The sequence below is a fragment of the Nelumbo lutea genome, chromosome 7, assembly GCF_056320005.1.
Source record: "Nelumbo lutea isolate HS-2025 chromosome 7, American lotus-T2T, whole genome shotgun sequence".
Classification (NCBI taxonomy): Eukaryota; Viridiplantae; Streptophyta; class Magnoliopsida; order Proteales; family Nelumbonaceae; genus Nelumbo; species Nelumbo lutea.
Window position 1 is genome coordinate 21,714,632 of NC_142690.1, and position 125,366 is coordinate 21,839,997.

The following is a 125,366-nucleotide window of genomic DNA, read 5'->3' on the forward strand; positions in this document are numbered from 1 at the left end:
AAAGGAATACTTTGTTCATGGATTAAATACAGGATCATATGTAGAGAAAGTGGCCGAGAATAACCTTATCGAGGTTCTTATCAGAATCAGATTCATAAAAACATGATACAGGTTTACATACAAATAGAAGCCATTTAGAAGCTTATTATGGGTATTGACTAGTCCTTTTTTAAGAATTTGCGCTAAAAATGAGATAATAATGCAATCTCATACATATAATATATGCTAATTATTAAATTACAAGTGCTGGTAATAGGGGTATTTTAGTCTTTTTGCATGTTTTTCTTTGTTATTTGGTTGTTTTTCTATTTCAGGGGTAATACTGTAACTTCAGTTATATTTTAATTAAAGAAAAGTGGGGCAGGAGTTTGAGACAAGTCCTGCTCAAACTCAGATTGCTTTGAGCCCTCGTTTTTCAACCTCTCCAACTTCAATCTGAACTGAATCAGCACTATTACTAGGGCTTTTAGCTCCCTATTTATTTTGTTCTTGTTCTGTTAACATTAGTAAAGATAGTAAATATGCAACATGTACATGTGTCATGCTAGAGAGAAAAAGAGGGAGAGGGAGAGGGAGAGGGAGGGAAGGAGGGAGATGGTCAATCAAACTGGCATGCAATAGGAATAGTTTGTTCATGGATTAAATGCTGGATGAAATGTAGAGAAAGTGGCTGAGAGTAACCCTCTTGAGGTGATTCCAAGATTCAGAATAAGTTTACAAACAAATAGAAGCTATTTAGAAGCTTACCATGCCTCTTTGGTCATAAACATGATGCTTATGCCCAACTAAAAAAGCAAATCCAGGTGAAGAAACAAGGATTGCAAGTTCAGAGGCATGTTCAAATTGATGCTGAAATCCTTGGGCTGGGGAAGAGAATGAAGACGGGGTGTGAAACTCCACGGCATTGTGGCTGTGGACAACAATCGAGGTTGAAGTTATTGATAAAAAAACACTATTACCCAATGTTTGTCCCAGCTTTCTGGATCTTGGGAGGGTGGAAAGGATGAACCTAATATTTGTTCTCCACCATAAAGTGGCCACTCTCAAATATGAAATTGCATCCTCGTGCTCATCATCCCAAGACAAATATTACACCAAGAAATAGACCCAATTGTATTTAGTGTGTATTCAAAAGGCAATTCTCAAGCCATTGCATTGATTGGGAAACAGAAGTGGAGGTTGTACATGCTGATTTGGATTACAAGTGAACCCTTGAATGATTTAGCAGAAATAAATTGAGAAAGACTAACAATGATTTAAACATTACACTTTAGGTAAGGTATTCTCTCTATTAAATCCTTTCTAGCTGACCTCCTTGCATTTTCTCTGAATTTGTAGTTTTAAAAGTGATTTGTTACAAGTTGAATGGTCTAGAAGAGCTAGGGGCGCACCAAAATGGACATGAATTGAAGTAGTGAGGAATTATTTCAAAGCACATAATTTAACAATGAATATGGCACTGAATAGAGGCACAAAAGTTGGTGGAACATGCAGCCAACTCCAAATGATTGGAACAAGGTTTAGTTGAGTTGAGTTATAAAACTTTAACATTTCAAAACCTTAGTATGCCCCAATGCCTATATTTATTCATGTTTTATGATATGATTACAAAATGAGAACATTTATGCCAAAAATCCAGTGAGAGTTATACATCAGTCTAGCATAAGAGAGGATAGGATAACAGAACTTAAAATTTGATTGCATACAGCTCTAGGGAGAGGGAATGCAAAAAATTTGTACCTCTATCATGTCACAAAATAAGAACCACAATACATCAGTAGCTGCAAATTGGGTCTACAGATCAGAAAATAGGCTGGCAGATGGGTTGGAAAAAATAAGGGGTGAAAAGAGAGAAAATGGTCTGGTGTGGGGGGATACTCCATGATGTAAAAATACAATGACAAGGCCATCTCAATCTCAGGGATGACTGTCCTTTGTAGGCTGGCAGATGGGTTGGAAAAAACAAGGGTGAAAAGAGAGAACATGTTCTGGTGTGGGGGGATACTCCATGATGTAAAAATACAATGACAAGGCCATCTCAATCTCAGGGATGACTGTCCTTTGTACATTGTTTGTTCTGATTTAATAAAATTTTATTCTTTTCCTGATCAAAAAATTAGAAAATTCTGTTCCATAGGAGATATGACTGACTTTATAGCCTAATTCACAAAATTAATCAACCCCCACAGTTTCTGAGCATACAGCTTAAAACCGTCACTTTTATAGATTAGAAAAATTGAACAAATTACATAAACTATAACCTACTGGAACAATCAATAAAAGAAAAGTAAAACAAAGAGTATGAACAGCATAGAATGCAAAATACTTGATAAGAAAATATTAAGAAAAAAAAAAGATATTCAGTATGTTCGTAACAAAGTAATTCCTAACCTTTGCCGAAGACCATGCTGAACAACTCTGTTTTTGTCTAGTTATTTGTGTCTCTTAACCACTAACCAAAATATGATCTGCAGTTTAAAGATCCACAGAAACATTTTTTCTTCCTGTGGTACGAACTTTGGGTTCCGCTTATCCCATAGTCATATGTCAACTCTGTCATGGGAGGAATATGTCTGATTGCATAGAATGCAATGTGAATATGTGATTCTTTTTTGTGCTCTTGCAAGACTGGCTGCCAAAAGACATTAGGGGAACAACTGTGGTTCATAAAACGAGCCACATTCCCAAAATTCTTTGCAGTTATCATAACAGACGGTGGGGGTTTGCTGGTTTCTTTTGAGTCTCCAAGAACTTCTCCTAGTAACTCAGGTACATAATTCCATTTCAACGGGTTGTCGTAAGTGCGAGAGGAATCAAATATATACTCATCTTGTTCTTCTTCCTCACTGTCCTCCTCTACTTTTATATAATCAATGACTTCTCCTGCATATTCACAAATAAATGTACCTGCACGGATGGGATCCCAAGACCTGAGACCCCAACCTTTATCCTTTGTCTTAAACACCTCCAGGTGAACTTTTAAACCAGTCTGGGACACTCGATCTCTGCATTGAGTATAGCATGGGCAAGAGGGGCCACACTCATATATCAAGGGTTTCCGCATCACAAGAACACCATTTCCAGTATAGGGAAGATCGCCTCCATTCTTTTGAATGCAAGAGCAATTGGAATCACCTGGTTGGCACCCACCATGGCAATTACAGCCAAGAGAAGGTTCAGCTGAGCTGACTGGTTTTGAATGTTTCAGGGTAGGGAAATAAGTGAAATAAGCAGGGCCTTTCTCCTCATCAACATCATTTACAAGGGAAACAGGTAAATTTTCCATCCCTGAGGTCAGGTCAGGCAAGATAACACCAGCCCTAGTTGTGATATTCTCCTTCCATTGTTGAATAGATTTCCATATTGAAAATGCAGCAGGCTGCCCCGGTAGCCTTACCAATTTATATTTGAAAACGTTGTAGCCTGACTTCCCTTTCTCCATCCAAGATTCCTGGATCTTATAGAGACCATCATAGACATAGACCTTCCCTGTTGGGCTCCCTATATCCTTCATACCTCGAATAACTCTTACCTCATTAGCCCGACGCAAACTTTTCTCCAAAGCAAGGTTACCCCTTTCAAGCTTCTGATCAACTGCTTGTTTACTTTTCTTGTTAAAGTTTCCACCTTGGCCACTGTAAACCAACATATCTGGATCATCCACATCATCCTCATATGCTCCTGATGAAACAATGCTTACAGCCACAGGTTCTTCTTCTTGGTCATACCTGAGACTCATGTAGTCAATTCCAGCCATACACGGAGCATGCAATCCCACCAAGCACATCTCCATCCTGAAAAAGTAAACATCTCCAATCTCAACTCCAGGAACAGCTCCAATTCTCTTCCTTGTATTTGCACGGAGCCCATTGTTTAACATGATTGTCCCAGCTCTCAGATCTGCACGCTTAATTGTCCCAGAGGTTGGCTCCCTTGCATCTTCAATTTGAGCAATCCTTCGCCTGATGGCATCAAATGTCATGAGAATATGTCCAAGTGACTCCCTATCACCATCACCCGTTGAGGATAACCTCACCCCTTGGCTTTCCCTCACTCTTTTGTTTGACTTGGTCTTCTGCTTCTCAGCACTGCTGGTAGCTTCCACATCTGTGATTTGAACATTGCAGCTACTAATATTATGGGCGGGGCGCTTCTGGTTATCACTGCACCCATCTTCTTCCATTGCTGACCTAACAGACTCACTCTTGTTTGCTGCTTGTGGTTGTGACTGTGCACCAGCTTCCTGGTGCCTGGAGCTCTTTTTTGATGACCCTACATTACCATTTGAAGTTCCTACAAACTGAGGCGGTTGGGGAGGAGCAGGTGGCCTAAACAAAGGCACTGGAGTGGTTGGAGTTTGTGCCGGATGACCGAATCCAAAAACACCAGCTTGAGTGGTTGCACCACTCGGTGTCTGTGTGTGCTGTTCTGGTGGTCTTTGAGGATCTGTAGGGATGAAAAAGGGGTAAAATGCAGTGAACCCGGGAGGAAAGGGACCAAATGGGGGTGCATAGACAAAAGGAGGAGCTTGGGGAACAGTGAATGTGGTGAATCCATGCGGAGTTGGGAAAACGGGAGCCAAACAACGCAAAGGCCTTACATTCAGGACTCTAGACTTATCCTCAGCACCTGAATGTGAAACTGAATCTGGACTAGGACCTCGTTCCATTGAGGTCCCTCTGAATCAAAAGAACTAACTGAAAATCAACCAATAGTCCCCAATGGAAAACCTGAGGGGCTTCCTCTACCTTTTCCCCCCCTTTGCTTTTGCTTCTACTAGTATAACTACTGAATCACAGAATCTAATACCCATAGAACAACATTGTCTCAGTCACTATTTCTGCCCTTCATATCAACATGCAAGGCAGAAATGTCAAATACCTCAAAACAACAAAGCATGTTACAGATAAGGCTCGCAAATTTCCAGCAATCTGTCAAAGATGGGAAAAACCCAGAACAAATTAGAGATTCAGAGAAAGAATACAAAGAAATAGCCCTAAAATAAGTACAAAGATGCCGCACAAAATCAACAGAAAAACTGTTCAGGCACGACCAGAAACCGGCACAGTCCGCAGAAAGCAAGCTCTAAAGACAGATCAAACAAAAACAGCAATTCGAGAAGCCAAGAAACAGTAGTGGGAAACGAAGATCTCGACAAAATGAAAAACGATAAACAACAAAAAAACTGATCTTTCCGAGATGTTTAGCAGATCAGAATCCGCGACAACCTGATGCATCAACAGCTCCACCTCCAAAAACCCAGAAAGTTAACAGAGAGATTAGAGCGAGAAACTACCTTCTCGAGATTTGCAGATTTAGGGTTTCAAAGACAAATGCGTTGAATTTACGAACACTTCCGCCTCAAATCAAAACTTTACTCTCTCTCTCTCTCTCTCTCCCCTCTGTGCTCTGTCTCCGCTCGATGCGTCTTTTGCTTTTCCTCTGGGTTCAATTTTTCAATTCGTTAATGTTTTGTTTTTATTTGGCCACGACGCACAGATGTCCTACATTCCGACAAGTGGCGAATTCTGTGGACTCAAAAGCGATTCTCAGCCGTCCGATCCTGTCTACCATATGTACTTGACAAGAGAAATGGTAAAGGTGTTTTCGGGGCCCACACCAACCCAATGACATGATAGAGTGATGGGAAATGGCCATGCGCGACCCCCAAAAGCCACTCTTCGTTGCCACGTGGCCCGCGTTGAAACAAAACTCACTTGAACCGAGCCAGAATGGATGCTCCTGTACGAATCCTCTTCGTACTGTATTAATCACCACTTGACACGTCGCCCTGATTGATGGGTCCCTTGTCTACGAAGCTGACGTGGGCTATCTTGATTTGTCGATTTTCACGAGTTGAACTGTAGATGATTTTGGAATCTAGATGGGTCCGCCCACTGGACTCTGGACTCTGCCTCCGTTCATACAATGTGACGAAATTATTGGCGGGGTGATCCGGCGGGAGCGGTTACGGGTGAGGAAGCCCTGAGAGCGAGGACGTGTCGATCGTTCATTGACTGGGGAACTTCAGTCAGTGCAAGGCCCGTTCGATCAGCCTTTACATCCTTGCATCGGGAATACCGAGATATTTGCTATGCAAGGCAATGATGGCTGTTCGAATGGGCTTTGCACTTACTAAATCCGGTTTCAGAAATAAGAAATTGTTTAGTCAACGAGTGATGGAGAAGGTAACAAAGCAAGCTCACACTGTTTCCGCGATGTGAGCGCCGCTTATATATGAATATGATTAGTGTGGTTCTTGTCTCGTTGTCTCAACTCTTTAGCCTGAAACAACCCGACCGGATCGGAAGATTGGTTCATTCGGACCACTAGCCGGTTTAAAATGGATCAGCTACATGTTGACAAATTAAGAAACATGCAGACCGTTAATTTGTAGGTGTGAATTCTTCTATCCCAGTACAATCCGTCTATTCTCATAAACTGTTTGGTTGAAACAGGAATCTGAATGAGATTTCATTTCTTCATTCCCTCAAATAGGAGAATAAAGTTCCACCAGAAATAGGAATAGAATTTCAATTTCAGTTGGAATCGAAACAATCCATGCCATTCCAATTCCAGACCCCAATTCCCGCAAACCAAGTAAAATCTTAGCTTGACCATTGGCATAATCAACTAGTATTATTTTTAGTAAATTGCAAGTTAGTACTCAGTAATTTGGGATGGTCTTATTTTAATACTTCAATGTTTGAAAAAGTGTCAATTTAGTCCAATACTGTGAACGGATGTTATGGTGGATAGTAAAATTATCAAATTGCCCTTTGTTAGTATGAACATCAATCAAATACATTTGACAAAATCGTTGAAACCTCTCTCTTTCTCAAAGGAAGGCTTTCTCCCTGACTCCCTCTTCTCAGGAGGCCAAAAATGGAAATAAGGGCATCTCCATTAGGTATCTTCTCAGCATTGCTGCTCTCATGGCCTCTTATTTTACATCGAAGCAGTTGAGTCGTTCTCGTTCCAAGATAACTTCGTCAAAGATATAAATAAAAAGAAACCATAGAGTTAATCTTTGATTTCATGATTTAAAGAAGCCAAATTATAAGTTGCTATTTCATTAAACAAGCTTATCATTCTTCCAAACAAAGCGGTACAGATTTGGGTGGTTCAACATGAAGCTCAAGTTGGTGGGAAGCGATTTGCTGATATGGAGTACAGGTTGTTTCTTCAAAGTTGTTCCGGTCATTTCCACTAAAAAGTCTCACTTTTTCATTTATTGAACTATTAGGAGATATTTGATTTGATGGGTCAATGTATGCTCGTCAGTGGCAGAGTCAGACTGATCAGTTTAAGTCAGAATTTTGTAGCTTCAGTACAGGAGATGAATCCCAACGGTGAAGTGATGCCAAATTCATGTACAGGATGCGCTTTATAGAGGAATGGCTACTAATAAACTATGGTAAGTTATCATTCAAAATTCTACTTAACCCATTTTCTCTATAGAAGTGTTCAAATCCAGAAAGGGATGAAGTAGATTTTGAGCTACTGGGGAACAAAAAAGGGCCCGACAGCCAAAAGAACGGGGTTGGATGGCATGTGATGAGGCAAAGCCTATCAGAAAAGTGTCGATCCATAGACGAGTTGTATACCTACTCTCTTCACGAGCTCAATCTTTTATTGAATGGGGCACCCCAAGAAAATTTGCCTTGCTAAGTGAAGTTCATAGCATAAGGTGGAAGAAGAAGCAGAAGAAGAAGGAGGTAGACTAGTAGTGGGTTTGGACTTCTTCATTGTTACTGTAGTTCAATCTTGAGGAAAATGATTATGAAAGGGTAATTTTGGGATTTTGAAATATTATAAATGACACATGACATCGTGTGCATCAAATAATTGATGAAATGTTGATAAGTAAACTATAGTGGCAATTTTTTGGAAGTTTAGGTATTGCAGTGGCATGTTTCAAGAGTTCATATACTAAAGTTTAGGTTCTCTTTCATGAAACAAATTTCAATAATTAACGTATCGATATGTAAAAGTATGAGTGGGAAAAATTTGGCTGTTGGGGGCCAACAACCGATGCTGTTCAAAACATTCTTGAAAATGCCACGTTACCATGAAAGTGGGGTAAAAGAGTAATTGCCTCTACTTTCTTTTGACCAAAAAGATAGACATGGGCATGAATGGGTTAATGTGTTTAGCCCAAAAACGCTCTCAACAGCATAGGCTGTTTGGCCCCCAATAGCTAGCCAAAGATATCCCATTTGAGAGAGTATAAGAATTTGTGTGATGAGAGTGAGTGAAGGTAAGGGTATTTATAAGAGTTAGAATTAATTCAATTGATTAAAATATCCTTAAAAATTAGTTGTTTTATAGTTGTTGGAATGGGTATTTTGATCTTTCAAAAATGTATTTCATCGCTTTACCAAGATGCCCTGAACTAGTTATTATATATCTATCGGAGAGCATTATTATCATTTTTCCTCTCCAAAATCAAAATAAACAAATGCCTTCAAACTAGTTGTTTATAGTTATTTGTGGGGGTATTTATGTAAATCCCCAAAATGTAAAAACTAGCCATTGGTGAGGGTCCTAAATGATTATATTTGAAGCATGGTTATCCATGTGACGTGCTGTATCGACCTGCTAAGAAGGCCGTGTCATGCCATGCTGAGCCCACTTTGTACTTTCGTGTTGTGCCTGTCTATGAGCCTCAAAACCCAAGCTTGGCACGACCCATATCTTGTCCGGCCATGCCGGCCCACGGATGGCTTGTCCCACTTTACAACTCTAGAGCTTGCCATGCAATTTGCACGCACCTTAGGATCGATCAAATTCTAAAATATTCTCTCAAGGAAGTTTACTTAATTAGTTATGCTAGTTCAATATTTAGTGGGAACATGAGAGAATCTAACACTAGTGAATGCAGTTTACCTGATTTGGCCACATGTCACCATCTCAGGCATAATAGAAATTTTATTGCGCGCATCACACTCATTTGTTTATTTGCCTTACGCCTGCGTCTCGAAACGATGTGAATAAAGTGTAAATGAATGTATTTTTTGTCCATATTAATGTAAAATTGGGTTAATTTTGTATTGACAAATTTATTTTCTTACCAAAAGACTTTTAATTGTAATGAATGCAAACATGAATCTCAATATAAAAATATACATTTTTTAACATAACCACTTCGAATGCAAATTTCATTCTTTTTTTATAAAATTACCTCTCAAGTGTAAATATGCCTTGAAAATTGTGTTTTCTATCATTGTCAATACCAAGGTTTTGAAAACCAACCCAGAAACAGAACCGGTCAAGAGACCATTTTTTGGGTCATTGGTTCAACAATCTGGGTCGAACGGTTAAACCCTAATGTCATAAATAAATTAAAAAAATAAAAATAGCATACAAATTAAATAAAATACAGAAAAAAACACAGAAATTACAGAAAAAACATCTAAATATAAAAACAATAAAATACAGAAAACATAGAAAAATTCCAAAAATACAGGAAAAAAAACACAACAAAATGCAAAAAAATACAGAAAAAAAATATTGTAACATGTAAACTGCTGTCCAGAAAAGCGGTTCTCTGACCTTTTCAACGGTTTTTTAAGAAACCCGGGTTTTAATTTAACTGGAACCGGAAACTTGATCAGTTTTCAGTCTTTTTGATTTGACCGTCCAATCTGATCCGATTTTAAAAACATTGGTCAATACATATGCTTTCTTATCAAACGCCAACAAACCTGAACCAGAATACTATGCACTAAACCGGCATTTGCACCCTATTTGCACCATTTCCAAACACAGTCTCGCAATTGTTTGCATGCTATGGGTCTCAAGTGCAGTAGCCTCATATGCCTGTACGTGATCCGTAGGGTATTTTAGTAAGTCAACAGCATTGGGCATGTTTATAGTCTTGAGACACGGATGTTTATTTTGGGATAAGGTTGCTTAGTTATTTTCATGCGAGAAAACTAAAAATCCTTATGACTTGGTTTGAAAGGAGTATAAATACAAATATGTACAAAATAATATAAAATACAAGGTTTTGCACTCTATATATTTCTATTTGTACTCTTTTCAAACTGAGCCTATAGACTTAATTTGGAAGAACAAATACATATAAAATAATACAAAATATAAAATTTTATGTTCTAATACTCTTTCCAAACCGAACCTAAGGATTTTGATGTATTCCACGTTAACGTCACATCAGAAAAAATGGTGTGCCAAGAAACAAGAAACAGACATGTTTGGGACCGATTTCCTTAAGTTCACTAAAAGTACTCAAAGGATAGAGAGACCAAAGGGGAACACAAAGGAATTAAAAGGAAATAAGATGCAGATTAACAATGACAATTAAAAAGTATTCAACTAGATTTGGGTCCTAATTTCTGTTCCCGACTCATTAACTAAAGTTTGCCTTTGTTACTGACCAACAAATTGAAGAAAAATCTTTGGGTCATTGCACTGTCTTCACACTGTTCACAGGAGAACTTTTATTGCCACATCCAGCCGTTTCAACATACAAATTTTTGTGGCCAAAGTACTAACTATTAAGTCAACCAGATGATGTTAATTGTGCATCAAAGTATAATTTTCATTCAATTCACAGGTTACAACTTACAAATTAGAAGAAAATACAAGACTAAACAGCCATGGTGGGCATTGGTCCAACTACATGCATTAGAAACAGGACATAAACAATTTCTAAGAAGCCACTAAAAAAATAATTTAGGGTCCATTTGGTTCGCAGTTGGAATTGGAACCAGAATTCTTCGAAATTTAAATCGGAATGGTCTATTTCCATTAACTGTTTGGTTTAGACAGAAATGAAAATGGAAAATGGAATCAGTAGGAATGAGAATTCATTCCCAAGAAAAGGGGGAGGGAATCTAGTAGGATTGGGAATGAGATTCCGATTCCACCCAACTAAACAGTTGGAACCAAAATAGTCCATTTCGATTCCATTCCAGACACCTATTCCCTAAACCAAACAAGGCCTTAATCCTAGGGCAGAATTATATCTATAGCCACAAAGCCATTTCTAAGAAAGAAAAAGATAAGTTGCATGTATCTATATTTACTTTATAAAGCCAACAAATATGCCTATGGCAGAATTCGTATGGGACATAAAACTGATTCAATCCCTACTCTGGGTTATTCATGAATTAAACCATACATCTCTCAAAATTCTTCACTAGTTGAGCACTCAAGAAGAAGCGGATCACACAATTAGCAACAAGAAAAGTGACTTCATGCAAACTGAGACTGGCAAATCTGTTATGTGTAACATGATCCTTTACTTCATGTCTTCAATCTTACATCTCTTAATTGAAATCAAAGGCGAAAATATAAAAATAAAATATTAAAAAATATATATCAGATGTTCTACATGATTACTGTATGTCTGTATCCTAACAAAAACATGGTTAAATCCTGACAAAAACAAAAATCGAACCATAAAGCCGAGAATAGTGGGAAATATCAACTCTCCTGGAATGGAATTTTATGTACTCTGCTAATTTATTACAATCCAGCATTATCTCATGAAAAAGATGGAACATTTTTAAAGTGAAATTTTTAAGGAAAAAGATAAAATCAAATGAACTGTAGCCAGAAAATAAAAGCAGAAAGAAAGGAACCCAACAATTAATCCAACACCTAGAAACTGGAAAAAAATATATTTCAAATAAATCAAGCACACAATTAACTGCTTGGAATTGACCCACTAATCACAAATTCAAACAAAAATATATTTCAAACACCTAGAAACGGGTTGTTTGTTTTTTTTTATTTAATTTTTTAATTGGGAACCGTCCAGGCAACTAGTTCCGTTTTACCTCAATCCCGGTCCTTGGCCAAAAACCATTGAATCAGTTAATGACCCATTGACCTGAGTGATCGAACTATCAACCCGTTGACCCGCTCAATGGTTTTTGGTCTTTTTTTTTTTGTTGTCAGAACGGGTCGTCCGTTCAAACCAGATGGTTGAACCGTTGACCCAAAAATCGGTGGCCAGAGCAGTTTCATTTCGGGTCGTATGAGTCACATGCTCGAATGAAATAACATCATGGTTTTTAAAACTGGCCCGAAGACCGAACCTGTCAAGGGTCCAATTACCGGGTGGAACGATTGGCCCGTTCTAACAAAAAAATAAAAAAATAAAAAACAGTCAAAACCATTCGAATAATTTAATATATAGTTATTAACAATATTTATAATAACTATTATATATATATATATATTGATATAATTAGATAATTATATATAATAGATTGCTCTCACGTGGGTTCATGAAAGAAGAAACAAATTTAGGTGGTCTAATATCAAGACTTGGACAAGAAGATTTAGTCCATCTAAAAAGATGTAGGGAATATTTATTAGTTTCTATTCAAACTGGATTGCAGTCCAATTTGTTATTGCAAAGACTCTCCCATCAGTTATATAACTGTGTATTTAGTTACAGACTTACAGTCCAAGAAATCATAACAAGGTTGCTCACGGTGTAGCCAGATTTGCTCTCTCTTGTACTCGAACAATTTCTTGGTCCTCCTTCAGTAGTAGATTCATTAATTGCACATAAGATCTCGAATGAGAAGAAAAACAGTAAAACATCGTACGGTCATTCGAAAAATAAAACTTTTATTTCGGTCCAACTCGATTCTAAGACTTAATTCCTATTAGCTTTTTAAGTTCTACATTCTGTCTTTCTATATTATGGAGTCCCACCCTTCTAGCTAGGTTAAGAAGGGACCTTTGGATCTAATGCAACAATGGGTGCATCACGAGAATATTGATTGTTCCAATTATTATATTATATTATTTGATCTGTTTCTTTCATTGAGTACTATCTATTACTGTTACTTATTTGTTACTTGTTACTGAGAAATGGTACCGGAAGAGCTTTGAAGCTCACCCATGAATTTTAATAAATATATACCATCTGATTGATTAAAAAGTTTATGATACCGATTGATCGGTTGTAAGTTTTTTTTGATATAATGTTTTTATGGTATCATGGCCTGGAGTTATTTGGATTTTGTTTAGTTCTTGTCATTTTCTCTTTCTAAATTGTAATGAGACTATAATAGTAAGTTTTTAGTCTAGGTTCCCCCCTTTTGTGATCAGTTTTGAATTATTAATTGAAAATTGAATGGCATATCCTTGTATTGGCACAATTAATTGCATCTTTGTTTAACTTTGTCTTGAGTTGCGAAAAACAATTAAACCCTAAATTAACTACTAAAATGGTGTTTAGGCTCAGCCATCACTTGTTAATTACAAGACACCTAATGGCTGAGAATTGCTTGTCTAAGTGCAAACCAAATCAAGCATTTGAAAATAGCTTAAATGCCGAGATCAAGAAAGTGAGCAACCCTTCTCTTGGCAATTTGGCTTGGCTACACCAAGTACCCTAAGTACCTGATGTTATGATGCAAGATTTAATTGGTCACGTGAGCTTCATGAAGGAATTTTTTTTTCTATTTCTCTTCCCCTCTTCCCCTCTTCCTCTCTAGGGGTGGAGCTATGATTTTTTTATTGAGGGGGATCAAATCGTAATAAACATGGATAGGGAGGCCAAAAGATAAGAAACATGTATAAGAAGGGCAAAATATATGTGGGATTTAAATAGCTACTATGAGGATTTTCAAGGCATGGGGGGGCATGGCTCCCCTCTGCCACCCCTAGCTCCGTCCCTGTCTCTCTCCTTTCCTCTCTCTTATTTGTAGTAATTTCCCTCCCAAGAACTCTCAAGAATTGTTCTTGACTCTGCAATTCTCCTAAATTCTTGAACCCCAATTCCCAAGAATTGGTATCAATTGGTATTAGAGCCTATGATTCTTGGCTTGTGCAATGGAAAATGCAACCTGATCCCAAACTAACATGAGAAAGATTGAAGAAACCCTGAAGAATTTAATCAAGGAGGTAGGTTCCTTGACAACAAGGCAAGAACAGCAAGAACAATTGCATGGGAAGACTATGGCAGAGCTCAAGGATCTCATAATTGGTCTTTAGATTCAGAAAAAACACTGCTACTACTCCAGTTTCAAGCCACATCTCAGGACTCGCCAAATTCTTAGGTGAATTCTGCCAATTATCAATTTCACATTAGAATTTCTAGAGTTGAACTTCCCAAGTTCAATGGAGAAGATTTAAGGGGATGGTTGTATAAATGTGACCAGTTGTTCCTGATTGGTGAGACACCTATTGCTGATGCCAAAGTGAGATTAGCTTCCATTCATTTGGAAGGAAAAGGAAAAGCTTTGCAATGGCATCAAGCTTATATCAAATCTAGGTTTACGTAGGCACTACCTAGTTGGAATGACTATGTTAATGCTTTAATTGCTAGGTTTGGTTGTGTGTATGATGACCCTATATCTGAGTTGATGAATTTGAAACAACACGGTACCGTGCAAGAGTATCAAGATACCTTTGATTCAATTTTGACCCGTGTGAGCTTAACAGAGGAAGACACTATCAGTTGTTTTCTAACTGGCTTGAGAGAGGACATTCAATTGCATGTCTGTAAGAATGTTCCAACCCGAGACATGGCAACATGCAACCTTCTTGGCAAAATTGTAGGAAGCTACTATTGTTGCGCAAAATAAGAGAGCTAAATTTTCACAAAGACTATCTCCATTATTACCTAACCCTTCCCTTTCAAAACCAGACTCAAGCTTTGCCAATGTAATCCATAAATCAACCACGCCCATCCACAACCTTGCAGCCAATCCACTCACCAACAAGAAACCCACCTTACTTGATAAACCCCACAAAACTATTACCGTTGCTGAAATGAATGAGAGAAGGTCTAAAGGGTTATGCTATTTCTATGATGAGGCATTTGTTCTTGGTCATAAATGCAAACAAAAGAGGCAACAATTATTCTTTATTGAGGTACAGGGAGATGAAGAGGGCAACACTGAAGAAGAGTCAGAGGATGACATTGATATACCACAGATTTCAGTGCATGCCTTGGCTGGATCCCAGGCATTTCAAACTATGAAGGTTACTAGCTACTACAATGCTAAACCACTGCACATTCTTATAGATAGTGGGAGCACTCATAATTTCTTGGATGTACAAGGTATCTACTATGGGACCTCTTTCTGTGGCAGTACTGATGGGAGTAGGATGTCTAGTACTACTATATGCAAAGATTTTTGTTGGAAAATCCAAAACACTAGCTTCAAAGCTGACATGATGTTGACTCCATTAAGGGGGCGACATGGTTCTTGGAATTCAATGGCTCTCTACAATGGGCCCTATAGTTTGGGATTTTCAATAGCTCAAAATGGAATTATCCATTAATGGCAAAAGGTATGTTCTACGGGGTTCTTCTTCTATCCTCAAAACTGCTAACAACAAGCATTTTGGCAAGCTATTACAGTCTCCTCAGATATCTATTTTGCAGCTCTGCATTTTGCAAGTGGAAGAAAATCCTTTACCAGCAGCATTCTTTTCATTGCACACATCCCCAACAATGAGGTACCTCCTTCTATCTCTCAATTGTTGAATGAATACCAAGACATTTTTTTATGAACCTCAGTCCTTACCCCCTTATAGACCTCCTTTTGACCATAGGATACCCCTAAATGAAGGCACCACTCCTGTAAACAAGAGACCATATAGATATCCCTTGGTTCAAAAACCCAAGAAATGGTGGATTCTGGGGTCATCCAACCAAGCAACAGTCCTTTTGCATCTATAGTTGTTTTGGTTAGCAAAAAAGATGGAAGTTGGAGGCTTTGTGTGGATTATAGAGAATTGAACAAAAATACCATCAAGGATAAATTTCCAATCCCTATTGTAGAAGAGCTTTTTGATGAATTGGGGGGATCCAAGATTTACTTAAAAAATAAACTTAGATCTGGATATTATCAAATTAGAATGCACTGGAAGATATACATAAAGCTTCTTTCAAAACCCATTTGGGCCATTATGAATTTGTGGTGATGCCTTTTGCGCTCACTAATGCACCCTCAACCTTCTAGAGTTTAATGAATTCTGTGTTCCAACCACATTTGAGGAAGTTTGTACTAATGTTATTTGATGACATCTTAGTTTATAGTGCTGATTTGGACCAACATCTCATACATCTCAAAGTTGTTTTCACTATTATGAGAAATAACTCTCTTTTTGCCAAAAGAAGAAAAATGTTCTTTTGGAATTGATCAGATTGAATACTTGGGCATTACATTTCAGCTGAAGGGGTTTCAACTGATCCCAAAAAGATTAAAACAGTCAAACAATGGCCTAGGCCTACAACCATTAAGCAACTTAGGGGTTTTCTTGGCCTTACTGACCATTATAGAAAGTTTTTGTAGAACTATGGAAAAATCAGTGAACCTTTGATTGATCTACTAAAAAAAGATGGGTTCCAGTAGAATGAAGCAACAACAAAACAATAGCATTTAAACAACTCAAAACTGCCATGATATCAACTCTTGTCTTAGCATTACCTGACTTCTCCAAGTCATTTCTTATAGAAACAGATGCATTAGGCTATGGTGTAGGAGCGATTCTTATGCAAGATGGACATCCTATCGCTTATATTAGCAAGGTCTTAGCTCCTAAACACATGGCCTTGTTAGTATATGAAATAGAACTACTTGTCATAGTGTATGCAGTCAACAAATGGAGACCTTTTCAACAATTCTGGTTAGCAAAGCTTTTGGGGTATCATTACGAGATCATCTACAAGCAAGGGAAAGAGAATGTAGCTATTGATGCCCTTTTTAGAGTACAAGGAACTAATATGATGCTTATGGCTTTATCCACTATTTGTATTGATCTATATCTACAAACCAAGATAGTTGGAAGTAAGATCCCAAGTTACAAAACTTATTTCCCGGTTACAAGGTGACTTGCATTTTCATCCTAGTTACTCTTTGAAATCTAATCAGCTCAGAAAGAAGGGCAAATTGGTTATTGGTAGCTATCCAACACTAAGGCTCAAACTTCTAACCTATTTCCATGCCTCTCCAAATGGTGGACACTTTGGTATAGAAGCCGCTACTAAAAGACTGTCTACATTATTCTATTGGAAGGGGCTTAGGAAAGATGTTAAACACTTTGTTAGATAGTGTGATGTTTGCCAGAGATGCAAATATGATAACACTGCTTCACATGGCCTTCTACAACCTTTACCAATTCCTCAAACGGTGTGGACAAACATTTTCATGGATTTTATCAAGGAGGGCCTTCCTAAATCCCATAGTAAGGATGTCATCATGGTAGTTATTGATCGTTTAAGCAAATATGCTCATTTCTTGGCTTTGTCACACCCATACACAACGATAGGGGTGTCAATGGTATTCGAAAATCCGATTTTGAATTCAATATTCGACATAATCGAATTGAATTCGGATAATTTGAATATCTAATTGGCCGAATTCGGATATCCTATTCATACCGAATAGTTAATCGGATTCGAATTCGGATATGACCTGATTTGATTTGATAAATATCCGAATTCGATCGATTATTTAATTCTTGTATATAATATATAAAATATTTTATATAATTTATATATATAACAATTAAGTTATATAAATAATTTATACATTTATATACTTTATATTAATAAAATATTTATTAATTATCTAAAATTATTAATTAATCAAATTCAAATTGAATATTTAATCGGATTCGGACAAATATTTATTTTCAATTTTTGTCGAACATCGAGTCAAATTCGGATATTAGATTTTTTAATCGGGTTCGAATTCAGATATTGCTTGATCCAATTCGAATTTGATCCGTTCACACCCCTCTTTAGGTCAAGCATTCATGGATCATATTTTTAAACTTCATGGAATGCCTCAAAGCATAGTTAGTGATAGAGACACCATATTCCTAAAAAAATTTTGGCAAGAGTTGTTTACTATCCAAGGAGTTGATTTGAAGTTTTCTTCTTCCTATCACCCATAGACAGATGGTCAATCAGAAGTTTTAAACAAGTGTTTGGAGACTTACTTGAGATATATGTGTTCAGATGTACTTTATGAATGGGCTTAGTGGTTACCTATAGCAGAATGGTGGCACAACACTACCTTTCATGCATACAGCAACCCAAACCACCCCATATGAAATACTTTATGGCCAACCCCCGCCTCTCCATTTACCATGTCTCCTTGGTGAATCTATTGTGGAAGTGGTTGATAGGAGTTTACAACAAAGGAAAACTCTCATTCAATTGCTAATAAGCATAGGAGTGATCGTTAGTTTAGTATTGGAGATTAGGTATACCTTAAACTTCAACCTTATCAGCAATTTTTTGTGGTAGCTAGACCAACTCCTAAGTTTGCTCCTAAGTACTATGGTCCTGATAAGATTCTAGACAAAGTGGGTGCAGTAGCTAGACCTGTTCATGGGCCGGGTTGGGCTTTGTACATGTATCAATAAAATACACTCAGGCCTGAGCCCGACCCCGGTTAGACCATCGGGCCTAAGTCTTGAGCCCAAGCCTGACCCTCATATAAAGCCTAAAGTGTTTTATTTATATTAAAAACCTTTAAAACTCAAAAATAATAAACATTTCACTATTACTTAGAAAAAAAAGAGAAGAAGAACAAAGAAAAAATATTGTATATATATTTTTATTATTTAATATATAGTATTAAGTCGGGTTCAGGCTGAGCTTTTTTGAGAAAACCCGAGCCTAACTCGAAAAAAGTTAGGCCTGAACCCAAGCCCGCGGGCCTAAAATTATGACGAAGCCCGACTTAATGGCAGGCCGAGCCAGCCCGTCGGGCTACCCGGCCCATAAACAGGTCTAGCAGTAGCCTATAAGCTGGAGCTCCCTTCTCAAGCTAAAATTCGCCCCATTTTCCATGTATCTCAATTGAAAAGATGCATTGATGCTCCAACCATTCAGCACCATCTACCTCCTTTCATGACTACACATGTATCTTTTGAGATAGGAGTATGGCTAGAAGGGGTAATAAGGCGGCTACATAGTTGTTGATCAAATGGAAAGGACTACTTAAAAACTCCACCTGGAATATTTCTTAAACATCTCCAATAAATATCCACAATTCAACCCTTGAGGAGAAGGGTACTTTGGAGGGGGATGGATTGATGCAAGATTTAATTGGCCACGTGAGCTTCATGAAGGAATGATAGTTATAAGTTGGTTACAGGTGTTGGCAGCTATAACAACTTGTATAAAATCTGATGTAAACACCAAATGGAAAATATATTCACACCAGAATTTTCGTTCTCTTTTTCCCTTCCTCTCTCTTATTCATAGTAATTTCCCTCCTAAGAACTCTCGAGAACTGTTATTGACTCCACAATTCTCCTGAATTCTTGAACCCCAATTCCCAATAATTGGTATCACGTTACAATGTATCATCCATGAACGGCTAAATAAAATTGCTTATGAGTTTGATCCTATTACAAGATAGAAATTTAATGACATGAAAACCAAGCACTATAGCAAAGAGAACACTGATCTCTGCAACGGGGTCGTGAGCAAATTAAATGCAATTATCTTGTCTGAAAGTTAGAGAGGGTCTAGAGGGAGGGAAGAATATGAAATGGGATTCAGGAAAATGGTCTTCGGTCCAATGGAAAGAGAAGGGATTATTGCGAAGGAAAGAAAGGGCATGAAGGAGAGAATAGGGTTTGGGTTTTGGTTTCATGAGAGAAAGGAAACTATTTCTTTTTGTTGTTTGTTTTGAACATTTGTCAATAAAAATTGAAAAACACAACTCTAAACGCTTAATTGATTTATAGTGAGTCAAAAGTTTATCTATGTTTAATCTATCTCACATCCGGTAGGGGTAATAACATTTAAGGGTTTGAACTTTCAAGTGTGACACTTGATGGTGTACAATCCGGTCAATCCTAGCTGGCAATTGCGTGGTTCCTGAAAGGTACTTGAGATGGAGAAGATGAAGGATCCTCGGGGGCTTACCCGGCGGGAACACTCCGATGCTTAAGTTAGAGTTCTGTGAAAGACGCAAAGAGAGGAAGAAAGCTAAGAGTGCAGATAGCGCAAGTATCAGGAAGTTACCTCTGTTCTTGTGGATCGGGCTACTTATAATAAAACTCTGTTAAATCAGGCCCAGTAGCCTCTGACAGGGCAGGTATAACCGCCATTGTCATCTTGTCGCAGCCGTTACAGTCAGGGCTGAGGTGGCACGCGCGGGGCCGTCGCTGTAGGGTACGTACCTGTCAGATGTACGACACCTTCCAGGGGTGGCGCGTACAACGCTGTCTGACGAAAGACGTGGGTGCAGTCTCCAGGTTTTTCAGGTACAGCGATTGGGCAGGAGACCTTCCTGCGATATGCCGAACTGCTCTTTCGCGAGCTACCCTGTACCGAGCTATCTTGTGAATGGAGAGCTGCCCGTGGCAAGCTACACCGAGCTGTCCGACCCGATGTGTCTTTACCTCGGGGTATCTAGAGGCGGATCGGGGTGTTCCTGTTTGGGAGTGGCCTAAAATCCACTAAGAGGAGCTCGGGCATTAGGAAAGGTTAGGGGACCCTGAGCTCGGAGGTAGTTCGGAGTGCCTTAGCCTTGGGGAGGAGGTGCGGGCCAGGCGGCTCTTGGCGAGTAGCCTAATCCACCGAGATGCCAGGCTGAACTCGGAGAGCCATTCCTACCAAGTTGCGGTTGTGCTTGCTGTGCTGTCACGTTAAGTCATCACTTGAGCAAGGTCATGCCCATGTGTACCCGTGCTATGAGGACGGGCCAAATCACCCTCCATCAACACTCATTAATCATAAGAAGAGGGCAAAATGACCAAATTCACTCGGTAAAGTATGTAGTCTTCTTGCAATTGGATCCATCATCTTCCTCTGATCAAAGGGTAGCCAAACATTGCTCATCTGCTCTATACTCTTTCAATCTCAGGCAAAAAAAGTGAGGATAGGCAGTTTGAAAATTTTACCATTGACCGTAACATTTGTCAACGGTGCTAGAGTGCAAAACCTTGTATATATTCTATATTATTTTGTATGTATTGCATTTGCACCTTTTCCAAATTGAGCTCAAGTGTTATACTTGAAAATTCAGGCCCCCAACGGAGTGTTTTTTTTTTTTTTTTCTGTTTCGATTTTGAGAGGGGGGGAAAACCTATGTTCTTTTTTTTTCATATTTATGTGGGGATCAAGGAAACTTTATTTTTTTGGGTAAGTGATACCCATCTCGTAAGTGGGTAAATAACTTTCCCATCAGGGGGGAAAGTTGTCAATACTTAAATGGACAAGAATGCCCCTTTTAATAATGAATTTTTATGGATAAAATGATTATTGCCTTATTTACCTGCTAAATAAAAAAATATGGGTAAATGCACTTACGCAGATAAGTAACTTACTGAAAAGCAACGGGAGCCTAAGTGTTACTACCCCAAAATACAGAGTATTGGTCTGTATTTTACTCAAATAGTCTTTATTACTTTAGCTCAGTTTGGTGGGAGTACAAATACATATATGTACAATATAAAACCTTGTATGTTATATTTCTAAACCTTCTATTTACACTGTACATATTTTGTATTTGTACACTTTCCGCAATCTTAGGCTCGGTTTGGAAGGAGTACAAATACAAATATATACAGTACAAATACATACAAAACAATGCAAAATACAAGGTTTGCACTCTACATATTTGTATTCATATCCCTTCTAAATATAAACACTCTTTCCAAATTGAGACTTAACAATTTAACCAGACAATTAACCAGAACTTTCTTTTCTCTTTGGTTCGAGTCTAATAAAACATTGATCCAAATGTTGTAAGAACTGCACAGTAGAGAGAGGACTCAAAATCAATGTTGTAGAATTTAGGGTTTGGACCCCACCCAAACCAAAATCAATTTGGATGGATTGGATGGACCAACAAGACATTGAATTGAACCATCTAGTCCAGACTTAATGGTCCAAAATATTTATTGGATTGGATTGTACCTGGTCCATCCGTAATAAATTCATATTGGATTGGGTTGGATTGAACAAATATCTGGTCCATTCATAGAAGATAAAAATATAAGTGTCAATAGAACAGATTTGGATTAGAATTAATTTAAATTAAAACAAATTTGAACAGATTAAATAGTCCAGACATTAAATTGAACCAGTCCAAAATGATCTAAAATATTGATTGAATTATATTGGACCTGCTCAACTCACATTTAACTGGATCTGATTGGACCAAATCCAGTCCAATTGATACCCCTAGTAAAATTACACCAGACGGTTGAACCGGTAACCCAAAATCTCAAATACTTTTTTTTTTTTTTTTTGGATTTCGGTTAAATAATGGTTTTGAACGGATTCACTGCCTAATTAACTGGTACGTAAAACGATAACCCGGTGAGCAATATTCCGGTTTAATGTCCGATCTTAGTCAGAAATTTGGGAACTTCAATGGGAATAGCCATTTCCCAATACATGGTGGGATACGGTTATCAAAGATTCCCTGCCACCACTCTCTAAATCAAAGAGAAAGCTGTAAAGCATATGGTCTTCTTTCTATCAGTCAAGGAACCGTTAGCTGCTAGTTAGTAGTTGGATTCCATCGAAGAAGTGGCTGTGAAGCATAGTCTTCTTGCCATCAGTCAAAGGTAGATTTAATTATGTTTCAGTATTTCTTCTAGATGGGTTCCATCACTTGGAATCTGACTCATTAAATATTCTGAAATAATGGAGCTGTTGATGTTGATGGCAAATTATTATGCTTAAACAGCTGAAGAAATGTTGTTCAAGAAAGCCAAAGCCCCAAGGGAGTAGGGAAGCACCGAAGTATAGAAGTAACTGTGAAGCATAGTCTTCTTGCTATCAGTAGTCAAGGAATTGAAAGAGATGTGTCTCTCTCTCTCTCTATATATTTCTGCTAGTTGGATTCCATCACTTGGAATTTGACTCAAATTATATATATATTCCGAAGTAGCTAAGAGTTGTTGATGACAAATTGTGCTAAACAGCTGAAGAAATGTTGGTCAAGTAAACCCTTAATTAGACAAGAAAACTAAACTGACTCACTTTCTATAATGAACTGTTCATTATGATTTTATTTATAGATTAGAGTTAGGTGTTGGATAGCTTCTTGAACAAGAAAAGAAAATAAAAGACCAACTCTGATTTCCTTTAAATGGTGATGCACTCAGCTTTCAATATTTTTTATTAAGGTTGCATTTGGAAACGATGCAAATATGTAGTGTAAAATGATTCATATAAGTTATAAAATTGGGTTAGTTTTGCATTGACAAATTTATCTTCTTACCTTCTTACCAAATAGATTTTTAGTTTTGCATATGCTTTTTTTTTTATCAAAAGTTCACTTGAATGCAAATTTACTTCTTTTTTATTGATGTACTTTATTATCAATATAAATATGCATTGATCTATCATTTGTCAATACAAAAATGTAATACTGCCAAATACATGAAAAAATGAACCAGAATACAAATTTACCCTGAACCGAGATTTACACTCTATTTGCATCATTTCTAAACGCACCCTAAATAATGTATCCCACCATCCTTAATGCAACGTTGCCCTTGAGACAAACAGCCATCTTAATTAATAATTAAATCAAAGCTCTACTTACACTTGTACAGTTAGATGCATGGTGCTGTCTACCTTTATTAGGGCCTCTAATTGAACTGTCAACCATAATTGATAGCAATATTAATTTTAACCTATAATTTGACAATAACCCTATTTATTTGTTCAACTGATTACAACCATTTTACAACATTTAAAACTTCGGATAATCTACCCCATCTTCTTGATATTTAAAAACTTAAAATATAAAAAATGAGTATTAATTATATCGATATACACCGATATCCAACTTTAGGTATTGCGCATATCAACATTCTAATCCTTGATTATTGACACGTTTAGACATCAAAATAAGATGATATTACAAGTATAAATTTGTATCTATATATATAATTGATTCAAAATAACAATACAAAGTTTGGTTCAGGCCTATTGGGTCTGCTCAACCCAATTGACTGAATTAAATTTGCATTTGTTGGTAGGTTTTACATCGCCATCTATATATAGCTTGATTCTCAATCTTATTGCCGGTTGAAGACTATGTTGGTATCCATTAAAGTTTCAGTATTAATGAAAGCTTGTCCAAGGAGGAAGAAAGCTATGTAAGCACGTAGTATTTTTCTATGTGCTTCTATCAATGTGCAATTAATATCTTTCAATTAGATAATGCAGGGTCAGGTACCTATGTTGGTATCCATTATATTTATTTTATTTACTTGATGATCATTTACCCACTTTGAGTTTTGGATATATTATTTCTTTTTCTTTTTTCTTTTTTTTTTTTTTGGTGAAAGGACAATATGATTCTAAGACGCTAAATTCCTTTTATAGTACAGGAAGAAAGAATATAAAGAGGCATCATTTTTCTTTATTTTTGCTATTTCCATTTGATAAACTATTAAAACACATAAAATGGGTTTCTGTTTAGTAGGCAAAACCTTATAAATAAGGAAATTATAGTGCAAGGAACTTTATGCACCTTTTGTTACATTTTCTTGAGCTGCTTTCACTGAGCCACTTTTAAAAAGCTACAAATGTCGATTTGGAAGCAACGTCTTCCAGCTTTATATGAGCTGAGGTAAAATCAATGTTTTAAAAAATGACCTGAAAATGGAATTGTTTTGGTCATCAGTTTTCGGGTTGATGGTCCGATCGTCCAGTTTGAACAGACAGTTCGTTCTGATAGAAAATTTAAAAAAAAATAATTAAAAATTTAAAAAATGATAAAAAATCGTTGAATGGGTCAACGATTCAACTGCCCGGGTTAACGTTTTACTTTTTCAATGGTTTTTTACCAGATTCCGGTTTTATGTAAAAACAGAACCACTTGCCTGGACGGTTCCCGGTCCGACCGTCCGGATCAACAACAATTCGAAAACACTAGGTAAAATATCAAAAAACTGAAAATAGGCTTATATGAGCTAAAAAATCAACTTTGCAGTACGTGAAGCTATTTTAAGTAGCTTCTTCAAAAGCAATTCGGCCAATACAGCTCAATCAATGCAAAAGCTCTTCCAAATGAACTTCCGGCCGCCAAGATAAGTCTAAGGTGGCTTATAAGAACTCTAAACCAGCTGTTTTTGTCCAATTTTCTTGTACAACCACCTTACAAAGCTAGAAGTCCTTGCATGAAAGCCCTTTCAAACCGGCCGATACTTAATAACTTCCTCAACGGCTAACCGAAGTAGTTCCCTATATAACCTTATCCACTACACATAACTTTATTTCATTAAATTCTCCTTGCATTGCACTTAAAAGAAAAATAATAATTAAATATATATTTATGGAGTCATAGAGTTTGTTCGATGCATTAAATTCCACCCTCTGTTTTTATTTGGATCCATTCCCCTTAGGCTATGTTTGATTTGCAGGAAAAAGTAGGGAAACCTTTACAAATAATGACCCTAATCATCAACTTGATGAACTTATTTTGGTAACACTATCTTTTTTTCTATATTGACCCTTCAACTATAAAACAATGGATATGATATTTTAGATACCTTCCAATTCATAAGAGCTGAAGTGTCTGAACTGAAAAGCTTATTACTTTGCTTTTAGTGAATAAATTTTAAGGAGGTTGTGGACTCTTAGTGCATGGTTAAAGCTGAAGATGGTATATAAATTCATGCACCCTTGAATTAATACATTATTATTAAATTATTTTATGCACTAAAAGACAATGCAATAAGTCATTCAATTCAGCAACTTCAGTCATTATCAAACGACAAGAAGGATAAGATACGGACCGCTGATTATTAGATATGATCTGTACAATTTAGGAAACCAAGTAAATTGACAATTGGTTTAGAACATTATATATAATTTATGAAACTACGCACATGAAGCTTGCTGTGTGCAAGGTTTTAGCCACTCAGAGGAATGGAATGGCAGATTTCAATTTCAATTCAAATTCAAATTCAATTCAATATCAAACTTCAATTGGATTCTTAGCAATAATCCAATTTAATTCAAATCCAATTTGTTTTAAGTCAATTTTGGACATCCCCTTAGCCATAATCCAATTGAATTTGGATATTGCTTCATTCAATTAATATGCAAGGATCCCATTATTATATACATGTATAAAATATTGTTTTAGTATTGAAATTCCTTAAAATTATAATCAAGTTGGGTCAAGTTTAAATCTATAAATTCATGTTAATTTTATACAGATTTGCAGAAATTTCAATTGGATAAATCCAATTTGAATGTATGCTTTACAAAACTGTTGAAAATATATAGTGGATCAAATTCAGATCACTTGGCGTTGGCGAGGAGAATCCGTGTGCTAAGTGCAATAAATCACGTCAGTTTGTCTGGACAGTGTCTGTTGGTGAGTTATGGAGCGGTGAGTGGGGCCTTGGGTTGGGGAAGTTTTCTTATAAAAGATGACAAGCCATCTCCATGCACAACTCAACCAGTGATCACAAGACCAAAGGCCCCAGAGAGAATCAAATGGCTCACCCAATTCACCAAGCAAATGAAAACAGCCCATTTGGAGAGCTCACAAGAGAAGAGTTCTACAAGAAACACAGTGTCCTTCACCAGGAAAAGTTCATCCTCAACAAGCAGAACATGAAGATCTTCACACAGTGTTGGGGCCCTGATTCAACCATTCGGCCAAGGGGAGTAGTTGCCATGGTCCATGGCTACACCTCTGACAGTAGTTGGATCTTCGAACTCACTGCAGTGGCCATTGCTAAGTCTGGGTTTTATGTCACAGCACTTGACCTCCAAGGCCATGGCTTCTCTGAGGGCCTGAGTGGTCACATTCCAGACATCAGACCAGTCGTCGATGACTGCATCCAATGCTTTGACACAGCTCGAGCTAACCACCCAAAGCTTCCAGCCTTTCTATATGGAGAGTCACTTGGGGGTGCAATAGCCATTCTAGTTGCCCTGAGACAGAAAGAGCTATGGAGTGGTCTGGTTCTGAGTGGAGCCATGTGTGGGGTGTCTGCCAAGTTCAGACCGGCGTGGCCCCTTGAGATGCTGCTCCCGGTGGCAGCTTTCTTTGCACCCACTTGGAAAATAGTGATCACAAAGCCCATAGCCAGCAGGTCCTTCAAGGAGGAGTGGAAGAGAAAGCTGGTGGCCGGAAATCCGAACCGCCGGAGCTTCGGTAAGCCGCCGGCAGCCACTGCACTGGAGTTCCTCCGAGTGTGTGAGCAGGTAAGGAGGAGGTCCCATGAGTTGGAGCTCCCTCTGCTAGTGCTCCACGGGGAAGATGACCAAGTGTGCGACTCAGACTCTGCAAGGCTATTGTATGAATTGGCAGAAAGCAAGGACAAAACGCTGAAAATCTTTCCAGGAATGTGGCATCAACTGATCGGTGAGCCAAAGGAAGGCGTGGACATGGTTTTTGGTGCAATTTTATCATGGCTTCGAGATAGAACTAGCAATGGTTTGGTCAGTTCAAGCAAGCTTTACATGGAAATCTCTAGAAGGTATGTATGAATCCCGATTTCCTATACGTACTTCTTTCCTACACCTCCTAGGAAATCCTTTCTCAGCAAATAAGGGGGTGTTCTCCGATGTGAATTGTTTCTCGTCTTGAGTTCCAAAAATAATAACAACTTGGTTCTTAATTCTTAATGAAACAAAAATGTAGAAAACATATTATATATTCTTTGTTGTATGCATTTGATTCTTGGAGATTTCTAGCTTAAAAGAACATGTTTTCATACAGACTGGGTCGTTAGTTAATTGAAGCTTAAAAGAACATGTTTTCAAAAGGAGCTTTACAAATTAATACTCCCAAATCAGATGGTTAATTAAATAAACTAAGAGTTGTCTTCTGATTTAATTCTGGAGCCAACAGTTAGTTAATTGAAGTGGTCCATGATCATATTATTCATCTTGTCTAATACAATAACCAAGGGGACATTCAATGACAGCTCAGATGGCCGAACTGAATGACTTATTACTTTGTCCTAAGGGTGGCTGTGTTTGATTGCAATGCAAATTTATTTATGGTAGTGCAAATGATTTGGGTGCAAATTGTGATTGATTTTTATTTCAAAATTTACCTTACTTTATTTGATTGTAGTAAAAAGGAAATAAAATAAGACCTGAAGCAAAATAGAGTAAAACCCTAAATAAAATTAAACTAGAATTTGCATTTTTTTCATTTGTACTCCATTGCAATTGTCCTAATGCAAATAAAATTGCACCGCAACCAAATGAAGTTTAAGGTTCAGTTTAGAAAGAATACAAATACAAATATGTACACCGCAAATGCATACAAAATAATACAAAATACAAATATGTGCCGCCTGACCGAGCGGGTTGTGCTACCCGCAGCCCATGTGTCGGCATGGCCCAGCACGACTCATTATATATATTATATATATATATATATTAATAAAATAAATAATTATTTTTAATTTTATTATATTAATTTATTTAATTATTATATATATAAATAATTGTATACATCAAAATTCATATAAAATTAAAATTTTAAGTTTTTTTTTCAAATTTTTTAAATAAATAGTTTTGGCCCAATCCACGGCCCAACCTGACCCAAGGTTTGACCCACGGACCAGTCCAACCCACGGCACGGCCCAATTTACACCTTATATCAATGCTTTCAACATAACAGAATTGATTGACCTGTCACGCAAATTGATTCCTGAGCCAGCTTCAATCCAAACAATTATGTTGCAAATAAAAAAATAAAATAAAATGTTGACTTGATCAAGAAGCTGATGTGTCAATGTTCAGACATTTATTCTACCACTAATAACAATAGTACCCACTAGTTCTCTTTCATTTTCACTTTTTAATGATCAACCCATTTGACCCAATCAATGGGTCATTTCTACCATTAATAACAATAGTACCCATTAGTTGTCTTTCATTTTTACTTTTTAATTATAATATAATGGATGATAAACAGTTGATGAATACCACCTATTAGTTACCACTTGTATGATAACAGTTGAACTACTATGTCAGATGCAAATTTGTCTTCTCAAAAACTAAAGGAACCATGGGAAGCATTGCCTGGAGCGAGCAGGTTCTGTTAGATCATACCCGAGAGAGCTACCATCTCTTTTAGTAGATATTAAGTTAATATACATGTTCATAGAAGTGAAGTCGAATGTGCTCATGTACAAGGAGTTTTGTTTCTTTTTGTTAAAACACCCCATTTAGTGCATCAAGATTCCTTTTGTACAAGGGAGCTGGTTATGTATCTTTAACGTTTAACGTTTTAAGTGATCCCTTTTTTATTATGCCAGAAAACAATATCTTTACATTCTGTTCCAAGGCCGGTTCTCCAGGTTGGTTAGGCAGGATAAACCCCAGACCCTAAAAATGGTCTGAGCCGAGGCCAGTTCCAAGAATTTAAGACCAAACCCTATTCAATAACAGATTAGGTAAGGTCGATTCAAGGCCATCAAGGTTAATGTCGGCCAGAACAGAATTAAAGTCATGAAAAAAGGGGTGATCATAGGCCGTGACTTGACCAGGCTTTGGGCTTATAACTTCAGTTATAAAATATTAAAAGTATATTATGTTTTAGATCAAATAATAAGGCAATACATGGCAGCGTTCTTTTCAGGCATTTTGTTGAACAGTAAGGGAGACAAGCTACAATGACGGAGACCTAACTGCAAGTGTGCATTTAGGCCTCCCTTCAATTACTATGTTTTTTGACTCAGCATAACAAAACTGTTGTGATGAATCAAATGTTACCTAAAAGTTTACATGATCAAAGAGTAGGGGTGGCAAATGGGTGGATTGGGCTGGGTAAGGGTTGAATATCAATTCACCCATATTGATCTACCAACCCACCATGACCCATCATCAATCCTTGTTAAAGGGTCATAACCCACACTAACTCTAACCACCCTCACCCATATTGACACACCTACACTTGTAAATACAAAAATGGGTCGGGACGGCTCGTACACCCGAAATAATAACTTTTGAGAGAAAAATGTCTCTCAAAACGGCCATGTGACAAAAACGAGTCATGTCAACCCGTATACCCAAAAATGTAAAAATTGTAGATAAATGCAGAAAATAATAGAAAATTACAAAAAAATACAAAAAACACTAAAAAATTGTAGAAAATTCAGAAAAATGCAAACAAATACTAAAAATTGTAGAAAATTCAGAACTTTTGTAGAAAATACAAAAATTATGCATTAAAGCACCAAAAATTTGTAGAAAATGTAGAAAAATACCAGAAAATTGCAAAAGATGCCAAAAATACCAAAAATTACAGAAAGTTGCAGAAAATTGCAGAAAATGCAAAAAAAAAAATGCATAACTTTTATAAAAGTGCTTTTGTGAAAACACTTATAAAAGTACTTTTGTAAAAGTGCTTTCATAAAAGTACTTTTGTAAAAGTGCTTTTATGCTTTCATAAAAATACTTTGATAAAGTGTTTTCGTGTAAAAGTGCTTTTGTAAAAGTACTTTTGTAAAAAATACTTTTATAAAAGTGCTTTCGTGTAAAAGTACTTTTGTAAAAACTGTATTTTAAAAGTGCAAGGCACAAAAAAGGCAAAGGGGTCAATTTGTGCCTAAGGCACAAGGCACAAGGTGAGGCATACGCCTTTTTGAAGCAAGGCGCAAGAATACAAAAAAAAAGCTAAAAATGTCAAAAAATTCAAAAAAATAAAAATATTAAACATAATATAAATAAAAAATATAAACAAATTTTAAAATAAATGTTTTAAAAAACCTATTATCTAAAATTAAAATACATAAACATAAGATGTAAAGCATATTCAAATGAGAATTTAAAAATAAAATCAAACATATAAAACATTTTCAAGCATGTAAAACCTATAATCTCTTTTTTCACTCCATTGCATTACTTCAAGTAGCTAATGTAATGTAAACCATATTACATTCTTGATTCTATGAGCCGCTTTTGTTCCACGCCCCTTGAGGCAAGCCCAAACAAGTCCATGTTAGGTCTTATATTCTTACTTTTCAAAAAAAAATAATGATTTTATAGTTTTAATTGCTTTTTAAGAAGACATTTTGCATTGCACAAGGGTCCGGGGGCGGAGCCCCTGACCCAACCGCTATGTTCAGAAAAACAAATAAGCGTCAAAGTTTGAATAGGCGCACGCTTGGGCTGAGGCGCAAGGCACATCAAGTGCATGCCTAGGTGCACCAAGCATACGCCTTTTGAAAGGGTTGCACCTAAGAACTAGGCGAGGCGCATACCCTAAAATGCGCTTCACCTGTGCACCTAGGCGTGCCTTTTAATCAGTGTGTAAATGTGCATTCATAAAAGTCCTTTTCATAAAATTACTTTATAAAATTATTTTTGTAGAAGTGTTTTTGTGTTAAGTTGCATGTGAACACGAAAGCTAATATAATCTATTTTATTTCACCTTTAATCTCAAAATGAAATGTGGCATGATGGTTTGGAATTCTAATGAGATATAAAGGAGTTAGGAGGTTTGAGTTCGAGTCACTTCAATTGCAATTTTTTTTTTTCGATTTGGCAAATATAAGTAGAGCTGACTTTAACCCAACCAATCCTAACCCTAATGGATACCCTTGACCTGACCCACCCTAACCCTTTTCCACTAACCCTAATGGGTTACTCGACCCATATTGACCCACCAATAGCTGGCAATTGGGTTGAGTGGTTGGGTTTGGGTTGGGTCAAGGTACTTCGGGTTGATTTCGGATTGGGTTGTCAAATGCTAGACCCTAACCCTAAATGTTTAGGTTAGGGGTTGACCTATAGGTCAATTCGAATCACCCCAAAAAATATTTGAAATTTTAAAAAATAAAGAAATTACATGAAAAATGTCAAAATTAAAAGAATTAAACTTAAAATTGCAAACATAAAATAAAAAACTTGAACATTTAACAATTTAAAGAGTAAACAATAAAAAGTAAAGGCTAAATAGAAAAAATTGAAGAGTGGAAACTTCTAACAATGCATAAATAATCCCGATTAGACTTGACAATCGGGTCAGCGGATTGACCCATGACCCAACGCAACCCAACCCAATTTTTTTTGGGTTAGGTCAGGTCAGGTCATTTTCACATTCGGGTAACTAAATATGAAACCCTAACCCTGTTTTTTCGGGTTGGGTTGGGTCAACTTTTTGCCAGGTCTAGTGGGTATGGGTGGGTTCCAAAGTTGGTGGGTTGGGGTCAAGATTGCCAACCCTATCAAAGAGATTGGATAACTTTCAGTCTTAGTTTTATTTCTGCTGCGGATTTAAGGGGAAGAACTACCCCTGACTTGTGTAGCTCATCCTCTTTCCATAAAAAAAGAAATAAATAAAAAAAAGACTTACAATTTGATCTTCTTCCTATACTAGCTTATGCACCGTCTGAATTTGGTTAATAGGTTGAAGCCTTCTTACAATTTGTAAACCCATGTCAATATAAGCTTTTCCACATGACATTTTCTTAGTTTTCATAACAAAGAGAAAAAGACTTACAGTACCTGCAAACTTAATTTATACAGAATTTATAATATAGAAACAGATGATGAATACCATCTGTTTCTACAAAATTCCAATGAATTTCAACTACAAAATTTAGGGATGATGAATTCCAATGAAGAAAAATAAATTATTTGTCAAAGAGCTTATCGAATTGGGCCTTGATAAAATAGCGCGGACCTTATTAGTGCTTCTTTCCCCTTGGTACTGCAAGTGGTCAACCACGTACATTTCAAACATCCAGGCAATAAATACGGAGATATTGTTTTAGACTTGCTACAACAAAGCACAAAGGCTAATGAATACCATCTCAAATTGGTAGCCTCGATTCAATGTCCTGGAGCCTAAGGGTTACAGCTCTCTTGTGGGCTTCCAGCCCTTCAACTTCAGCCATCTTTGCTACATAAGGACCAAGCTCCTTTAGACCTTCCTCTGTCAGAGACTGCACTGTAATGTACTTGAGAAAGGAATCCAAAGATACTCCCCCATACATACGTGCATATCCATATGTGGGAAGAACATGGTTAGTCCCACTGGCATAATCTCCCACACTCTCCGGGGTCCATTGCCCTAAAAATACAGAACCTGAAAAAAGATTCCACATTAAGTTCCTTTTCCATTGAAAATTCCAATTTGCACGGGTAAACTGGGTTGAGCATGATAACAAAGTAGACCACAATAATTACAAGGGAAAATTCCCGATTAGGACCCTGTATTTTGGGCCTAGTGCTATTTTGGTCTCTGAACTTTAAAACACGACAATTTAGTACCCAAACTTTCAAAACGTGCCAATCTAGTACCTGCCGTTAATCAGCCCATTAACAAGCCATTAAGTGGCATTTAAAAAGACACAAATGCCCTTAGAGTGCCATCTAATTTTCTTTATCAACCATCCAAATGTTGATAAAAAATGAACAGTCTCAAATCCTTGTCTCTTCTATTCAAGAAAGTTGGGGTCACCAGAATGCCTACTTAGACGTGACCCCAACTTTCTTGAATAGAAGAGGTAAGGATTTGGGACTGTTCAATTTTTTTTATCAACGTTTGGATGGTTGATAAAGAGAATTAGATGACATTTGAAGGAGATTTGTGTCTTTTCAAATGCCACTTAATGGCTGGTTAACACAGGTATTAGATTGGCACATTTTGAAAGTTTGGGTACTAAATTGTTGCATTTTAAAGTTCAGGGTCAAAACGGCACTAGGCCCAAAGTACAGGGTACTAATCGAGAATTTTCCCTAATCAGAAACTAGCACATTTTTTTGTATTATTAACAGTTCAAAATGCTTTGTACTGAAGATGAAAAACCAGCATAAATTTTCATGCTTAATTGAACTGCGTTAGATAGGTCCACAAACTGATCAAATTGAATCAAATATATCATGCATATTATGCTTTGATACTGAATTGCTGTTTTGGCAATGATTTAAGTGAATAAAATGTGTTTGTAAGCGTGGTCTATGAAGTGGTGTGAAGAAGAGAAGAGAATAACTAGTTGCAGACAAGCTGAATGGATTAGATAGAGAGTTACATGATCTCTGACAGATTATTATATTATGTGGGTAATGTATAAATATCACAATACAAAGAATTAGAGAAAGGGTGGGTAAAATGGAATGGTGCATCTGGACTTCTATGTGATAGGCAAATACCACTTAGGTTAAAAGAAAAATTCTATAAAACAGTTATAAGGCCAGCCATGTTGTATGGAGCGAGTGTTGAGCAGTCAAGAACATGTCCAGAAAATGAATGTGGCAAATTAGCAATTAAATTATCTGTAGGAACCTAGGAGTATAATAGGTGATAAAATGAGAGAGAATATATTAAGATGGTTTGGGCACATGCATATAGAAGACCACCAACTATGCCAGTTAGAAGAAGTGATTTGTTACACACTGAAGGGACCTGAAGAGCTTGGGGTAAAACCAAAACATACATGGGTAGAAGTAGAAAGAAAAGACTTAAGCACTAATAATTTAACAGTGGATATGGCTTTAAATAGAATGGATTGGCGAAACAGGATTCATGTAGCTGACCCCATATAGTCTGTCAGAGAAAATATCATCATCCAAATATAGGACACGTCACAAATGTATGAAATGTTGTGGAAATAGACCTTGTGAAAACATTGAAAAATAAGAAAATATATAGAATATTAATTTATGTAATGGTAAGGAAAACATAGGTAGACCCATTTAAATTATTATTATCTTCATGCAAAATTTATAAAGTGCAAATGACTCAAATCAACCAAATAGTTTATTATAAAATAAAACTAAGTACAACTTCACATTTGAAAAAAAAAATCGAGCTAGCTTAAAGTGGTAATCATGTCTATTAGGTGGGCAATAACATTCCTACTGCACATATCTAAAATATTTTCACCATGTTATAATACCATCTCTTGTATTCCACATAGCAACCAGTAGCAAGTGTTTTAAAAGGAATGGGAGCATACACCTAGAGGCAGTCCTCCAAGCAAGGCACCTCAAAAACATGTGGAGCAAGGCACCCCAAAAACACAGAGGCATACAGAAGTGTAGAGACATGTGAAGTGCATGCCTCTTGTACAAAGGCATATAGAGGCATGTAGAAGAGGCATGCACCTCGCATGTTCGTTGAGTTTTTTAACTTGTATTGGTGGAGACATGGTTATATCCTGGTCCCCATTGCATTGTATCATTTTTTTAAATAGTAAAGAGGCTACCAAACTAAACCAAACCAAATAAGCTAGTTTGGCCAATTTATTTGGTTTCTTGTTCAGTTCAGTTTGAAATTTAAAAGATCATAAATTAATATTAATATATAAAAGCATATGATATATTCATAAATTATTTGATTTGTTAGTTCTTAAAATTATAGTGAGGTTGCCCACAACCTAAGTTGTTAAAACCGATACTTAGTTTTTATCCCAAATCAAAATGAAAAAAACAAAAGAAAAAGAAAAAACCATCATTTTGGTACTTGATGAGTTGTGTTGTGAAGAAATGTGTTGTATCATTATCAAAAGTCTAAACAAACCCATGTGCTTGGATTCTTACGCTAAAAAAAGGAGACTTCACTTTAATTTTGAGCTTGGATTGTATTTTGAATTATTTGTTTTAGCCCACAATTCCAAAGATTAAACAAATGTGGGCTTATGTGCTGAGCTTGGGTGCTGAAAACCTATCAAAAAGGCCCAAACTGATTTCAAACTGAACCAAACCAATAGGAATTTAGTTTGGTTTAGTTTGATTTGATGTTGAATTTGGTTCAATTCAGTTTATGAAATGGTCAAAACCAAAATGTCGGTTAGGTACCAAATTTCTTACCCAAACTGATCCAAAATGTTGGTAGGTTCCAACACCCCTACCAGCCAATTCATTTTGCAAAGAAAAGGTTAGGGATCCAAGGTTCGAAGATACTACTGCAACCAACCTCCAACGTTCAAGTCTCAAGCCTTCCAGTCTCGCAGTTGCTATTGCAAAATGTTAACTCTGTTATTTTTTCTTTTAGCTCTATTCATAGTCTTCATTGGTTCTTTTCTTGAACCGATGGCATAACTTGAACAGCAGCTCATCTGATCCTATCATTCAACCCTATTTTAGTTCTTACTGTCCTTTTTTCGAAGACTCGCAGCAGCTTCAAGACTCCAACTTCATTATCTGTGCTGTTATCTTTATATTGGTAAGTTCTTTCCTACTGCTCTCCTCAATTTCGAGTGAAGAATACTTTCACTTGTGCAACAGTGAAAAAAAGGAGAAAAGAAGACAGAAGAAAGAGAGAGAGAGAGAGAGAGAGAGAGAGAGAGAGAGAGAGAGAAGAGAAGGAAGAAGAAGATCAAAAGAATCATGGGCATAGCCATATTCATTGAAATATATACAAGATTACAGAAATTACACATATACCCTCCATTACAATTAAACACAAAATGCCTGGATTACCCTTACTTAAATGCCACTCTCAACACTCCCCCTCAAGCTAGGTATAATATTGAACATGCCTAGCTTTCACAAAGTTTTCTTCCAACCTAGAATGAGATAATCCTTTAGTTAGGCAAACAGCCAATTGATCACAGGACTTCACAAAAGGGAGGCAAATATTGATAGCAACTTGATTATCACAAATAACTTCAAAGCAACTTGATTACTCTGTATTCAACTTTAGCACTTGATCTAGCAACAGATTGTTTCTTATTTCTCCAAGAAAAAATGTTTCCTCCAACAATCAATACGCAAAATGGACCTTTCATCAACTAATCATCCCAATTAGTATCAATTCTACCTTCAGATGACCACGTGGAGCATGCGAAGAGACCCTTGCCAAGAGTACCTATCAACTAACATAGAATTCTTTCAACTGCAGCCAAATGGAGAAGTCAATACTGGTGCATATACTGTCAACCACACAAATTACATAGGAAATGTCTGGATGAGTTAGGGAGAGAGAACAATTTACCCACCAGCCTTTGATACATCCATTCCTTTGTCAGGCAACACCTCCCCAACATCTCCACAAATCTTGTGATTAGGATCTATGGGACTATCCTACAAGTTTAGCACCAATCTTACCAGTTCCCTTCAACAAATCAAAGACTTACTTCCTTCGTGAGATAAGGATATCTTTCTTGGATCTTGCAACTTCGATTACTAGAAAGTATCTAACTCACCAAGATATTTTATATCAAATTCTATGGCTAAGAATTGCTTCAAATGGTTTGTCTTAGCCACATTGTTGCTGGTAATCACAATGTCATCTACATACACAATCAAAACTGTTACCAAGCCTCCAACTCTCTTAATAAAAAGGGTACGATTAGCATGTGACTGACTATATATTCCACTTTCTAAAGAGCTCCTCCAAACCTGTCAAACCAAGCTCAGGGAGACTGCTTCAACCCATGGATGAATTTCAAAAGCCTACACACTTTGCCTTCACTTCCAGAAAAAGATACACTAGTAGAAAGATCTAATATAAACTTTTTTTTTTATGAATAAGATCTAATATAAACTTCCAGCATATCACCATTCAAGAAAGCATTCTTGACATCCTTTACGTGTGACTGCAAAAAAAGGTGAGTAGTCAATTCTGTACATTTGAGTATATCCCTTAGCAACTAGCCAAATCTTGTACCTTTCTATGGAGACATTAGCATCATACTTTAATGTGAAAACCCACTTACAACCTACAAGTTTCTTACACCAAGACAATTCAAACAACTGCCAGATTTGATTCTTTTCTAGGGATTTCATTTCTTGATCCAAAGCCTCCTAGTGGGGTTGAGCAACAGCTTCTGCAACACTCTTGGGAATAGAAACTAAAGACAGCAGAAAGAAATGATATGAAGGAGAAAAAATCATATGAGAGTTTGAGATGGGATAGATAGTATAACAGGCTGACTGAGTGTATTTTTTCTTTCCCTTTGTAAAGCAATAGGAAGGTCAAGTTAATAGACATGAATGGGCAAAACATCATGATAATCAATGCTAGTAGTGTCAATATGAATGGGATCAACAACATGAGAAGAACAAATAGGAGGATTACTTGAATTCATAGAATCTGATTGTGGTGGAGGATTAGCCTCTAGAGTTACCCTCTTCTTATGTCTTAGAAATACCCGCAACTCTTACCCTAGAACCTATACTTCTTGCACTGGCATATCATCAAGAGGTGTAGATGAGGAAGGAACAGATGACAGAGAGATGGAGCCTGAAACCAAAGGAGCAAGAATCGGAATAGGAAGATAATGAAGATCATTCTGCCTCTCTTCATTGTTATTCCACCCTTAAAGAGAGACACATCCACAAATATCACATGAATCAGTGTAGGAATCATGCATTGGAAAAAAAAAAAAGCAAATACAACAGGATCCAGAGAATACCCAAATCTGATTTTTTTTATTGTCACAAAAGGAAACCCAATAAAATAAGAAACCGTATTCAAACGGGCATGAAACGACAACCAAAATGTCTAAAATCAAGCCCAACTAGAATACGGTTTGCTTTTTCTTCTTAAAGCTAAGAACGATCTATTAACCTTAACTGTAAAAAACTAAGCTGTTAAATTGATAAACATCTATTAACCCTGCTTTATGCTAAAAAATATCTGTTTTTATTTGAATATGATGTTTTATTATTAAAATTTCCAACTATAAAAAAATACATGCTTGAGGCTTACACCTGTTGCACTCTACAACATTGTTGGTAGCTTTCATCGGGGAATATGTCGATTCCAGTAGTATTTCATGTCAGTACCATAGAAATGGAAACATGTCATGGAAATAGAAATTTATAGACATTTTAAACCATGAGCTAAATAGACCAAACTGATAGGAAGGAGAGAGGATTGGTTGGGGAAAGAGGGTGGATCACTTTGGTGGGAGGGATAAAAGCCAATTTAAATATACCGAACAAGTGATTCAATCTATGAATGTAGGCTACTAAGCCAAACCACATTTGTCTTTCTTCTTTTCTTATTCTGGTTAATTTTCTGGTTTGTCATTTTCTTTCCCACAGTTTCACATCTTGGATTAGACTGGAAACTAGATGACCTGCCCTCCCTGCATGTGCACCTCATGGATGGAGAATAATAACTTACAAAGAATAAGACAAATTACAAGAAATTTCAACAGAAGAACTATGCACAAACCTAGAGAGAGCAAAAATTACAAATGCTAAAATCTAAATAAAGTATAGTTGTTGCAATAAAATTTAGAGTTACAAGAACACATGTTACCTGCATTTTCAATGAGCCCCTCCCACTGCTCTGCGTCTTTAACATTGACAATCAAATGCTCAGGTGCATATAAGTTTGAAAAGAAGATTGCCTGAATATTTTCAACCAGACAGGTTCAGTAATAAGGTAATATAAGGAAATCCCAACAATATCCCAGACATACATATACCCTTCAGTCAGCTAAGATCATCAGGTATCATTTTATATCATGACCACTCTTACATAATTGATGAGAAGGACTGGACCAACCATCAACCAGATGATAACTCCACTGCTAATGCTTGATATCACCTATAATTGACTACATGAAAACTATTCTTAATGATATCCAGATATTCCAGAAGTGTTAATTTACCCAATTTGAACATTAATGGAGCAGATAACTTACGTAATTATTGTATTCTCCAGCAATAAAATGGAAGATATAAAACAAAGGTTCAACAGGTAAAAAAGGCATTTCCTATCATAAAATTAACAAGGATCATGCAGGCCCATGTTCAACATAAATGAGGCAATAGATTCATCAGCACTATAAAAGGAAACTATAAATTAAGAAAACAAAAATTAATCCATAAGACCTAGTAAAGAAGCACATGACCCTTAGAACAAAAGAATGAAACAATCCCAAGAATAAGAAACACAGATCAGGCTGGAGGAGCCTCAGCTTCCTGCAAACTGCAATGCAAGTTTTCTTGTCTACAAATTCTAAACAAATGCACCCAAAGATTATTGAAAGACTATCTTCATAACTCTAGGTATCACAAATGGTGAAAAGGACATTTCATGCTACAATGCCCTCAACCTGTTTTTCTTTTTTTCCATGCTACACTGAGAAAGAAGATTTGTTTTAATCATTTGATTAAAGGTTGTGAGGCTATGCAGAGCCCAGCCAAGAAAATGGGAACTGACCTCGACCATATCACGAGCAAACACAGTGAAACTGTGGCCTAGTGCTTTTGAGGCAAAATCTCCCCTTGGAAGGCTCTGGCATTGCTTGCTGATTTCCTTCTCAATGGCCCCCACATCTACATCATCACCAACAATGACCAGTACAACCTGGCTATCAGGGCCATGCTCTGCCTGCAAACAACCAAAACAATGCTGAGTTCATGAAGTTGCAAACAAGAATGGGAAGGACATTAACATTATGAAGAAAGGGAAATTGCTCTTCTTCTTGTCATCTTCATTTTTTTGTCTGTATGTGTGTGTCTTCTCCCTACATGACAATTAGCTCACAGATCACATAGACTCCTTATAATGACATTGGTGCTGGATGCATTGCTGGGTGAACTAATGTGTCACACAGGGAGAGAGACCTATTGACAGCCCAGGTTGTCAAACATGGACAGCCAAAGTTTTTTTCCCCCCCAGTAGAGGAGCTTCAGCAGATAGAGAATGTATATCATATTAAGTTAAACATCTAGAAACTTTTAATAGACTTGCAGGTAAAAGTAAAACTGTAATTTTGTAAGATCATATCAGGCATATTGTTCACATTAGACAAGCAGAAGTTTTAAAGCAATGGCCTCAATTTGTCAATAGGAAAACTAGGATACCCAAATATAAAAAATATAAACATAAAATTAAAACCTGAGATAGTAAGTCTGCTGCTATATGAACTGGGTTGGCATGTTTGTCTGCAATGACAAGAACTTCTGAAGGACCAGCAGGCATGTCAATTGAGACCATGGCTTCACTGTTCTGCATTAAAGAAAAGAACAAACACGAGGCTACAACTAAGAAAGAAAAAAAACAAAGGAAATGTGCAACCAATAAATATGGACAAGCAAAGTTAATTTTTGAGGTTTGAAGAGACTTTTTTCAGGTAAAATGGCTACTCTCGTGACCTTTGAAGGAAACAGTTGATGCAATTAGACGAATATGGTTAGATCAATTGAGCCCTCAACAAAATGAACTACTTGACTAGTCATCAACTCTATCCAAGACTAGGTGTATGCTATCATCTCGAAGTGACAAGTAGCACAAGAAGGTGAGAAAACAGGTTATGAGTAGGCCATAAGTACAAGGTATAATTGAAAGAGACAAAAAGCAAGTGACAAGCAGCTCATGGAAGTTATTTAATTATGAAAGAGTTTTTCAGTCTATACACATTTATGCATTGTGTTCTTTCAAAAGGAAGACAAAGAAGTATTGTTTGTTACCTTTTGTATATTTTTCTAAAATCTTCTAGGTGTAATGTGTTTTTTTTTTGATAATTAGGTGTAATTAAGCTAGTTCTTTTTTTTTTCTGTCTTTTTAGCTCCGAAGACTAGAGCACTACCAGAGTAATTCTAACTCTAGCCTCTCTTTCTAGCTCCTACATCATTGAGTTGCCACAAAGGTAACAATTACTCTGAAGAGGAACAAAGCCAATAACAAGATGGTAGTACATATGATTGCCTGCACCTAAGATCTACGAGGAAAAAGATGCATACCTGGAGAAGCATTTTTGCAGCTGTGACATATTGATTTCCAGGTCCAAAAATCTTCTCTACCTGAAAATTGAGACCATATTAGATTGATATTTCTTAGATATAAAAATAGATTGTATTCTGCATATACAAGTTATAGTTTCTTCTATGGTAGTGAAATGAATCTGCTTAAAGGAAAAATTAAATACTACTTCTCTTATGTTTGAAGAGATTACTAGTTAGAACTCCAGGTCACCTTATATGGATATGACAATCCAAAAGAAGTAAACCATTTTCTTTTAAGAATCTATTTCAATACTATTCACTTTCTCTATATTATGATTCAAAACTGAATGCAGAAAATACCATCAGAACTCAATTTGCAAGGGCATAACTGCTCATTATTTACTTCTAGTAAATAAACTGTGTTGTACAACCCCACCGGTGCAGGTACTTCGTTGCTTTCTGCTTTAACTCTGGGCTCAACACTATCGCCAACTTCTTTTTCACTGGTAGCACCTTTTTTTTATCGATAACACCAAACCTTTATTAGAAAATATATGCTAAATGTACACAGCAGATAAGTATGTGTAAATGATAAAAAGGCAATGAGAGACAAAATCTCTTGCCTCTCCCCACACCCAAGTTTCTGATTTACAATTGTGCCCAGAATAAAGTTTATCTTCCCACCCCTTGTTTGGCTAAAGCATCTGCTACAGAACTAGCACAATGCTTTGTCCAGTTGAAAGAGATTTCCATTTCTCTTGTCAGCCACCTAAATTTCTTCTTTTAATTGCTGTAAATCCACATCTTCATCTCGTCACTTTGTATCCAGCTAATTACCAGTTTCGAATCTCCATCAATAATCAGTTTTCTGATGTTCAGTTCTTTCTCCCTTTGTATACCCTCCATCAAGTTCAAAACTTCTGCTCTAAGAGAGTCTCCTTCACCAACTGGACCAGAATAGAGAGCAATGGTCTTACCTTCCTCGTCCCTGAATACTCCACCTATACCCGATCTTCCTGGGTTTCCCATACTACTACCATCAAAGTTAAGTTTGATACAGCCTCTTTATGGTGGATACCACTGATAACTAGAGACAGTCTTAGAAGATGAAGATTCAGCCACTTCTTTCCAGTTTCTGAGCAAATTGTCCATTGACACATTTGAAAAAGAATCTATGGACTTCAGCCAGTGTACTGAGATAATCAAAACTGTCCCTAACCTCTTCATTGTTTCTTTCTTTTTCTAGAAAAATTCTAGAATTTCGTTCTTCCCAAACTGTCCATACCGTTGCAGCTCTCGGACATCTCCACATAGATTTCCCCTTTTATTTGGCCATGCAAGGGAAGATGGTGCAAATAGGCTTTAAGCATCCAGTGGCGGATTACGGATTACACCTGCACCCAAACAAGGAGAAAGACCATTCCCAAATAGAAGTAAAGGGGCAAGAAATAAGTGATAACAGCTCTCACCATTAGCCTTACATAGGGTACACCAATGAGGGGATAAGCAACACTTTCGTCTCTTTCTTTGAAGCAAGTCACAAGTATTAATCTTTCCATGAACAACATCCCAACAAAAGGCCCCAACTCTATGTGGAATAGGCTTGCACCATATCTCCTTAGTAGGAAAGGGAGGCAGAGAGCTATAAATGGGTTGAGACATGGCTTGGAAAAACGACACACAAGAAAAGGAACAGGAAGGAGTACAAGTCCAAATTCGGTTGTCATCCTTGGAAGGATCAAGAAAGACTTTTTCCAACAATTCAAGTAGGGTTAGAACAATATGAATTTCAGAGTCTCTTTATACCCCTTCGAAATCCCAAGTACCAATTAAAGCCATTACTCGAATTTGAAGGAACCAAGAACTTGGAAATAGGTTCATTTCTAATCACTGGTAGCGCCTTTAGGTGTCCATTAATTTTGAAAATAGCCATGATATTCTGTCTTAGCATTTTCCAGTTCAGCCTTTCATGCACCTTGCACACCAAAGTCTCCTCCCATGATTCTCCACCTTGTCTAGCTACTGTGATATTTTCCCCTTTGCTTAACATAGCTTCTTTATATAGACATGCAGGTTGATCAGTCTCTTCGACCCTTGTAGCCACTAGTATTTCATGATCTTTCCCATCCTGCCAACCAACAACCTCTAGTTTGGTCTTCCATCACCTTCCATAGTGTTTCTAGGAAGCAAGACCAACCGCTATCCTGCTCTCCAAAATGTATGCACACCGATTTTAAAATTTCCTTTGCCAAAGAACACAATAAGAACCAGGCAGCTTCCTTTGTCATTCTGGCTTATTTCTGTGAAGAAAGATCAACCTTTATCAGCCGTTTTGCTTAACTTTTTAGCAGAGGTATCAAGTAGAGCCTTTTCAATGGAATTGCAGAACCAAACCAGGCCTCTCTTGTGAGGTAGACAAATCCTCTACCGGACTCAGATTTTGAGCATCTCATTGCCAGCTGACCGCAGACATCTAAAGAAAAAGGTTTTGGATTCAATGTGTGAAGCCATGAGAGAAAGAAAGGTCCAAAAGCAAGAAAAACACAAACGACAGAGAAGAAAAAAGAGGTAGAAGGAAAGGGAAAGAACAGAACATGGATACCCCTCATGGTTTTTTTAAGCATTTGCCCAAGGGGAATGTGTGTAAGCTGAAGAAAGCTTTGTATGACCTCAAACAATCTACTTGGCATGGTTTGAATCATTTGGCAGGTTTCATGGATCCTTGTTAAAGGTTGGATATACTCAGTAACAATGTCACCACACTATTTATGAAGAGAAAAGGGCAGAGCATGTGATAGCTTTGATAGTTTATGATGATGATATAAGGTTAATTGGTAAGGATGAGGATGAGATTGCTAATCTAAAGAAATTTTCAAGTACAAAGTTTAAGGACTTGGGGCAGCTGAGGTATTTCTTAGGAGTAAAGCCAACTGATACACCAATTGATCTGAATCATAGGACCAATGCTATTGAGGAAGTTTCTGACTAAGAAAGGTATGTACCAGAGATTAGTTGGGAGACTATTATACCTAGGAATGACTTGACCAGATGTCGCTTATTTTGTGAGTGTAGTAAGCCAGTATATGCATCCACCCCATACTACACATTTGGCAGCAATGTACAAGACCCACACATATTTGAAGGGCTATCTTGGAAAGGTGATATTGTTTTCTAGGCATGATCAGGTGAGGATTGATGTGCTTTGATGGCATGAGCTCTACATTTGGGTTCTGTGCTTTTGTTGGGGGTCTTAGTCTCTTGGAAGAGCAAGAAGCAGTCTGTTGTAGGCTTGTAGCTCGCTGTAGTGCAGAGGCTGAGTACAAAGCCATGGCAGATGGCTTATCTTAAGTGTTGTGGATGCGGTCCTTGGTGAGTTAGGGATTGCCTAGGAGAAGCCATTGATTCTCTACTGTGATAATAAAGCAGCAAACAATATAGAACATAACCCGGGCAGCATGATCACACAAACATATTGAGGCAGATCAACACTTTGTTAGAGAGAAGGTGACAACTAGAGAAGTTTGTCTCCCATATGTGAAGACCGACCAATAGTTAGCAGGTATGTTCACTAAAGGAGTACCTCAATTGAAAGTTGAAACTTTAAAGTGCACTTGAAAGTTGGGAATGATGGACATCTATTCCCAACTTGAGGGGGAATGTTGACAGATTTGTGGACCTTTTTTTTTGATAAGTGAAGTTAGATTTCATTAATTACGAAAAATATAATCATTACAAGCATCCCTTAGAGAGGCAAGAGATGCTACCTCTCTATAAACAAAACAGAGAAATTACGAGTGAGCCCAAAAGAATGATTGTCTATTCACCCCTTGCTTGGCTAGAGTATCAGCTAATCCATTTGCCGATCTCCTCACCCATTGTATTCTCAAATTCATATTCTTGGTGATCCATAAAAACCTTTTTAATTAATCCCTAGCACCATATCACAGATTCTGGATCCTTTAACCAACCCACCACCCATTTTGAGTCCCTTTCAATCACCAAATTGATTATGTTCAGCTCATTTGCAATTCTTGCTCATTGTAAGGCTGCAAGAAATTCTGCCCTGAGAGAATCCCCCATACCCCAGTGGATCAGAAAACAATGCTATTAATTTGCCTTCCATGTCTCTCACAATCCTCCCTATACCAGCAGGTCCTGGATTCCCCCCTGCTACTCCCATCAAAATTCAGTTTTACATAGTCCTGAGGTGGGGGAAGCCATACAACATTTGTGGGCCTGTTTTTACTCATGTTTTGTCTTATTGGTCCTCCCTAATTGGGATATAGGGCTTCTTTTGTCTTTATATTTTTAAGTTGTCTCACGTTGGTTTGTGCATAAAAAAAAAGGTTGTCATATGGTGGTCACATGACCACTTAAGTTAGAATCACATGGTGGTCACATGACCACTTAAGTTGGGGATTTTCTGTAATTTCCTTTTTATTAATTCTAGAATATAAAAGTGAGTGAACCCATAAATGATAAATCCTGCATTCTATTTTTCTCCCTAACTCCCTTCCTTCTTTTCTCTCCTCCCTCTCCCTCTCTTCCTCTACTTTTCAAACCTGTCTACATTAATCTACACAATTTTTTTACATTGCTGGAATAGACAGCCTTCCATTAAAAAATAAAGACATAAATACCCCTATTCTTTGATTCTTTACAAACTAGAACAAGAATCTCTAGATCAAATACAGAGATAGGCATTTTCCATTTGTGAGCATCCATTACCAATTAATTGATGAATAATGAAACTGAAAGGTGTACCTTGGGACAAGATGCAGTTCCCCAAGCCATGGCTGAAATAGCCTGCAAAGTAAACAATCATCCGATTAAAACAGAAAGTAGTCACAGAGGATAAACTATATCTTGAAATGATAAATGATTAAAAAGATTCAAAGGATCCCAGACCTGGGCACCACCAGCTTTAAGGATATGAGTGACACCAGCTTTCTTGGCACAATAAAGTACCTCCTGCAAAGAAATAATTATTTATATTTTTTAGCAGAGCATCAGAAACAATGGAAGTTCTATCAGATGATAAATACATATACCTTGCAAATGGTGCCGTCATGACTTGGGGGAGTTGCAAGAACAACAGTTTTGCATCCAGCAATCTGTGCAGGCTGGTAAACAGAATAAACCACTTGTCAACCATATCTAGTCACATACTCACATAGACAATAAAAATCAGAATGAACACTGCAAATGCTGAGGAACAAATGGATTTTCATACCACCGAAAGCATCAAAGCTGTTGAAGGTAAAACTGCAGTTCCACCAGGAACATAAAGACCTACAGATGCAATGGACCTAGCTACCCGTTTGCACCTCACACCCTGACCAAATTTGTTTAAGTATCCAGAATGAGATACAGATTAAGACAATCACAAAATAAAAAATAAAATGAAATAAAATGAAATGAGATGAAATTTGAAATTTGCACTTTTAATGAAAGTTACCTTCATGTTCTCAACTTTTTTCTCCACAGATTTTTGAGCAACATGAAAGGCATATATATTCTCATATGCAACATCAAAAGCTTCTCTAACAGACAAGTCAATCTGTGGCCCAATAAGGAAACTGTTTTAGGTTTTTGTTGGTATTGACATTAGCAAAACTCAAGGATACAGAGATACAGACAGACATACGGAACATATCCTGCTAAAATAATGTCATAAATGAAATGGCAAACATCTTACTATCTAAGGTTAAATAAGTTTTGTTATTGCAACAACACATTAGATGTATTTTGTCAGGTCAAGCAGGTAGCTTATTTCAGCAGAAATGAAATAATATATACTTCAAACCAACTGCAGCACAAATCCAGGATATTTAACTACTTAATGTCTTTGACTGCCTTGTTAGTAAAGAAAGAAACGGCTGTTGGGATTTCCTTTTCTTCTTTCTTTTTTCTTCTTTGGAAAGACTTGTTGATCACTATTTATTTTAAAACAGAAAATTAGTAGAAGAGGGTTTTAGGAGTTCGTAAGTTGAATAGAAATATGTTCTGTTTATGTTTCATAATAGAGAAGCAATTAGGGTTTTGAAGTCCAAAGGTGACAAAATCAGAGATCTAGATCTACGTTTGAGTAAATGGTTTCCTGCAGAAGGAGCCGTTAATGGAGAATGTGGGAGAAGAGTGGCTTGAAATAGGAGTGGTGGGCATTCCTTTACAGGTTTGGTACTTATACATATTCAGGGAGATCGGAAAAAGATGTTGTAAATTCTTTAACTTGATGATAGAAATAGAACCTGGATAAGGATTGATGTAGCAAGGATTTCAGTAGAGGTGAACAACCTGAGCATTATTCCATCTTCGGTCAAAGTGTCGAACTTGCATTTATAGGGGAGATCTATGCTTTGAGAGCCCTCGTTGAGGGGGAGGACTTGATGGCTTTGTGAGTGACTTGGTCTTCGATGAGAAAAGTGCAAGATTTTGGTGATGATAAGGGGAACAGGAAGCTCAATGAGCAGAGATGTTTCCAGACTCGGAAGAGGAGAAAAAAGGTTGATTGGAAGAGGAAGACAATGAGCTAGAGGTATCCAGGCCTCCAGGGGTGTTCACAGTTCCATTAACTGAATAGTTGGCCTTTTTCTAAACCTAACCAGTCTTTCAGTTTTTGAAAACCAAAACCAATCAGTTAATCGATTGACCGGTTCGGTTCTTTGGTTTTTTGGTGTTTTTTGAATTTATAATATATAATATCAATAAATATATAATTGTATAATATAAACACTAGATGTATATATAATATATCATATTATAAATAGTATATAATATATTATATATTATAAATATATATTTATATATGAAAAATATATACAACACCAATTAGAAGAAGTGATTTGTTACAAGTCGAAGGGGCTAGAAGGGCTAGGAGTATACCAAAAAGGACAATGGTAGGAGTAAGAAATGATTTAAGCACTAGTAATTTAACAGTGGATATAGCTTTAAATAGAACAGATTGGAAAAGCAGGATTTATGTAGCCAACCCCATATAATTGGGATAAGGCATGGATGAAGATTTTTCCCCTCTAATTTTTACTCCAAAATAAGGGCTCCACCCCATCCTTCTTTCTTATTTCTAACCCATCTTTCTCCCCACTGCTTTTATCACTCAAACAGGGGCTCCACCCCATATTTGTTACTTATATTAATTGTTGTTTTGCATGTAAATGCAAATTGTTTTATGTCATTCACCTATTTGTTATTCCAATTCAGTGTTATTCCCATTCCTGTGATGAGTGAGTTGTTACCTGTGATAGTACCAAGTTTATTACTTTACTTTGGATTCACAAAATGTTTTATATTATTTACTAATAATCTTGTTACTTGGTAGTAAAAATAAAAAATAAATTTGGTCGTATGAAATGTAAACTGTTAAATAATTGTTGGCTTGTAAACCATGGATAAATTATTTGTGATTGTGAATTATTTGATCAATTATTCATAATTGCAAACTATTTATGACTGTAAATTATTTCTGATTTTGATAAAATATTGATAAATTATTCATCATTCATGAATCATGACAATTGTAAGTTTGTAGCTTGCTTCTTGTAATTTGTTTTTTGTTTTTTGATAAAGTTGCTGCTTGTAGTTTGTTATTCTTAGTAAATTAATATTTTTTATTATTAAATTGTTAATTGTGATTGTGGATATCAATTTAGATTTTAGAGTCAAAGACCCAAAGTCCATATTCATTAGACACATGTAACGTATTAAAAGTTGATAATTAACTCTTTAAATAATTTATACTCAATTCATTTTTTAATCTACTTTAAATTTTTTATCTGAACTAGATTATTGACAGTTGCACTCATTAAACCTATTTTAAATTTATGATTTTAAGTGCATATTGCTTATTGAATAAACATTAAGCAATTGCATTTTTCTATTCTTTTAATTTAGATTGATTACTAATTTAGATTTTACTTTCTTATAGACCTTCAAGTAGAGTCAATAGTGTAGAGATGGAGGGCAACACTTCTCAAGAAGGCAATAGGAAGGTTCCAGCTTGGAAGTATTGCATTTGCAAGACCTCAAAAGCACTAATTCTGTTACTTGTAATTTCTATGGAAAAATGACAAATGGAGGAATGTTTAGGGCAAAAAGGTGTGCATTGTTGGTGGTAGGAGAAACACTAAATTATGTACCAAGTGTCCAAAAGAAGTTAGCAAAGAGATATTGTCGTACATGAAGAAAAAAGGATCCATGAAGGATGATATGGTAATATTGATTAAAAAAGATGATATGGTAATGCAAGAAAGGGAGAGAATTCCTGGATTTGATGAATATGAGAATATGATTAACGATGAAGATGATATAGGTGATGAGGTTCAAGTTCTTGGTGGTAATAGGCATGGAAAACCTGCTTCAACATCTTCAGGTAGTGGTTCATGTTCTAGCATAGTTTTCAAGGTGCCAAGGCGAGGCTAGGCAACAAGGGGGCGCCTTGTCCCCTAGGCGGGCGCCTATGCGACGCCTAGGCGATGGATTTTTTTAAGTAAAACCATATATCCTAGGGTAGTTCCCTAGGTTCCATAACCATCTTTCCTTAATAATTATTCATAATTTTCATAAGAGAAGTATAAATTTCATGTTTAAGTCTAGAAAATCAACATTTTATGAGAAGAAAAAGAACAAAGGAAAGAAAATTCAAAAATTATAGGGGCTGAACCCCTACTTTTGTTATAGGAAAGAAGAAAAGAAAAGGTGGAAGAAGAAAATGTGTTGATTAGACAAAATTTTAAGTTCTTCTCTTGCTTATTGGTTCAGGTTTTGAAAATTTTGAGGGTTCAATCAAGGATCAAAATTTCAATATGATACGCCCCGTATCGGGTGTATTGTAATGTATCTTTGGGGTCCCGATACACTTGTTTACAGGTGTTTTCGGGGACCCATTTTTTTAAATAATATATATTTAAAAATGAAATTGTAAACTAAAGAAATAAAAAAAAATAGGGGGAGTATCGTTATAAGTACCGATACATAGAGGTGTATCGATACTTTGAACCATGGGTTCAATACAGCAGCTAGCAATGTTTGCATTGATTAAACCCTAACAAAATTAGAAAATAATAAAAAGAAATTAGTATATAAACACATAAAATGAATATTCTAGTTTAATAATGTCTATTTTATAATTATAATGTCAAAAAAATAAAAAATATAAAAGTATTTTATAACCCAGTGCACAAAACTGCTTGGCGACTGGGCGAGGCGAGCCTCCAAGGGCGCCTTGTCGCCTAGGCATCGCCTTGACAACTATGCGTTCTAGGCCTTTTGCCTTTAGTGGATCAAGCTCCAAACCACCCATTAAATGGCAAAAGGATACTTAAGATAAATTTTTTACAACACCAAGTCCAGATCAAGATGTGGTAATAAAAAGAGGACAAAAAAAGATGAAAGAAACCACCATTAATGAAACATAAAATAAAGAAGGGAAGGAACAAGTTACTTTTTCTGAAGACACTCCTTTCTTTGCTCCAGTCTCTCTTCAAAGAAGGGTGATATGTTAGAAGAGAGACTACTGCCTCTACCTGTTTCCATGTCACTTCCCTCTGCTTCTTCTTCTCCTTCTACTTCTCCTTCCTATGGTGTTCCTTTAGATCCCAAACCCTTATAGGTATACTTAAGACAGCTAGAGAAGACTGATTTGAAGCCAATTAGTGATGGTTCACAAAAATCAGCTTCTTTCAATCCAGATTCAAGTAATATTTTTTCCTGTGGTTGATTCTTCCCCTTCCATTCCTTCTATGTCTTCTTCATAGTTAACCTTGTGATTTTATTGATTAGAGAAAAGAACGATATCTAATCTAAACTATCCAAACTTAAAATACATGATTATATATTATATTCAATATTTGGTACTTTATATTTCCATTAAGTGAAGAGAACATGTAGAGTTACTAGCTTGAGATCCCCTAAAAAGGTTAAGAAATGGTAATGCAACTAACAAATATTATCCTGAAATGCAAAACTTACAATTTATAAGTTCAAAAGAAGAAATATTTTGCAATTGTTAACAATATGAAAATAGCTGCTAATATGTAAAGCATACTCCACTCAAAATTCAAACTACAAAAGGTAGTGTACCTCTGGATCTGGAAGATCAGCAACAAATTCAACTATTTTATCCAGTGCAACTTTGTCAAACATTTTAGTATAACTATCCACCAGAGAACAAACAATTTTAGTACCTATCCCCCTCATATCATTGCATGATAATAAAAAAAGCAATTCAAGGTTTAAACAATAATATGGAAAAACAATTTACAAGAAAGAAGAAGCACCAACTCTATCACTGCAGCATCACCCCTACTACGTACATCATCAACAATTGGCTGCACCTGATACAAGACAATGGAATCACCCATTGACATCAGGTTGTAGAAACTCAAGTCTAACACTCCTCATGAAAGAGCAAATTATTGATTTTTGAAGCTCAAAGAACATATACTATACAACTACCAGAAGAAGAAAGAAGTTTACCACTCTAAATATGGAAGAAAAATCAATACGAGGACGAGCTTTGAGGCTATCAACCTCAGTTTGACTTAGCTCTGATAATTTGTAAGACTTCATTGAGCACCTAATGCTGTTATTCTTTGTTCCTGTATCAATTGCCATGTTAAGGCACACACACATAGTAAGAGAGAAGAAAAATTAGAAACTAACAGAGAATGGCTAGGTAGGATATGCAGTCAAAACAAACATCCAATTGAAAACTCTTTCCTATCTAAAGCAAGTATTGGAAATAATACTCCTTTTTTGTTGTTTTTGTCCAAAGTAAACTATTCTCTTACTTTTATCTGATTTTGTATTTTCACCAAAAGAAACAACAGTTCAATGTGGCAGATTTGTCATTGACCACAATTCTAGCTCAAAAGAAAATTTTAAGAGAAATATTATTTGTAAATATTAATGTGTTTTAAGGGTATTTTGGTAATTGCAAAATTAATGCATAAGGCATCAATCCCAAGATCCAAGACAGAATCTTCAATCAAAGTTTCTATTCTCTCCTCTTCTTCTCACTCTTTTTTTATCAGCAACACAGAAAAATTTTCATTAATTAAGAGAGAAACATGATTATAACAAGAAGTTGTGAAAAGAACCAGCTATAGAAGCTGTCCCAAGCTATTAGCAGTCCTCCTCACCCATTTCACTCAGATTAACATGTCCTGTGACAGCCATTTGAATTTTCCGAATTCATTCCTCATGTGCCATGCCACCCCCTCCCCTTTAACCAGCCACTTAACCACAGTTTTAGAATCTCCTTCAAATTCAATAATCAGCGTACTAATACTCAGCTCTTTTGCCTTCTCAACCCCAAAAACTGCAGCCAAAAACTCTGATCTTGCCACATCGCCCCGCTCCACAGGGCCAGAGTATAAAGCATTTGTGTCCCCCTCTTCATCCCTAATGACTCCCCCCCAATACCTGAGGGGCCTGGGTTAGCCAAGCAGCTCCCATCAAAATTCAGTTTCTTCCAACCATTTATTGGAGGAGACCAAACCCAAACAGATCTTTGTCTTGTAGTTGAGGATGCAGCAATGATACCCCAAGCTCTGAAGAAATTTTCAACCTTGAAATCAAAAACAGCTTCAAACTTTTTGCCCAATGAGCTACTCTCAATGTTATAGTTTCAACCAAGGCTTCCTTGCTTCGTTCCTTCTCTTCAAATATTCTTGCATTTCTTTCCTCCCACACTGTCCAAATTAGTGCTGCTCTAGTGATCTCCACAAGGTCCTACCCCTTTTTTTGTACAGCTAATGCTAGTAGGGCCAAACAAACCCTCCAACCTATCAGGAGAAGACCAACTGCATCCAAAGAGAGAAGTAAACCAATCCCAAAGAAAGTTAATAAACAAGCAAGAGAAGAAGATGAATCGCAGTCTCACCATTCAACTTGCAAAGAAAACACCAGTTGGGGGACAAACACCAATTTGGTCTTTTCCTTTAAAGTAGATCAAAGGTATTAATGCTTCCATGAAACACTTCCCAACAGAAGGCACTAATTTTAGGGGGAATGGGAGAACACCAGATTTCCTTGACTGGGAAAAAAATAGGAAGAAGAGGTGGCAATCAGAGAAGGAAAGAAGGACTTGCAAGAGAACTCCCCATCAGAATTAGGACCTCATACTCTAGAATCCGAGCCGCCTTCACACAAGAAAACTGAATTCAACAAACTCAAAAGATCAGTCATCATAGAAAGTTCAGATTCTCTAAGGTTTCCAATGAAGGCAAAATTCCAATTCAATCCTGATATAATGTAAGAATCTGAGCCACCTTCTCTTCTCACTCAGGGGAACAGAGAGAGAAAAAGAGAGAGATCATCCTTCCTCTTCTTAATACTAGACATCTGTCATTAAAAAAAAAAACAAAAAAAAAATAAAGATGAGACCGCCTTCTTCTTCTTCCTCCTCACCCCCTCCTCTTAAGGAGACATACGCCTCCTTGTATTCAGGAGACTTACGCCTCTTACCTTCTGAACCATGTCACACACCTCTAGGCAGTGAAACACCTCGCATCACACCTCCACGTTTTAAAACATTGCATATATGCTAAATAGATGCTTACCAGAGATGACAAAGAGGATGGAGTATCAAAATGGAGGAGATGGTGGAGTCCTATTTGCAATTCATTGACGATATCATCATTTTTTGTCAAGACTCAGGATCAGGAGATAGTTGTCTGTGAAAGTTGAAATTACTAGTAAAATGTTATGAGAAAAAAAAAATATCAAGTTTAAAAGTGAATTGGGGCAAGAGCTGTTTGGTGGGAATGAATTTCAAAGGGGAAGTAATTAGGAGGTGTCCCAAAACCACTACCTTCTAGAATCTGAAGCTTGATAGAGTTACCAAGAAACTGATTACATGGAAAAAGAATCAAATTTATTTTGGGGGCAGAATAAACTTATGAGAGATTTTCTGTGGGAGACTAGGGATTCCAAGAAGGATCACTTGGTCAATTGGAAAATGCTATGTAGGAGTCTGAAGGATGGGGCTATTGGACCTCTTAGTTTAGGGAGGACATCTCTCAGAAATTCTCTTTCAAGTAAATGGATATGGAGGTTTCCTAAAGGATTCAGGAAAAATTATGGGATGCAGTCCTTAGAAGTATCCATGGTGTCAAATGGCTGAAATGCAAGTTTGCAGGCTAGAGCATCTTTGTCTTCTCCTTGGAAATCCATTATAACTCTTCTACCCACTTCCCTACAGTATATCAGGTAGGAAATCCTCTTAGGTAGGAGAACCATATTCTAGTTAGATCTCTGGTGAGGGGATCTGACCCTTAAAAATAAATTTCCCTCTTTATTATGCCTCTGGCAGCCTAACTGTTTTGTTTCAGATTGTCTCTTTCTCTTCACATTGGTTGGTTTGGGATTTGAGTTTGAGAAGGGGACATAGGGACTTTTGAAACGCTTGAAGCTATGGCTTTAATTGAATGTTGATTGACCCCTCAAATACTCAAGAATTTGGACTCTTAACTCTTCGGGTATCTCTTCTCCTATTCATTTTTTTTTTCTAGCCTATCCTTTGACCCCCCATAGCATAGTTTGGTTTCCCCTACTAAGGCCATTTGAACCAATACACCTAAGATTTTTGGGAAGTTTTTCATAACAAAATTAATTCCCATGAGACTTTACAAAGGAAAATGGCTCTTATAACCCCATGCACGCCTCTATTGCAAAGCTACTGGTGAAAGCTCTTTCCACTTGCTAATCTCCTGTACATACATACATCTATTTAGGAGCACTTTTCTTGTTGTTTGGTTGCAGTGGAGGTAGTATCCTCCAAAAGATTTGAGAAATCTGTTTGAGGCTTCTTTCTTCTCCACTTAAACTGAGAAGCTAAAACTTGTGGAGATGTACACAAGATGAAGTTCTATCATCTATGCTGTCTATAATAAAGGAATGCTAGACTATTGAATGATAAGGCAAGGGATGTTGGGTGTATAATTGATAATTGTTGTCAGTTGTTTATGTATTCAGATTTAGTACCATAAGGGTACTGTTGTAATTTCTCCTCTGTTCATATTGTTCGACTGTACTAGTATAAATAATAAAATCATTCTTTCGCCCCCTAAGTTCTAGAGGGCTTTCAGTCACTCGACGCATCTCTTTTCTCTCTTCTCCTCTCCTCTCTTCACTTGCTCTTGCTCAACATGGTATCAAAGCAAGTCGTCCAGGCCTGAAGGGTGGTGTCAAGCTAACTACTGTTGCATCCAGTGCTGTCTCCAATCGAACTCCTGATCTGGTGAAGTCAGTTCGACCCAGAAGTTACAGAGTCTTTTCGTCTTCCAGCCCAGAAATTGCTCATCTTCTGTTCGGCTGCCTATTGTTTGAGGATTCGTAGAAGGAACTCTGGTTTACCATAAGGGAGACTATCATCTGAAACTAAAAGAGGTACTATCACCCTTGTCTGTTCGGATGCCTATTGTTTGCTGAACTGTTTGATGACTGTTCGGCTACCCTACTGTTGTCTGTTCGACTGATGAACTGATGAACTGTTTGATGCCTACTGTTTGATACCTATTGTTTGTGGACTATCATCCTTGTCTGTTCGGATACCCATTGTTTGCTGAACTGCTTGATGACTGTTCGGCTACCCTACTGTTGTCTGTTCGACTGATGAACTGTTCGGCTGCCCTACTGTTAAGCAACTGTAATCCTTAACACAGTAACTGTATTAAAATTTTTTGTTGTTGGTATTGTGGACTGTTGATCGTCTGTTTTAGCCGACTAATTGTCTGCTCAACATCAATCTTATTAAGCCCTACTAAGTAGGTCATTCAGACCTGTTCTTGTACTGCAACAGCAGTGTGCAGACTTGTTTCAGTGAAGCCGTAGGTCAGAAGGACCTGTTTCAGTACTGCAACAGCAGTGTTTAGTTTGTTATTTGTTCTCAGTGAAGCCGTAGGTCAGAAGGACCTGTTCTTGTACTGCAACAGCAGTGTGCAGACTTGTTTCAGTGAAACCGTAGGTCAAAAGGACCTGTTTCAGTACTGCAACAGCAGTGTTCAGTTTGTTATTTCTTCTCAGTGAAGCTGTAGGTCAGAAGGACCTGTTCTTGTACTGCAACAGCAGTGTTCTTTCTTTTGTTCTCAGTGAAACCGGTGGTCAGAAGGACCTATCTCTGAAATAGTCTTGTACGGCTGTGCCTTTTTTTGGTTGCTGTTTCAACCTTTTATTCAGATATCATGTGCAGTGAAGATTCAGCCACATATGGAGTTTCCTCAATGCTGAATGGAATGGGTGGGGGTGACCTATCTTTTCCCATGGCTGTTGTCCCTCTTGATGGTTTAAATTACCTGGAGTGGTCAAGAGGGATCAAATTATACATCACTGCAAGGGGGAAGATAGGCTATATTAATGGGAGGATAAAAGAACCATCCTCTGGGAGTGCTGAATATGATAGATGGAATCAGGAGAACAGTATTGTTATGCCTTGGCTCTTGGTATCCATGCAACCTCAAATCAGGAAGAATTTCATGTGGGCTGAAACAGCGAATGAAATCTGGGAACAAGCAAAGTCTACATATTCAGAATTGCGACACTATGCCAAAATTTATCAACTGCAGGCATCATCTTCTACTTGCAAACAGGTGTTTATCGGTCTATTACTCTGACTTAACATTTGTCTGGAAGGAGTTGGATCACTACCAGAGTGTGGATTAGAAGTGTGATGAGGATGCTAAGAAGTACAAACAGCTTGTCTCCCAGCAAAGGGTGTTTGCATTCTTACATGGTCTGAATCCTATGTATGAATCTATCAGGGTTCAGATTCTCAGCTCTAAGGATCTCCCTTCTGTTCAAGAAGTCTATGCTCTTGTACAATCTGAAGAAAGCAGGAGAAATTTGATGAACAACCCTGGTGGGGATGCTGCTGTGTTAGTTGCAAAAGGAGGTGTATCTACTGGTGTGGGATCTTCTTCCCGGAAAAGAGATCTCCAAAAAAAAAACAGAAGATAAGGAAAAATTGTGGTGCACTCATTGCCAGAAACCCCGACACACCAAAGATACTTGTTGGGATCTTCATGGGAAACCAAAATGGGCTCAAGATCTGACTAAGAAGCAAGGTTCAGAAGTGAATAAGAAGTACGGACAGCAAAGTACAAAGAAACATCACATGGCCAACATGGCTACTCGGGAGAATCAGCCCCCCATTTCTACTGTAGCTCAGACACATCTCACTGGACCTGACCCGAGGGAGGACATTATGAATTCCTTCTGTGACCATTTAGAGCTCTATGGTAGAGCAATTCGTCAGATGGATACTCCTCCCTCAACCTCATTTGCATCTACTTCAGCTAACCCTGCCACTGCTTTCCATGTTGCTTCTCACACCCCTGATTCTCCATGGATCATTGATTCTGGAGCATCAAAACATATGACTGGTACGTCCTCTTACTTTCAAACCTATCACCCTCTTTCTGGAAGAAACAAGGTGAGACTAGCCGATGGATCAAACTCTTCCATAGCTGGTCAAGGAACTCTCCCTCTTCCTCTTGGCCTTACCCTTTCTGATGTTCTTCATGTTCCAAATTTTCCCATTAATTTGTTCTCTGTTAGTAGTGTTACTAATTCCCTTGAATTGCTCAGTGACCTTTTTCCCTTCTCATTGTGTGATTCAGGATCTGGCCTCGGGGAGGACAATTGGTAGGGGTCGTATGGCTGATGGACTTTACATGCTGGAGAATAAGGCTGGTCTTCATGTTACAGAGTCTATGAATCAGTCTATGAGTCAGTCCTGTAAGAAAAAAGTCTATTTATGGCATTGTTGTCTTGGTCATTTGTCTTTTGAGTCTTTGAAAGTTGTATTCCCAGAACTGTTTAAGTCAATGTCTGTTTCTGATTTTTCTTGTCAAACGTGTCAGTTGAGTAAGCATTGTAGAACTCGTTTTCTTCAAAGAAATAGTAAATCTGAATCTCCGTTTCACATTGTTCATTCTGATGTGTGGGGCCCTGTTACTTTACCATTTGAGAGTGGCTACAAGTATTTCATTACCCTCATTGATGATTATTCCAGATATACTTGGGTATACCCGATGCGAACCAGAGAAGAAGTACCAAAAATCATTCAAGATTTCCAGCGGATGGTCTTCACTCAATTTCAAACTGAAATCCAAATTTTCCAATCAGACAATGCAAAAGAATTTTTTCATAGTGACCTCACGGAATTTTTTGCTTCGCATGGTTCCCTTCACCGTAGCTCTTGTGCCCGCACACCACAACAAAATGGTGTGGCCGAACGGAAGAACCGACATCTCCTTGAAGTGGCTCGAGGTTTACTACTTCATATGAATGTTCCCAAACGGTTTTGGCTTGAAGTTGTTCTTTGTTCCACTTACCTTATAAACCGTATGCCCTCTCATCGGTTAGAGTACAAAGCCCCACATCAACTTCTCTTTCCTAAGGCTCCCCTTCTTTCTGTTCCTCCTCGTGTCTTTGGTTGCCAGTGTTTTGTCCAAAATGTCTCCCACCCGTGGGAAATTGGATTCTCATGCTATCCCTTGCATATTTCTTGGTTACTCCTTCACTCAAAAGGGATACCGTTGTTTTGATCCTGTTTCTCGTAAATTCTATGTCTCCATGGATGTTTCTTACTTTGAAGATGAGCCTTTCTATCCTGTTTCTCCTCAGGGGGAGTGTAGGCATGAGGAGAAACTGGTTCAGCTTCCCTCTCTCCCTGACCCTCCACCTTTTCGTGTTTTTTCTCGTCGTCGCAAAGGCCAACCAAATTCAAGAGCTGTAGAGAATCGGGAAGGTGTACCTCCAGTGCCACCAAACTCCTCGGGGGAGGATCATACTCACTCAGGTATTTTGGCTCCCAATGATGTCCTTGAATCTATTGAAAATAATTCCTCTACTGCTAATGATCTTGACCGTCCTATTGCTCACAGGAAGGGTGTTAGATTGTGCACCACTAAACATCCCATTTCCAACTTTGTCTCCTATGAGAACATTTCATCCTCATTTCGTGCCTTCGTTACCTCTATTGACTGTGTCCCTATCCCTAAGAATGTGGCAGAAGCTCTTTCAGTTCCTGAATGGACAAATGCCATGAGGGAAGAAATTAATGCCCTTCACAAAAATGGCACATGGGAACTTGTTGATCTTCCCAAGGGAAAGGTTCTAGTTGGATGTAAATGGGTGTTCACAGTCAAGCATAAGGCTGATGAAACAGTCGAAAGGTATAAAGCTCGCTTAGTAGCAAAGGGATTTACTCAAGTGTATGGAGTTGATTATGCAGAAACTTTTGCCTCCGTTGCCAAGATGAATTCCATTAGAGTCCTTTTCTCTCTTGCGGCTAATCTGGATTGGGTTTTACACCAGCTGGACATCAAGAATGCATTCTTGAATGGTGACCTTGAAGAGGAAGTGTACATGATTCAACCTCCTGGTTTTCTAACCCAAGGCAATGAACAAAAAGTGTGCAAGTTGAAGAAGTCCTTATACGAGCTGAAACAATCACCAAGAGCTTGGTTCAGCAGATTCCATGTGGCAGTTCATCAGAAAGGATACAGGCAATGTCAATCAGATCACACACTGTTTGTGAAAAAAGGAGAAGGTAAAATTGCTGCTCTAATTGTATATGTGGATGACATAATTGTTACTGGTGATTGGGAGGATGAAATTCAGAAATTGAAACTTTTTCTTGCCACTCAGTTTGAAGTGAAGGATCTAGGACCTACCAGATACTTCCTTGGAATTGAAGTTGCCCGACCAAAGAAGGGTATCTTCATTTCTCAAAGGAAATACGTCCTAGATTTACTTCAGGACACTGAAAAGATGGGGGTGAAGCCAGTTGACTCTCCCATTGACTCCAACCATAAATTAGGTGACAATTGTGGTGAATCGCTCAAGGATGTGAAACAGTTTCAGAGACTTGTAGGGAGATTGTTATACCTTTCTATGACTCGCCCAGACATTGCATATGCTGTTGGTGTCCTCAGCCAGTTCATGCATGCTCCTAGGTCTTCTCATCTTGAAGCAGCAGAGAGAATCCTCCGATATCTAAAGAAGTATCCGGGTACTGGTTTGTTGTTTCAAAAGCACGGACATTTGAAAGTTGAAGTTTATACAGATGCAGATTGGGCTGGATCCCAAAGTGACAGAAAGTCTACCAGTGGCTACTGCACCTTTATAGGAGGGAACCTTGTTACATGGAGGAGTAAAAAGCAAAATGTGGTAGCTAGATCCAGTGCTGAAGCTGAATATCGTGCTATGGCCCACGGGGTTGCTGAAGGCATGTGGATAAAGAATTTGTTGGGGGAGTTGGGTTTCCCAGTGACCAAACCTATAACTCTATTTTGTGATAACAAAGCAGCAATAAGCATTGCTGCCAATCCGGTGCTACATGATAGAACAAAGCACATCGAAGTTAACAAGCATTTTATCAGAGAGAAAGTTATCACAGGCGAAATGTGTACCCCCTATGTCACTTCTAAGAACCAGCTTGCAGACATCTTTACAAAGGGTTTAAACCTTTCCAGGCATCATGATCTTTGTGACAAGTTGGGCATGATTGATATCTATGCTCCAACTTGAGGGGGAGTGTTGTCAGCTGTTTATGTATTCAAATTTAGTACCATAAGGGTACTGTTGTAATTTATCCTCTGTTCATATTGTTCGACTGTACTAGTATAAATAATAAAATCATTCTTTCGCCCCCTAAGTTCTAGAGGGCTTTCAGTCACTCGACTCATCTCTTTTCTCTCTTTTCCTCTCCTCTCTTCACTTGCTCTTGCTCAACAATAATATTTCTATCAAGGTGGCACATTGGGTAGAGCTGAAAATCAGTGGCGATTCAACCTTGGTTAGATCGCCATTAAAAGCCAAATCAAGCCCCCCAAGATCCCACAACTAAAGGTGAACTTTGATAGATACACTCTAGGCAATCCAGGTCTGTCATGAGTAGGAGGGAAATCAGAAATTGGGAAGGAAATATCAAAGTACCATACTCTGGACATATTGGTGATAGGGACAGTCAGGGAAGATCTAAAGGCCATCTTAAGTCTTAACAGGTCTAAGAAAAGCAAAGAGAGTGAACTACCTATCAAAACATAAATAAATAAATAAAAGCAAAGAGCTTGAACTGCAATAATTTAAGTATTGAAAGGGACACAAAGGTCGTAATAAGTTAGTTGGAGGAAATGGAGAGGGTATGCAGAAGCAGACATATGATTAGGGAGGCCAGAGAGATAATGAAGGATTTAGTGCTTCTATTAAGTGGGTGCTTGTTTTGCCAACAGCCTAGCAGATAGACTGGCAAAGGGATGGTTAGCTGAGGATAACAAATTAATAAAACTATTGCAGTTACTAATCAAAAAATAAAATAAAATCTTTACAGTTATCAACAAAAAAGATGTACCATTTCAAATTCACATATTTACAATTTTGAAAATTAGCCTCTAGGTCATCTCTAATGTTCTGAATTCCTCCCATTATCTAACTAGCCATGACAAAACTGTTAGTTTCATACATATTTATTAGTATAACCCATAAACACAGAAAGAAAGTAGTAAAGCTATACCTGCTGGCAAAGGTAGACCCCAAAATTTTAAATTTTTAGAAGCTCCAATCGTTCGAATATGCCCAGTTGTGTATGCACCAAAACAGCTGCTCTTAAACAACCATGCTTGAGTATCCATTCACTGCCATCAATAAAATGAATGAGAAAGAAAACAACCCAAATAAATAAATTCATCAAACCATGAAAAGAAAAATATACCCTGATAAATCCAGATTATTTGTAAAGCATCAAAATCTAAGATTAATTACAAAAACAACAACAGTGAGAGATTTACATAAATTAATGCCATTGTAGACTTTCTTAATCCAATTAACCATCTAATGGCAGTTTGAATTGATCTATTGAAATAATAACCCAAAACCCTTTTAATAACAGAAATTATTGGAGCCATTTATAGCATTCTAGAATCTAGATTTTAGATTCTGGCAACGTTTTCTAGATTAGATCCTAGAAACAGGATTCTAGAATTTAGAATTTCATTTGAGTAGCTAATTCAGAATTTTGATTTTGGAATCCAGAATTCCAGAATCTCATTGAGTAAATATTTACTTTTCCCAATTCTAGAACTAAACTCAAGTGTGCAATAGGAAACTATATACATATAATATGAAATGTCCCAAATGGAAAGGATTTATTTCTTCAAGCACATAACTTGAATATCTTCCACTAAAAATATATTTTCTTCTCAAATCTCCCTGTCAATTTTTGTATCAAGTCAAGATTCGAGCATGGATACCTGAGCTATAGAATTGCTCAGTGTGGGAACAGTTATGGCTAGAAAATGAAACAAACACTAAGTGACTAATGTTCCATGGAGAATTTAAACTAGAGAATTTCTCAGTGGCACTGGTTATAATTAGAGAACTTGGGTTTGCTAGACAACTTGGGAAAATTGATGGCTAGAAAATTTAAATACAAAGCAAATAGTTGAACATATTCCTCTCATGGAACAGTTATGCCCAACTGTGACTGATGCTCCATGGAGAACCTGGATATCTAAAGGTACTGGTACAGAGTCTAGAGACAAGGGGAAGAGGGATGAGATTCATGTTTGTCATTGCTGGTATTGTTACCTCAGTCTTCCTTAGTTCATGTTAAAGCAAGCTCCAGGTACTTCTTTTTGGAACTAAACAGTGAGAGTGCGAAGGAAAAATCAAACTTCCTGCATTTAGTAGTGTAGAGAACACTGATGTGGGCCCCACAGATACGGTTCCACTGTGTTCGTAGGGTAGAAGGTGTTCTAGTCTTCCTAGGGTTAGCTATTGGTCATTTAGTTGTTTCAGTTGTTATTTATTTCAGTCTTATTTTGCTCTATTTGTTATGTAAAGACTAAGGGCAGTTCTGTCCTTTCCATGTAATGAGCATAACCTATAAATATTAATTAAAGTGGCGGCGGCAGAACATTAAGCTTCTGCTCCTCCTTTCAACTCTTGTGTTCTACTGCTTCTCCTCCCTCTTCCTCCTCTTTTCCCTTTACCTTTCTTCTTATTTTCGAACCTGAAATCCATTAGGGTTCAAGACTGATAACAGTCCTGAATTTCTACTTGGTATCAGAGCTAGGGTTTCTCATGCGAGTCTAGTCTAGCCGACCACATGAGAACCATCTAAGGCTGGAAGCTGAGAAAGTAGAGTTCGTTGACTGGTTCTTGGAGATCTCCAGAGGGTTTAGCAGCTGTTTGAAGAATTGCCACAGTTGCAGCGAGTTGGTGATCAGGAAGAATCAGAGAAGGCTAGGGTTCGGGTAACCTTGGAAGGCAGCGAACAACATCCTATTGTAAGTTTTTTATTTTCTGAGAGAAGTACTATCAGAGAAGATAGGTTGGACCTATCTAGCAAGGGCAGCCGAACCACTCTAGGGTTTTGTCTTAACCCTGCGGCAAACCCTAGTACTGGACTGAACCTTGTGATCTAATACTGCGGAAGGCCCTAATAGTTCTCTCCTCAACATTGATCAGTTTTAAAGTTTCATATTAACCCTACTACAAGCCTTATCCGTACGATACTGTCTGGAGTGTACGGCTGAGAATTTGCTTTTAGGACTGATTAAAACCCCAATTCGGCTTCAGCATATCAGATTGTTCTTCAAACTGTTTTTCAGTTTTCTTTTGGGGTTTCGAACTCTTCTAAGGTGGTGAAAACAGTTCGGACTGTTGTTGTTGTGTGTGGTTATTGATTTCAGATCAGTTTTATACCTGTTTCATGCACATCTACTGTGAGTACAGATTGGTTCTATACTGATTTTGTGATTGTGGTTGATAATCCAAGTGCTGTTTTGACTGTAGTAACCCTAATTTTGAGACTTCTGGTTCTTGACCGAAATGGAGTTTAAGAATCAAGCAGAAGGCAGTTTTGGGAACAGCAGTTATGGTGGTGGTTTTGAGACAGGTTTTCAGATTGCAACCGTAAGATTTGATGGATCAAACTATTTGGAATGGGCCCAATCAGCCATGATGGCTATTGGGGGAAGGGGCAAAGTAGGGTATTTCTTGGGAGATGTGGCAGAACCTTCCAAGGGAGACCCTATGTATACCAAGTGGGTCCAAGAAAACTATTTGGTTATGACATGGCTGTGCAATTCTATGCAGCCTCATATCAGCCGAAATTACTTATGGACAAAGACAGCCAAGGAGATATGGGATGTGATGAAAGAAACTTACTCCCAACCCCTTAATGTTGCCAGAGCATATGAATTGAAATGTGAGGTGAATACCCTTAAACAAGTTGAGAAACCGGTTTCGGTCTGCTTCTCTACCTTGAAGTCCCTGTGGCATGAGATTGATCACTTAGAGACTCTTGAGTGGGAGAGTCCCAAAGATGCTCAGACCCATTGAAAGCACATCGAGACAAACAGAGTGTTTGAGTTTTTGGCAGGACTGAATTCAGAATATGATATTGTGAGGCAACAGATTTTGACCAGAGATAGTGTGACCCTCTCTCAGGCATACTTCTTAGTGCACAGTGAAGAGACCAGGAGGAAAGTCATGATGCAACCTCAGCCGCTTACACCTGCCTTGGTAGCTGTCAAACCCAAAACAGGGGGTGATTCAGAGAGGGACAGAAAGAAGGAAGATAAAAGGGATGTGGTGTGTGAGCATTGCAAGAAACCTAAACACACAACATGTTGGAAGCTGCATCCACATTTGGTCCCGGCAAAGTTGAGAAACAAAAAGGGTAATGCTCATGTGGCTATGACTACTGATTCATCATCCTTGTCTGGCACAAGAGGCACACCATTAGAGACCTTAGCTGCAGTTTGGGCTGCTCTAGTACAGTTGGAAAAGAAAGTTGGCAGTTCAGCTCAGTCACCGCAGTCATCATCAGCCCCTGCCACATCGGCCTTTGCACATTCAGGTACTCGAGCCTTAGCCTACCATGCCTCCGCTCCAGGTACTACTGAACCCTGTTGGGTAATAGATTCAGGTGCATCCGACCATATGACTAGCTTGCCCTCATTGTTTACTACTTATCACTTATCTTCTGGTAGGGATAAAGTATCTATTGCTGATGGCTCTCTTGTCCCTATTTCTGGCAAGGGTGACATCAAACTGTCGGATACTATCTCCTTGTCTTCTGTCTTGCATGTTCCTAAACTTGATACTAACCTTCTTTCTGTTAGTAGTATTACCAAACATATGAACTGCTCAGTAACTTTCTTCCCTGACCGATGTGTTTTTCAGGACCTGGAGACGAAGAAGGTGATTGGGACTGGCTGTGAGACGAATGGGATCTATCTGCTCGGGGAGAGTTCTCATCAGGAAGAGCCAGTGGATAAGAAGTTACTTGTTTCTCAGGTTGTGAGTCCGGTTATGCTTTGGCCTAACCGATTGGGTCATTTGTCTTTTCAGTCCTTAAAGAGTCTGTTCCCAACTTTGTTTGAGCCTGTTGAGTTATCTCAGTTGAAATGTGAAAGTTGTGAATTTGCTAAACATTGTAGAAACTCTTATTCATTGAGTAATAAAATGAGTAATAGTTCATTTGATATTGTGCATACTGATGTTTGGGAGCCATATCACATTCCTTCTATGGGTGGATACAGATATTTTTTGTTATTTGTTGATGACCACACCCGATTTCTTGGGTTTATCTTATGCGTTCACGAGATGAGGTTCCTGCCCTGACCCAAAACTTCCACCAAATGATCCTAACCCAGTTTGATGTCAGGATCAAAGTTCTTAGATCTGATAATGCAAAGGAATACTTTGCTAAGCCATTGGCATCGTACCTCCTTAATCATGGGGTTATCCACTAGAGCACTTGCCCTCATACACCTCAGCAGAATGGGGTTGCAGAAAGGAAGAATAGGCACATCTTGGAGGTGGCTAGAAGTATTATGTTTACCTCCAATGTCCCTATTCGCTTCTGGGGTGATGCTATCCTTACGGCGGTATATCTTATTAATCGGGTTCCTTCCTGGGTTCTTGATATGAAACCTCATTTTTCCCTTCTATACCCCAATGAGGAGTTGTTTACTATTCCCCTCAAAACATTTGGTTGTACCTGTTTTGTTCAGCTTCTTGGTCCCCATCACCCAAGTTCGAACCCAATGCCTCCAAATGCATCTTTCTTGGTTATGCACAAACTCAAAAGGGTTATTGCTGCTATGATCCCGTCTCAGGGAAGAAGTTTGTATCCATGGATGTCACTTTCTTTGAAGAGACACCCTATTATTCTCGGGTCTCTCCTCAGGGGGAGAGTAGTGAGCGTGAAGATTTGGGTCCTTTTCTTCAGGGGGAGTGCAGTGAGGGCAGGGTTAATACTTTTGGGGTTGTTCCCTTACCTATTTCAATGGGTGATGAGGGCTGCAGTAGCGAGGGTGGTCAGGGGGATCGGGAGTTGAGAGTCTATCACAGGCGATGAAGGAAGGTTGATCCCGGTCATCAGCAGTCTCGGCCAGCTCCAACCTCTTCTGGGCTCCAAGTCCAGATATTACAGTCCCAGGGCCCACAGAGACTCCTTCCATTATTGCTACCTCACCCCCTGCAGATGACCTTGACCTTCCCATTGCCATCCGTAAAGGAAAACGGCATTGCACCACATCTACAGGCCACTGCATCTCCCAGTTTTTGTCCTATGATCGCCTATCTCCCTCCTACAGGTCCTATCTCACTTCCGTTGCTAATGTCCCTATTCCAAGAACAGTGCAAGAAGCCCTATCAGTCCCGAAGTGGAGAGGTGCAATGCAAGTTGAAATGGATGCCCTGTTGAAAAATAATACCTGGGAGCTAGTTGACTTGCCCAAAGGAAATAAACCAGTTGGATGCAGATGGGTATTTACTGTGAAGCACAATGCGGATGGTTCCATTGAGAGGTACAAAGCTCGGCTAGTTGCAAAAGGGTTCACTCAAACTTGTGGTATAGATTACTTGGAGACATTTGCCCCGGTAGCCAAGATGACCACCATTCGGGTTCTATTATCTGTTACAGCAAGCCACACTTGGCCTTTGTACCAAATGGATGTTAAAAATGCCTTCCTGAATGGGGACTTGCAGGAAGAAGTTTATATGCAGTTGCCTCCTGGATTCTATGATACAGAGGCAGGTAAGAAGGTCTGCCGGCTCAATAAGGTATGGTTTGAAACAATCACCTAGAGCTTGGTTCGACAGATTCATACTAGCTCTTGGGAAGTTCGATTATGTACAGGCCCAGTCAGATCATACACTGTTCATCAAGAGGGTGGAGTCCTCTCTGACACTACTTGCAGTATATGTTGATGATATTGTGGTGACAGGAAATGACAGCCATGAGATTGAGTCCCTCAAACAGCTCCTTCATCAAGAATTTAAGGTGAAAGATCTGGGTACACTACGGTATTTTTTGGGTATTGAGGTTGCTAGATCTAAACAGGGGATCTTTGTCTCTCAGAGGAAATATGTTCTAGATTTGTTGGCAGAAACTGGAAAGCTGGGTGTCAAACCTGTGGATACACCCATTGAACAGAACCACAGGATTAGTGCAGAGAGTGGGGAGCTGCTTGAAGACAAAGTTATGTTCCAACGGTTAGTGGGAAAGCTCCTATATCTATGCCTCACTCGGCCAGATATCAGTTATGCAGTTAGTGTTGTCAGCCAGTACATGCATTCTCCTAGAACCACGCACCTTCTAGCAGCAGAAAGAATACTAGCATACTTGAAGAGATGCCCGAGTAGAGGTATATTGTTCAAGAACAATGACCACATGAAGGTGGAAGTCTATACGGATGCCGATTGGGCTGGGAGTGTTGATGACAAAAGATCTACCTCTGGATATTGTGCTCTTGTGGGAGGTAACCTGGTCTCTTGGAGGAGTAACAAACAGAGTGTTGTCTCCCGATCTAGTGCTGAAGCTAAGTACAGGTCAATGGCTAACGGAGTGGCTGAAATTCTTTGGCTGAGATCACTACTTGAGGAGTTGGGTATTGAGTATGAGAAGCCCCTGATGTTGTATTGTGATAATCAAGCGGCTATTAATATAGCACACAACCCGGTGCAGCATGACAGAACTAAACATATTGAAGTTGATCGACACTTTGTACGAGAGAGGGTCTCATCACAAGAAGTGTCTCCCGTACATCACCTCCAACATGCAGCTGGCAAATATCCTCACCAAAGATGTACCACGGAAGAAGCTAGAGGCGGATCTATCCAAGTTGGGAATGATAAACATTTATTCCCAACTTGAGGGGGAGTGTAGAGAACACTGATGTGGGCCCCACAGCTATGGTCCCACTGTGTTCGTAGGGTAGAAGGTGTTCTAGTCTTCCTAGGGTTAGCTATTGGTCATTTAGTTGTTTCATTTGTTATTTATTTCAGTCTTATTTTGCTCTATTTGTTATGTAAAGACTAAGGGCAATTATGTCCTTTCCATGTAATGAGCATAACCTATAAATATTAATTAAAGTGGCAGCGGCAGAACATTAAGCTTCTGCTCCTTTCAACTCTTGTGTTCTACTGCTTCTCCTCCCTCTTCCTCCTCTTTTCCCTTTACCTTTCTTCTTATTTTCGAACCTAAAATCCATTAGGGTTCAAGACTGATAACAGTCCTAAATTTCTACTAGTAGGAAGCTTCGACTAGAAGGTTTTTGAGGTTGAAGAAGTTCGATCTTGGTCCTCCAAAGGGTGGAACTGCTCAAGGGGTCAATGTGAGATGTCTCGATATGGAGAGATGGTTGTTCTTCCTACCTTCTAAGGAAGAAGCTCAAAGAGTTCTAAACACTAGATCGAGATGTTTCAATGGAGCTTTTTTTCACCTTGAACCTTGGTCAGAGTTGTTTGGGGTTTGGCAAAAAGAGGACGATACCCAAGGTCATTTATGGGTTAGTCTTTGGATTCCCTTTACATCAATGGAGTAACGAGATTCGCTGGAAAATCAGAAACCTCTATGGTGGGATTTTGGAGGTGGATGACTCAAAGGTGTATAGGGAGTCATTTGAATGCATGAGACTGAAGGTTTGCTGGATGGTTGTCCCTCCCCACATGGTCAATATAGTTGCCGACCCCTTTCCACTTTATTCCCCTCAATTCCTCATTCCACCAAGTTTTTACTTTGTTCACAAAGTCCAGGTGGGTGAGCCACATATTCTCGAACCTAAACAATCTGGGTTCACTGATAAAATCTTCCAAACCTATTCTTATGGGACAGTGATCTGAGGTTACCTAGGCAAAGCTCAGAACAATAGGTTTTCCCAATAATTCTGCCAATCTAAGTTGAAGATAAATCTATCCTACTTTGACCAAAAAGGGGTTTCTTGTAGGTTAGAGCAAGTGAATTTGGCTTATAAAAGTGGGATTTCCTTAAACTCACAATCCACAATAAAGCTATTAAGCTTCCTCATGCTATTCGTGATGGATTGTTAGGAATTGCTAGTTTCCTCAAAAATCCATGTAACATTTAAGCCCCCTCCCAAACACCATGGGCCTTCCCACAAACCTTGAATTTCATATAACTCATCCCACATACCATTCCTTTCCCTATAGTTATTGAGACCACAAATATTGGTTAACGCCCAAGTGAATCCATCTGCCACATTCTTGAATTTAATGGGACACTGAGCACCTACCTATCAGCTCCTCCACTGCTTCTACTACATCCTCTTTCCATAGTGTAACAATCCCTCCTGAAGCTCCCCACGATGGGGCTGAACCCCAACTAACTCCTCTAGACCTCCATATACTTCTCACCTACCTTTCATCCAATTCTGGCAATTTTGTTTCTTGCAAAAGTACAATGTCAGGCTTTTCTCTCTTCAGTAGGTCCTTAATCACCCTCTTTTTCCTTGCACTTCCCAATCCTTTCACACTCCAACTAACTATTCTCATAGGCACAAATCTTAAAAAATCCCTCAACTAGTGACAGCTCCTTACTTCACACCCTTCCTCCTATCTCCCCTACCACTAAACTCTAAATCCCCTTCAATATCACAAATTAATCTTTCCACCTCAGATCTCTTTTTTTTCTTTTCACTCTCTTGTTTTCCTCATCATCACCCTTCACCATCTCACTGTAGCCTTCCACATAACCTTCCTTTCGACTTAGTTCCTCGAACTCTACAAAGATCAAACCCCAAATTTTATCTACCCCCCCCTTCACCTAGTTGTAACCTTCTCGAACTCCTTCCTTTGTTTTACCACCTAGATGGGATGTCGATACACCTATTTCAGGCAAAACACACCTATTAGTAACCAAAACCAAATTGACACTGATACCAGAATGGGGAGGGAGAGCACAAGGACCACTTGGGCTAGATTGTTGGCCAACTGCAAACAATTTTGGTGTCGGTCCCCTACAAGGTAACTCCCACGAAGTGGACATGGTAGTGCAAACACCACCATCTTGCCTACACTCTTGAAGACCCAAACCCTGTTTTACCATTCCTGGAACAACCTTATCCGTGCTCAAGAGAGAGGTCCGTTCTTTTGCATTTAAATCCTGTAAGTCCTGAGATTTTGGGTTAACTTTCATGTCATTGGGGTGTGAGATTTGTTCTGCATTGTTTGTGTCACCATTACTTCAAACAAGTTTTCCTTCGCTTGCAAATCCACGCTATGCAAACTGAAGGTTTCATCTGAGTTATATTCGTTGCTACTCTCTACTTGTACGGCCCAATCTCCATTTTCCAACTTTTCCATGTTGTTGCACTTAATATACCTTGGATTTTGTCTCTAAGGGGTCACGTGATTCACCATTTTTGTTGGGATCCACTGAAGAGAGCTGCTAGGTTTCACATTGAGTTCCACAATTCGAAGTCGTGAGTCGGAGCTCGAGAAAGAAGATGATAGACTATTAGAGGCATCTATCAATTTCTCCCCCTTGGGTCACGTGAGACTAAGTTCTCATGTGACTTTAAGAAAAAGGCCTTAAGAGGCTTAGCCGTGGACTCAGTGTTGGGCCCACCTCTCCTCTAATCCTCGGCCTTAAGCAAGAAAGAAAGTCCCAAAGCCTTGGTTCATCTACACCTACCATCCGAACCCACGTGGCTCCCTAATCCATCATCTCTATTATTTCCCATTTCAACGACCCTGTTTCATATCTCAGGGCGAGGAATAACAGCTGCCTCTTGATTACTCCCCTCATTAGTATTTACCCCTAATGTGGCATTATTCCCAGCCACCACTTGTGCATAGGTTTTGCTACACTTAAGGGAGGTTTCTTGCATTTTAAGCCTTTGACCTTCCATCTTCCCCACATCTTTCTGGCCCCCCAGCAAATGTTGGCCCATTTTGGTATAAGTTCCATTCAAATTTGAAAATTTCAATCTCCTTATTCCACATACAACTTCTTCAACCTTTTCCCCTCCCTCCATTCTAGCCTCTTTCCACAAGCTTGCTTCTATGGAGGAGGCCAGCCAAACTGATAAAAGGCATTTTCCGCCCTTATTTGCACCTTCCTTGGGATATCTTCAATCTTCACTCCACTTAGAAGGATGGCCGCAAAGTGGAGATCTCCCAAATAAGCACCATCTAGTCGCCCTCCACACATCAATGCAATGGACTCTGCTACTTCTTGCTTCCAAAGGTGAAAAGGCAGCCCTATTATGTGCACCAGTACTCCATCTGCAACAAAGTAATCCTTAGTATTCGAGAGAGGATTCCATCTGAAGATTGTAAAAGCTCCTAATTCAGTTTGAAAATTAACAGTCAAAAGGTCTACTTTGTTCTCTTGAAAACACACTAAGGTTTTGCATTTGCCAAAGGGGGTTATAATGAACTCATTTTTTAGTCTTAGATTCGAGGTCAAGAGATCTGCAAACTTTCCTCTAGTTCGTAACTTGTATCCCTGCCTGAATTATAAACTTACTCTCCCGTTCTTCCTTCCTCGAGTAATCCAACAGTCTACATTGTTCGTTGGCTTTCACTATAACCACAGACTCCTTTTCCAAGTTTCCAATCGAACTAACATTCTGATTTGCCTCTTCCTCCCTTACTGGACTCTCCTTCGTAGTTGTTCCTCCACTGCACAAAAACTCATCAAATAACCTGCTAACATCCTTCCATCCTTGACTCTGCCTTCCTATCGGGAAGCAAACCATTTGTTTCTTTCCTTTGCCAAAGAACTCAACCAAAGTTAGATAACATCCCTTTGTATTCTGCCTACTTTCGACTATACAAGTCTTACCTTCCTTAGTTCCAACCTCATACCTATTGCTTTGCTTGCCTTTTAATCCTGCTTCTTCCACAAAATTCCTGAGCCATTCCACTATTCCTACCCCAGTCACCAAAACCATAGCCCTCCTCCCTTCCTTTATCTTTAAGCTCAGCTTGTCTCGAACTCTAACTTCCTCAAACCAGAAATCCTTAGCTTCAACCTTCAAGATTCTTCTCCACCGCCTTACCTTCACGAGACTACCCTCCAACGTTTAAGATGGCTTTTACAACTACAACATTAGCAAGGAAACCACCAATAACATACCTCCAAAAATTATGAATTTCTTCTTTATATCCATGTTCTTTGGTCCAAAAGGCCTCAAAATGGGGTGTACAAATACGTTGTTGGGTAGTGTGAATTTGGTATGAAAACAATAGGGTAGTGATCACTACCAATAGTTGGGAAATGTTGGACCCGGGCTGTAGAGAAGAAATTCAACCATTCCATTGAAGCTAGTGCTCTATCATTGTGCTCTCTGATGAGAAAATTTGGTTGGCATTAGACCAAGTAAACATAGGTCCTTTAAAGCCAATATATATAAGCTTGCAGTCATTACTTAGAGAATTAATACTAGCAAGTTGGCTTACAGATCGACTGCCTTCTTTCACACGAGAATGACAAACAACATTCAGGTCATCCATAAGTAACCATGGGAATTGATGAGAACAACTGAGATGGTGAATTGAATCCCAAACCACCTGCCTAGAAGATGCAATTGGATGGCCATAGACACAACAGACAGCCCACAAATAATGAGGACAGCTTAAAACATTTGCCCACACAATATGAGAAGAAGAATACAAAATATTCAAATTGACATTTTCACTCCCGCCTAACCACAACCCCTAGATCTAGATCCCAAATAGCAAGCACAATATGAAAATGGAAATAATTAAAAACTAACAATAGCTTTTGAGATCTTTCTTCACTGCATCTCATCTCCATTATGAAAATAACAAGTTGTTCATCTCAGGGGAGTTTAGATAGAAGTCAAATTGCTTGGGGACTCCCCCCACCTTGGTCTTTCCAAGATAGAAGCTTCATGATTGGGGTGGCGACAATTTTGGGCTTGCCACCTTAGCCCCAGATGACACAGTAATAGAGGTATTACGCAACCAAGCCTGCTTTTTGAAGTTGAGGCCCATATGAATCTCCACAGTTTTAGAATGGGAATTGGGCCTTAATGATTCGTCAATCGCAACCTCAGGCTTATGTTTCAAACGATGGGCTTGGGCTTGGGCTTGGGCTTGGGTTGAAGACACAATCAATCTTGGCTGTTGTGAGGATTGTTTATTTTTTGTTATTTTACAGTTGTTAGTAGCATGCCATCAGCCTAAGATGCTGTCAACCAGTGTCTTTTATTTTCTTCTTACTTTTTTGTTAGTAGAGAGTGTAGCCAGGGGCATAATTGTAATTTTCTCATTCTTTATATTAAGTTAATATAAAAGATAGGTTGGGGTGCCGCCAGCTATTGTTTTTTGTTTTCCCAATCAAATATCTCACTCTCTCCCTTCTCTTCTCTTCTCCTCTCCTCTCTCTTCTCTTCTCCTCTCCTCTCTCTTCTCTTCTCTCCTGTCTCTCTCTATCCAAAAAAGATTACATTGGCTTTGGGTCAAAAGAGGATGTTGATGCCATACCAATAGAAGAAGTACCTCCAGAATAAAATTGATTTCTTATCTCCATGGGTTCATCCTCAACAATGATTTCTCTTCTAGACACCTCCTAACTTATAGGGATTGACTTCTTATCAGTGCAAACTCCATCCGTTTCTCCCACCTTCATCGGCCAGTCAATATTCATCTTCTCTCCAATTTCTATTGTTTGACAAATCACAACTCCTTGTGAATTTGGTGAGGAAGATATCATGCCATTCACGCCACCATGATTTGAGGTAGAAGGCTCAATTACTTTTGAGATTTGCATGTTGTGCGCATTGTTTCCATCTGTGTCACCTTCAATTTTGGGGTTTGATAGTTGTACATCGCCTTTCGTTTCCGGGTTCTCTACACCGGCTTCCCCTACCAGTGAGTCCAATGACTTCTGGTTCAGATCCTTTGTACTCCGATAATGGGCTTGAACAGCATATATAGATTTGGTTGAACCACCTTTCACCGAAGAGCTTGACTCACAATCGATAGAATCTGAGTAATGAGTTTCCAAGTAACTTCATAGTTTCTGTATTCCGTCCTCATCTTCAGATTCTAAGATCTTCTCCTTAATGTCATTCTTTAGAGAACAAGAATCATACACATGGCCTAACCTGCCACAAAGATAACAAAAATAAGCCAAACGCTCATACTGAACTGTTACAATAATCTCTTCTACATTAAGAAGTTTTATATTTAACTTTACGCACCAAAGGATTATAAACATAAAAGGATACTTTCATTCGAATGAACTTTTTCCACTGCTTAGCTTATTTCTTAATGAACTTTTTCCTTAATGATGGTTCATAAGGCTTTCTAATCCTTGAACCCAAGTCAACATTGCCATTCTTCATTAAGTATCTGATTGGAAAACCTAGGAAATGAACCCATAGTTCTTCATTAAGCATCTGATTGGAAAACCTAGGAAATGAACCCATAGGTTTACCCTATTGAGAAGGTATGAATGTGGTTGTTTATCAAGTTTGGCTTTTCCATGACTACATAACCATCACTGAAGGACCAAGGAAATTGCTAAACACTCTAACTCGAACCTGTTTGCTTGGGAATCTTACTCAATAAGTATCTTCATAAAAATCTTTTTTTTTTTTTGTTTTCTCCTGTAGTTTGCAACTCTGAGAGGACCCTAAAAATCAAGAAACAATCGTATTCTTAAGAGTCCATAGTGTCTCCCTTCTTTGCTTCTGCATGACTGCATGTACAACTCCCGATTGTACAGTTCATCTAAACAATTGGTAATATATCTCTGGCCATAGCCCATAGCAACATTTTGATGATCATGGGAGGAATCGGTAAATAAAAGGTGAGGGGGGAGAAGAGGCAAGGGAGAGGGAGGTGGAAACTTGCGGAAATGAGAGAGAGAGAGAGAGAGAGAGAGAGAGAGAGAGAGAGTTGAAGTTTGAATTTCACACTCAGACATTTTAAGAAATGAAATTTTTTCACTTCTTAAAAATGAGCCAAAAACTTAAGATTCTATTCTAGATAGAATCTAATTTGTAGAATTACCACAAACAACCAAATAGCATTCTCATCTAAAGAATCACCAGAATCGCTAGAACCAATTCTCTAGATGGATTAATGACTCAGGAATACATGACAACAAGGACATGAGGCCCTATTTTTGTCATAGACACAGAAGAGTAAAAGAAGGGTCAGAGCCCCTATTCTTGTCTTAGAAAGAAGAAAACATGAAAGAAAAACCCCAAAAATGATGGAGAAGAAGGGGCAGAGCCCCTATTTTCTGTTCTAATCTACCCCTACTTTTAGTTCCAAAAGAAGAGAAAGGGCGGAGCCTTGTTTTTTCTTTCAAGAAGAAGAACAATAACAGCATACCTTCTTCAAAGGCATAAAACTTGTATCACACGAACCCCGACGAGGATATCGAACTTGCTTCTTGTTCAACATCTTCGAATATCTATCAAAACCCTAAAAAATAAGAAACTAATCAAAAATTTTTAGGATAAAAGACTTAAACCTTTCTCCAGATTTCTCTTAAGTATTAAAACCTCCCCTCTAACGGAGAGGGTTAAAACATCTAATATACCCTTATAAAAAACCCCTTCCCCTTCTAGTTGTCCACCCCACTGAAACTTTTTTTTCTAGGCTTTTTTCCAAAACTCTATGGTGAACTCCTTTATGAGACAACTTCAATTGCTTTTAATACTGTTACTAACAGCGATGCAAATTCTAGATTTTTCAACAGTATTGAGATCTCTGCCTTCAAAACCAAGCCCCTGATTATAACTAGACCTGTTCACGCTGTGTCGGGCTGGGATCAGGCCGGGCTTTCACTCATTATCAATACAATATATCCAGGCCCAATCCTGAGCCCAAGCACAGTTCAACCATCGGGCCTTGATCTCGAGTCCGAAGCCCTACCTGTAAATTAGATATTTTTTGACACCTGTAGCTGTAAATTGTAATCCAAGTTTCAAATAGACTTCTTCTTTTTTTTTTTTTTTTTTTTTTTTGCACCTGTAGGCTGTAGCTTGAATTTCTCTATGAAGTTATGGTTTATTCAAAAGATATCCCTATTTAAATAGTAAAACAGAGAAAATAAAAAGCTAAACAAATATATTTTGTTAAACAAATCCTAAGTTCTAACATTCTTTCCAATTCCAAATAAAGGTAGACCTGAAAATACACATTGACACAAAAGAATAACATGACACACTAAAACAAAGCCATGTTCCAAAAGATGTTCTAGTTAATTAAATAACACCTTCACCATCCGAAACCCACGGATGCTTATGTCAAATTCACCACCCGAATAAAACCCTCCCCTTATGAGTAAAATAAATAAATACAAATTGGAGTTCTAACTGCTATGCCTTCAACAAATAACAAAACCAATCACATTTTTTTTCTGTTTACATCATATGCCGATTCGGGGATAGGATATCCATAAGACAATAGCTTGAACTTGACAGTTTGGGAAGATTACATTTACATTTTACAAATATGTACAGTGCATGAGTGCAAGCAGTAGAGCATGAATTCGACATTTAACTGGGAAATTTTCTAGAAAAAAATTAAATTTTTATCATTATTTAGGGAAGAAAACTTGCCACCCGATTTATTACCATTGATTTATAAGAAGAATGAAATTAAATCCGGGTTATCTTGAACTCCACACGCTGATTAGTAGGAAGTTAGGAACACCACCGCCATGTATATTGGGAACATCTCCAGACTTGCAGAGTTGCAGTCCAGAATCGAAACATTTCTAAAGGGAAACATCTCATTCATAGGGGTCGGCAAACTGGAGTGGAGGGGGGAGAAAGAGAGAGAGAGAGACCTGATGGAGATGTCAATGGTTGCTGCCTATAGAGAATGGGGACGCCGCCTACTCTGGGTACTCGGAGCTCGGAGGAGATGACACCGTCGCCTCGCCGGTCTCTGGCTAGCTGATTGTAGTGGAAATGATACCGCCGGCCGCCGCTGTGGAAGGGAAGACACCTTCCAAGTTTCAGTCCAGGTTCAAACAAAACAGGGGAAGCACTTCTCAATTCTGTGACCGTCGAATGAGACAACGGGGTAGGGTTAGAAAACAAATGGGCAAAATATAAAAACCTCCCCTGCGTTTTCTGAGAATCATAAACACCTCCCCTATGTTTTCACTTAAACAAAAACCCCTGTACCTTTTAGAAAACCTGTAAGTTGTAACTTGTTACAGCGTTCAAATGGCCAAATGGGTACTCAATCCAAAGAGAAAGCTAGCTGTCTTCGACCAAGCCAGCCTCCGGCAACACTTGCTTCGATCGGGAGGCGATGAACGAGAAGTCGGTGATAGTCCGAAAACGACACCACTGTACATGGGTCATCATCATTAGTGGTTCCAGTTATATACTTCAACTCTCACTATTGCTAAGGATGAATATGGCTTCCACCACCCATGTAGAATTACGATACCTTACCAGATATCAAAGTTTGAGAGCGTGTAGATGAGGATTGTCGCAGGTGTGAATTGCTGGAAATCAATGTGGAAACGTCGATCGGAAATAGCTTTGTGATTGATTAGAGCGTAGTTGATGATGATGATGACGATGACGATAAATTGATAATCATGATTTATATGGATATAATAAAGGATTTAATTTTTAAATAGAAAAAAAAAAAAAAACACGGCCTTGGACGAAGAAGACGGCCGGTGTTTTTTTGAGTATTTTGGTATTTTGATAATTTTATATAAGGGTAAAAAAATTACTTTTCAAAAAATAACTATTGAAAAATTGTCCACTTATAACCATTCATAAAGTATTTCATTGGTATTGTGATACATGCAAATGTTTTATTGGGTTTGAGATCGACTTGATTAATAAACGAACCTATATATTAGGCTTAAACTAGGCTCAAAGCTCAATTTAGATATAACCAAATCAATATTTTCATAAACCAAACTCAAATAACTCACAAAAAGTTCAACTCATAGCCACCCCTACTCAAAAAATACAATGTTGAGAAATTGATTCCACAATACTTGTTGATATTCGCTAGACATTCTAAAGTATTTCATTGGTTATTGGTACAATTCTCTATTCTTAGTCACTCTCACAAAGGATTTTGGGTATTATTAAGATATTTAGGTAAAATGGTACTTGACCCAAAGGGTTTCTAATGAACCTCCCTCCCTTTTAAATTAGCATGAACGGGGACAAAATCTAATTGGAATCCATTCTATACCAATATTAGAGGTTTTTAGTGATTGGAATAAGTTTGGGATCTAGCCACCAATACAAAACAGAAAAATATTTTATTCACACAACTCATTAGAGAAAATGCACCAACAGGAAATTATCACTTGTTCAAATTAAAAACCAAGCACGAGCTCTACTTACCTACTTATGGGCATTTTTTCTGTTTATTGGACTACACAATAGACCTATTCACAGGTCAGGCTTCATGTTTGACTTTACACTATGTCGGGCTCAGGCTTCATACTGTACCCATTCAAAATTTGGTAAAAGCCAAACCTAAGCTCGGCCCATGAACAAATCTATCACACAATGAGGGGAGGAGTAAACCCATCCCCCATACACAGAACTCTTCTAACCCGTAGTGGCAGCATGATTCAATCTCAAGTCTATATTGGAACGAGCCAGCAATTGTACCACTAAGCCACCCATCAGTTGGAAAATGGACTTGATACCTTCTACAAGGAAATAAACGAAATGGATTTGATGGACCAACATCAACACCTAAAACCCATAACCAGTTTGGGCCCTAAACTTGGCATGTGTTGTATTTTAGAAGAATCCACATTTGCTACGACAATGTCCTAGTCCAGTACTGAAACAACTAAAGTAAATCCTTTGATTTGTTGTCATGGCCCCACTTTGAGTTAGCTGAAGTGACTTGTTGGTGGAGCCATTGAAACATATCTAAGGTCATAGTTGTAGCAAACGTGAACTCATTTTAAAATGTACTTGAAATTGAATGAATGAGATTCCAAGTCTTGACTAGGAAATGAAATGCAATGGACCAAATGGACTGATATCAACACATAAAACCCATAAGGCCGGCCATATCCAATCTAGGCCCGAATCTTACCATCTGCCATACATTCGAATGTACTAGAAGTTGTACGAATGAGATCATTCTATAAAGTAAAATGATCACCAGAGAATGTCGTCATCGAAAAATTTGAATAAGTTATTTGCTACCCATGCGAGAACATCATCATGGGGAGACGTTCGGTTACCTGAAAATGATCTCAGAAATACATGAGAAGGATAATTTTTGGCATTATGTAATGTTTAACTTATGGAATACTAACGGATGGACCCAAGTGTTTATTTTTGAGAGATCAGGGCACTTAAGTGTTGCAATTGAAAGTTTAAGGTACCTATTTGTCACTACCCCCAAAGTACAAGATACCTATATGCAATTTATGAAATAACTCAACTCAATCCAGGCTTCAAATGCTAGCTCCCAAATATATATCAAACAAACTCTTCAGATGCTAGCTCCCAAAATGGAACTCACATTTGCAATGATTAAAATGAACAAGAGCCAATACTCTTGCCAAATTTGCAATGATTAGAATAAATGTCTAACAAGTCGAAGCATCAACATAAATACAAGAGGCAATACTCTAGCACATAAGTCCCCCTCTAGGGAGTTCTTTCCCTCTAGAGGGATTAGACAGGGAGACCCCCTATCTCTATATATTTTCGTTCTTTGTACAGAGGCTCTTGAAAAAAAAGTTGGAGAAAGATTCTCTAAGTAGGGGGAACCCGACTGGATGCAAGTTGGCTAGGGTGGGCCCAAAGATCCCAATTCTGCCATTTGCATATGGCTGTTCAATTTTTGCTAAAGCTCCAATCTCAACTTGCCTAAGGATCAAAGAAATTTTGACTGAATGTGCATAGGCCTCAGGGCAATCTCCTAATTTCAGCAAGTCTACAATCTTATTTTCAAAAAACATGCCTATGAGGTTCCAAAAAATTTTGGCGAAAATATTGAAGATCCCTCTTGAAAAAGATGCTCAAACCTACTTAGGTGTCCCCATCATTAATGGTAGAGTCATAAAGAATACCTTTCCAAACCTTAAGGAAAAAATTCTTAACTCGCTTGCGGGATGGAAGAGAAACTCTCTCTCAATGGCTGGTAGAGTTACTCTGCTTAACTCTACAACTAATATGATTCCACATTTTATAATGAGATCTTTCAAGATCCCAAATAATGTTATTGAGGAAATTGATAAATATAAAAAAAAAAAGTTTTTGTAGACCAATTCAAGTGACAAGAAGCCAATTCACCTAATGAATTGGAACCAAGTGTTATTAAACAAAAATAGGGGTGGTCTTGGTCTTAAAAATCTCCATTGGGTTAATGAAGCCTGTTTAGCGAAATTAGGATGGAAATTTATCAATGACGAAGGAAATTTGTGGGTCAGAATTGTCAAAAATAAATATCTCAAAAAGGAGGATTTTTGGAATGCCAAAATAAATAAAAAAAAAAGAATCTCTTGGGCTTGGAGAGGGATTTTAATGGCCAAGGATTTATTTACTAAGGGTATTGATTGGGAAATTGTAATGGTTATTCAGTTAACTTTTGGAATGACAAATAGGTGAGTAACACTCCTTTAGCCAAGTTGGTTCCCCAAGACACTATTGGTAATAAAGGGCTATTGGTTAGTGAGGTTATTGACCAGGAAAGGAAAATTTGGAAGAAAAGTGAAGTCCTTGGTGCCTTCCCAAATTTGGAAGAGGATAAAAGCAATTTTTGTTCCAACTAACCTTAAGAGTGACAGAATGATCTTGAGACTAAACCCTATTGGTCTTTTTACAACTAAGTCAGCGTACAACATTAAGAGCAATACTGAGTCAGTGATCAGAGATGATTTTAACTAGGTTTCTAAAGTTTGGAATTTGAAATGTCCTCCCAAGTTAAAAGTGTTTTTATTCTTGCTTCTCAACAATAGGCTCCCATCCAAATCCCTTCTCAAAAGAAGATAATTTAATATTGATGGTGACTATAATGTTTGTGGGGAGGAAGAGGATTTAAGTCATATATTTAGGGAATGTTCAATTGCAAAACAAACGTGGGTGATGGTCCAATATGTGTGAGGATTCGCTTAAAGAGGATGATAAGCCAACAGAAAAATACATGTTCATATTGTGGTATCTATGGAAGAACAGAAATCAAAATATGTTCAACAACACAGCTAGTTCCCCCACATCATCATTGAGAGGGCCCTTAACTCTTTTATGGAATATCATGAGGTCCCTCCTGAGGTTGGAACAGTAAAGATTAACTTTGACACCTCATGCACTGATGGTGGCGTTTGCTCGGTTGCTAGTATTGTGAGAAGTCACTTGGGGGAAGTTGTTGATGTTAAAGCTTTTAATCTTGGAATTACTATTATCAATGTAGCAGAGGCTTGGCTGCCTAGAAAGCCCACAATTTAGCCTGGAATTTTAAAGACTATCCTGTCATCATCGAAGGAGACTCTAAGCTCGTGATCGATTGCCTGAATCGAAAGACAACCCCACTAGGGAATCTCAAAAGCATCATTCAAGGCTGCCTGCGGATGAAAGAGTTGTTTGTGAATAGTTTAGCCTACAAGCATGTCTATTGTGAAGCAAATCAAGTTGCTGACTGGCTGACCCATGAAGCCCTATCGACTATCAATAGTATAGTTTCTTTAGATCCTTGCAAGCTCCCCTTCCATTTAGCTCTCATTTGTTCTAGTGATCTTTGGAGACGTGCTACCCCCCATCTTGTGTAGCCCCTTATGGTCTTTATCAAAAAAAAAAATACTGTCTTGGTTCCTCACAACATTTGAAGAGATAGGGATCTTTTGGATCTAGCAAATTGTGACTAGGTCAAAGTTTAATTCAGAACATCCAAATGCCATTGATTATTGTACCCAAGGGTCAAACCAACAATTGATAGAGTAACCATTGCCCACTATGTAGAAGCAACCCAGTTATAAAAGCTCTCTATAGGACAAGATAGATTCCCAAACAATAGAACCCTTATCTTGAATCTGAAGATTCCAAAAATTTACACAATGAACATATTTACCATACAAAACTCTGGCCCAAAGTTGATTTGGTTCTTGAAGCATTCTCCAACCCAGTTTAGATACCAAAGCTTTGTTCATAATGCCCATATACTTGATACCTAGATCACCAAGGGATTTTGGCTTAAGAAATTCCTTCCAAGCCTTAATATAAATATATGTTTCTTATCATCCAAAAATTCCCAGCGAAGTTTCTAATAATTGAATTAAGCTCTTTATAGTTTTGAAGGGAGAGGGCCATAAAAGACAAAGTAGATTGGTATGGAAGATAAGATGGCCTTGATGAGTACTAACCAACCTTCATGAGAAAAAATGCTGGAGTTCTAGCCTTGGAGCCTTTTTATTAGTTTATCCCTGATGAATGTGAGAAGGCTATAGAGGCTTTACACAAATGGTTCTAGATATGATCTTAGAGTGGTGCTGATCGAATAACATTCTTACTAAAATAGGTGAATGACTTTAAGAAATTGACTATTTGTCTTGATCGCTGTTAGAAAAGAAGCAAAGCATCTCTAATGGTAGAAATTTCAGCCACAATAGCTCTTCAAAAAATGACAAGACTGTCAGCAAATAACATATGGGAGATAGTAGGAGAGGCCTAGTGAATCTTAATGCCATGGATGAACCCATTATTCCTCTAAGAGAAATAACAATTTGGAGACGACCTTAGTGACCATGAGAAAGAGGTAGGGTGAGATAGGGAAACCCTAAAAGTTTCCCTTACTAGGTTTTAAGGAGGGGTAGGGGAACCATTTACAATAACAACAATGGTAAAGGTAATAACACATTAATTAATAAGGTTATGCACCTTATTGGCATCAAAGCCTAAAAGCTCAATGACCCTTAAAAGGAAGGTCCAATTAACTTTATTGTTGATATTCACTACATAAGCTGAAATATTTCACTGGTTAGCACAACTCTCCATCTTTATCCACTATCACAAAGGATTTGGGTATTATTGAGATTCTTAGGTAAAAGGTAATTAGTCCAAAGGGTTTCCAATGAACCTCCCTCCCTTTTCAATCATCATAGAATGCTAAACAAACCTAACTAGATTCTATTCTATACTTGCAATAGGGAAGAAAAGGAAGAAGAGGAAGAAGAGGAAGAAGAAGAAGGAAGATAAGGAGGGTGGATGTGCATACTTGCCTTGGTCTTAATGTTGTTGGATGTGTGTGTGTGTGTTTTATTTTAGCTTATATGATCACATAATGGCATTTTGGCAGTTTCAACATCTACATTACTAGAAAACTAATGGAGGGGAGGTATATGCATTTTTTTTTTCAAAATGTTGGTGGAGTTTTTTGTTAGTATTAAAATATAGTAGATGTTTATAGGATTGTCAAAAACCCAGAGATGTTTTTATAATTCCCCTGCTTATTTTTATTATTGATATAGGTGAAAAAAAATTAAAATCGATCTGAAAAGGGAAGCATTTTCTTATCTAGGTGGTAGCTCAATAGTTTGTCCAACCTTGTATATCAAGTGGGTTAGACCCATGATGTCATAATTAAATAATAAATATTTAAGAAAAGATATAAACATAAAAAATGCAAACAAGTACAAAAATGTTGTAAAAATTGTTTGAGCACATCTTTAATATTATATATTCATAATATAAACAAGACTTAGTGTGAAAAGAAGAATCATTTTTATTAATGATGGAAATTGAATAAAAAATTTAAAATTGACTCAAAAGCAAAAGGCTTTTTCCATCTAGGTGGTGGCCTAACAGTTTAGTTAGCAAGGTTAAATGGGTTAACTCATGATTTCATAATTAAATAATAAAATATAAAAACTATACACAAATACAATGAGTTGTAAAAAATATAAAAATAATATTATATATTCATCATATTAAAAAATAAATGTTAAAAAAGAGAATTAATGTTTGACCCGTGACCCCACTAACCAGGGGTCAAACAATTTAGTGGTTCAATTAGATAGATCACCATGTAATTGATTGAGTCAACGTTTTTTCATAGGCACACAATTTAGTGGTACATGGGTGATGGATCAACTAGTTTAATTTACTAATTGATTTGGCCATGGGATTAAAAACATGACAAAAAACCAATGTTATAAAAATTGATTGGATTTGAATTTTCCCTCTTAGTTAATAAAGTCAACTTGTGATGTCATAAACTAAAAAATAAAAATTAAAAAATATATATATAAAAACATTATAAACTTTATAAAAATTTGAGCATGTCTTTAATATTATATAATTGTCATATTAAAGAAAAATCGCGCAAAAAGTGAAAATTATTGTTATTAGTTTATAAAAATTTGGTCAATGGTTCACCCAATAAGGTCATCCGGTTGTTGACCAAGTGAATGGTTTTTTTTTTCAATAAAGTGGTTTGAGTTGAAAAATACTGCATGGTTGTTAGGCTAATCAATCCAATTGTCCCGTTCAACTAGGTTTCTAACAATTAAACGCATGGAAACACCCTATATGTGTATATGGCATTTCAGTGGCTTCAAAAACCGATGCATATCTATACTACTTTAAAAAGCATGAATAGGCTCAAGAATATTTCTGGAATTTTTTGAGAACAAAATTTTCCCTCCATATTTAAATTTATTAATAAAAAATGAGGGCAAATAGGGTAATTTGTTATTGATATTAAATGAGTTGCAAAAAGGTAATTTTAAGATATTCAATTCATTCAATTCCCTCTTATTAAATCCAACATTTAAGGTATTAACTTGCATTCACCTTCATTTAATTATATATTTAAGGTATTTTTGCTTCTTCTCATCATTAAATTCTATTAATTAAATTCATACATAATAAACTAATAATTTCAATAACATAAAAACTTATACTTCTAAAATTTACTTGGAAAAATAGTATTTTAGTCTAGGTGGTAAGAAATTAAACCATTTTGGGTCAAATGGGTCAACCCATGTTGTCACAATTAAATAATAAAATTCAATAATAGATAAAATGTAAAAAAAATATTAAAATTAAAAAAATGGAAATGGAATGTAAAGTTTAAAATCAATTGGAAATAAAACTATTTTCCTATTCTCTCTCATTAAATATCATACCTAAGGTATATTCTCTCATTAAATCCTATATTTAAGATATATTTTTCTTACCATTAAATTCTACTAATTAAATTAACAATATTAATTTTAATAGTATAAAATTAAATATTTTGAAAAGTAATTTTAAAACAAAACCATTTTCTTCCCTCTAGTGGTGGGCAAGCAATTCAAGTATTCAACCATTTGAGATCAAATAGGTTGATAAATAATGCCATAATTAAATAATAAATAAATAAAATATATAATACAAAAAAATGGGCATATCTTTAATATTGTATATTCATTATACTAAACAAAAAATAAGTATGAAATGTAAGAAGTATTTTTATTAATGATGAAAATGGAATGTTAAATTTAAAATCAACCTAGAAATAAAATGATGTCATAGTCAAATAATAAAATTTTTTAAAATATAAAATATAAAGAATCACTAAAAAAATAGAGAAAATTTTGGACACATATCTAGTGTTATATATTTATAAAAAATAAAATATTGGGTATTTTTCTAATATTATGCATTCATTATATTGAACAAAAATTAGCATTATACATAAGAAATAATTTTATCAATGATGGAGGTGTAATACAAAATTTAATGTCAACCTAGAAATCGAACTATTTTTCTTTTTGGGTAGTGGGTTAGTAATTTGGGTCAAATAGATTAATAGATTTTGTGATTGTTAAATAATAAATCTTTAAAACAATAAAAAAGTACGAGTAATCAAAAGAATATATAAAAATTATATATTAATTATGTTAAATAAAAATCAAGTGTGATAAGTAATTATTTATATAATATAGATGAAATATATAATTTAAAACTGATTAGAAAACAAAGCTATTTTTATTATCTAGATGGTGGGTCAATGATCAAACTTTTCAAAGAAATTCATGATATCATAATTGAATAATAAATATTTAAAAAAGATAGAACACAAAAAATGTAGAAATACAAAATTTTATGGAAAACATTTGGGAACATTTCTAATATTGTATATTCATTATATTAATTAAAAATATTTGTTAAAATAACAAATATTTTTATTTATGCTATAAAGGGAATACAAAATTTAATAATAATAATAAAGGTTTTTACAAAAAAAATGAATAAAGTTTGTTGAATCGACAAGATCAGATATGTTTACAAACAAATTACAAAAACAATGAGCGGGGAAAAAGTTAACTTTTATGGACCAAATTACCTTCCCCAATTCTGATTTTTCTCTCTTCCTTTCTCTCATTCTATTTCTTCTTCTTCTTCGCCGTCGGCACTGTCAAGCATGGTGACCATTGGATCAGTTCGGTGGTTGCCTCTTCTTCTTCTTCTTCTTCTTCTTCTTCTTCTTCTTCACTATAGCAAAACCGCTATTAGAATCTTGAACTAGCGTCTTGACTCGACCAAATTCCTGAATCTCGTGTCCCTCCTCTAAATGACAGGAACACATTAGAATCAGTTCTTGATGGTAAATGATTGAGTTATTGGGGAGAGAAAAAAATTCTATCTTTGTTGCTAATCTGGGTTGCAGCGGCAAGCAAAAATGAGGAAGCTGGAGAACAGGGAGGTGTTGATAATGAATGGGCGACTGTGCTATTACAGGGTAGAGGAAAAGGTGGGAAATAAAAAAAAAAATCACAGGGGACCAGTGGAAAACGAGCCAGAGAGGAGAACTAATGGGGGTTGGTTTCTAGCGTCACTATTGATTCAAATTGCAGCGACAACGAGAGACAGAGTAGAGCGATGAGGGGACTAGTTCGGATGATGCAGGGAGAGAGAGAGAGAGAGAAGGAAGTGAGATGAGAAGAAGACTTAATTACCCCGCCAAGTTTTGTGTCTGAGTGTCCGGAGGAGGAAGACAATGAACAATAACTTCTACCCTCCCTTCTCAATTTAATTTGCAGATTTATAAAAGGGGCAATTTGGTTTAAGAAGATATTTTCTTGACCCGTTCAGTATTTTCCTAATATATTTCAAAACATATCTAAATTTGTAAATTCATGAAGCTCTATTATTTTTTTTTATAAAAAACCCTAATAATAATAATAATACTTGTTTTGTAATTTAAATTTCCACGTGCAAATTCATCAACAAATCCTGCTACTTCTGTTCACATCTGCTGCTACTCCCTTCCAACCTGTACTCTATGTGCTGTGGCGTTCATGGAGCAAATCTTCTTGGTGGATCCATGCTATACAAACGCTGCATATGATGAGAATATATATACAAAGAATAAAGAACAAACCATTGGAAACAACATTCTATCATATTGATCTATAAATTATGCTCCAAATTAAGAAGCTTTGTATGCGAAAAGAGAATTAATGGAAACTAGAAAATAAGTATAAACCAGAAACAAAGCTAACACAAGAGACTCATCAATGTAAGATCCATCATTTAGACTTCAAACCAATTTATTACTTATTCTCAAGATGAGTGTTTTAATGTTGTCACCATATACAAAAGGGATCCACAAAGTAAAATTATGAAAGGATCAATCTATTGTTAATCACCACCACTGGACTTGAAATTTCCAAGAGTTGGATGTTGCCCACTTGTTGTTCTAAGTGTACACTCATGGATTTGATCAGTTTGCCTGCAGATATCAAAATTAGTTGTGACAATTCCACTCACAAACATTAAAAAATAAATAAAATAAAATTAATGCCCCAGCTTATAATTGGAGCTAAAATATGATACAGATGGTGTGTAATTTGCATTACGCATTGACTTGTTGCATGAGAGTGGGTCGAGTTAGTGGTTAACCCGCATTGACCCAATCCTATTGGGTTAAGGTCGATTAAATGGGTTTCGGGTCTGGTCGAGTTAAGGGAGATCCATATCAAATCCAACCCCGATGACATTGGAGTATTGAAACATATATATGTGGTTGAGTATAGGTTACTGTATGTATGATGGATCAGATTTGGTTCACTATCCCATCCTTTGTTTAGTTGGGTTAGGACAAAGTTGCTTCGGTTTGAACCAAATCCATACCTGATCTGATTGGATATACTTGAAAACAGTACCCATTTTATGGATTTACAGGACTACTTTTAACTTCTAAGAAATAAAAATTTCATTATAGGGCAAAAACAAAAGAGACACAAAAAGAAACTAGAAAGCAAAATAAAAGAATCATGAACCTGTGATCCAGCATATATTCCGCGTACACAACTCTCCAATAGATGTTCCTACCAAGATCAGTGGTATTACATATTAGTTCCTCCACCTTATTTCAAAAGATTTATGAAGATAAAAGACTTAAAATCAATCTCTGTTGAAGTGACATGGGGGATGGTGGAGGTGAGGTGGATGTCTCAGAAACAAAACGGTAAGCTTCTCTTGGTGTTTTCTCATGGTATACAAGAGAAGTTAGAGCTCTCCATGATCGTCTGAAAATCTGGAGAGAACTTCACCTTGATCGTCAACCACAAAGTGTTTAAAACCAAATCGGACAATGAACTGATTAGGGTCCCGTTTCTGGGTCAAATGGTCCGATCATTCGAACTAAATGGATGGTCCACTCTGACAAAAAATAAAAAATAAAAAAAAGGAAAAACCGTTGAATGGTTCGAACGGTTCAAATGTTCGGGTCAGCGATTTGTTGATCAAATCAACGTTTTTTGGTGAAATAATGGTTCTGGGTAAAATGGAATCAGTCACCTGACCAATTCTTGGGTTTTCTGGTCCGGTCCGATTTTAAAAACCATGGTCAACCAGTTATTTTGCGGATATTAAGGATTTATAGAAAATTGCCAAAAAAAAAGTGGAAAAATATGGACAGGCCCAATGCAGATTTCTGAATTCTACATCAAACCTATAAATATTTGAAATGTCAAAAACCCCTATTCTGTACATCAATGTCGGCCCATGAATTGGCATCAATTCTGAGTTAGCAGCTACCCCAACTGTACTTTAGGCCTAAAAATTCTGATATTGGGCTGAACCATCATTCTCCCAAAAAACAAAAAAAGATATATGAAGTAAGAGAGTCCAACGCTTGTGACTTGTGAGAACTAATTAATATGATCATGAAGAGATTTGATTTTTTTTTTTTTTTTAATGTACTGGTCAGATGTAAGCTGAAGTCCCCCTCAGGCAATATCTGTGATTTGGTTTTCTGGGTTTTAACATATATAATTAAACAGGGGTCGGGGATATGAGACAAATATATATTTCCCCTGCTAGCACTAGGTGCTGTTATTTGTACATTTTTGGTTTGGTAAAAATTTAGGTTTGTTTGGGTTGAAAGAAAAGGTAGAGAAAGGAAGAGAAAGGAACCTAAACAAGTCTTTTCCTACCTTTTCATTGAAACCTAACACATTAAGGTGGCTCTCCTATTGGAGCAAATTTAGGGGTTTAAGTTTAACAAAGAAATACAGTGAGCATGATGAACCTTTGAAATCCAGTTAGATTAAAATAAAATTGCAAGGGATTTCGTTTTTATTGATATGAGATGTCTCATGGAAGTTGTGAATATTTCAGGACATGTTGAATTAGTGGAGCAAGACAAGAGGCCAATGGAACACAAAATGAAGGACCAATGGAATTTTAATATTTATGTAAAATTTGGGTTTAAAAATATCCTTTGAAATTTAATTACAATAAAACATAACTTGCAAGTAATTTTATTTTATTTTTCTTTATAAGGGAGCTAGTTCTTATGGATGTTGTAAATATTTCATGGCATCTCTAGTTAGTGGTGCAGATAGAGTCCAAAGGAATAAAGCTGAAGAACCAAAGGATATTTAATACAGTCTCTAGATGAAATATATCATTATAATTAAGTTTGAAGATTTAAATCAAGTATGGTTTTGACTTTTGATAATACTAGTAAATGTATGTGTTTTACAATAATCTCAATATCCTTATCAGAACCCATTAAAAGATAAGTAATTAAAGCATGATGCATTGATGGATTTAAATTTTGTATTTCAATTTCATTTTTAATAAAATACTTTTTATTTATCATATTTATTTTGTTTAATATGACAAATATTTAATATTAATAGGGATGTGCACAATTTTTTTTGTGTTTTCTATATATATTTTTTTATTTTCATCTATTTTTAGTTTTTATTATATAATTATGATATCATGCATTGACCAATTTGACTTGAAAAAAAAAGAGATCTCATTTATGGGAAACTTTAAATTTTCTATTCCATTTTCGTAATTAATTCTAAAAACAATTCTTATTTATCACACTTATATTTGTTTAATATGGAAGATTTATAATATTTTAGACATGCCAACATTTTCTCTAAATTTTATGTATTTTGTAATTTGTCGTATTTATATTTATTTATTTATTTTATTATGACATCATTGGTTGACCCATTTTACCCAAATGGTTAGACTACTATGTTTACAAGTAGTTAAGTAGGTTGGTCAAAGTTTAAGCTCAACGTACAACCAACCCTATGTAAGTGTGCATTGGGCCTAAAGTTGGAGACCAAAGTTAAGCATGATATATCCAACTTGGGTCCAACTCACACTAAAATTTGATGCACTGATGTTAGTTTTGGACTTTGGTTTGTCTATCAGACCCCCAAAAAATAATTGATATGATTTGATGCCCCGTTATCTTTGCAAAGTCATGTAGCTAGGTTGGGGCAGAGTTTAAGTTCAACTTATGCCCAACCTTATGCATTTAGCCTAAGGCTCGAGACTAAAGTTAAGCATGATTTATCCAACTTGGGTCTAAGTTGTACTGAAATTTGATGCACTTGGGTTGGTTTCAAACCTGGTTTGTTAAATCAGCGCTGCAATAAAACTTGACATAATTTTATGTGTATAATTGTATATGCATGCATGTATATATGCAAAGTACGTGTATGTAAGTATATATGTATATATGTGTGTATATAGTCATACTTGGGCTACCTAACGCCTAGGCCTAGTTCAAGGGCCAAAAATCTAATCTAATCTAACCTATGTAAAAGTGTGAGTTGGGCCGGTTCGATCGAGCTTGAGTTAAGTCCACCCAATTTTCATATTTATGAACCATTGACCACTAATTAGATAAAAAAATATTGTATTATTCAAGTTAGTTTACTTTTCATTCTATTTCTATGACCAAGAAAGATAACTCTTATCACACTTATTTTTGTTTAATATGATGAATACATACTTTTAGAGATGTACCCAAATGTTTTTTGTACAAATTTTCTATATTTTTAATAATTTTTTTTTGTTTTTTCATCTTTTTTTTTAATTTTTATTTTTTAATTATGACATCATGAGTTGACTCATTTGACCTACAATGTTGAACCATTGAATAGGAAAGTTGTTTCTTTTGTAGGTTAGTTTTAAATCTTGTACATTTCGTTTCCATCATCAATAAAAATACTTTTTGTTTATCATACTTATTACTGTTTAATATGATAAATATATAATACTAGGGATGTGCCTAAATTTTTTCATAAACCTTTGTAAAAGTTGTATTATTGTTATTATTATTTTTAAAATTTTATTATTTAACTATGAGACCATTGGTTGGCCCATTTCATGTAGATGGATGAAGCACCACCACCCAAAGGAAAGGGTGGTTTGTTTTTCATGTCATTTTTTAACACAAGTTTTTTATTATTAAAAATATTAGATATAGATTTCATTAGTAGAATTTATTGGTGAGAGAAAACAATACTTAAAAAATTAAGTATCTAAGGGGAGAGAATGAGTGTTAATACCTTAATGAGGAAATTGAATGAAATGGAACGTGGTAATGTAAATTACATTTTTGTCCAACACTTAGAGACAGACCAAATTCATATGTATGAGTATTTTAGTCAAGTAATGTCCACAAAGGCCATTCATTTAATGTACCTTAAATATAGGATTTAATGAGAGGGAAATGGTAGTTAGTAGCTTAAATATAGGACTTAATGAGAAATGGTAGTTTTATCCTCATAACAAAGAGAGATCAAAATCAAAAGTAGGGGGTGTTTTAGTAAAAAATCCAAAATCTAAACCCCATTCACACTCTTAATGGTAGTATATATATACTTGAAATATGTAGAAAATGCATATAAAATATATTGAGAGTAAATTATGCATCTGAAAAGAAAAAAAAAATAAAAAACAAGAGGAAAAGAGGGAAAGATAAATTGGATTGATATCTATTCTACTATAAAAAGTGGGAATAGACCATGAGTGTTTCTAGACCCTCTTTTAATAAATATCCCTATTTTTTAATTTGACCCTTCTAGATAGAAAGCGAATTTAAATTGCTACTTTTTAATTCATCCTATTATATCTCATTAACTCTTATGTTCAAGGTATTAACTCTCATTTTCTCTCATTAATTCCTATATTTAAAATATTTTTAGTTTCTTATCATTAAATTCCACTAATTAACTCTGTACTCCATACTTTTAATGGTATGAAAATCAATAATTTTGTTTTCACTATTAAAACCCAATGCTTCTTAACCCAGAAATGAAACCATTTTTTCTATAAGTGGTGGGTTATTGGTTCAATCATGTGGGTCAAATAGGCCATCTCTATGACATCATTACTAAATAATAAAAACTTAAAAATAGTAAAAAAATATATAAATTTTGTAGAAAAATGTGGAAACATTTCTTATATTATATACTCATCATATCCAACAAAAGTAAGTGTGACAAATAAGATTTTTTTAATTAATGACGGAAGTTGAATACAAAAGTTAAAAATGAAAATTAATATTTAACCCATGACCCTTCTGATTAGGTCAAATGGTTCAATGGATCAATTGGTTAGGTCACTAAGTCATTGACTAAGTCAACAATTTTTTGAAGCCAAGCAAATTGATGGTGAAATGGACTTAGAATCCTCATTAAGTGACTAGTTAAGTCAACTATATATGTGTTTAAAAATGATTGGAACCACATTTTCCTTTGGGTGGTGGAATAACAGTCCAATCATCTAGGTGAAAGAAGTAAACTTGTAATGTATAAATTAAATAATAAAAATAGAAAACATTATTAGAAAAAGATAGAAAATTCTATAAATTTGTAGAAGATTCAGCATTCCTATTTTTATTTATATGCTCTTCATATATGTTAAAGAAAAATATGTGTGATAAGTGAAAATTATATTATTAATGATAGAAATGGATAAAATACAAAAAAAGAAAACAAAAGAGAATTGTTGTCTAACCTCTCACATGTTAATAAGGACAAATGGGCCAATAATTTAACTAGTTAAATTATCAAGTCATTGACCAAGTCAACAGTTTTTTCTTTTGCAAAAAAGTGGTTTAGGGTGAAATAGACCCATAACTCTTGGTAGGTAATATTGTAAATTTGTATTTGATTTAGTCATCTGTTTTAATAACGGATTGAAAACATTTATTTAAGCTACAAGTCAGACAAATCCACTACTACAACATGCTTCCATTACATTCCTATATTATGGGTTTTAATGATTAGGAACAATGAAATTTTTATTATGTGAAATTTTTATGTACTGTGCAAGTGTTCATTTACAAGTTTACTTTCAAAGTACCAATATATCTAAAGAGAGACTTTTTTCTTCAATTTACAAGATCATGTTTTTAGGTATCACTAAGAGAATTTACTACTTAAAATGTATAAAATACTCCACTAAGTGTTAACAAAATTTAATTATTGAAGTAGAGGAAGTACCTTTCTTATTTTAAGATGATTAATGGATTTCACAAGAGATGCTTCCATATTTCTTAGCTGGTTGGTGTCGTTGATATTCTCAATATTTAATCGAACCCTAGAGAATTTTTATTCAAAATTTAGATAAACTGCAAATCCATCAACTCACCAAGTATTTAGAGGTCAGAAAACATGATCAGGTCATTGACCAAGTCAACAGTTTCAACATAATCATAAGTTGATCTTGAAAATTATACACATTATTAACATGATCAGGTCTAAAATCTATTCCTGCAATAAGGAATCCCAACATATATAATAGATGTGATAGAATTGATGGACCGTTTGTAGTTCATCAGTTTAATGAATTCAATACATAAAGCTCATCTACATGGAAGCCTTTTGGGTGGGGGATCTTATTAATTACTAATATTAATATTTGAGTTATAATGATTAATCTACATATATTCTTATGAAACTTTGGGGTGGGAAGACAAAGAGAGAGATCCATGTTAAAATAAAATTACATTAAAAACTATGTATGAAATTATTCATCATCCATTTCTTTCTGTAGACCTCCAAATGGATGGCTTAAGATAAATGTTGATGGAGCATTATCTAAGATTCATGGCTCAAGGGTGGGAGTTGTGATTAGGGATGCTGCTGGTGAATTTGTTATGGATAGATCAAAGAACTTCAATTCTCTTCTTGCTTTTGAAATCGAAGTTGAAGCATTGAAAGAAAGCCTATCATTTGCTTAAAGAGCTTGACATTTCTCAACTGTATTTGGCAAGGGATTTTTAATTTAGCAGTCATTAATCTTCTATTGGAGATCAATTTAAAACCTCTTTAGTGTATTCATCACACTATTGCTTCTTGCCAAAGTCTTAATAGAGAATGCCCTTAGATCACAATTAAACATGTTCCACAAATTTGTAATGCTGTTGCTCATACTGTTGATCATGTCTCTCTCACCATGTTCAAACTTGGTCATTTATCCCTTCCTTTCTCAATCCAACCATCTTGAGAGAGAAAGTTTTGTAACATTTGATTGGTTATAATTGAAACAACCTTTTGTGGCTTTCAAAAGAAAATATTAGATATTTTGTTGATATCATGAAATTGATGGAAATCATTTTGGAAAAGATATTAAAAATAAGGGCATCAAAATCCAAATTAAAAATGAGACTTTGATAATGAAATATGGAAGAAGAACCAGTTTTATGGATATTTGCTTGTTTGGTGATTTTTTTTGGTTCTTTTATAATAAAAGTGAAAGAAGCAATGTTTCAAATGATTGAAGACTATTGTGAACTAAGATAGATCTCCTATTCAAAAACTGAAATAATGAAATAATTGATAACAATAAATCACAAAATTATCAAATGAAAATCACTAATAGCTTGTCATTAGGGTTAAGGTTTAAGAGTTATGACAAATGGAATATGCCACTATGATAAATATATACATACAATAGCAATTGTAGAGTTGGGTCAGGTTGCCTAAGGGGTCCACCCATCTAACTTGAAGTTAAATCAAGTTGGCAAATGCCAACCATAACCCTAACCCAATCATCAACCTGATCCAACCCAATTCAACTTTTTCAGGTTAGGTTAGGGTTGGGTTCGGGCTAACCTAGCCAAGTTGCAGCCCTATATTATTATGCATTTCCTGGTCCATTTGGCAGGTGAGGTCATGATAAGTGAATCAATGTAGTACCTTTAGATATACCTCAATGAAGGTAATGTTAATATTTTAATAATTTGATTTTATTCTTTTTATAAGTATATTCTTTTTATACTAGAGACACTAATTTAGTAGATATTTTATTCAAATGAGTCCATTTCATTATATTTGAAATAAAGAAAAACTAAAGTGAGAAAACAATTAATCACTTATTAACTTATTAATTTATATAGATATAAAATATTAAACTTATTAATTATTAATTTTTTATGATTATATATTATCTATGTATATTTGTATATATCATATGAAATTTAATTGGACCTGGATGTTAATCAAATCAAATAAGGGAAAATCTACCTCCAATATAATCGAATTATATAAATGGACGATCTAAATCCAAAATAATTGGATTTAGTATTGGACTTTCAAACTATGTTAATAACCCATATTATATATATCTATACTACTTTAAAAAGTACCAATAGCCCCTAAAAATTTATAGAATTTTAGTTGGACAAATTTTGCCCCTTTGTGTTAATGTTTTTAGATTTGAATTTGAAGACAAATTTGATATTTTGTTTATTATTTTAAACGAGTTACATAAATGAATTGTAACTAAAATTTCATGGAATGTTTAATTGGATATATTTATCTCTCTTTTATTTAATAATGAATTGTAATTGAAATTTAATGGAGTTTTAGATAGATGTATTTCTCTCTTTTAATTAATAATGAATAAAAATCATTGTTATTTGATCATCTATAAAAGTAGGTCCAATTGTCACTATTTAGAGGGTGTTTGGTTCTGTTTACGTTTATTCAGTAAACGTTTTGTACTTGTGTGACTGCAAAACCGAGAAACACATTTAATGAGGGTGTTTATGACACATAGGCGCCATTAGGCACCACATCGGCAAAATGCCAATAAACGCCTACCCATTTCAGGAAGCTCCAAAATGAAGCTTCCGGAAATGGGAGAGGTGCACAAAAACCGAAGTTTGCTTTTTCAAAATTTGGTACACACAAATGCAACTAATGAGGCATTTGCTGATGGGGCGCCTATGTGGCACTGTCAATAAACATAAACGGAACAAAAAATATACTTAATGATTTTAAAATGTGGATTTTGAGTGTGTCACCACAATTTTGACTATGGTTTTTGGCAAGGTTTTAAAAACTGACCCGGAAATGAAACAACTTTGACCATCGGTTTTTGGGTGAGCGGTTCAACCACCCGGGTCGAATGGTTCAATCCACAACATTAAATTTTTGAGAAGTAAACCCCATAATGCTCGTATTAGATTCATATTCTAATAGTAGAATAGAATAGGGGGTAGGGAGGAGAGAGAGAGAGAGAGAGAGAGAGAGAGAGAGAGAGAGAGAGAGAGAGAGAGAGAGAGACGTTAGTTGACCAAAACTCACAAACTGCTGCCCAAGCCAAATGGTTTAACGGTTTAACTGCCTGGGTCAATGGTTATTGACAAAGTCAATGTTTTTCATAAAAAGCGGCCCAACCCAAAATCGGACCTAGAACTATAACAAGTTCCCAAGTCGAATGGTCCAATCTAGTTTGGTTTTTAAAACTGTGGTTTTTTGTTAGTTTTTCCATTGGTTTATAAGTAGTTTCTACCCAATTTCAAGATGTTTGAGAGGGTCTCATCTGAATTATCCATTTCAAAAAGTCAATTTTTTTCTAAAACAAATTTCCAGATAGGCTTTAAAAATTAATTTCTAAGATTTTGAGTATCCCATATTTGTGTGCTCCAATTATCGTGGCATAATTAATAAGAAGGCTCCAAATAACATCACAACTAAAATTAAGAAGAAAAGTTAGAGTTGGAAATTGAAAACTCCTTTTAAAGATGAAAGAGCTATCTTTATCAAATACGTTTTGAATGTGGTTCTTCTATTACAAGGCGCCAACTACCCAGTCAATATGGTCTCTTGGTGGTTGTAGCTGAGAGACTTGGAATCAAATCCCACCTGCATCTCGGTTGGGGGGTTATGGGTATAGGAGATGGGCCACCCCTGTTGTGTATCCCAATGAAGCCAAACAAGAAAAAAGAAAAAAGAAAATGTAATTCCTCTGTTTCAAATGTTGTTCAAATGAATATTCCATCAAAAAGATTTATAAAATTCAAATTCAATTCTTTTGAGGCCCAAGAGAAGGAGGGAGAGCAATTGTAGGACAAGTTAGAAAAGGCTTTACAAATTAGTGACTTTTATTTTTGGGATAATCATTAAGAACCCCTGAAAATAGGATAAATTGAGCCCTCCATTGTTAACTTCTTAGTTCTTGCTGAATTGTATAAGAGGACATAATGGAATTTTTTTATGCATCTTAAATAACTACAGAACATAATGAATTACAATTTACTTGAAATCTATAACAAGTGGCAAATTGGCAATAAATCTTTAAGGCTTTTAGACTTTTTCTATATATATATATATATATATATATATAATTTTCATTTTCCAACAAGCAAGTCATTCATTTAGGAAGTGTGAGTCATTTGTCATTGATCAAGATTGAAAGGCATAGGCACATGAATATGCACTTTTCAACTATGATGAACTGTTCATCTTATTTCTAGGGTAGTTTTCCATATTTTTAATTACACCAAATAAGATATAATGCTCTAATTCTTATACAAATTAATTTATATGTAGAGCATATGAAACTTTCTCTCAATAGACCTTCATCATCTTTGCATTCTACAGTTTTTATTGACACGCATAGTTATGATTGTTGAACTTAGAGCTATAGTACATAGCATCAAACTTAAAAACACAAACACACATTATATTGGAAGATAACTCCTAAATTATAATCAACATCATAAAGAGGAATATGCATATGATATTCTACGATATGCATGGTATGAATATATCAACCATGAGGTAATGGAAATCTAAAGTGAAAATGATTAATCTATTGACAAGCTAGCCAACAATGTATTTGTGTCAATGGCATTTGATGTCTTTTTAGACTACTCAATTCTACTACACGAGTTTTAAGCTACAACTATGCCAGTGTAGAACCTAACTTTTCAAATTATGAGTTTAATTGATTTGGGATAAGGATTGATCTCAAGTCTATATCTGTATTATTAAGTGAGATCAATCTTGCATCTATATCTTCAAGGGGTAAGGGTTTTATCTGCCCCTAACATAGGTTATTTTAAACAAATTAATAATAAATTTATGGTTTCCCTTCCATTGGGAGTAAGTTTTGGGGTAAAAATAGAAGGCTCTTAAGCAAATTAGTCAGGGCCATATACTATGAAAATTTTCACTGATGGTTTGACAACCATGTAAGTAATCAATATTGCAACATAGCAAAGTTATGAGAGGTATTGGAATGAGAGGAAATAAATATAAGAAAGGGCATTAGAGGAAAACCTTAAGTTCTTATTTGTTTCATAAACCTTTTGATGCAACTGTTCAAGTTGATTTTGTAGTTCCTGCACAAAAAAAAAGAATGGGTATAACAAAGTAAAAGCCATGGTGGTTATCAATATAAATTAAGGAGCATACCTGAATTTTGCATTTCCTAAAAAAGAAAACATAGAATCAACATAAGAGATTAAGCCTATGAAATTCGTATATGAAATCAATTCTATGATGATTTAGATATTCAAAATCATACCCATCAACTGAAAATATCTTTAGATCTATGTTTTGATTATCACCCTTGTACATCTTCTTTATTATCTACAATGAATATGATAAGAGGGAAAAATTACAAGAGAAAATACAACAAAATCAAAGGCTAACTTAATATATTTTAATAAAAAAATTTAATAAAGCTGGATTTTCATGTTATATCTTACTTCAAGAGTCCCAGCCTGCCTACAACAATGACAAAAATATCACAATTAGTAGCAAATAAATCTTTCAATTTTATTCAATAAATACAAGAATTTAAGCATATGTTTTCTCTTTTTTTCTTTCTTTTGTTACTTTTTCATCCTTACCTGTGCAATCTTTCTTCAAGAGTCATGTTTGAAAGTTTTTGAACAACTGAACTTAAGTCACTGAAAAAATGTAGTTATATGAGTAAAAAGCTTCTAGTAAATCAAATACCAGAATAATGTTTCATATAATTAAACAAAAAAAGGTTGAATGTTGAAAAATAAAAATTACTTTTTTTCTCCTGTAACCAATGTTGGACTTCCCGTAGGAGAGAACATCAAAAGCACAAGATCAACATCACACAAAATAGAGAGTTCATGTGCTTTCTTCATTAGACCTGCCTTGCGCTTCACATATGTGATCTTCCTTGACTTCATACTCTCCAATCTCCATATCTTCAATTTCTTTCTCCCCATCTCTTACAATTTCTCTAACTTCATAATCCTTCTATTTTAAAATACATATATACATTAAAATGCAAAGGTTACAGCTATCTATTAAAGCTAAAATTTATTGCAGCAATTAAAGTTGTAGTTATTTGTCCAACAATGATAATTAATGCAATAAACTCCCAAAACCCAAACTCATGAAGACCTAGATTCTAGCATAGATTTTCAAATTCTTTTTCCATTGTGCTTCAAATCATTTTGGTTTGATTACTGAAAGTGAGTTGGTTTTAGAGAAACCGGCCCAAAATTAACAGCTTTGTTTGGGCATAATTTTGCATATACTCATTCCCAAAATAGGGTTAGGGCCTTAACTTCTGCCCCCTGTAATTTTCTTTTCATTTGTTTAGGCTATGTTTGTTTCATTAGAAACTAAGGCTACAATTGGCAACCCTTTTTTTTGGGACTAGGAGTGGCAAGGGGACGGGTTTGGAGCAGGGGATTATATTCTCTGTCTTCGACCCCAATCTGAAATTAATCCCTATCCTTATCCCTGATTCCTGCCGGGGACAAACGTTGTTGTCTATCTTCGATCCCCGATGGGAATGGATTCCCCGCAGGGAAGTTGGGTTCTCCATCTCCAATCCTTGAATCGGGGAAGTCGGGTCCCCGTTTTTGGGATTTGAATTCTGAAAAACTAACTTTTCAGATGATGACATCTAAATCGGCAAATGTCAAAAATAACTTCACCAATTTCAAAAAATGATTCGAATTGCCATTGTTTATAAACTATTTCAAGCCCTATAAGTTGATTGTTTTATTGGATGCAGCGCTCTCTTGTCCCTATTTTGGACACCATTGGTGACCACTATGGGCAATTTACACATTTTTTTTTCATGTTTCCAGGGAGTTCGCTTGCTGTGAACATTGTAGATGATCCATAGTACCCTGTACTTTGGGTCTAGTGCCACTTTGGTCCTTCAACTTTAAAATGCGATAATTCAATACCTGAACTTTCAAAATATGACAATCCAGTACCTGTTATTAACTAGCTGTTAATCAGCCGTTAAGTGACATTTGAAAAAGATACAAATGCCCTTTGAGTGTCATCTAATTTTTTTTTATCAACCATCCAAACGTTGAGAAAAAAAAATTAATAGTTTCAAATCCTTACCTCTTCTATTCAAGAAAGTTGGGGTCACCAGAATGTCCACTCAAATGTGACCCCAACTTTCTTGAATGGAAAAGTCAAGGATTTGATTTGGGACTGTTAATTTTTTGTCAACATTTAGATGGTTGATAAAGAGAATTAGATGACACTCGAAGGGCATTTGTGTTTTTTCAAATGTCACTTAACAACTGATTAACGACAAGTACTGGATTGACACGTTTTGAAAGTTCAAATACTGAATTGTTGCATTTTAAAGTTTGGGGACCAAAGTGGCACTAGGTCCAAAGTACAAGGTACTAATCGGGAATTTTCCCTTATATTGATGAAAACTATTTACTCATTTAATGTTTTAGTTATTTTGAGTCAACCAAATAAGTGATGCAACCAAACAGGTCCATAAGAATTGATATTATTATATTTTCTATTTAAAATTATATAGATGGTTTTAGAAAAATTCTTGACCAAAATACGCCTCTACTCTTAACTTTTAAAACCTTATAACAGGGGCAACTTTGACTTTCTAATTAAATTAGAAAGATTGACACAAGCAAAGGGAGAAGTATTTGTAATGGAAAAAAATTAATTTTCATATATGCCTTTTCCCTTGAATCCTCTTGTGGTTAGAGAACAAGGTAAATTGTGGTAGATGGAGATGAAACATGTGAGTTCAATAATTTTACTGATTGAAGATGTGGAACTCAAAGGTGTAATATCTACAGAAAGATGAAAGTTTTGTTACCTACACTTCATCTGCTGATACCTTTTCTATGTCTCTTTGGGCTATAAAACCTACCTTTGGACAAACTCCAGCTGTCCTAGCTATAGGGAGGACAAGTTTGCCACAACTTAGATGGAAAGGAACTTTCAGGGGGGAAAACCTATAAAACTAACATGAGCTTAAATTTTATTTCCATAATCTAAGTAAATGCTCTGTTGATTAGAAAATTAAACTTGAATTTTACTTAGAGATGGATCTCATATGTTTAAGGAGGGTCCTTGCAGATGTTCACAACAAGAGGGTCTTTTCAAATTAATGTGCTTTTTTTTTTTTGTTATGAGCTCCAAAAATGAATCAAATCCTTCTAGTTTGAAAATAAGTTGGTTCTTAAAACAAAAGCACAGGAAATATGTTCTTGGTTATGACTGATGTGTTATTTGTTTCCAAAGTTGAAGTTAAAAATTGTGTTATTAAATTTCTGGTTCAAAGAATATGTTTTCATCTGGTTATTTAGGCGAAAAACTTAGAAACAATCAACTGGTATCATAAAAGTGGTAACCAATCAGGTGGTGGAGACAAAATTGTATACACTGGGCTGGGCTACCTATCACAATTGAGCATGCCACTGTTCAGTCCAGATGGGGGCCCACAGTGAACACCCGCATGTTCACTTGTGATAGGTAGCCCAGCCCAGTGTGCATGATTTTGTCTCTAGTTAATCCAGGCTCTTCAAATCATATAACATATGTACCACAAAAAATTGTTTTTGTTTTAAAAACGATCATTACATGAGTTGTTTTTTTAAACAAAACCAACTTATTTTTGCTTCTCAAAATAAAAAATATATACTTCAAAAAAATGTATTTATTATTTATTTTTGCTGAGACAATTTTAAAACAAAAATGAAAATGAAAACAAAAACATACACCTCTAAATCGAATTGAAACACGAGGAATAGTGTAAATTCCATCGTCAATTAAAAAAGAGATAGAGAGAAAAAAAATTCTAATCTGACATTGTGTTATACTCATCTTCAAACACAAGAAACAAAAAACAAAAAGCAAGAGCTTCAGATTTACACAACATTCACTGCAAACACAGTGCGAACGGAATGGATACCATCAGACCATGTCACATGGCCGAAGTTATAGCCCCGAGTTGCAGTCTTTCCATAGAAGGAGGCCTTGAAAGAAGCCTTGTGTGAGGCTCTTGAGAAGACAAGCCTCTCCGGCCACACCTTGACCAGCAACCCTTTTGGGGCATGCACTGTGGCCGTGTACGTCGCGTTTGTCGATCCGACGTTGGTGACCGTTCTGGTCACCGTTCGAGCAGCTCGACGCCCATCCAGCTTGGTGATGGAGATGGAGGGATAATTGAGATCAGTGATGAAGTCCTCTAAGGAGTTGGATGGGCAACTGAAGTTGGTTCCAGACATGGAGCGTATGATCTTTTCTTTGTATCCATAGTAACAGAGGAAATACAGCAAGTCATCTGTTGATGTTTCGTATACTAAGCCTGGGTTCTGGGCCCTAATTGGGTTTATCTCTCCTGATCCCATTTCGTGTGGATTTGCAAAGGAATCTGTGCTGTTCGTTAGGGGCTTCCCCATGTTGTTGGACGTAGTGGCTGCATTAGAGAAACAAATTTGTAAGGACCGGATGGTTGAACCGGTGAGCTTTTCATTGAGTTCCGGTTATTTGGAATTCGGATTTGGTCCTGACAAGACCGTATTCACATCGTTCCCACAGTCCCTTGCAGCCTTGCATTAATTGAGAATATCTTCCCATGCATTAAAAAAAAACATACAAATAATGCACGCTGTAAAAGGCTGTGAAAACGGTGTGAGCATGGTCTTGTGAGCACTGAATCCAATCTCGGTTATTTGATGGTTTTCATGGGTTGGGCTGAATGATTTAATTGGCTATCCAGTTCAAGTTTGGTTGAACCGATGATCCAGAAACTTGGATGGTTGAATTTGATTGTTATATTGAATGAACCGCTGGTTGAACCATCAACCAATTGATCCGGATGGTCGAACCGATGATCCAGAAATTTGGATGGTTGAATTTGATTGTTATATTGAATGAACCGCTGGTTGAACCATTAACCAATTGGTTAGCTTTCCGGGTCCCGGCTATTTGATGGACTGAATGATCTGACTACCCGGTTAAGTGGGAAAACCGTAACATTTGGTAGAAACTAAAGTGTCTGAATTGAAATGCAATTCAACAACTTCAGCCATTATCAAACAGCCAGCTCAAGGTCGATCTAAATGGTCCAACCGATGACCCAGAAACCCAGATGGTTGAATTTGATTGTTACAGTGGATAAACCGCTGGTTGAACCATCAAACAGTGGTTGTCTTGTGAGTTCCAATTTGGGAAATAGACTAAAAACGAGTAGGGATTTTTACCTGTTGTCATGAGAGCTGACTTGATCATGGAAGAAGTCCAGCCGGGATGAACTGATTTGATAAATGCTGCAGCGCCTGCAACATGAGGGCAAGCCATGGAGGTCCCAGATTTCAGAGCAAACTTGGAAGGCTTCTTCCCCACTGGGACGCTTATTACATCGCTCCTGGGGATGATGGCCGCTAGAATCCCTATTCCTGGAGCTGTTACATCTGGCTGCATGCGTTGCCAATAAAATTACATTACAATTGTAATTCCTAATCTTCTGGTTCTGGTTGTCTTGGTTCACCCAGTCCTAACCCGGCCAAGCCAATTGCAATTCCAGAATTCCTCCCTCCAAAACAAAAAGGGTCCAAGCAAAACTAACTTTTGGTTGTCCTGTCAATGTAGGGGGTGCAACTTGGGTGGGTCCAACCTGAGCCCGGACTGATCCAGCCCAAAAATTTGCATGGGTTGGGCTTGGATTTTTTGTTCTCAGGCTGCATTTGGGCACAAAACTTGAGGGTTTTTTATTTGTTTAACTGGGCCTGGGCTTAGTCATTTGTTAGCCTGATCCTGGTCCAACCTTATCTCAACCCTAATCCAATCCAAACTCTGTACATGTCAAACTTCGGCATGGGCTGATTGATCAATCTGAGCTCAGCCTTGGTCTGAGTCCAACCCAATTGCATCAGATTTTAACATGAGCTGTGCCCGGATTGTACAGATTAGGCTTAACCTCAAGTTTGGTTCGGGCTTGGACCTCAGGCATAATTCTTAGGGTTGGAGCCAACTTTTGTTGACAAGGCTCAGTTTGAAAGAAATATAAATACAAATTTGTAGAGTGCAAAACCTTATATTTTGTATTATTTTGTATGTATTTGTACTCTACCAAGAGAGAGAGACCTTGAGAATGGTTTCTGTGATTCCTCCAGGACCTCGAGATGAGAAATATGCAACAACTGGAGCAGGTCTCACTCCTGGAACATGCACAGTTGGAAGGATAGTTGCTGTTGGATTCCTGTTTACAGTATAAGAACATTAGCTCATTCCTATCTACTTTTTTTCACGGTGAATGGAGAGGCCTTCTCTCATTGGCACAATTTAGGGCCAATTTGGGTATAAGTGTGTTGCATTGAGAATATTTCCAGTCCATGAATATGAATCCAATTGCTCATTCTTCTTATATTTCAGCCTGGCCCAGCACAGTTAAATACAATTTCCTGAGCCCAGCCAGGCCAGGGCCCATAGGCCCAATTTGGGTAGAGCAACCATAGTGGCTTAGTAAACTCTGTTCAACTCAACTCAGGACTCAGTCCATTGCATTTCTATGCTGATCAATCCATATTCGATCTATCTTCTTCTCATGAATTCAGGGAGAAGCAAAGAGCTTACTTGGTAGAATTAATGTACTTAAGTATCTGATATCCGGCCATGTCTCCAACTTCTGAGAACGGGAAAACACCAGCATCAAAAGGCACCCCCTTCTCGGATTCATCAATCAAGATTAACCCTTTAGCTTTAGCAGCTTCCACTACTAGTTTCTTTATGCGTCTAGACACCATCGGATCCGTATCCATGCATACAACTATTTTTCCTGCAACCTTCTTTGAATCTAAAGATCCTGGGTAGCAGTTGCTGCACATGTTTCAAACATAATAACTCAAACTGTTTCAATTTGAAGTTTCATCTGAACAATTTGTTGCAGAAATACCTTGCTTCTGATGAAGGGGTAGAGACAGCAGCAAGAGCTCCTGCAAATGCCAGGGGATATGTTTTTGAACGAGTCAGATTGGAGAAATTTATTGCAGATCCCTGTGGAAGAGAAGTCATCACACAAAAATAAATCAATTAGAAACATGCTTAAGCTTGAACAAAATGAAGCAGTATTGTCAGACTCGAACCGACCCGGTTTTGACGATAGAGCGATTCAACCAGTGGTTAAACTGGTAAACCATGGTTGGACCAACCCCAGTGTTTGAACCACTTCCTGGGTCCTTTTTTTTTCACTGTTTCTATCTATGGACAGAGCGATCTAACTGATGGTTAAACCGGTAAAACCATGACCCAATTTCTGAGTTGATAGGAAGAGCATAGTAACTCACTTGGAAAGCTTGCCCATTGCCCAAAACAACAGTAGATCGGAAGTCTCTATCAATATTTGAAGCAGCAACAGTGAAGATCCAAGGGGCTGAGTTTACAACAGTGTATGGATCAGGCCCATCATTCCCTCCAGAGCAAACAACCATGACACCCATCTGGTTGGCATGGAATGCGCCAATGGCTATGGGGTCGTTGAGGAAATCAGACTGGAAAATTGAACTCATGCCTATAGAGATTGAGATTATATCAACTCCATCCTTGATTGCATCATCAATGGCCTTCAGTATGGTGGATCCAGTGCAACCCCCTAATGAGCAAGCCTTGTACATTGCAATCCGGCTGGAAGGGGAGCCACCTCTGGCTGTCCCATGAGCAAGCCCATAGTAGCTTGCGTTAGCAACAGCCACACCTCCGGCTGTGGATGCAGTGTGGGTGCCGTGGCCGACCGAGTCCCTCGGTGAACCAATTGGTCGAATCACATGTGTCCTGTTGCCGCGAGATTTCGACCCGGTTGAGTCGCTGAAGATGGTGTAGTATCTGGCCCCTATCAACTTCCTGCAATTTACAACAGAAAACAGAAGTATTAGAGATGGTTTTGGGTCATTGGGTCATGTAAATAGGGATGATCATGGTCTGGGCCGGGCGCTTTTGAGCTATAAAAAAAATGGCCTGCGCCAGTCCTGGGCCTGATAATATATGTTTGAGCCTGGGCTGGCCCATGTAAGTTAATAAAATAATAGTTTTATAAAATTCAATTTTTAATATCTGTATATTAATATATTATACCACACACATATATACATACATACATACTTTGTATGTTAAATTTCTGCCCAGGCTTGGTCTGCATTATGTATGGGAATGGTGCGGTTTTGGGCCGTGTCGGGCCTGGAATAGAAATGACTTCCCGGGCCTGAAAATTTGTGGGCCAGACAGGCCGGGCCAGGTCATAAATTTTAACAGTATCAGATTCGATTTAACAGCCTGGATGATGTCCCTCTAGAGTCTAGATCAGTGAAAATGGGTGTATGTAGTCCTTTTACCATCTCAGTGGTTCACCCTAGCTACATATTCTACTGTTGAATCATCTTCCCTAATTTTTTGTTTCTAGAATTGTTGAAATAAACAAGGGTGAAGAAAAGAATGTGGGGGAAAAGACTATTGAATTAAAACTGACCAGTGACCCCACAGTATTTGTGAATTTTAGATTAGAAAGAAAACAAAAAGATCACCTGTTGCAGTTGGATTTCTTGAAGTCAGATCCTTCCATGCAGACTCCTTTCCACCTTGAAGGTATCTCCCCCATCCCCTCATCGTTGAAACTTGGTGATTCTGGCCATATTCCTTGTCCAACACAATCAATTATAAGAAACTAAGTTAGGTTTTTCTATTAATAATCTAAGGCTCATTGAAGAAATAATTGGAGGATGTCAAACTGCCCAACCAAGGCCCAGTCCAAACTATTTGACACATTTGGTTTCAAATTGATCAGTTGGGCTCAAGAAGGTGCATTGGGCCCAATGTATTAAAAATAAACTTAAACTAACGGGTTTGACTATGATGCCGGAAAAACTCGTAACCAATGAATCAATCCAGATCCAGCCCATGTAAAATTTCAGGTAGGTAGGATCAATATGGGCTCTTGTTGGGCTAGGCATGGGCCCCATTTCAGGCCCAGACCCAACCCATGGACAGGTTGGATCAGTTTGGGCTTGGGTTGGGCCTGCCGGAGTTGTACCCCTAAAATGTACAAGGATTACAATCCAATTATTTTGTCAGTTCTATCAATTCACAGGCTATAGACCTCTCAGTAGACTGAACTCAGTTTGCTTTACCCAGCTAACTTTTAGCTTTATGTTCCATTCAAAACAAATTCACGACAAGCCTATGTAAAGATCATATTCTGACGTTTTGGATCAAGTGTGGTTGGCCTGAACTTAGCTAGACTCAGCTTCTTATTGTAGGAACCCCGCAATCCACATTCCACTGACCAAAATGAGTCGGGTTTCTTAAAATAATAAGCTGAACCTAAACTGAGACCTGAATTGTTGAGCTATGATTGAAACCAAAAAAATGTCAAAGATTTGTGACCCAGTCTGCCAGGCTCAGTTGTGCAAATACATACAAAATAATACAAAACATAACGTTCTGCACTCATATTTGCATTTGTACTCCTTCCAAACTGAGTCTGAGCTTTTGGTTCACTCGCTCAGCCCATATGAGTCAATAACAGTTTGCAAACACATTAGCAGTGTTTTTAACCCATGGTTGACTCAGCCGGTTAAACTGTTTGAACTATTAAGATTTTGATTTGGTTTTAATAAAATCCAGAAATTAGTAAAAAAAATAATTGATCTGGTAAAAAAATTGTTTAAACTGGGTGATTGGACCATTGACCCATTTGATCCAGTGATTGGATTACGAGTTACCCCCTAAATATGTGTGCAAATTTCCGGAAGCTATAACTTTATATTCCAATGTTTGATTGGGGTGTTTTTTTTTTTTTTTGATAAATTTTCGAGATATATGCATCCTAAGGTGCTTAAACCCTCTTTTAGCTTCAAGTCACAAATTCTAATATTTTTTTTTTTATAATTAAAAAATATATATTAAATATAAAGTAATATATATAGAACATAAATATATATTATTCATTAATAAAATACATATTTATACATGACCCAGAGGCAAAAACGATTTGCACATTAGTAAAGCCATCCCGGTTATAGGACAAATGGTTTCAAAACAGATGCTTGGCCCATTTGAAAAGGAAAAAAAAAAAAAACGATTTGCACATTAGTAAAGCCATCCCGGTTATAGGACAAATGGTTTCAAAACAGATGCTTGGCCCATTGAAAAGGTTGACGAGTGATGACCGTCCATACATATGCATTCTGTGGAGCTTACTCCATGTTACCCTTTTTACGGATAAATCTCACTAAACCCATAGGATCATGTGCTTGCTTGGGCTTTCCTACTCCTACCCTTTATCCCGTGGGACCCACAGACAAGATGAGCTGTTCCACCGGAAAACCAGAGCCTCTAAAAGTAAGGCAGATGAATCCAATGGGGGCCACAAATCATGGCCCTTAATGAAGGGCAAGGCAGATGAATCCAATCCATCCCCATCACAAGCATTCAGATCACTGGTTGCTTGAATGTCATTAATCAAGACAATCATGTGGCCCTCCTCTGACCATGCTTCAAAGTCACTCGTCAAAAATCAAAGGTTTGGAGTTTCACACAGTCACTCCATGGATAAGACACTGGTAAGTGCAAACCCAGAACATCAGATTAGAATTTCAAGGTGTTTTCACTCTTTCCTTGTTATTTCAGACACAGAAATGCAGAAAGAAGATTTAAGTTTGGGAAGGAAAATTAAAAGAAGGGGAAAGAAAAAGATGGAGATACCTGTGTCTATAATTCCTATTATTACATCACTGGAAGCTTGTGGGTATTTGATGCCTGATCTGATGCCGGATTCTGAGTCCAGGAAATCCCAGGAACGTGTGGTGTGGAGTTGAAGAACTGGGTCAGGGAAGACTGATACAACCTTCTCATGGCCTGGTTCAAAAATTTCACCAACAATGTGATTACATTTCTGCAAACTGTATCCTAATTGATCAAGTACCACCCAAACCCAATAAGCATCAGATTTGATTTTCACATGCTTGAACAGTGATCCTTGGATGAACCCATTTTGTGTTACCAAGAATCAATTTTTCTTTTCATTTTCAATTGAGAATAAGAGCTGGGTGCTGGTTGAACAACACCTAATTATTCTTGCTCTTCAATTAATAAAAGGCTAAATTTACACCTAAAAGAAGGAAAATCAAATGATTATTTGTGTTGCTAACTTGTACCACATCATTCACGGGTGCTTACAATAATTGAAAATTTTTCTATTTACAAGTATTGCACAGCTGTCACTTTGGACCCCAACGAGAGAGAGAGAGAGAGAGAGAGAGAGAGAGAGAGAGAGAGAGAGAGAGAGAAGACGAAGAAGAAGAAGAAGAAGAAGATACCAGATAATGAAGAAGCTTCCTTCTCTGTGAGCATGGCAGAGAAACCCTTGATAGCATGATTATAACTGTGAATTAGAGACAATCTCTGGCTCTCCTCACTGCATAATTAATTAATAAAACCACCCAGAATCTCAAATTCTTGTTTCTATGTTTCTTGCAACAGAATATTAATTTTCATAGAGCGTTAAAATGTGATGAAATTCAAAGAGAACAATGATAACCTTGGAATAATTGATGACAATAATTGCAGGTGGGCTAATTCTGCAGCAGGTTCAGTATCACTTTCTCCATTGCTCTTTGAAGAACTCCCCATGTACACAATATAGGACTGAAATAGGAAGAGAGTTAATAGATGCCAGAAATGTTTATAATTCAATCTAACAATTCTGAAAATTGAACTTGGCTTATTACCTGTGGCTTCTGTGCTGCAGTAGTCCCATAGAGAAGAAGACTGGAGGCTGTGACAAAGAAGAGAAGTTTCTGGATAGAAGCCATGATAGAAGACCTGAACTTCTGCAACTAGAGTGGGTACTGAGAGTAAAGTACATGAATGGATGGAATTGCCTCGGCAAGACTCCATTTGTAGGTGAGTTCCAAGACAGAGGGCTTTTTACACCAAGGGAGCTTGATTCATGAAGAGTAAAAGCATCTTTGATTCTCTTTGAGTTCCTTTATGTATGATTCCAGGTAACAATGAAGCTTATATAATAATAGCAAAGTCAAAATTACTACTACTACAACTACTTGTATCCACTATATCTAATATATATTGGATTCACAATGAGTTACCAATAGATGCAGTCAAATGGATTGAAAAAGGTAAAATCTTATTGGATTGTTAATTAAAAATGATTCATTTAGGATCCTTAAAGCATCAATTTCTTTATAGATGAAATATTTTATGGAATACCGAGGGGAAGGGGTCAGTGGGTTTATTATCTAATTCTAACCATGGAGTAGAAAAGTAATAAGAAGCGACAAATCTTTAGTCAGTGACAGAAGACTAGCCAGTGGAATGTTACTCATATTGCATACATAAAAGATAAAATAATTAAATAAAAAATAGCTATTGTTTAGTATAATGTGGCAATTCAATAAGGAAACCTCACATGTGAAGGCACTTCTAACCATTGGATCAGTATCAGATGATACTTATCCTACTAAAATATATTCCCTCATCTGATAGCCCTCACTAAATGAGATCCTAGATCTAATAAATACCATTAATATCCACCTGAATCCTTCAGTGGACTGTTCTCACGGTTCTGTTGGATATGAGATCCCAAACATTACCCAATTTATATATATATTGGATAATCTAATTGCTCACCATATGATTGATAGATTTCCTTTTGTACCTAGAATGAGATGTAATCCATCAAGTAACCCAATAGAGGTAGTTGTTTTTTGTCCTTCCATAAATGAAAAAGGTCCACTGTGAAAGAACATCAATTGAGTATTGGTAACACTTGCATTAGGAGAGAAAAGGTCCACTGTGTTATAATGGTACAAGGCCTATCGTATCATACAAATTTCCCAATAAAAGAATAGAATATGAAGTTGTTAATGGGTGGTGTTTCCACTGTTAGAGACACATGACAAGGTTATGATTGTACATGGAGACACTCACAATATTGAGAAATACATTAGGCCAAATGGGTCCTATAGTATTTATATCAAATACTACGTGTTGTTAATTCATGCATGCTTTTGCTCTTTAATTATAAATACCATTTCTTTTTAAAGTAAGCAATAGAGACTTTGATTGCAAGTAACCAATTTGTCCTTTGGCCCTGCAACTGAATGGAGAAGCTTCATATGCTTCACTACCCATGTGCATTTTCCTTTACTTCTTTCTTCTCTTTTTCTTTCCTTCTTTATACATTAATTAATTTGTAGCTAGTTAATCTGTCCTTTATTCCTTTTGTTTCTTTCCCACTTTTACTTTCGGTTTCTGTTTGAGGTCAGGACATTTATACAAGGTGGCGTTTGATCAAATTTACCCCTTTTTTCTTTGGGTACTCGTTTGATCCAATTTACAGGATTCTAGGACTTTGATGAAAGAGTTGAGACTTGAGAGGTAACCTAAGCCAAAAGGAGGTGAAGTGTCAACCATACTCATCAATGCTACACGTGATTAAAGGTCAATAAGGAACCATGCATCTACACCCCCCTCTCTCTTTCTCTGTGTGTGTGTGGATTCATGGATTGTACAGAGTGCAAGGCATTTCTTGCAAACAAAATGAGGAATTAATGCCAAAATCGAGAAACATTATGTAATTCAATTCAAACAAATGTTTTAAAATGTTCAACCATTGCGATATGGAAAATTGGAAATTATTCAACAATTAATTGAACTTGAAGGTTCCATATAATCAGTATAAAGTTACTCCAATTTGTTGCAAATATGCATATATTGATATACTCAAATACACTTAGAAACACCGATAATTTTTTTTTTATATAAAATTAAAAAGTTTAAAAATGTAGCCTCAACCCATTTATCATTATAAGATTAATAAAAAATAAAAAAAACATGGGTAACAGTGATATAACATACACACTGGTAATCAGCTTTAGGTATCGGGCGTATTGATAGTTTAATCCTTGCCTATATGTATAAGGGATCGTTTGGTATCACACTGCAGACTGCACCTCTTATTTCTAGCATTTTTGTTCAAAATTAATTTCGTTTGGTGGTGTCCTCTTAGAGCATCTCTTACCTCTTTTATTTGATTTTTTGTGTGACCATTTTTATTTAATAATTAATAATTTATGAGTCTTCATTAATTAATATTTTAACAAAATAGTTAGTTAGTTAAAGTTTATTAAATTTACTAACTATTTAATGTTTTTTATTTAATACTTTTTAATTTTATTTAATGATTTAACTAAATTGTTTTATTCTATTTTTAAATAATCAAACCATTTATAATGATTCAAATTCATCCATAGGGATAAAACTATAAAATAGTCGTTCTTTAGAGTTTAGAACCAGGGATCTCAGAATTCTCTGCATTTAGGCTTCAGAAAAACTAGAAAACAAAATTTAATTTCTACATTTTCATAACTATTTTTCTATTCAGAACTGAAAGTTTAGTATTATCGAATGGCACTATCTAAGATAGGGTGTAACTTGAATGGACCCTCACCCAAGCCCGGACCAATCCAGTCTGCAATTTTGCACAGGTTGGATTAAATTTTTGGTTCTAAGACTGATCCAAGGTCCAAAACCCAAGATCAGATTGGCACCCCACATCACCTCCCACCTGTGTATTGGGAACATCTCCCGATGATTAAGTACGGGAGATGTTCCTAATGCATGCAAGATGTGTATGTAGGGTGCCAACCTGATCTCCCAAAACCCTAGGCTTTCCTATTTTCTGGGATGAGCCTAGGTAGTCCAAATTCGACCTTAGCCAATCTTAACCCAACCGTACTACGTACTTAGATACACATATATTTAGATGAGTATATGCATATTTTCATACATGCATCCATCTATGCAAAATATGTAAATTTCATATTTAGATTTAAACTATTGATACTAAATAGATTCATGCAACTTTGTATGTTGAACCTAACTAGTAGGCCCACCTAAACCTTATTGACCAATCCGAGCCCAACCCAAGTATGCCAAATTTCGGTTTGGGTTGGGTCCAGGTTGGATAGATCAGACTTGACTTCGGGTTCGGGCCTTAATTCAAATTCTTAGAACTCCCTAATTCTAAGCATGTCATGTTTTTGTTAGGGGTGCAACTTGGGCAGATAGGATTTGGTTGAAATTGAACGTCAAACCAGGACCAACCCTAAAGTGCAAATCTCAGGCTTAGGCGTGGCCTAACTGATGGTTAAGCCCAAGTTTTTTAACTCAGGCCCAATTCGAGCTTAACCCAACACAGCTTAGGTTAGGCTCAGGGTTGGGTTGGATCATGTGGACAGGTTGATCGGGTTTAAAAGAATTTATAGATATATTTTTGCATAACTCTTTTATTATTAATTGAAAATATATACAATTTTCATTTATTAATGTATATATATATATATATATATATATATATATATATATATATACTATACACATACAAAACTCAGGTTGTATTGGGCTATTTGCTTTGGCACATGCCTTATGCGACAACACTATCTTTTACAAGCAATCACAAATCCTATGTGATGATGGGATATATCTATACTATTTTAAAATGTACAAATGACATTCCTGGAATTTTCTAAGGACAATATTTACCCCTTTATATTTAAATTTAATGATAAAAAATGAGGGCAAATAGGGTAATCGGTTCTTGATATTAAATGAATTGAAAAGAGGTAATTTGAAGATATTCAATGCATTCAATTCTCTCTCATTAAATCCAATATTTAAGTTATTAACTTGCATTCATGTTCATTGAATCATATATTTAAGTCATTTTTATTTCTTCTCATCATTAAGTTCTATTAATTAAATCCATACTTAATAAATTAATAATTCCAATAACATAAAAGCTTATATACTTTTAAAATCTACCTAGAAAAAATAGTGTTTTTATCTAAGTGGTGATAAGAAATTAAATCATTTCTTCTCATCATTCAATTCTCTCTCTCTCTCTCTCTATTGTTCTCCCTCAATCTTTCTCATTCTTCTCCCTCACTCTCCTTCTCAATCAATATCTCCTTCTCCCTCAATCTCTATCGTTCTCCAGTTGGTGTAAATTTCATAGCTAAGAGTTTCTTGTGAATTTTTATCAAATTGGTGTAATAATTTTTTAACCATACCAAGTTGGTCTCATGTTCTTTTATATGATTTGATTAACACCATATAAGTGTGTAACAAAATAAAAATAAAAAAGACAAAAGAGGGAGAGGGAGAGAAGCTAAGGGAGAATGAGAGATCGACCAAGAAAGAGAATGAGAGAGGTTGAGGGAGAACGATAGCTAGAGAGAGAGAATGAGAGAATTTGATATAGATAATATAAATAGAGAAACCAAAAACCGGTTTTATTTATTTTCAAATCACATAGTCGTTGAGTAGATAAAAATGACTGTGAGTGAGAGTGAGAGAGAGAAACTAAAAACCTTTTTTTTTTTTTAATTTTCCAATCACCCAACATTAAAGGGCAATTTCAGTATAAGTTTTTTGTTGTATCCAATATGGATTAAGAGTCCCATGTTGGCAATAGCCACATAACCCTCCGATGACATGGTGAGGGTTTTTATAACCTGAAATGTAGACTCGGTTGTTAGAGTTTTGTTGGATTTTGGACCAATTTATAGCCTAATTTTAAATGTACAGCCGGCTTTGACTATAATTTTTCCTAATTTAAAACTAATCTAAAAGCAATGCTATTTTCTTATCTAGATGGTGGGTCAATGATCCAACTTTTCAAAGAAACGCATGATGTCATAATTAAATCATAAATATTTAAGTTTATTTTTAATTATATTGTTACTTTTGTTAATTTTCAATTTCTATTTTAATTATGAAATATCTAAAATTCAAGTAACTTATATGAAAAAATTCTCACGTGCAATGCATGTGCTTCATTACTAGTAATATGGAAATGGACGAAGTGTCTCTTTCTCCTTATTTACTTGACATACAAGATTGATTCATTTATGCATGAATTGTGAATAAACATAAGAAATAAGATTATTTTTTAGTAAATGATCTATTCACTTGAAAATTACATACATTTAGGGCAGATGCACATATGAATTGAGCTTTTTACGAGTTATTTAAGCTTGACTTGTAAATAGCTTGATTTGGTTCGGTCTAAATTGAGTTTCGAACCAAGCTCGAGTCCAACATATAGGCTTGTTTACTAATCAAGCCGATCTTGAGTCCAACGAAGCTTGGCTCATGAAGCTTGCGAGCCTAATTAAGTTTATATTATATATGATATTTTTAATGTATATAATTTTTTAATTTTTTATAGTATAATAAGAAATATATATATATATATATATATATATACACACACACACACTCATTGTCGAGCTCAAGCCGATCCAAGCTCTAGCAAACTTTGAGTTCATGTTTCTAGCTTGAATCAAGCTTGAGCCCAAACTTGAGCCTCATATTTTTTTTTTGCCAAGTCGAGCTTAAATAGCAAAATATTTGGCTTGGCTCAGCTTGAATCTACCCCTAGATACATCCAATCAATTCTTTTGTATAATACATCTCTTACAAGAAATTATTATTATTTTTGTATATCACTTCTGTTGATTCTACATTTTTTGATGATAACAAACACAAAGAGAATACTAATGGTGTGTCTAAGTGTGCATCAATCTTTATCAAGCTTCTATGTACTAAATGAGTATTAAAAGCTAAAATGCTACAAATGAAGAAGTGGAAGCTTTGTTGAGTTTGCTTGATGCCCATCCTACAAAGTTCATCTATACCATCATCAACACCTTTCTAGCTGAAGAAGCTCTAAGCATATCAAGCATCAAGGCTAATGAGGAATTGAAGGGTTTTGCAATTGCTAAAGAATGATCTGTTACTACATCTCAACAAGGATAAAGGATGACTACATAAAGTTGTACTTAATTGTTTTTATTTTTTAGAACCTTCATGTAATTAGTTATGAGATGTACTCCATAGTAGACCTGTTCACGGGCTGGGCTTCGAGCCTAACTTACATTGTGTTGGGCTTGGGCTGGGCTCCATTCAAAATTTGTTAAAAACCAAGCCCGAGCCCGACCCATGAACAGGTCTACCAATAGATGCTCAACAAGATTGAAGTCAATTAAATTATCCTTAGAAACCAAAACCCTGACTGGGTTTGGTTCCTTGGCTTTGCTGAGCTTAAACAAGTTAATAAGTTAATAAAATACTTATTGAAAGCAAATGGTAGTGGTTCCAAACCTCTAGACTTAGTTTTCCAAGGTTTCTAAGTTTTTGGATTGTTTGTCAAGAAAATTGGACCTGATTGTGAGAAGTAGTCGACTACCCAGAAAGATGTGTCCGCTAACTATGAGTGCCGAAGCATGCATTGCTAGGACTGTGAGAAGTAGTTGACTGTCCTAAGAAAATGTGTTGACTAATTGTGACAGCCAAGACATGCAAAACTCTTAATATGAGAAGACATGCAAAACTTTTAATATGAGAAGACATGCAAAACTCTTTAGATCGGATTGGATTAGAAAATAGGATCTGATCAGAAATCGGATTGGATTCGAATCACCCTTACCCGATTTGATATATATATGTTATTTATTTATTTATATATATAACACATATATGTTATTTATTTATTTATAAATATATTATTTATATTGAATTATTGTAAATTTGTTAAATTAATTATTTTCTTTATAAAAACATGTATATATATGATGAAAATAGTTGTAAGGATACTTGTATTTTTTTTGTTTTTCGTTTTTAAATTATTATATTTTATTTTTCTTTTAATAATTTATTAATTTTTTAAGAAATTTAAATCAGATCGGACCAAATCTGAAAATTTGATTTCTTCATCGGATTCATATTTGAATCCATACTTATGAGATCTGATTGGATTGGATTGGCTCGTAATAGTGTCAAGTCGGATTCAGATATACCTTGATTCGAATCTGATCTAATCCATTTGCATCCCTAAATCAAGACTTGTGAAAAACAACTAGTGCATACTTTGTGCATATTGTAAAGTTGTTTTTAAGAGAGAGAAATTTGAGCTATAGTCATTTTGAGGATCTCTGTGCTCCATCAGTGTTAGAGGTCAGTTTTCATTGAAAAACCTTTGAGCTTATTCTCATCCATAAGTTGGGATTTTCCTCCCTGAGTTGAGCATTTGTAGAGAACTCGAGCAATTAAATTTAGTTTGTGTTGTATTGCTTATATTTACTTATTGAAAGGTTACTCTTGCTATATATTTTCCTTTGTGCTATATTAGTAAAGAATATTTAAGCACCTCTATTAAGGTTTTGTTGAACACCATTAGTGTTCAACTTATTAAATACCATTTAAGGTCTTGTTGGCACCTCTGTTAAACCCAACTACAAGGTATTGTACACACCTAGAAGCCTTGCTAGTTTTGGTCTTGTTGGCGCCATGTAAGTCTACCTAGTTTAGGTATTGTTGGCACTTGGGAAGTCGATTCGGTTAGTGGAAATCTTCAATGGTGGTTTGAGGTAGAGGATGTAGGCAATGTTGTCCAAACCTCTATAAAATTTAGTGTCTTGTGTTTTTTTTTTTTGTTTTTTTTTGTTTTTTTTTTTTGCTTTTCAAGTTTGCAATTCACTTTTATTTATGCTAACTTTCTCATAACTACAATACTTGAATCCTTGAGATTTAGCAAATTTTTTTCAACTTTTTTTTTTTTATTTTAATTTGCAAGATACAAGGTTAATTAGTGCAGTTAATGAGCTATAACATTACTAATCCTACTAATTGCACTAATTATTACTAACTACTTTATTTATATTATTTTGTTGTTAGGGGTATAGTTAGTCAATTGTTAGAAAACTTAAGGGTACCCGAAGGGAATATACAAACAGTAAAGGTATACTTAGTCAATTTCGCAAAACTCAGGGGTAGTTTAAGATATCTACATTTCAGTAGTTAGACCTGTTATTGAGATTCTGGTAGCAACTAATCACTGCTTCAATCTCAAGTTGATTGTAGTTTTGATAGCTAGTCTATCTCTTAGCTACAGGTTTAATTGTTCAGCAGTTTGGTTAATCAAAGAGTAACATCTTGATTAATTGCTAAGTTAAAATAACCAAGGCTAGAACCTCCACTACATCTTAATTGTCAAGAAGGATTTGGTTCAATTTGATATGAAAAGTCTTGAGCTTGCTTGTCAAGAGTCTAAGAATTCATATTGAATTCTAAGACAATCACAGTTTTTGAAGGTTTACCCAATTCACCCCCTCTTAGTTAAGGCCATTGATCCTAACAAGTTCATATAAAATGATAATGTTGAATAAACTAGATACTCATACTTACGAGAGCACAAAGTTTTTTTCCCTTATTATAAAAACATTTTAATTAGGGTAAATCACAGAGACCTCCCGCACTACAGGGTTAGTGACAATTCCCCCCTAAACTTTCATTTGTGGCAAAAACCCCCTTAAACTTTCACTTTGCGACAAATACCCCCTTCGTTAGAGTTTTGTTAATTAACTTTGAAACAAACTCTCATTTGACTCTTTAAATTTTTTTATATCCCCAAACTACCATTTTTCTTATTTATTTGAACAATTTATGGTTCAATTAGTTTTCTAAATATATACTATTGAAGCCCTCTCAGTTGCTTTAATAGATCACTGCAGATTTATGGCTAGACTCAATATTCAGATGAAATGATAGAGGTTTCTTTTTTATAAATGTAAATTTAAGGTTGTATTCGGTTTTTCTTGATTCATTGGAGAAAGGAGTGGATAATTTTCTTATTTTAAGATGAAGAGAGACATTCATGTCAGTGAAATGAAATGATAATTTAAAGAATTTTTCTATGTCAATGAAATGATTCTTGTTATTTTAGCTGGTTTCATTTAGAAAAAATATCGGAGGTATTTTTGGGTTAATTAGGGTTTAAGAGAAATGGGCAAGGAAAAGAAAATAAGAAAAATTGGTGTGAGTATTTTGCTAATTTGATGCATTCCATCACTTGATGGCGGCCAAGGAGCATTTGTCACAAAGTGAAAGTTCAAGGGGGTAATTGTCTAACCCCATAATACAAGAGGTCTTTATAATTTACCCTTTTAATTATTAATTAAAATCTCTCTCTCTCTCTTTCTCTCTCTCTAGTTTAAGTTTGATACCTCGAAGGCCCAAACCCAATGTAGTGGTAAATCTTAAAATTGGGTAGCTAATTAATTTACAGCTTGTATGTACATCATAAATGAAAATTATAAAATAATATTTTCCTCACAATTTATTTCATAAATATCACTATGACGAAACAAGTCAAGTACTTGGGTTCACGTTTGGTAGCCTAGGAAGATAGGGGCGTGCTGTATGAGAAGGGATTAGGTGAACTTGATAGCTGTGTTTCAGGCGGAACCATCACAATGCCCCAGGACCCAGGCCGGGGCTGGGCATAAGTTGTGGGCCATATGCATGTTATGGCTGGAGTAGGGCATTGTGATTGGTCCCACAGTCCGAAACATAGCTATCAAGTTCAAAATATTGATATACTCTAATATGCCAGAAGGGATGGATGGGATACTTAATCCTGCGCTTTTCAGTTTTTTCAATTGTTTTTTACTAATTTTAGAGAAAGGTCATTTTATATTATTTAACTATTAAAATAAAGGTTTTCTTAAAATGCCTTAAAATAGGTGTTTCGGTACTTAAAAGATACGATACAATATGTCTCATACCGAGTTTATCGTATTGAAATTTTGAACCTTGTGATTGATTCAACTATTTTGCATGAGAAAGTTGATGGCCTTCTCTTCTTTGATTGTCTGTCTTGAAGTCTGAATGGGGAAATTGCTTTTTGAGTTTTGTCTCTCTTGGAGGAAGACTTCTCTCCTTTTGGCGTTTTCAAAATCTTTTCGCCATTTACAAAGGCCTCTTGAGGTGTATCCTCCCACTTTTCAGTATTCCCTCTTTTCTCATTAGCAGTTTTTAGTTTGTTTCCTGGTGAAGTGCTTGTTCTCTGATTTTTATGTTCGGCCCTAATCGGTTTTTGGCTGCTTTTTTGTTTGTGTCTTGGTAATTATAATATGAGTATTAATGAATGAATTTTGTCATTTTCTGGCTTCCAAAAATAAAAGATAAAAAGTCAAAGCTCTGTTTGCGAAGAGTGAAAATACAAATATAAATATGTACGTTGCAAAGCCTGGTAAATGGTCCATATTTTAAACCTTATATTTGCTCTCTTAGCTTTAGATTTAAGGCTAAACTCAATTTGGATATTATAGATATCTTATTATTAATATATATTAATTTAGCAAGCAATGAATATGTAAATTGAATTGAATAAGCAAAATAGAATTACAAGAATATCCTTTACACATATTATGACTCGATGGGCCAGGCCAATCAAACTGCACCAGATTTGGGTTAAATAATCAAGACTCTAACCTGACTTTACTACATCTTAATAAGCATGATTGGCTGGACCTGACCTGACCTGACCATGTAGGGGTAAGTCATGTTGAATTTACCATTTAACTTGACTTATTAACATTCCTGTACAACTTAATATATATAAAAATATTATATATATTTTTTATACTAGACTAATATTAAATAAAAATTTTGATTTGTAAAAAATCATAGTTTTATAATTAACATGTGTCTCTTTATTAACAGAAAATGTACAAGTCTAAGCCCGAGCTGTACACAAAATATTTTATTTTCAATATATTTTTATAAACTAATATTATATTAATTTAATAATAATTTAATAAATTATTAAACTAATTTATATTTCCTAATATATTATATATATATAACATAAGTACTATTTTATAGGTGTAATAGTATCGGGTTGAGCTTATTTGAGAAAGCCCGAGCTTGAGCCCACGAGGTTGAAATTTTGTCTAAGCCTAAAATATAATGGGTTAGGCTGGGCTGGGTCGGGTTGTCGGGTTACCCAGTCCATGAATAGGTCTAATTGTATATATAAACAATTGTATACATAAAAAATCATATGAAATAAAAATTTAAACATCTTTTTCATTTTTTTTTAAATGGACCTCTCATAGCTTGTCATGGTCTGTGGCCTGGCCTGGTCTAAGGCTTAGACCATGGATCAGCCCGGCCCATGGCACGACACGGGCGTATGTGGGCTCGGGCTGTGGGTCGTGCCGAATTGACCCCCCAAATTAGCTTTTGTAATTATTTTTATTCATTTAAAATTAATCAAAATTTCATTTAAAAATAATACAAAAAATAACAATTATTAAAATTACTATAAATTATTAATAAAACAAAATTTATTAAAAAATATTTGTTCATATTAAATTAACAATAATTATTTTCTATAAATCAACATTAAATGAGAAATACAATTATTAAAATTTTAGATATTAACAATAACTTTGAATACTTTTAGTTAATTCACAACAAATTTTGATTATTAATTTAATATTAACTAGTAGTAAATAAAATTATTAAATCTTTCAGATTTTCTTGTGCATCGCACGGGTCCCCGCTAGTTAAGATAAACTTTGATGCCTCAGCCAATCGACATGGAGAGCGCACTATTGGTGGATTGGCTCGTGATCCTTATGGTGACATCTTAAATGCCTTTTGTAGGTGTTTGGGTCTAACATCTATCAATGTTGTGGAAGCATGCATGATAGCACTCAAAGATCATTGGCCTAACAGGGTCTGTCTTCCCTCCATAGAAACCTTAGCTTGATCATTGAGATGCAGAATCAATGTTCAATACTCTCATACCTTTAGAGAAGCTAATGCAGCTGTGATAGACTTGCTACTCTTGCCCATGTTGATTTGGACCTGTCAAGGACAGTGTTGGATGGTGTTTTTATTGCTATTTGTTTGAGTAATTGTTGGGGAAGGGCTACCCATGCCTCTCTTTCTTGAGTAAAATACCCCTTTTTTGAAATATGATCTCTCTATTGTGAGGGTATAAAATGTAATTTAAATGCTATTGTTCAATGCATTCAATTCCCTCTCATAAATCACACATTTAAGGTATTAACTCCCATTCACCATCATTGAATCATATATTTAAAATATCTTTATTTATTCTCATAACTAAATTCCACTAATTAAATCCATATGAAAAATATAATATTTTCATCTAGGTGGTGGTAAGAAATTAAACCATTTTAAGTCAAATGAGCCAACTCATGTTGCCATAATTAAATAATATAAAATTCAAAAATAGATAAAATGCAAAAAATAGAAATTAAAGAAAATTTTGGAACACTTTTAACAACATATATTTGACATGTTAAATAATAATAATAAGTATGGCAAATAATAATTATTTTTATTAATGATGGAAATGGAATATAAAATTTAAAGATAATTTGAAATAAAACTATTTTCCTATAAATCTCATATATAAGTTATATTCTCTCATTAAATCCTATATTGAACACAAATTTTTCTCATTATTACTGACTAAATTCATAATATTAACTTTATTACTATAAAAATGAATATTTTAAAAAATTATTCAAAAACAAAACCATTTTCTTTCCCTCTTGGGGGTGGGTAAGCAATTCAACCATTTGGGATTAAATGGGTTAATCAACAATGTCATAATTTAACAATAAAAAATTAAAATAAATAAAATATAAAATATAGAAAAAGAAAAAGAATTAAGCATATCTCTAATATAATATATTCATTATACTAAACAAAAATAAGTATGAAATATAAGAAGTATTATAATAATTAGATCTTTATCAAGTTACAATTTTAACTTTCTTTTTTTTGTTGTTGTTCATAAAGTTTGCATTATGCTATGCAAAAACTAGCTTCAATGGTAACTGCATGGGTATTTTGGACATTTGTGTGCCTCTTGCTAGAGGATTCTAAGAGAGAGGGTCTACTTGCAACTGTATTAGAAAGTTCAAGGGAAGCGATTGCAATTACCAAACTTTAGGGGAGATTTCAGCAACAGTTAGAAACTTCAAGGTAGGTTTCAATAATTTATCATTTTCTAAAATTAACAAAAAAAAAAAATGAAAATGAAACTACTTCCATCCAAGTGGTGGCTAAGCTAATTCGACCATCTTGGGTCAATTGGGTGAATCTATGTGGGCCATTTCTCTGACATTTTATATTAATCATAATAAACAAAAATAAGTGTCATAAACAAGAATTGTTTATATCGATAATAGAAATGAAATTGGTTTCCTATTTGGTCTAGATCAGCAATTCAACTTTTAATTCAAATGTGCCAATATTTGATGTCATAATTAAACAATAAAAATTAAAAAAATAATAAAACTGAAAAGAATACATAAATTTTGCCAAAAAAAAAAACATTTGGGCACATCTCTAATATTGTATATTCATCATATTAAACAAAAACAAGTGTCATAATTAAGAATTATTTTTATGCACATGGAAATATAACAAATGTAAAAAATGTAATTTTAATTTAGTCCTTTTTTAATTGTGAGGACAAAAAATGTATTTTGAACTATTATTTTTCACCTCATTCAAATCCCTCTCATTAAGTCATATATTTGAGGGGCCAATGCTCATTCTATCTCATTATATGATATACTTAGGATATTTTTCCCACCAATAAATTTTGTTATTAGATCTATATCAATACTTCTAACAATAAATCTCATTTTTTTTTCAAAGTTGAACAAAAAAAAATGAATTGTCCTTCTGTCTAGGTGGTGGATAAGCAATTCAACCATTTGGGTCAAATGGGTTAAGCCATGACGTCATAATTATATAATAAAAATTAAAGAAAGATAAAAACAAACAATGCATAAAGTT

General features: G+C 36.3%; 4 protein-coding genes and 2 long non-coding RNA genes across 22 annotated transcripts in view; 1 reads left to right on the plus strand and 5 right to left on the minus strand.

Annotated features, from left to right (window-relative positions):
• LOC148845598 (histone-lysine N-methyltransferase, H3 lysine-9 specific SUVH1-like) overlaps positions 1–5,453 on the minus strand; it is a 7,420-nt gene extending 1,967 nt beyond the window's left edge. The window contains exons 1-2 of the mRNA XM_088955313.1: positions 5,297–5,453; positions 2,392–4,931 (exon numbers count right to left, since the gene is read on the minus strand). Coding sequence (XP_088811439.1) covers positions 2,453–4,669 — 2,217 coding nt within the window. The 5' untranslated portion in view covers positions 4,670–4,931; positions 5,297–5,453 and the 3' untranslated portion in view covers positions 2,392–2,452. The remainder of the gene's footprint in view (positions 1–2,391; positions 4,932–5,296) is intronic.
• A 20,968-nt stretch (positions 5,454–26,421) lies between these two features.
• LOC148845599 (caffeoylshikimate esterase-like) lies at positions 26,422–29,174 on the plus strand. The gene is made up of 2 exons (XM_088956382.1): positions 26,422–27,435; positions 28,949–29,174. Exons 1-2 carry the CDS (start codon positions 26,444–26,446, stop codon positions 29,049–29,051), a joined length of 1,095 nt encoding a protein of 364 aa, XP_088812508.1. The 5' UTR covers positions 26,422–26,443; the 3' UTR covers positions 29,052–29,174.
• A 3,140-nt stretch (positions 29,175–32,314) lies between these two features.
• On the minus strand, positions 32,315–78,454 carry HDH (histidinol dehydrogenase). Of its 17 annotated transcripts, none has more exons than XM_088954576.1 (18): positions 78,295–78,454; positions 78,019–78,186; positions 77,676–77,888; positions 62,094–62,214; positions 52,049–52,170; positions 51,854–51,906; positions 51,653–51,725; positions 47,013–47,114; positions 46,788–46,889; positions 46,606–46,677; positions 46,463–46,525; positions 46,319–46,360; positions 41,573–41,632; positions 40,728–40,838; positions 40,047–40,217; positions 39,138–39,228; positions 32,730–33,008; positions 32,315–32,630 (listed from the first exon to the last, which is right to left on the minus strand). In XM_088954576.1, the coding sequence occupies exons 4-17, from the start codon at positions 62,209–62,211 to the stop codon at positions 32,734–32,736; spliced, it is 1,455 nt and encodes a 484-aa protein (XP_088810702.1). In that variant the 5' UTR covers positions 62,212–62,214; positions 77,676–77,888; positions 78,019–78,186; positions 78,295–78,454; the 3' UTR covers positions 32,315–32,630; positions 32,730–32,733. The 17 variants fall into 17 exon arrangements, with proteins under 17 accessions (XP_088810702.1, XP_088810701.1, XP_088810700.1 ...); XM_088954575.1 differs by adding an exon at positions 74,351–74,973 and having other exon boundaries at positions 32,315–33,008; positions 78,295–78,422; XM_088954574.1 differs by having other exon boundaries at positions 32,315–33,008.
• LOC148845601 (uncharacterized) lies at positions 36,238–37,158 on the minus strand. The gene is made up of 2 exons (XR_016102177.1): positions 36,865–37,158; positions 36,238–36,761 (listed from the first exon to the last, which is right to left on the minus strand). It is a non-coding gene; the product is annotated as an uncharacterized LOC148845601 (long non-coding RNA).
• A 9,901-nt stretch (positions 78,455–88,355) lies between the features above and the next one.
• On the minus strand, positions 88,356–100,486 carry LOC148845602 (uncharacterized). The gene is made up of 9 exons (XR_016101775.1): positions 100,410–100,486; positions 100,241–100,300; positions 100,097–100,111; positions 99,913–99,977; positions 99,801–99,816; positions 99,666–99,727; positions 94,596–94,692; positions 89,106–89,153; positions 88,356–88,555 (listed from the first exon to the last, which is right to left on the minus strand). It is a non-coding gene; the product is annotated as an uncharacterized LOC148845602 (long non-coding RNA).
• Positions 100,487–103,297: 2,811 nt separating this feature from the next.
• Positions 103,298–111,643, minus strand: LOC148845603 (CO(2)-response secreted protease-like). Its single transcript, XM_088953125.1, has 11 exons — positions 111,383–111,643; positions 111,193–111,299; positions 110,972–111,069; positions 110,358–110,510; positions 108,179–108,290; positions 106,949–107,501; positions 106,558–106,658; positions 106,239–106,481; positions 105,750–105,864; positions 104,867–105,080; positions 103,298–104,079 (listed from the first exon to the last, which is right to left on the minus strand). The coding sequence occupies exons 1-11, from the start codon at positions 111,464–111,466 to the stop codon at positions 103,529–103,531; spliced, it is 2,331 nt and encodes a 776-aa protein (XP_088809251.1). The 5' UTR covers positions 111,467–111,643; the 3' UTR covers positions 103,298–103,528.
• Positions 111,644–125,366: the final 13,723 nt, after the last annotated feature.

What these genes read in the sequence shown, in the direction of transcription:
- LOC148845599 (XM_088956382.1), top strand. Translation starts at nt 26,444, where the DNA reads ATGGCTCACCCAATTCACCAAGCAAATGAAAACAGCCCATTTGGAGAG. An exon ending in TACATGGAAATCTCTAGAAG is followed by an intron (nt 27,436 to 28,948) that starts GTATGTATGAAT and finishes CTACTATGTCAG; the next exon opens with ATGCAAATTTGTCTTCTCAA.
- HDH (XM_088954576.1), bottom strand. Translation starts at nt 62,211, where the DNA reads ATGGATACTCAAGCATGGTTGTTTAAGAGCAGCTGTTTTGGTGCATAC. An exon ending in TTTCTTCCATATTTAGAGTG is followed by an intron (nt 51,907 to 52,048) that starts GTAAACTTCTTT and finishes GTCTTGTATCAG; the next exon opens with GTGCAGCCAATTGTTGATGA. An exon ending in AAAAAGTTGAGAACATGAAG is followed by an intron (nt 46,890 to 47,012) that starts GTAACTTTCATT and finishes AAATTTGGTCAG; the next exon opens with GGTGTGAGGTGCAAACGGGT.
- LOC148845603 (XM_088953125.1), bottom strand. Translation starts at nt 111,466, where the DNA reads ATGGCTTCTATCCAGAAACTTCTCTTCTTTGTCACAGCCTCCAGTCTT. An exon ending in AATAGGAATTATAGACACAG is followed by an intron (nt 108,291 to 110,357) that starts GTATCTCCATCT and finishes GTGTTGGACAAG; the next exon opens with GAATATGGCCAGAATCACCA. An exon ending in TCACAGAAACCATTCTCAAG is followed by an intron (nt 105,081 to 105,749) that starts GTCTCTCTCTCT and finishes CAACGCATGCAG; the next exon opens with CCAGATGTAACAGCTCCAGG.